At 50.0% G+C, this 114,701-nt stretch overlaps 2 protein-coding genes across 7 annotated transcripts; one reads left to right on the top strand and one right to left on the bottom strand.

Moving 5' to 3' along the window:
- Window positions 1-12,513: 12,513 nt before the first annotated feature.
- ATP2C2 (ATPase secretory pathway Ca2+ transporting 2) lies at window positions 12,514-74,366 on the top strand. 3 transcript variants are annotated; one of them, XM_072731408.1, is made up of 28 exons: window positions 12,514-12,565; window positions 12,733-12,807; window positions 32,054-32,164; window positions 34,128-34,244; window positions 38,510-38,599; window positions 39,915-39,950; window positions 40,056-40,117; window positions 43,732-43,840; window positions 48,338-48,487; window positions 48,566-48,634; window positions 48,990-49,065; window positions 52,877-52,943; window positions 57,195-57,319; window positions 57,452-57,549; window positions 58,380-58,481; window positions 61,253-61,342; window positions 62,206-62,307; window positions 64,288-64,444; window positions 65,695-65,865; window positions 66,621-66,718; window positions 66,798-66,848; window positions 67,787-67,953; window positions 69,377-69,445; window positions 69,540-69,656; window positions 71,058-71,205; window positions 72,335-72,433; window positions 72,592-72,733; window positions 74,013-74,366. In XM_072731408.1, exons 5-28 carry the CDS (start codon window positions 38,597-38,599, stop codon window positions 74,129-74,131), a joined length of 2,427 nt encoding a protein of 808 aa, XP_072587509.1. In that variant the 5' UTR covers window positions 12,514-12,565; window positions 12,733-12,807; window positions 32,054-32,164; window positions 34,128-34,244; window positions 38,510-38,596; the 3' UTR covers window positions 74,132-74,366. The 3 variants fall into 3 exon arrangements, with proteins under 3 accessions (XP_072587509.1, XP_072587507.1, XP_072587508.1); XM_072731406.1 differs by lacking the exon at window positions 12,514-12,565 and having other exon boundaries at window positions 12,616-12,807; XM_072731407.1 differs by lacking the exons at window positions 12,514-12,565; window positions 12,733-12,807 and adding an exon at window positions 28,845-29,102.
- A 5,328-nt stretch (window positions 74,367-79,694) lies between these two features.
- MEAK7 (MTOR associated protein, eak-7 homolog) lies at window positions 79,695-102,941 on the bottom strand. 4 transcript variants are annotated; one of them, XM_026004919.2, is made up of 10 exons: window positions 102,816-102,941; window positions 101,517-101,720; window positions 99,176-99,211; window positions 96,227-96,404; window positions 94,722-94,952; window positions 94,267-94,411; window positions 91,580-92,005; window positions 88,603-88,721; window positions 86,727-86,906; window positions 79,695-86,260 (listed from the first exon to the last, which is right to left on the bottom strand). In XM_026004919.2, exons 4-10 carry the CDS (start codon window positions 96,377-96,379, stop codon window positions 86,147-86,149), a joined length of 1,368 nt encoding a protein of 455 aa, XP_025860704.2. In that variant the 5' UTR covers window positions 96,380-96,404; window positions 99,176-99,211; window positions 101,517-101,720; window positions 102,816-102,941; the 3' UTR covers window positions 79,695-86,146. The 4 variants fall into 4 exon arrangements, with proteins under 4 accessions (XP_025860704.2, XP_072587511.1, XP_072587510.1 ...); XM_072731410.1 differs by having other exon boundaries at window positions 102,826-102,909; XM_072731409.1 differs by having other exon boundaries at window positions 102,693-102,827.
- Window positions 102,942-114,701: the final 11,760 nt, after the last annotated feature.

Raw genomic sequence — 114,701 nt, 5'->3', positions numbered from 1 at the left:
AAGGAAATGATGGGATTAGAAAATTAGTTTTGCCTAATGAATTAGTGAATCTAGACGTTGAGAGCCAGTGCGTGCCAACATCACAAAAAGGGACAACCAGACATTAGGAGCCAGAGGTATGGTGCCTGAGCCGATCCAGCCTCCGGATCACAATCACATTGCCAGTTTGCAGGAAGTTCAGAGGACAGAGGAACGTGCAGCACTGCTCTTGGAGTGTGCAATCTGCCAAATGCAGACGGTGGGAGAACCCAACCCACATGGCCTGGGTTCCTCAGCAGGTAAATTATAAGGGGTGGGGGAGGTAGATGGAGTGGCAGGCAGAAAAATGGCCCCTAAAAATGTCCATGTCCTAATCCCCAGAACTTATGAACATATGGCCTCATATGGCAAAAGGGATTTTGCAGGTGTGTGTAAGTTAAGGATCTTGAGAGAGGGAGATAGTCCAAAGGGTCAAGGACAATCGAAAGATCCTCATAAAATGGAGGCAGGAGAGTCAAAAGGGAGGTGAAGCAGCATGCGCAAGACTCAACCAGCCATTTCTGGTTTTGAGGATGGAGGGAGGCCTCATGAGCAGAGGAATGCAGTGGCTTCTAAAAGCTGGAAGAGATAAGAGAATGTATCGTCCCCTGAGCTTCTGGAAGGAATGCTGCCCCGCCAACACTGGGATTTCAGTCCAGTGGGACTATTTCAGACACCTGACCTCCACAACTGTGAGGAATCAATTAGGCCACTAAGCTTGTGATCATCTTTTTACCATGGTGATGAGAAATGAATGCAGATGGGAAACCTGTCAGTGAAAGAAATTCAAAGGCCACAGCAGGTTAGCAAAATGCACGAGACAACTAGAGTGGCATGTAAGGAAGCCATGAACACATGAATGTGAAAGTCAGGAGAATGGGCATGTTTGTGGGGCAAGGGGCTGCTGTCATCAGAGGAGGGCTCATGGATGAGCTCCTGGGGAAGGTGTTTGTGTCCCATGCTCTGTCCCAGCTGGCTGGTGGCTTCAAGGGGCTCACCTGATAATCACTCATTAAGCCACACCTTTGTTTCACGTGGTTTCTTAAGACTTTCATTTTATATTTAACAAGGTAACCATAATAATATTTGTGAAGATGGCTTTGTGGTGTAGCATCAGACTTCATCTGCAGCCACAGAAGATGGGTATCCCCCCTCCCCGATCTTGCTGAGGTTTCTTTTGCCTGCAGCACAGCAATGGTACAGAGAGAAAAGGAAAACAGATCTGCAGAGCCTGGACTCACATCATGCCCAGGAGTGGGGCAGAGCAGACTTGACAACGAGTGGAACCCAGTTATGAAAATGGTCTGCGTGCAGACCTGGAAGACTCAGTGCCCACTCTCTGTGGTAGGGACAGCTGTCCTGTGCTGTCTCTGCAGGTTCCCTGGTGAGACCATGCTCCAGGTGCCCAGCATGGGGTTAGGCCTCCTTTCTTGGGTCCTTCCCTCCCCTGCTTCATTTCCTTGCTCCTTCTCCTGGGGTTTCCTGGGAGTCACCTCCCAGAAAGACCACTTGCCCTCAAACCCTTGTCCCAAAGTTTGCTTCTGGGGAAACCCACAGCAAGTCACTAAGAGAAGATCCAATGAGGTAGGAGGAGACAGGTAATCGCAAACACCCGGGTATAGACAGTGCCTGTGGCTGTTTACCTGTCAGCTTCTGCCCCGGACTGGTACGACCCCATTCCCAGCTCCCCACACAACCTCTGCTGTTGGTAGACAGGTGCAGGTCTCGTCCTCTGCCAGGAGCATCTACAAATCTATAATGGTGTGACTGGTGCCCCCTAGCCTCTGCAGCCTGCCTGAGCCTACCTGGCAGCCCTGCTGGGTTCCATCCTGGGCATACTCAGGGCCAGGTAACTCTCATGTAACCTGGTCATTCTTCATGACCACCTACAAGGTGTGTATAATTTTCTTACTTTTAAAGATGAGAGAGGCCAAGGCTCAGAGGGTAAGATACAAGGCCCAAGGCCCCAAAGAAGTGGAGAAGCCATCAGACTTCGGCCTGGGTGTTCGTGCCACGCTACAGGCTTCCTACGGGATGGTGTGACGCAAGACCCTGCCCACAAACAGTGGAGGATCACCTCTGCAGGCGTTTCCTCCTGGGCCAGGCCAAGAGCATGATTGCTGTGATTATGTGTCAGCCGGGAGCCCTGAATGTTGTGCAACTGCCCTTCTCCTGAACTATGCATCTCTTACCCTCCCCCCAGCCAAACTTCTCTGCACTACCTCCTTGGGAGTCTTCCCTGAGCTCCCCGCTAGACTGTCACGTGCCCCTTGGTGTTCCCATGGGGTCCTGCATGTGGGGACAGTGTGGCATGCGCCATGCGGTTTGCTCCTCCACCAGATCCGGAGCTTCTGGAAGGCAAGCACTCTTGTGTAACCCATGTCCCTCCCAACATCTAGCATGGTGCAGGCACATAGTAGGTCCTCAGTGCGGGATTGTTGAATCAGTGGCTGATCAGATGGATGAGGATGTCTGCCTTCCTTTTTTTTTTTTTTTTTTTTTTTTGCTCATTATTAAAGTGAAGTTTTTTTTTTTTAATAAATTTTTTTTGGTGTTCAATTTACCAACATACAGAATAACACCCAGTGCTCATCCCGTCAAGTGTCCCCCTCAGTGCCCGTCACCCATTCACCCCCACCCCCCGCCCCCCTCCCCTTCCACCACCCCTAGTTCATTTCCCAGAGTTAGGAGTCTTTATGTTCTGTCTCCCTTTCTGATATTTCCCACACACTTCTTCTCCCTTCCCTTATATTCCCTTTCACTATCATTTATATTCCCCAAATGAATAAGAACATACACTGTTTGTCCTTCTCCAATTGGATGTCTGCCTTCCTAAATAGGCTGCAGGGTTCTGTGGAGGAAGCTTCTGAGCATCCTGTGTGCCATCCTTGGCTTCATGCCCACCAGCAGGGGCCAGCCGGAACACATCTGTGAGTGGAGTCTCTGCGTGGAGGGAGGGTAGCATGATGCTTACATGGGGACACAGAATCTGTCTTTCCGTCTTCTCATAGCTGTGTGGCTATGGTCAGATGACTCAACCACTCTGTGCCCTCCAGCCGACAAATATCTGAAGGTAATGAATTTGGGGAGGGGAAGCCACCAATACTGAGGGACAGAGCCCCAAACAGATCCCAAAGGGATCTGGGTGGAGGGCCACGTCATCAGCTAGAGTTCCTTCTTCCATGGCATGAGGGTGCGGGAGAAGGTACGTGGTTATGAGGATTGCCTGAGGGCAGAAACCTGAGTGAGTGTGGACCCTGGACCAAGTGGGCGGAACTGCTGGCTGGTGTTGCTGCTACCCCACTGTGGGTGGCCTCTCTCCTCCTCGGCAGGCTCTCACTATTTGTCCGATGAACAAACCGGCTTTCCTCCTGGTTAACCAGGTACCCAACGCCTGCCCCTTCTTCCTCGGGCTGGTTCTCAGAAGTCTCTGTGGCCAGGTTGGTACAACCTGGGTGTACAAACGGGTGTTGTGGGTGTCTCCGCAGCGTCTGTCCCACTCCCTGGGAGCATCCTGTCTTCCAGAGGGACACGGCCATCGTCCCTGGGCCTGGCCTCCCCTCTGTGTCACCATGACCGAGGCCCTCTGGGGCCTGTGTCTCCAGCTTTCTCGTTTATCAGTTCAGCCAAATTGTGGGCACCTTTGTGTCAGGCACTACAGTAGAAGTTAGGAATAAAGCAGGGATGATCTGCGTTCCCTGCTTGCCCTCACGGAGCTGACCGTCCACCAGGGGGGCGTGGGACCGAAGCAGTGAAGCCAGTGAATAGAAGCTGTGGGAGGACAAACCAGGACAGGCAATGCCGGTGACAAAGGTGGGGCACCATTTCTTTTACGCTTTGAGTGTTTTATTTTGAAATGATTACAGATTCACAGGATTGTCCAGAGAAGCCTTGTGTGTACCTCTAACTTAGGATCCCTCAGCGGCTGCATCTCATGTGGTGACATCTTAGGTAGCTGGTAACTTTGGCATCACATCAGAGCCAGGAAACTGGCTGTGGGTAGGAGGTTTTAGCCATTGGATCCCATGCCTAGATTCCTGCGAGCACCACCTCCGTCAAGATACAGACCTGTTCCTCCCCCAAAGAGACTCCTTGTCCTACCCTCACAGTCACTCTGTCCTCTTCCCTGCCACCACTCAGCGGCTCTCCATCTCTGTGACACTGTGCTGTCCAAAATGTTCTAGAAGCCGAATTGTATAACCTGTCATTTTTTTTCAGATTTGCATGTATTCGTCACCAGACTCTCTGGGTCTGTACCTGTGCTCTCCCACTCACCTCTCTCTGCCTCCCTTCTTCCTTTGCCTCTAACAACATCAGGGCACACTTCCAAAAAGGGCCATTCTCTTGCATAACTAGAGTGCAACACCAGGAAATTCACATCATTATAATACCATTATCTGCAGACCTGCTTCAAATGATTGTTCCACTAATGTCCATTAGAGCAAGAGATAAAGACTTTCTTTTTCCTAGGCCAGGATCTGATCCAGAATCATAGTGACATTTGATTGGTGTAAAATCAAATGTCCTTGGTGTCCCTTGATCTGGAATGTTCCATGGCCTTTCTTTTATCTTTTTCCGACATTGACATTTTTGAAGACTACAAGTCAGCGATTTCCTCAGATCCTCGTCACTCTGGGTATGATATTTCCTCATGATAGGATTCACATGAAGCATTTCAGCAGGAATACCCAGAAGCAAGGTGCACTTCCCTTTGTGCATCATACCCAGGGTCATGCCGTGTCATCTGTCCTGTCACTGGTCCTGGTAATACTGATTCCCTCAGTAAAGCTGAGGTCTGGCAGCTTCTTCCACTATAATGAGGCTGTTTTCCCCCCTGTAATTCATAAGCATCTTGTGAAGACATACTGTAAGACTGTGTAAATATCGTGTTTCTCATTAAGCCTTCATCTGCTTTTGTTTAAATTTTAACAGAATTTTTATTGAAGCAAAATTTACCTACAGAAAAGTACACAAAGTGCTCAATGAACGATTACAAAGTGAACAGGCAGCAGGGCAGTGTGAGGAACACTTTAATGAGGTGCTGGGGAAAAGGGGCAGGCTTCCTGGGGAGGGGCTCAAGCCAGAGCCCCAATGGAAGAAACAGGAGTCCCTGTGGGTAGCTGGAGGGAGAGTGGGTCTGGGGAGGGACCCCAAGAGCCAGGAGGCAGGGTGGGGGGGGGGCTGCAGGCAGAAGCCAGTATGAGAAGTCTGATGTTCTTGTGAGGGCTCCCAGGGCCCTAAGGTGAAGTCTCAAGGTTTCTGGAGGTCACCCCCCAGGAAACAGAAGTAGGGGACTGGGAAGAAGGGGCAGGGAAAGCAGACAAAGGGTGTGTAATTGGTTTATGCACCCCTGTAAGCAGCTGATCCTTTGGGAGGGTCCTGGGAAACCCCAGAACAATCCTCTTCTCTGCAGCCCCGGGCATGAACACCATATTTCTGGCCCAGGGTGCCAAAATCCAACCCTTCACTCAGAAGTAAGTGCCCACAGCACCTGCTCTGCTATGTTGGAGCTGGGAGGGCTTGGAGTAGGGGAGAGGCACACTCTGACATTGGTTGGTTGGTTGGTTTTTGCAGGGTCACTCAGACTGATGCACAAAGAACTGAGTGCAGAGGAAGTCAGAATGGGGGTAGGAAAGCCACACCTTTCTGTTCCCTGGCTCGAGGGATTCTGTGCTCCTCCTGAAGTTCTCTCAGGGAATGAGCCCAAGCTAGGCTGCACCAGGCCAGATTGCACCAAACCAGGGAAAGGAAGGTTCCATCCCATTCCTGCAGCCACTTCACTGAAAAACTCCCCCTTCAGGCACAACCTCACTTGGGAACCCAGGGCCCTAGGAGTTTTCTTTTTTTAAGATTTTATTTATTTATTCATGAGAGACACACACACAGAGAGAGAGAGAGAGGCAGAGACACAGGCAGAGGGAGAAGCAGGCTCCACGCAGGGAGCCCGACATGGGACTCGATCCTGGGTCTCCAGGATCAGCACTAAACCATTGCATCACTGGGGCTGCCCCCCTAGGAGTTTTCACAGGGAGTCCCTGGGGACTTTGAATGCTTTTTTTTTTTTAATATCAAAAAGCCCTAAAAATTGTTCATTTAACTTCTGATTAGGTTTCCCAGTTTACATATAAACTCATCCATCTTCATTCAGTAAATACATATATAGGGTGTCCTTTTATTTTTTTATATTTTTTATTTTTTAAAGATTTTATTTATTTATGAGAGACAGAGAGGCAGAAGCACAAGCAGAGGGAGAAGCAGGCTCCCCACAAGGGGCCTGATGTGGGACTTGATCCCGGACCCTGGGATCACACCCCGAGCTGCAGGCAGGGATGCTCAACAGCTGAGCCACCCAGGGATCCCACAGGGTGTCCTTTTAAAATACATCTCTATTGAGATGAAATTCATGTAACATCAGATTCACCATTTTGGCCATTTTAATGTGTGAAAATCAGTGGATTGTAGTATAGTCACAAAGTCTGGTGACCATCCCTTCTACTTTATTCCAGAATATTATCATCACCCTCCATCACCATGGGGAGCAGAAGGTGGTGAGCAGAGATATGGAAGGCCTTGGGCGATTTTGACTTGGACTGAAACTCTGACTCTGGCTGACAGATCTGGGTGCTTTTGAATTTTTGTTTTAAAGATTTATTTATTTTAGAGAAAGGGATCAGGGGGAGGGCAGAAGGAGAGGGAGAGAGAATCTCAAGCAGACTCCCCATTAAGCACAGAGCCAGACACCTGACTCATTCCCACAACCTCCAAATCATGACTTGAGCTGAAATCAAGAGTCCACGGCTTAACTGACTAAGCCACCCAGGTGCTCTGCTTTTTATTTTTTAAATGAGAGTAGGTTTTGAAAGAGTCAAATTTCCAACTATAAGACAGCCTGAAAAAGCAAAACTATAGAGATGGTGAATAGATGGTGAAAGGATCAGTAGTTGACAGGGGTTTGGGGTGAGGGAAAGTAGAGCACAGGAGAGCATTTAGGGCAGTGAAACCATCTGTATGATATGATGGTGGACTCATGACATTCCATGTTTGTCAAGACCCACAGAGCATACACCACCAAGAGGGAAGCCTAGTGTAAGTTATGGACTTGACGCACAGGAATCTTCTCTTTCAGCCATACCACACACATGGAACCTTCTAGAAGTTCCCTGCCCAAGATCATTCCTTCCTCTTCAGGAAATCTTTTGGTAAATAGCTTTATTCATGTGTCAGGTCCGAACAGTTGCAGGTGAGGAAAGTGATAAGGACAAGAGTTCCCAGACCTGTCCCAGCCAATAAGGAGGTGTCACCCCATGAATGAGTGGCAACATCTGCCATGGGTGTGTAGGAGGAGGCGCTGTGGCATCTGTGCTACGTATTTACCTCCTGGGATTAAACAAGTCCCAGGGCACATTCATTTAGCACCTGGTGTCCTGTTCCATGGGACGGTGCCTGCTCTCTCCTGCTGGAATGAAGTCCCTTGGAAGCCCATAAATGCCCGCAGCTGTAGGAGGTGCTCAGCCAGTGTTCCCCCTCATTATGGCCAAAGACTATGGAAAAAGTAACAAGGAGAGTGTGACATAAACAGTGCCCAGAAATGGGCTGTGTGGTGTGTGTATGTATGTGTGTGTGACCACAGTTTTAGTGCAAACTTGTTTCACATAAGCAAGTCTGATTGTGGTAACACAGTGGAGCACATTTTCACCCCAGGCCTTGGCTCTTTGCCTTCTCTCTGCATAGAATATTGTCCCCCATATTCACTTCTCACCATATTCAGGCCTCTTATCAAGTATCACCTCTCCTGACTGCTCTGGCAACGAGAGCCCCACTCACTCTCCAGCCCTACCCTGACTACAACAAATGACCAAGCCTCCCATCTCTGTCCCCAGCTCCATGTGGCCTCCCTGTATCTGTGTCCTTCCTCTTCTCTCTCTCTCTCTCTCTCTCTCTCTCTCTCTAAGATTTTTTAAAAATTATTTTTAAGTAATCTCTATACCTAAAGGGGGGCTCAATCTCATGACCCTGAGATCAAGAGGTATACCGTCTACCAACTGAGCCACCCAGGCACCCCCTCCTCCTCTGTCTCTTATAAGGAAGGACAGTCATTGGACTTACAGCACACCCAATAATCTTGAGATCTTTAATTTAATGATGTCTTCAAAGATTATTTTTCCATATAAGGCTACATGCATAGTTTCTGTGGGTTAGGATGTGACATATGCTTTGGGGTAGCCATTACTCAACCCAGTGTATTTGTTACCTTACAGTACATTACACATGGATTTATTTGCAGCCTATCACATCTACTAGGAAAGAAAATACAAAAGTGCAGGAATAGTCTTGTGTTCAGGGTCCAGTGTCACATAACAGATGCTTAAAACTATCTGCTAAATGAATGAAAGTAACTTTCCCTCCCTAATTCCAGTTTCTTCATCTAAAAACTGATTATATCATTGCCTGTGTGCATGGCCATTAAAAACACAAAAAGAATTGAGGGTTTACATAAAGAGCCATAACTTCAAACTAATTCTTTTTTTTTTAAAGATTTTATTTATTTATTCATGAGAGACACACACACAGAGAGAGAAAGAGAGGCAGAGACACAGGCAGAGGGAGAAGCAGGCTCCATGCAGGGAGCCTGACGTGAGACTCGATCCCAGGTCTCCAGGATCACACCCTGGGCTGCAGGCGGCGCTAAACCATTGCGCCACCAGGGGTGCCCCTTCAAACTAATTCTTAAAATTAAATGCACACACATGTGCCATACAACACCCTTTGTATAGCATACCCTTTTGAAAAAAGATGGCTTCAAAATGCCAACCTTATAATTTGTGAGTGAGGTTTATTACCAAATAAGTTTCAGGTGCCTTGGGATTACATCACATCTTTCTAGTAGGATGTATTGTTGGGAGATAATTTATGGAAATGAAATGACACTACTTTCATATAGTCAATGAGAGTTGAAGAGTGTGACCTCATTGTTCAAGGTGCCCAGAGCAGATATTTCAGGAAAGGCTGGATGCTTTTGGCTGAGTCCCGCCCTTGACTTTCAATACCAGCCAAAGCATGGGCATCACTGTCAGAGCTAAAAACTCAGTAAGTCCCCAGCAAACCATCTTGCCTGACTTGATTCTTTTAGAGTGGACTCCAGAATTTGGCCAGCTGAAGGCAAAAGAAAACTCTTGAAGGAAACAATCTTGAAGTCAGTGGTGATGATCATGGAATCCAAACAAAGTGACAGAGCTATGAAAGGATGTTCAAAAACAAATATAAACAGCAGGTGTGATTCTGGGGGAAAGTGGAGAACATAAAACAACAACAAAAAGACTAAAAAAAATAAGGTTTATGTAACCAGATTAAATTGCTAAGATTATGGGACAAAAGCAAAGATTAGAAAGAGAAAAGTGAAAATGAAAGAACTCCTCTACATTGTAAAAAGAGAGAGAGAAATGGTATAAATAGGTCTCTATTTCTGAGATGCTTTCAGATTCCTGATAGAATTTTCAGTAGGATGTTTATTCTGAAATCAAAGTAGAAGATGACAGCAAATAGCAGAGAATTTGCCTCAGAAGGCATGGAAATAAAACATGAATGAAGATGATGGAAGTCAGTCTAATGGTAACAACTATAACAGTGTAGACACAATACAATTCCCCATTATAAAGCAAATCTCAGATTAAGAATAAATTTCAATGAGGTACAGTTTATGAGAGAGACACACGCCAACTAAATATTTGAGGGGCATTTATCGTGTTGCAGGACCATTATCTACCATGGCAGACACTGAACAGACACACAATGATGAAGATGTAATAGTTCCCTGCTCTCACAGAGTTTAGATTCTAGGGAGAAATGAAACAAGACAACTAAAAATAAGATACCAAGTTTAGATCATGCAGACTTAAACCACAGAGAAGAAACAGTGGTAACTAACTCCAAAGTGGAATTTAAGGGATATGTTTTAATGAGATACAGGAGGCATTAAACAATTACAAGAGTCACCATGAACAGGTAAAAAATATGCACTAACAGGGAAGCATAATACAAAAAGCAGAAATTCAGACATACAAGGAAACAAATGGGCAGGAAAGCAATTAGACTGGGAAATTTTAAACTCTTCATTATTTTTCTATGTCAGATCAAGTAGTCAAAAGTAAGAACAGGAACAACCTCACTAAACAGAGTGAATAGATATGGAACTGATTTGAAAAGAAGAGTGCAGCTTACTGATACCCTTAGAAAGAATACACCAACTTTACTAGTGCCACTGAAATATTTACAAAAATTGCATACAAACAAGACACAGAGTTTCAACATATTAAAAGAATCAGCAGATATGTATGCAGGCTGATCACAATGAAACAAAAACAAAAATTAAGCAAACTTAAGCCTAAAGGTACCCATTCAGTTGCTTCCAGTCACATAACTTTTAGCTTTCTCTGTGGTCCACTCCATTTTTGTTTTTCATGGCAATAGGTCCAGGTCTTCCACAACATCCTCCACCCAGAGTTTCCTTCCTGAATGTTCTGGGTGTTCTTAAACCTGATCCACAAATTCTTGACATCTCTGAGCTGGAGCAGAGGCCACTGTGATGGAATCCAAGAGGTTGGGCTTAAAGGAAAAGGCACCTGGCCAACACATCACTCCCTGCTCACAGAGGCTGCACCACCTGGAGAAACCACACCTGATTGACACCCTTGGGAGAACATGAAGTTCTATGCCAACAAGGCATTCTTCCTCCCTGGATCCAATACGATTTCAAAATCTCAGAATTCCAGTTGGAGAGGACCTGAGACATAAGTGAGCTGAGTTCCCATGTGTCTTTTATACTGGTAATAAAATTTCCTGAGGACTTACTATGACAAGGACTAGATAGTACTTTTAGGCCCTCCACCTATGCAAACATTAGCTCATATCTGTACAACAGGACTATGTGGTCTGTTCCCTGTATCTCCCCTTTGCTCCCACAGACCCTCTCTCCACCTCTTGCCTTATCCTTCAAGTTCTCAGCTCAAGAGTCTGCATCTGTGGCTTCCATTCCGTTTCCCTCCACTGAAGTTTTCAGCTCTATACAGCTACCTTTTCTGGGTAACTGCTCCCTCCTCTTGCCTTCCAAGCCCTGAATGGTAGCAGTTTCTCACTGTTGCTAATCTTGGGCAGCTGCACAATCCCTTCATGTTTCTCAACACCCTGCCCACACCTTTGTGAATAGTATGGTTTTCCAACTCTCCCCGAGTCACTCAGTTTGAAGGCGCCACCTGTTTCCTCCTGGGACCCTGACCGAGAGGTAGGTAGTGCCATGCCCATTTTGTGGATGAGTAAACTGAGATGGAGAGTGGTGAAGAAAGTTGCCCAAGGCCATGCATTTGGAAGCAACAAGCCTTAGATTCAAATCTAGAGCAACTGGTGCCAGAAATTTGCATTTTCTAATATTCCTAGGCTTTTGTTGAAACTGGTAGAGCCAGACAGCTTGATGCTGGTAGCTTGTTTTATTTCAGTCAAGGGACAAGAGGCAGGAGAAAACAAGAAGGGTCACCAGAACTGCCTGTCAGACTGAAGGGAGCTGAGGTAGACACGCTGTGGGGAGCAGTTGAGGTGGGTGGCATATATTTGTTCAAAGAAGGCAGCACAATTTAACGGACAAACATTCATGTCACCTGCTACAGTTCCTATAGTTAAGAAGCCCCCCTCTATAGATAAAGACCTTGGCACAGATGAGAGGCACAGCCTTCCCCAAAGCCACCTCCCTACTAAGTGGTGGGTTTTGTTATGGGTTCCAGTGCCCACGGGAAGCCAAAACCCCTTACAGTTTCAAGACATCCACTTGGAGGCACATTCATGCATCTACTCTGGGAGTTGGCTGAGTCCAGCAACTTCCCTGTGATAATAATACCACCAACATACCCTCCACTTCACCACGAAGGAAGTGCTATCACGTTGTGCATTTAACAGATCTGTAGCAAGTCTCAGAAAATGTAAGGCACCTGCCGGAGGCCCCATGCTTAGCTAGTGCAGGAGCCCATTCTGTAAATGAGAATAAAGGGCTCAGAGATCATCCAACACCACACAGAACCCAAAGGCAGTGGAGACCTCAAGCTCTCTCCTCCCCCTCCTGGGATGCATTCCCAGGGCCCTCCCTGGAGGTGAGATCTTAGCCTTCTCCTTCAATTACAGACTGGGAACGGCAGCCCAGAGGGGCCCCGAGCCGCACAGCATTGTGACTCAGCTCCCATCCGCGATGCTTGCAGGGCCTTAGGGTTGACCGCACTCCGCTCCCCCGGAGAACCACCCGGCGCTCATTACAGTCCAGCTCCCCGGCCAGCCCCAGACCCAAAGACCCAGGGTAAGGCGAGGTCCGGGAATTTGTATTTTCAATAAGCATTTGCTCGCCCACCTCCACCCCACCCCTCGCTCCAGGTGATTCTCAGGCTCCGGCAAGATTGGGAAACAGCCCGAGCTCAGCGCGCTGCAAGCTCCCGGGGCGTGGCCAGGTGCGCCGGGTGCAGCGGGGCGCGCCGCTCCGCCCCGGGGGCGGGGCCCCACCTGCGGCGGGCAGGTAGGCGGCTACCTGGTAACCCAGGCCTGGCCCAGGAGGTTTGGGCGCGCGCAGCCAGTCCCGGCCACGCCAGGGACCGAGGGACGCGGGCGGGGGCGGCCGCGGGCGGACGGGAGGCTGGGCGAGGGGGCTCCCGCCTGGGCATCATGGAAAGACGCTTCTCTCAGTTCCTGCAGAAACTCACCTTCTCGGGCGCCGGTCACCTGTACGAGCCACTGGAGAGGAGCGAGTTGGAAATCTTGGTGAGTCTGGGCGACCGGGCGCGGGCCGGGCCACCTGACCCTCCGCCCCTCCGCACCCCACCCTCCCCCAGGTCCCCATCCTCGTGCTGCGCCCAGCAACTCGCTCACCTGCCCCTGGCTCTAGAAAGAAGCCATCTTCGGAGCGAGCCAGCTCGCGTTCCTGCCCAGAGCCGGGCTCACGCCGTTTAACCCTCTTAGGACAGCCCATTTTGTGGATTTGATACTGAGGCAGAAAGAGGTTACTAGTGTCCCTTAAGAGGCACCCAGCTAGGAACTTCACCTAGGTTTCTCTGACCCCAGAAAGTTTACATTCCTAGGTCTCCACACTCAGGCTCCTATATGGATTTTTTTTCAAGTTACTTGAATTGGAAAAAAAAAAAAATTAAAGTGATGTAAAAAAACAAAGTCAAATACTCTTGGCAAAAATGTTTTAACAATAATAGTAGTAATAATGGTAGAAATCTGGTAAAGAGTAGCCAGGCCTCCCAGCTTTGTTTCCTGCACCTCCAGCGCAGTTTTGAAGAGCATTCAGATTTGTAGGTTGACTTTGCAGCCTCCAGGGGACCCTCTAGGATAAATCGACCGGATTATCAGGCTGGGGAGTGGGAGGGTTGGGGAGAGGAGTTTACAGGCTGATGAACTGACAAAGTTGTCCAAAAAAGCCCTTCCACCTGGTGAAGCCAGGGTCAGCGGATGACCCGGCAACTCTCCATAGCTTTTAAGAGTGTAAGCTTTGCATCTTGCATGATAGGAGAGCAGGGAGCGCTGAATTCCTGCAAAAGCATCTCAGGGTTGTTGCATTTTTTTTTTCTTTTCACCTTAATCAGTCATTCAAAAATATAATTCCTGAAATAGTGCCTTGGGCATGCTCAGGAGAATACAACTTTGCTGTGGCCATCTGACTGGGGAAGCTAAACCTCACGGTTAAATTTACTTTTTTTTATTTTTTTAAAGATTTTATTTATTCATGAGACACAGAGGCAGAGACATAGGCAGAGGGAGGAGCAAGCTCCACGCAGGGAGCTCGACGTGGGACTCGATCTGGGGTCTCCAGGATCACGCTCTGGGCCAAAGGCGGGCACCAAACTGCTGAGCCACCCAAGCACCCCTAAATTTACTTTTTAATAGAAAAGATCAGATGGAAAAAACTGATCTTTTTAAATTAAATAATTTTCCTCCCAAAGAATGACAACAGTCAAAACGTTTTGGTGGTATGATTCTTAAATATTTGTGCATTTAAAAAAATAGTACTTTATACATGAATGTTAGCACGAGAATTCCTGGCACCAGGGTGGTAGATCACAGGGGTGTGAACTACAGGTTCTCACATAGTCTCTGTTTCTGAAGTGACGTGTGGCTCAAACATGGATTGGATGTAGAGTTTGATGATTTTGGTGAGATCAATTTGTCTACCCTAAAGTCCTGCACTGAGGTCTGCTCAAGGAGTTTAAAGTCAGTTTGCCAACACTATTGCCTTTTCTATGTTACTTGTTCTATTCTTTTCTCTCTTTTTTTTTAAGATTTTTAATTTATTTACTCATGAGAGACACAGAGAGAGAGATAGAGGCAGAGACACAGGCAGAGGGAGAAGCAGGCTCCCTGTGGAGAGCCCGATGCAGAACTCGATCCCATGACCCTGGGATCACACCCTGAGCCGGCAGGCAGGCTCTCAACCACTGAGCCACCCAGGTGCCCCTCTATCTTTTGGTTTTTGCATCAAGCTAGGTATTTTTCAAACACTCCAGGTGCCAGGTGTCTAGGTGTGCCAGGTATGAGGGTGATGTTGAGATGCTGGGGTGAGTTTGACCTGTGCACCAAAGTGGACTTCATTCCCCCAAATCTTTTCTGGGTGGTCCACAAGGGTATGACAGGTCTTCAACCTGCCTGTAGGTATGTCAGGGGTTCACCCACCTGGTCGTGGACTTGGATGTTCCTGAAGGGTGGGTGATAGGTGATGTGGCAGTGGGGAGGGGAGGGGAGACTGGCGACCCAGGTAGCCGGCCCCAAAGTCTGGGTGAAAAACAAAATGTCTGATTTCCAAAGGTGCTTGGTGCAAATCCAGGAGATGGCACTAAAGGAGCTGCGGGTATGATGGGGTGGGGAGATGACCTGTTTCCTGCCAGCTCAGCTCAGAGCCTGAACATCCTTTGCTCTCACACTTTCCCCAATTGGAACCCTTCCTTTGCCAAGAAAAATTGAAAAAAAGAAGCAACATGTGCTCACAGCAATCATTTCTACAATAGTTGTGAACTCCCTTTTATGAACACTTGTATACAGCATTCTGGGCAGCCTCTGAACCCCGCAGCCACTTTGCCCAGCCACCTTACTTATCCTACTAAGTATTACGGAGAACTTGCTGTGTCTTCTTTCGGGTCTCCCTGTGCCGAGGTTAGTTTTATTATTATAATCATATGATAAATGATGACATCAAGCTTCACAGGTGGGGCCAGGTACTAAAGATACAGCTGTGTACAAAACGAAGTTCATGAGGGAGGCCCACAGGTGACAGAGAGACCAAGAGATGTTTAATCGAAGGTCTGGCTGTCTAGGGTATTATGGGAAACAAGAAAGCAGGGACATGTGGTCATGACAGAGGCCAGGGAGGACCCAGTTAGTGGCATTAGAGCGTGGTTCCCATGGCTTTGAAGATGCCCCATTCTTGCTGTGTATTTCCAGTGTAACAACAAGGAAGAGCTTTAAGAGACCCTGTTAATTCAACTACTGGGGAAAAAAAAAAAAGAAAAAAACACCTTCTCTGTGTTAACCTGAATGGTGGGTAAGGAGACTGTTGGACTGGAAATTCCTGCTTCCTGATGACTCGGTCAGTGCCAACTCCAGGGAAGTTATCTGTGACCCTCAGAGCTCCCATCTCTTAATCAAGTCTGGCATGGCTCCACCCTCTGCTGCCTTCCTGGTTGGTGAACTGATTCATCCTCCTGGAGCTCTCCAGGGTGAAGACAGGGTTCCAACAGACTCATGTAGTGGTCACCCCATTCATTCAGCCCAGATTTACAGTGCCTCTACTGTGTGTCAGGCCAGTGCTGCATGCCAGGGATGGGGGCTCAGAAGATCTCCCTGCTCTCCTGGTGGGCAGCGATGGGTACCAAACTTTAGAGCACAGCTGACTCTTTAATGGCAGGTGTGCAGCAGCTGGGAGGGGGAGGAGTGTTTAAGATTCCTGAGAATGGTAAAGATCAGGAGTGTGCTGGGAGAGAGACAGAAGTCATAGCGGTTCTGGGCAGAGGGAGTGAGGGGTAGGAGTTGGTGTGAGAGGGATGAAGTTGCAGAGGTGAACCACAAAAAGCCTCTGGGCTGCCATGAAGAATTTGGGCTTTATCCCTAGAGTAGCAGGGATCTATCAGGGGGTTTAAATCAGGATATGACAGTCATTCCCTTATTCACAGATGTGCCAAACATTAAGAATGCAATAAACAAAACAGACATGATCTGATTTGCATTTTGAAGAGATCACACCTGGATTGCAGGAAGACAGTGTACAGGAGAGACTTCTTACACACAAACACACACACACACACACACACACACACATCATTAGTGTTTCTTAAAATATAGCAAGATAGGACTACTTCTTGAAGTGATGTATTCTTAAATTATTTGTATCAAAAGGTGACTTAAGTATAAGCGTAAAACTTGAAATAAATGTAGCTCTGTGTGTGTAGCACAAATCAGAAAAGTCAAACTAAGTTTATAATAAAATCATAAAGTACAAATGTAGCAATTGAATTTTGACATGGCTAGTCATTTTTTTTTTTTTTTAGCTTAGCCCCTGATGTTGAATGATTGTGTTGGTTGTCTATTGCTGTGTAACAAATGACTCCAAAATGCAGTAGCTTAAAAGAACAAATGATCATCTCATGGTTTCTGTTGGTAAGAAATCTGGGTGCAACTCAGCCGGGTGCTCCTGGATCTGATCTCTTATGAGGTGGTCATCCAGCTGTTGGCTGGGGTTGTGATCTCATCTGAAAGCTCACGGTGTGGAAGGGGGAAGGATTCACTTCCCGGATTATTTGCAGGCCTTGCACCCTTACTGTATGGGCCTGTCTACAGAGCTGCTTCATGGCTCAGCAGCTGGCTTTCCCAAGAGTGAATGGTCCAAGAGAGATTAGGAAAGCATCCATAAAAGCCTAGAAGCCATAGGCCTTTTATAACCCAACCTTGGAAGTGACATCTTATCACTTCTGCCATGTTCTCTTCATTATAAGTGAGTCTAGGGGCACCTGGCTGGCTCAGTCAGTAGAACGTGCAACTCTTTACCTCAGCATCATGAGTTTGAGCCCCCACATTGGGTGTAGAGATGATTTAATAAAATTAAAAAAAAAAAAGTAACTCTAGGTCTAGCCCATGCTTGAGGTGGGGCAGGGGTGGATTTAAATTACACAAGGGTGTGAATGCCAAGAAGCAAGGCTGGTTTGGGGGCAGAGACTGCCCACCACAATGGTGGAAAGGAATAGCTTCTTACATGAGCCCAGTCACCTAGAAAGCAGAACCACACCGGTGCTTAATCTGCTTGATAGTTATCTTTTTCTTACTGTTTTCATTTACTCTTGAATTCTAGTCTTCATGTAGACTCCTTTAGAATTCTGATTTTGATAATGCACGTGCTGAGAATGTCTAATTATGTGTATGTGTACAAAATGGTATTTAAATATGTCACGAGTCTGTTTGCAACTTTAGGATAACTGGCCTCTTAAGCACAAGGGGCAGCAAACAACCTGTGAATGTCAGTTTTCAAGGCTGTCACTGGGTAACTGTAGAATTGCTCACGCACTGGAATATAAGGTGAGTGTCAGGCATTGTGGGGAAAAATATTCTTCACTTGGTATTGATTATCATACTATGGCAAGTAGCTGTGTTCACAGACTGGATTCAGGTCAGGCCCCGCTTACAATGTGATTACACTACTCAGTGGTTTGATACTTTCTAGTTGACTAGTCAGTACCATGTATTGTGTGATGGTTCTATCTCCCACCGGTTCTTCCACTCTGAGCCACTGAGGAGCTTTCATCCCTGCAGGCTGTCATGTGTTTGTTGTCACAGAGGCACATGTGGGCACTAGAGTCATGTCATAGTGCTTTGTTATCAAGTGGCCCCAAAGGGTCTGTATTAATTAGGGTAATCATTGAGACACATAGAGTTCAGAAGCTCTTAGAGAACTGTAGGCTCTTGAGAATATGTCCAAAGATGCCAAGAAACCCTGCCCCAAATCCTAATGTCATGAGCTTTGTTGTTAAGGGCAGTTGATCCTGACTCCCCAGATCCCCTCAAGGGAAGGGATTAGAAGGTTCGGAGATGGCTGTCCTCTCCCTCTGCCTTCATGTCATCCTCTTCTGTGTGTATGTGTCCAAATGCCCTCCTCTTACTAAGATACCAGTCATATTGGATTAAGGCCCATCCTAATCATTTCATTTTTACTTAATCACCTCTTTGAAGGGCTTACCTCCAGACACAGTCATATTCTGAGGTACTAGGGGTTAGGACTTCAACATATGAATTTTGGAGAGGCACAATTTGGCCTATAACATTATGTTCCTTATAGAAACTTGAAGGGTATTGGTAGGTAGGGGCTGTGGGCCATAATGGGAAAATACATAATCTTCTGTTGAGGTTATAGACACTCTTGAAGCTGGGTTACAAACTTTACCCTCTGCCCTAAGTCTCTAGGTAGCGTATGGACGGACTGTGTTCTTCTAGCTCCATCATCTTCCCACTGATCTTCCCATTGGTAGGAAACAGAGCCCAGCAAAGTGTTTGCCCAGCCTGTAACTCAAGTACACAGTTGGGAAGAAGTGCTCAGGATTCATGATTTCAGAGTCCCTGGGGGAAAGGAAGACTTAAAACCTCTAGAACAAAGCCAGGCACTCCATATAATCATTCTTTATGTTTCAAACCATTAAAACCAAACCACCATGTTAATTAGATCTGGTTATTTCACAGCTCACCCCAGGATTATACCATATACTCCTCAGGCACTTCTTATCTTCGCTTCTCCAGCAAGACTGAACATGGGGTTCCTTGTGGAAAGGGGAAAGAATCCTGGCCCAGGAGACCAGTCCCAACCAGGAGATCTTGGTTAGGGCTTGGACTGGGACCAGAAGGTGAGACTTCCAGCCTGGGGTCCATTATTTATGGAAATGAGAAGTTAAGCATATTTACTTAATCTCTCCACTTTCAAATGCCCTTGCCTGAAAGTGGAGACATTCGTTGTGAGAATCAATGATATAGTGTTGGATTCCCTTTCTCATCTAGGTGCCTCATCAGTGCCTTTCACTAGCTTTTCTATGAAGCTGATTAGATTAGGTGATGTGTGCAAATGCTCAGCACACTTCTTTGCTCATGAATATGCCTTTCTTTGGTGAATGTGGTCATTTAAAAAGGATAAATGAGAATTGTTTAAAACATTTTTACATATGCCTAGTCCAAAAAGTGATCATTTTTTAAAAAAGATTTTTGATTTATTCATGAAAGACACAGAGAGAGAGGCCAGAGACATAAGCAGAGGTCCCCTCACAGGGACCCCGATATGTGACTTGGTCCCAGGACTCCAGGATCACAACCTGAGCCTAAGCCAAATGCTCAACCGCTGAGCAACCCAGGTGCCCCCCAAAAGTGGTAATTTTTATTAAAACTATTCATACGATGCTTTGTTTCAAAAGCGACAGTAATTTTGATGAAGAATTGTCACTGTTGGAACACCTGGGTGGCTCAGCAGTTAGTGCCTGCCTTTGGCTCAGGGCATGATCCTGGGTCCAGCCTTGGGCTCCCTGCATGGAGCCTGCTTCTCCCTCTGCCTGTGTCTCTGCCTCTCTCTGTCTCTCATGAATAAATAAAATATTTTAAAAAGAAAAAAAGAATCTTCACTGTCTTGCTGTCTGACTTGGGCCGAGCATGTGGCCCTGTGCCCAGAGAAGAGCTCAGTGGTGGAGGCTGGACCAGCTACACCATGTGCAAGGCCCAGTGCAAATGGAAAATGGGGAAGGGGTGGGGGGAATGACCAAAAATTTCAAGAAGATGACAGCAGAGCCTGACATGAAGCACGCACCCTTCTGAGCATGCCCGTGGGGCTGGAGTCAATAGACACGCTAACAAGTTCTTACTGCTCGGTCTCCCCTTTTCAGCCCCCTCGCAGACCATTCTTCTGACTGTCCCATACTGTTGTCCATTATTTCTGTAGATCAGCTGTTCTCCAGATGCAGTCTGGTCCCAGCAATCTGAGTCTTTTTTTTTTTTTTTAAACACTTGCTAAGTTTTTTGTTGTTGTTGTTTCTTTTTTTTTTTTTTATGATAGTCACAGAGAGACAGAAAGAGAGGCAGAGACATAGGCAGAGGGAGAAACAGGCTCCATGCACCGGGAGCCTGATGTGGGATTCGATCCTGGGTCTCCAGGATCGCGCCCTGGGCCAAAGGCAAGCGCCAAACCACTGCGCCACCCAGGGATCCCAGCAATCTGAGTCTTAAACCCTCTAGTGGGTCTGCTGCTACCTTGAGTTTGAGAAACTCTGCACAGTTAGCGTCTCCATTCTTTGGACAGCCATTCGCCCATTTGCCAGACCCTTTTGGAGGCACTGGAGACAACACAGGGAGCCAAACACTGACTCTACCAAGTGGAGCTTATGGTCTTGTGGGGTAGACAGATAAAGTTCTCAAATAATTATAGTAGTGTGTATATAATTACAAACTGAGATAAGTCCCATGAAGGAAAGCACATGTAAGACAGGAGCTGGGCACAGCCTGTGTGTAGCGGAGTGGTGGGGACTTTACTGCTGCGTTCTGGGAGCAATCCAGGGAGACTTCCTGGAAGAGGCAGCGGGGCTTTGGCGCACTGAGACTTGGGCTCAAGCTACTACAGATTTCCCCCAAGCCAAGCTGGCCTCCCTCCTCTGATCAGGGAGGTACCTGATGCCCAGGGGATTCTGCAGAGTCTCAGCCTCCAGGTTCAGGAATCCCCTTACTGCAGCCGTCTCTCCCTCCCCCACATTCCAGCACTGAAATGCAAGTGATAGTTTTGCCTTCCTTAGTCATTGAAATACGCTAATATTAGCTGCTATTTTTTGTCTCTCATGAACCAGAAACTATACCTATTTTTCTTTCCTTCCCTTCCCTCCCTTTTTCCTTTCTAAACTTTTTTTTTCATAAACCACAATAAAAATGTGCACAATATGAGGTTCCTCCTCCACCTGGCGCTTGTTTGCTCCCACTTTCCTCCTCGGTGGGGGGTGGAGGGAGGTACTGTTTGTATGTAATCAGTGTGCAATAATCAGAACTGTTTGCCCGGGCGTTCCCGGCCCTATTGCTCTGCAGTTCCCAAGAGCCTGCGGTTAAGAGCACTGACGTCCAGGTGCCCGGGCTACCTGCATGCAAATTCTGTTCTGCACTTGCCAGCCGTCAGACTCCGAGCACACTCCTTAGTTTTCTGTACGACGGGATATTCACTGCAGCCATCTGTTGTGGAATGGAATGATTCAGGTGGCATAAAGCATTTAGGGCAGTCCCCAAACTCAGTAATTATTATTTATATACGATTACGTAGTGTCTCTTAAAAAAAAAACAAACCCAACAGACATAAAATCATACTGTGCGCACCATCTGCTGCAACCCCCCTCTAGCCTCTCTGTGCCCCTGACAGTATATACAGATCCAGAACATTCTTCAGTGGCTACATAGGGGTTTCCGTGTCACCCACCCCCTACTGATGGGCACTTAAAGGGTTTCCTTTTTTTTTTTTCAATTTTCAGAAGGATGTTCCAGTGAACATCTCTGGGTGTGCCATGTTATTTTGAGTCGTCTACAAAAATCCCTGCAGAAACTTGAGGTTTGGGGAGTGAAGCGGCTTGCCCGGGTTCACACAGCCATCCCAGGAACGGGGACCCCGGTCAGCCAGTGTGTACTGGATTTCTCCCAACCCCTCCGGGGCAGCTTTCTCTTCCATAAAGTCCCTGATCTCCCCGCCGTAATTAGTAAGCATTTCACGGAGCCTCGTGTGGAGGCTGCGTCGATATCCTTTTATACCTTTTCACTCTGGTTCTCGCATCTGTGGATGGTTCCTGTCCGGAGGGATTACGTACAAGGCTTGCTGATCTTCTGCTTCCATCCCTCCCTCCTTTATTCCTCGGTGCTCTGGGAAGGAGAGCTGCTCCTCTGCGTGCTCATTCATTCATTCATATTCGCATGGACTCATCATGAGTTCCTGTTTTAACAAGTGTGCCCGCATTTGTTAGCACCGTTTTTATTTTGCTGTCCCAGATCTGGCCAATAGGAGCTTCTGCATGGTGCCCGCTGTGTCCCCTGGATGTTCTTGCCATTGCTCTTTGAGTCTTTCCCCACTTTCTGGTGTCACAAGAAAAGTCCTGGCTCCTGTGATCGTTTCCCCACCCCCAACCCGCAAGCAGCCATTTCTCTTGGGATTCTTGGCTCCTTTTAGTAGAAGAACGGGAGTGGAAATCGAGGTCTGATGCCAGGTGTCCTCATGCTCCTGCAGTATTGTGGCTGCTGGGCCCTCCTGGGGGTGTGTACATGTATATGTGTGTGTGTGTGTGTGTGTGTGTGTGTGTGTGTGTACTGTATATAAATATGCATCGATTCCATCCGATCCAGGGAATACCACAAGGTTGGTGCCAGCTTTTTATATCCATTCCTCTCTTTACCAGTGAGAGTGGCACTGCGTTTACTTACTGCATAATTGCCCTGCCGGTACTCAGTCTCCTCGCCTTCCTGGTGGTCCCCGGTCACATTGGCCACCACCTGGCTTGGGCGTCTCTTCATTGGGCCCCTGACGACCCTGGCCCTCCCTGCAAGAGACATGTACTCCGTGTGTCTCATTCCGTCCTATTGGTAGTACTTTGTTGTGTGGGATCACACCACCAGTACACACACATACACGTGGATCACAAACGCTGCCTAGATAGAATTTCAGTGACCAGAAGACACATCTGGAACCCATGCTGACCTGAGGCTGGAATTGAACAACCCTGCCTCCGCGATCCAGCATGTGGGGATATCATGACTCCCGTCTTACAGAGGAGAAGACGGCCTCAGAGAAGTCAAGGGCCTGGCCGAGGGCTGCACAGCTGGTAGCTGGGAGAAGGAGAAGAGAGCCCAGATCAGTGAGTCGTGGGCCAGGCAGCGCTCCCTCTGCCCAGTTTGTTCATTTGGGGTTGTTTCCCCTTAACATTAAAGAATGCTGGGCAGGCCCTGTGGGGTGACAGGCCTCGCTCCTCCCCACAGAGCCTCCCTTTGCTGGCTTATCCTCCCCACCTGCCTGAGTGTCTGCTTGATCTTGGATTCTCCAGCAGTCCTTCCAGCTGGAAGCCCCCTCCCCTCCTGACAGGCTCTGCCCCCAGGTTTGGGCTGCTTTTCTGCCTTTGAATCAGCAATTCAATGCTGGTGACTCAAGATTCAAGGAAGTACAAAAAGGAGTACTTCCTTAGGAGTCTCTGGTAGCCTCTGTCTTCCAGCCACCCCCTCCCCAGGCCCAAAGGCAATGGCCCTGGTTTCCTTTCCCTTTTCGTTATCTGTAGGCTAACTTAGTACTCACAGTATTGTGCACCTTTGCTCTTTCTCTCATTAACGGGACACTGACGGTGTCCAGCATCACGCAAGGCCTGGGTGCCTAGGACCCAGCATTCCACCCAGGAGACATGAGGGCTTGCACTCGCTAAAAGACCCGCACACACCCGTTGGTGGAAGTGTTATGTGTAATAAGCCAAACCAGACACGACTCAAACGCCCACCCTGATGCAAATAGTTAAGTGAACTGTGGCATATCTGGTCAGCGGAATACTTGAAATGCAACAGAGCAACAAAAGAGGATGAATTATAGTTTTTAATCCCCATCGCTCTTGGAGCGACACAGGTGAATCTCGCTGCGGTAATGTTGGCAAGAGGAGACAGACACAGAAGGACATCTGTATGATTTATATTCGTCTATATTATATGACTTTCTAAAATAGAACACATCCACGTCGACAGAAGTCCAAATGTTGCTCATCTTTCAAGGGCTGCCCACGGAGAGTGGACACGGGGCAGCCTTCCGGTTGCTAGAGAGGTCCTCCACTGCATCGGCGTGGGGGTTGCTCAGGTGACACGTATGCAAGCAGGCATCCAGCTGCACACTTAACCGTTTGTGCACACGACCATCTGTGGGTTATACTTCAATTCATGTTTAGTATTTTCTTTCTTTTTTTTTTAATTTTTATTTATTCATGATAGAGAGAGAGAGAGGCAGAGACACAGGCAGAGGGAGAAGCAGGCTCCATGCACCGGGAGCCCGATGTGGGATTCGATCCCGGGTCTCCAGGATCGCGCCCTGGGCCAAAGGCAGGCGCCAAACCGCTGCGCCACCCAGGGATCCCCATGTTTAGTATTTTCCATACGGGTAAATAAAAAGCTCTCACAGCCTGCTTTTAATGGCAGCATTCATGTTACAGTGGTACCACGATTAACCTCACTGGTCCTTTATTCAGGGACACGGGGGTTTCTAGTAGTTAACTGTTGTACACAATAGTGCCGCAGATGACTTTGAACAGGTACTATCCTGCAGTGAATAAGTCTGAAAAAGAAATTGCTAGAACTGGTCAGTCTTAGACTCTGATACTGCCAAATTGCCTTCAGAAAGCTGTGTTCCCCTGGCACTACCTGCTACAGATTTCTTGAACCTACCCTAAGAGGTGAATGCTGGCACACTTGCGCCTTTTTTCGGACACACCCTGGTTTTCAGTGAGTTTGACTGTCTTTTTACATTTCAGAGTTATTTATCACCTCCTTTCTGTGAACTCTTAGGTCATATCCTTTGTCCTTTTTAAAAAAAAAAAAAAAAAACAGGAGCTGGTGGTCTTCTGCTTCTTCATGAGTCAGAGCTCTGCATTTGGGTGGGGAATCGCAGGTGCTGTCGCCAGCGTGGTGTTTGTCCTCAGACTTTGCAGTGCATTTTCCAGAAGACAGCCCCACTGTTTTTTTTTTGTTTTGTTTTTGTTTTTTTTTTTTTCAGCCCCACTGTTACAGCATGACTATCAGTTTTTTCCTTCATGGGCATCTGCCTTTGTCTTGTGCTCAGAAAGTCCTTTTATGCTAAGATAAAAAAAAAAGTGGTCTGTGATTTTTTCTAGTACTTTTATATAGGGTTTCTCTTCCTCCTAATTGTCCTGATTATGCTTTTAAGCAAACTCGTGTAACTCCTCCATTTAGGATGAGGGCTGTGTCTGCCTTCCTGCGGTGCCAGGCCTGGGTTCTTGCACACCATGAAAAGTTGGGGAGTGGATGAGGGGCCCAACAAGGGATCGTTTGAAGAGAGGAGGCTCAGGATCAGACTCAGGCTGGTTACAGTGGCCACGGCACAGGGCATTGGCTCGGCCACCACCAAGGGGAAGCCTGTCGCATTGGAAGCACCACATTCTGTAACGTGTGGCTGTACCTTCCAGCCACTGCCCCTGCAGCTGTCTGCATAGGCTCTTGTCCTTGGCAGCCCTCCCTCCGGTCTTGGTCCTGGCATAGCTCCTGGCACCCAGGGGTATGGAGACCTTCCGGGCAGCTCCTTCTTCCCTCCCTGCTTCTCTCCCTCCCACAAACATTTTTGAGCACCTTTTATTTGCAGTGCTGTACTGGGCACTGGGGTGTATGCTGGATATGAGCAGCTGCTCCCCCACCAGTCTGCTGGTCCAGTGCTGGATGTGGACAGGTGGACCCAGGTGTGCTGGCATAGGGAGGATGGGGAGTCTGGGAGCTCAGAGGATGAGTTCCTTGCAGGGCCCATGATGGGTGGTGTGTCAGTCTCTTTTGGCTGCTGCAACAAATGACCCTGAACCTGGTGGTGGAAAACAACACAAACTCATTGTCTCACAGCTGTGGAGGTCAGAGGTGTGACACAGGTCTCCCTGGGTTAAAATCAGGGTGTGGGCAGGGCCGCACTCCCTCTGGGGACTCCAGGATGAATCTGTGTCCTGACCTCCTTCCAGCTTCCGAGGGTGGTCCACATTCCTTCCCTGTGGCCCTTCCTCTGCCTTCAAAGCCAGGAATCCTCTTACTCCCCACTCTGTTCTGTTTTCACATCCCCTCTCCACCCCCTGCCTCCTCCTTACAAGGACCCTGTGAGCACACAGGGCCCTCCTGGATCATCCGGGATCACCTCCCCAGCTCAAGACCTCAACTTAATGACCCCTGCAGGGTCCCCTTTGCCATGTGAGGTCATGTGGTCACAGGCTTCAGGGATCAGGACAGGGACATCTCTTGGCATCATTCAGGTTCATCTTCTCCTCCCCGCTCCCACCAGCCTCTTCCCCTACTCCCCTCAGAGTTTCCAGAAAGTCATGTTTCTCTCTGTGCTTTCTTCCTTCTGCCTTCTGCTCAGCACAATTCCCCCCTAGATGTTTTCTCATGTTTTATGGAGCAGTGACAAGTGCCGGTCCAGGAGGCAGCCAGTTCAGCCATTTCTCTTCATCTGTGGGATGGGGATGAAGACTGCCTCCATCTCAAAGAGTTGCAGGGATGATTTAATGAGCTTGTAGGTGTCAAATGCTATACAAGATCTCTGATATCAAAATGTTAGATGTTCTGTCTCTTGTATCATTGCATTACATGTTGCTAGGGTTGTGACATTTTATCCTGATTATGACCTATTAGCTGTTCTCAGCCATCTCTTCATTGGGCATCTCTTTCTCTTGTCTGCCCAACATCTAGAAGGACATGGGGGCACCTGCTGCCTCAGGTCTCATCCTCACCCCTCCCCTAGGAAGCAGAAGGAACACTTCCTGCTTGGACTGACTCCACAGCTCTCCCAGCCCAGCACTCACAGCTTGGGGCTTGGTCCATTGGCCATGGCCCTTTCTCTCCAAGATGGTGGCCCCCTAAGACCAAGACCCCATAGGATCTCCTATGGGCATCCTCGGATTGGCTCTGGCTGCATATTAGAATCACCTGGGGCTTTTAGGACTTCTGCTAGCTGAGCCCCACTCCTTGGTTGGCCTGGGGATAGGCCATGGCAATGTATTTTTACAAGACCCCAGTGATTCTTCAACTTTGGAGTGCATCACAGTACCCTGGAGAAGTTGTTAAAGCATAGATTGCAAAGTCCATGCCCAGAGCTTCTGATCCATTAGATCCAAGGTAGGGCCTGAGAATCTGCCTTTCTAACACATTCCAGGTGATGCTGGCCTGAGACCACCCACTGAGAACCACCAGGCTAAAGCAGAACCCGGTAACTCCCAGATACATACCTTAGGAGAGACTGTTAGAAAAGTCTGGGAAAGAAGGAAGCATTTGCATTGAGTTGGGTCATTTCCTTCTCCTCTCAAATGTCATCTCCTTAATGACCCTGCAGCCAGATTGTTCTTGGGTTACTGTGACCTTTACATTGTTCCTTTCTGAGTGCCTTGATCCCAATGACTGCATCTACCCATACTACAAAATTCTTGAAGAGTCAGGGCTGATTTGGCTTCTTCTCTGGCTCCATCACTACTTCAGGGTACTTAGAGTTCCCCAAATGGACCATTTACTCTGCTTAGAGCCCTCCTGCATTTTCTGGAGCCAAGCAGGTCCCCTCTGTGCCCCCAGGGAACTCACTCCTATACCTTCTTCAAGGCCAGTTTTCTCATGATTTCTGAGCCCCACCCCTGCTCTGAATTGCACCCCTGCCTGTCTCCTTTATAGAGCGGGGTGTCCCCATCATGATGTCGCCACTTGGATCTCTCGGCTTATTCCTTCCCAGTGTTGCCAGATTGGCACAGATACTTGGTTGCGTGTGAATTTCTGATAGAGTCATGTTCTAGTATACGTGTGTCCCGTGCAGTATTGGGCAAGCCCCCACTGTTTATGTTCACTTATGCTTCCCAGGGGCCAGATGCTACCCCCCGGGTTCCATGTCTGATTTCTATTACCACGCCCCTTGGAACCTTATGAGTCTCTGCTATTAAAACCTTCGCTTTTCAGAGAGGGAAATGGAGACATGGGGGAGATTTTAGACAAATATCTTGCAGAAATAAATGTCTACGCCTTTTAAACAGGAGAGCAGGCACTGGGATCTGACTCTGTAAGTGTTTGCAATGAACTGAACCCCTCAAGCCGGACAGGAAGGCTTTGAAGAAAGCCTGGCTTCTGGCTCAGGGGAGGCTGGCTCACCTGTTAGGTGCCACGTGAGCACTTGCCCTGCAGTGAGCTCCCAGCTCACTTTGTTAGCCAACTCATCTTTCAACGAATGTCTTGTTTGCCCTTGGTGGCTCCTCTGGAAGCCACCAGTAGGTTAAATATCAGCTCTGAGCTATCATTGCTTGTGAAAACACTCTAAGAACACTCCTAAGTCCTTAGGTTCTAGACCATTTCCTAAGGGGTTAGGAAGGCCCCACATCATCACCAGGCCTGGCAGGCAGTGTGGGTCTTTTTACCGTGGGCAAACAATACTTGGGAGGTCACGTGGGGACCACAGAAGATCGTATATGATTCTATTTATATAAAATATGCAGAAGAAGTAAATCCCTGGAGACATCAATCAGATCAGTGGCAGCAAAGGGCTGTGGGAGCAGAGGGGAGTGAGCAATCCTGAACCTGGGGTCTGTCTTTGGGCGAATGAAAACGCCTTGGAATTAGGTGGAGGTAGTGGCTGCATAACATTGGAAATATACTAAATGTCACAGAACTGTTCCCTTTAAGATGGTTAATTTTAGGGATGCCTGGGTGGCTCAGTGGTTTAGCGCCTGCCTTCGGCCCGGGGCGTGACCCTGGGGACCCGGGATCGAGTCCCAAGACCGGCTCCAGTCCCATGACAGGCTCCCTGCAGGGAGCCTGCTTCTCCCTCTGCCTGTGTCTCTGCCTGCCTCTCTGTGTGTCTCTCATGAATAAATAAATAAAATCTTTTTAAAAAATGTTAATTTTATGTCACATGAATTTCATCTTAATTTAAAAAAGAGAATAAAGGAGAAGTGGTACCCCCTCCCCCGCAGCAGGTTTGACGGGAAGCAAGGACCAGGGTGCTCCAGAGGGCGCCTGACCTCAATCAGGATGTGCCACTCTAGTGGCAGTGGGCACACGTCCGAGTGTGTGTTCCGGAGGGAGCAAGCTGGCCACGTGTCAGCGTCCCTGGCAGAGGTCCTCCCCACAGGGGGTGGGGGCCTCGGGGCCACACGCTCAGCCCCAGATCCCAGGGCCCCGCTTCCTGAAACCGACAACCTTGGGCCAAGATAGTGAGCCCTGACCAGTGGTGTTCCAGTCCACACCCGCCCAGCAGCCGTGGAACCTGGAGGGAGCCTGCAGAAGTAGGTTAAGAAGGAGCCGGCAGCCAGGAAGTAGGGACGGTGAGTGTAGACATCTCCGTCCTAAGCTCCACTGTTGCGCATGAGAGAAGTGAGCGCCTGAGCCTCTGATGTGTGTCCGGAAAGAAGGCGGGTCTGACGCCACGGAGCCCCGCACACACCTGTGCTCGCTTGAGTCTACAAACGCAGGATGAGGGAGGCAGCATCATCCCCATTTTGCAGATGAGGGAATTATCATCAGAGAGGTTGTCACTTGCCCAGGGTGACACAATGCCCAAGATGACATGCTGGCGAGCGGAGCTGGGCTGTGTCCCGGGGGGGTGGGGGGGGGTGAGGGTAAACTGAGGGCTTGTGCCTGTGAGCACGCATCCAGTCGTCCGTTCAGTGGAGCGGAGGGCACGTGCCTGTCCGCATTTCCATCGGCGTCCTGCTCCCTGATGCCGGGCTCTGGTCCCCGCCGCACTGGCGGCAGGCAGAGGCTAAGAAGCCGGATCGGCCTGATGGATCGGCCTGGGAAGGCATCAGGACGCAATAATGCTTCCACGCCTGGCGCAGGGCTTCTCACCCTCGGCACTGCTGAGGCTTTGTGCAGTCACACTCTGCGCGCCCCATACATGTAGGATGCTTGGCAATGTGCCCGGCCTCTGCCCACCAGGTGCCAGCACCCCTGCCCCCCAGTAACGGCCAAACAGGGCTCCGAACATTGCCAAAGTCCCCTGGGTGCAAGGCTGCCCCTGCTTGAGAACCCCCGATTTAAAGCACATAAATGTGCCCCGCAGGAGGTCGGCCTATTCCTGGGGGACACAGGACTCCCCCAACAGGCAGCATTGGGACTCGTGGGCCTAAGAGTTAGCTGGGGGGCGGACGTGAGGTGGGGTCTGCTGTAGCCCTGTTGAAAACTGTTGCTCGGGGATGCCTGGGTGGCTCAGCGGTTGAGCGTCTGCCTTCTGCTCAGGGTGTGATCCTGGGGTCCCAGGATTGAGTCCCGCATTGGGCTCCCTGCAATGGTGCCTTCTTCTCCCTCTGCCTGTGTCTCTGCCTCTCTCTCTCTCTCTCTCTCTCTCTCTCTCTCTCTGTCTCTCATGAATAAATGAAATCTTTAAAAGCGATTAATTAAATGGGCAGCCTGGGTGGCTCAGCGGTTTAGCGCCACCTTCAGCCCAGGGCGTGATCCTGGAGACCTGGGATCAAGTCCCACATCCGGCTCCCTGCATGGAGTCTGCTTCTCCCTCTGCCTGTCTCTGCCTCTCTCTCTCTCTCATGAATAAATAAATAAAATCTTTAAAAAGCGCAATTAATTAAATAATTAATATAAAAAAGAAAACCATGGGTTTCATCCTGACAGCAGTTAAATCTATCCAATGTTTCAAGCATGGTATATGTGTAGGGGGTGGGGGTGGGGCAGGGGACTGGACTTATGATTTTGGGGGTCATTCAGACGCTCTGTCAAAAGTGAGTTGGGTGTGATCGTGGCCACAAAGAAATGGCAAGACCTGGAACGGCCAGCTGGACAGGACCAGAACCATGGGTGGTATGAACAGGAACTGAGTACTTGATTTGGCGTGATGAAACCAGAGCTTAGGAACAGAAAACAAAACAAAAAAGCACAAACAGAAAAAAACATTCTGTCTTACTTTGTGATGCACGTTTCTCTTAAATTCTGACTTAGGAGAGCTCATGAAAATTGGGGGCACCCGTTGAATGTGATCACGGCTGTGCTTGGTTCCTGGTTGTGGCACAAGGGGCAATGACAAGGAAGTGGATGTGGTTGGCAGAGCATTTCTCAGCACCAAGGCATTTGGGAGACCCTGTTGGGGATGGGTGGCTGGCACGAAGGACAAAGGGACTTTGCCATCTCTACTCTAGCTGAAGGAAGGGGTTGGCCATTGCCTTCCTCTGCTTCCTCCTTCCCAGTGCCCGACAACCTGCTGGAAAAGGAAAAGATGATTATCGTGTCCTGGGGGATCAGAATACCAAGAATCACTTTGCAAAAATACCTAGCATTTTCCTGATTGAACTCTTCTGTGCTATCATGTCTTCCCATGGCCTTCGGGCTTTTCATATGGCTGCTTCCCAGGCCGGCCAGATACCCAGAACTCAGCTGGGTTCCCCACCTTTCCTTGGGTTATTGCAAATGACACAGAACAGGCTGTGATAGCACTTATCCTCACCAGGGGGCTTCCCTACAGTGTTGTACTTACTTGACCGAGAATCCCGGAAGTTCAAGATTGGGGATTCTAAATGTGCTCGTTACTGCCCTGCTCTGGCACTTCTGTGCATTCCAGTTCTGTTCAATAAATTTGCTTAAAAACAGATGAACTGGGGCACCTGGGTGGCTCAGGCAGTTAAGCCTCTGCCTTCAGCTCAGGTCCATGATCTCAGGGTCCTGGGATGGAGCCCCACGTCGGGATCCCTGTTCAGTGGGGAGCCTGCTTCTCCCTCTGCTCCTTTCCCTGCTTGTGCTGTCTCTCTCTCAAATAAATAAAATCTTTAAAACATAGCAAAAAAAAAATATGCGTCAGTAGGAGCCGACCACTGGAAACAACCCAAAGATCCATCAAGAGTAGAATGGACAAATAAATTGGCATAGACTCCTTCAGTGGAATACTGTGCAGCCATGGAGATTAGGCAGCCATCCCTGCGTGCAAGTCATGCATGAACCTCTGACACCGCTGAGTGGAAGGAAGCAGGCACGGGAGAGTAGGTATTGCTTGTTACCACTTATACAAGGTTCAAACCCAGCCCAACTCACCTATTGTGACTGAGATCCTGACAGGCGTCACCCTTCTCCCGGTGGGTGGGTAGCACGAGTTGCTTCTAGGGGCTGCTAATCTCTGTTTCTTGATTTGGAGGCTGGCTGTATGGGTCAGTTTGTGAGAATTTGAGCTGTACACTTAAGATATGTGCACCTTCTCTGTGTATGTTATTCTCTGAAAACAACGCAGCAGTACAAAATTGCAACTCGCTTAACAGAAATCCTGCTTTTTTCACAGATTGGCGGACAATGTGAATCGAAAGCCATCGAAAAAGAGAAAACAGTTGTAGCTCTGTCACCGAAGGAGGCCAGCAAATGCCACAGAGAGGATTTGGCCAAAGCGTTTTATGTAAGAATTGAATTTGCCTTTGAAGCCGGTATGGGAAGGCTTTTAGCTTCAGAAGAAAGCAACACAAATTTATATCATCGTTGCTAGAAAATGCTACTGATGTTGAACTGTTCCGCTATCCCACGTGAACTATCATCATCATGGTTGTCAGTGGAACCAACTGTCATGGGGCCCTTGCCAGAGGATGGGCACCTCCTGAATCTCCATATCCTTGTTTTCCTTACTCAGAGACCCAGAGAACATGGTAACTCACCCCCACGGTTCCAAAGGAGCAAGTGAGACCTGAGTCCAGGTGGTCTGACATGAAAGCTCCAACTTTTAATCACCCACGGTTTACACACTTCCTCATTTATAATCTGGGGTGTTTGCAATTACTGAAACCAAATTCTTACATGTTTCTCAAGTGGATTTGACTTCCTGGCCTTCCAGTGCAAGGCCATAAACACACACACTGTCTTCCCTCCATGAAGCTCTTCTCTGAAGCTAAAGAACATTGCTTGCCTTCTGTTTTTAATTTACTAGAAGAACACTGAGCAAACATAGTGATGTGTGTGTGTGTTTACTCATAATCCACCACACTTTGGGGAAGCAAATAAAAATCTACCAATAAAGGGGCCTATGCCACAATCTCAAGACGGTTGGGAAATTGGTGTTTCATGCCAGCCTTTTCTCTCTCTCTCTTTCTCTCTCTCTTCCTTCCTTCCTCCCTTTCTCCCTTCCTTCCTTTCTTAGAGAAGGTGTGCAAATGGGAGGGAAGGAACAGAGGGAGAGAGAGAATCCCAAGCAGGCTCTATGCCCAGCACAGAGCCCAACAAAGGGCTCGATCTCACCATCCTGAGATCATGACCTGAGCTGAAACCAAGAGTCAGATGCTCAACCAACTGAACCACCCAGGCACCCCATCATGCCAGTCTTTTCTTGAGAATAATTCAAAAGTCTGTTTAAATTCAAGTCCTCCTTATTAGTATTAAGGGAAGGAAATAGTCTTGCCTCACCTAAATGTCTTCCCTTGTCTACCAAACATGCTTGGTTTTCTTTATTGAAATCTAGAGATCCGTTCAACTTTCCCTGTCACCTCTTTCACCAGGTACAGCTTTCTTGTTGCCAACTTTTTAAAAACAAGGACACCTTTGCTGCAACCAGAATAGCAAAGTTACCTTACATAATTATCAATTTAATGATAGTTTCTGTAAAGAGCTTGAAATTATATCTGGCACAATGTATGTATGATATAGTAATTTTAGCTGTTGCTTCTAAGGAGGGGCCTTTTTTTTATTTTTATTTATTTATTTTTTTTTTATTTATGATAGTCACACAGAGAGAGAGAGAGGCAGAGACACAGGCAGAGGGAGAAGCAGGCTCCATGCGCTGGGAGCCCGATGTGGGATTCGATCCCGGTTCTCCAGGATCAGGCCCTGGGCCAAAGGCAGGCGCCAAACCGCTGCGCCACCCAGGGATCCCGGAGGGGCCTTTTTTATTTTTCCTTTTTAATTTTTAATTATGGTAAAACATACAATGTAAAATTTGCCATCTTCACCATTGTTGAATGTATGATTCACGTTCTATTTTTAATTAGGAATCCCCATACTGTTCTGTATCACAGCTGTACCATTTTAGGTCCCCAAGGCCTATTTTTTTAAAGAAGAAAATATAACTGTTTCTACCTTTCTGGAATTCCTGCTACAATCTAGCTTGTTGAAATATAGGGTTGGGGTTGTCTCTTCTGCTATAATTATAGGGCAGAAGTGCAGTCCAGTTGAGAAAGAACTGGACTATGGGTTTTCCTTCTCTCTCTGTTCCTATTTGCTTGAGGTCTTTGAACAAGTTCCTTCTCCTTTGTGGCCAGCCGAATTTTCTTGTCCATTTTGGAAGTGGCTGGCTTTCCAAAGTGGGAGTTCTGTGCAGTGGCTCCCTGGTCTTTCAGGACCCATCGGTGAGTCTGTGCTTAACTGTGTCCTTCCAGGTGGACTTACGAAATGGGCTGTCCGAGTTCTCGGTGTTGCAGCGAAGGCAGGTCCATGGCTGGAATGAGTTCGTTGCTGATAATACCGAGCCTGTGTGGAAGAAATATCTTGTCCAGGTAGGTGTCATTCCTTGACATTAACTGGTGTAAGCCAGAGAGGGTGGAATGGTCATTCATTCTTTAAATATTGGTTGCGGGATGTCCTTGGACCAACATGGTGGCTGTATACTACAAAGATTAGGAAGTTTCATGCTCATTCAGGCTAGTTTTAGACAAGAGGGATGGCCATGAGTAGATCACTAACTACCCAGGCAGCCGTGATCACGAACAATAGCTGTTACATTCATAGAGGGGTTTTCACATGCTGGGCACCATACTGATCCAGTAAATAAGGAAGCATTGACTTCATCCTCCTCTTAATCCTCATTTTGAGATAAGGAGGGTAAACAGAGAGGTTGAAATATGTCCCCCAGGCTGTGTAGGGTTGCTAGATTTAGCAAATGACAAGCAGAATGCCTTGTGAAATGTGAATTTCAGATAAATAGAGTTTTTTTTTTTTTAGTATAAGTATGTCCCAAATGTTGCATGGGACATAATTATACCAAAAAAATTCCTTGTTTATCTGAAATTCACTATTAACTGGCCGTCTTACAGTCTGTCTGGCAGCTGGAGCCTAATGTCACATGGCAGTAAGTGGCAAGCTAGGGAATGAAGCCAGGCAGCTGGCTCCAGAGCCCCCACCCTTCTTGGCCTCTACACTTGGTGCTGGCACCATGCGGAATGGATGGCACACAAGTCGGATGCCTGGAAGCCACTGGGAAGAGGAGGGAAAAATTGGAAATGCACATGGCTGCAAGTTCTGGTCTAGGAGTCAGCACCCCCACCACCTACCCAGTATCCATTCAGAAAGCCCCAGGTAACAGGCTGACTACCCAGATACCTGAAGTCATTCAGACTGCCCCGGTTTCCCCTCCTGGCCTCCCTCCTGTCCCTGCCACTTGTCTCTTTGGTCTGTGGTTCCTGGGCTTCAGCAGCCTTCCTAGTGGCTCTGCGTTTAAAGCTTCGTGATTGGTCGGTTGAGGGGCCAGTCACAGCCCTCCTTGCAGCATCCTCAAGCTCTGCTCTGGGGGCCGGTCATCCACTCATTGGTCAGGTCTCAGCACACCGGGAGGTGTGACTCTTTGACGCATTTGGCACCAAAATCAGCTTCTTGGTGCACAGGTGGCTCTTGCCAGCCCGAAAGCTTCCCGGAATCCCAGGATGGAAGGAAGCAGCAGTGGCTCCTGGCAGCTGGAGTTCAGGGAAGCAGACCACACAGGCAGTGGGGACGGCCTCCCTTCTGCCGCTGGGCCTCCGGGATGATCAGTTCCTGCCCTCGGTGCCCCTTCCACCAGGAGGCTCTCCCATTTCCCCAACCGTCCTCCTTCCTGCCTCTGCCCTATTAAAACTGCCACAGACACCAGCCAGGGCCTTTGCAAAAATATCTCTTACATTTCCTAGAGCAGGGAACCTTCAGCACCAGGCACTGCGCAAAGAGCAGCAGCCAGACCAACTTCCTGCTTTTGGGAAACAGACAGCTGCGTGTGTGAGCATGGTGGGGAGAAATGAGTCAGCACAGCTGCTAGGAAATGGCCGTTCTGTTTTGGGCTGCATGGTCGGGGGAGCCGTTTGACTGATGCCCAGAGGGGGTGATCTTGGAGCAGAGACCTGAATGAAATGAAGAAAAGAGCCATTGGGGGTCTGGAGGAAGGATGTGCAGGAGGGAGAAGTGCAAAGGTCCTGAGGCAGAAGAGGCCGGACACATGTGAGGATAACCGAGCTTCAGAAGGTGGCCTGGAGAATCCAGGTACCTGGTGCGTGATGCATGTTCAACCCTGTTTGTACATCCCTCACCTCATTTCTCTCCAACCGGATGGCAAGTCTGTGATGGGCTCGGGGCTGAAATGAAATCCTCTTGGCTCTACTGGACTGAGATGTTCTTCCCCTCTGTACTGCTAGGTTGAATAGTGTGCCCCCAAACCCATGTTTACCTGGAACCTGAGAATAGCACCTTATTTGGAAATAAGGTCTTTGCAGTTGTGACTAGTTCAGATGAGGTCATACTGCATTGGGGTGGCCCTAAATCCAATGGCTGGTGTCCCTGATAAGAAGAGGGGAGACACATGGAACACCCTTGGAAGGAGAGGGCCACGTGACAACAGAGGCAGAGATAGCAGGGGTGTGTCCCAAGCCAGGCAACACCGGGGACGGCTGGTCGCCACCAGGAGCTGGAAGAGGCAGGAAGGATTCTCCGCCAGAGCCTCCGGAGTCAGCATGGCCCCAGGAACACCTTCATACGGGGTTCCGGCCTCCGGAGCTGGGAGAGAACCCGCCTACATTGTTGGAAGCCCTCAGGCTCTGGTCGTTTATGGCAGGCCCCCTTCCCGGAGCTCGCGTGTCCCCCTGCTCCTGGACACCATCCTCCCTGGATTTCCGAGGAAAGGGTGCGGCCACCCTGCAGTGTGAGTGCGTGGCCCGGAGCACTGGGTGCAGCCCCCTCCCTGTGCGGGCTGCCCGGGGACCCCCCCACCCCGGGTCCCACCATCAGGGGTGGTCGGCACCGAACTTGGGACTTCACTGGCCAAAACCTCTTTTTTTTTAGATTTTTCATTAGAGAAAATTTCAGAAACATGCATAAGTAAAGGGGCCTCCGAGTGGCTCGGTGAGTTAAGCATCTGCCTTCGGCTCAGGTCATGATCTCAGGGTCCTGGGACGGAGCCCCTGCTCCTTGGGGAGCCTGCTTCTCCCTCTCCCTCTGCCCTCTACCCTGCTTGTGCTTGCTCTCTCTCTCAAATAAATAAATAAAATCTTTTACAAATATATGCATAAGTAGAAAGAATAAATAATATAATGACCCCCACATACCCATTATCTTTCTTCAATAATTATCAATCCTTTTGACCCACTTTTATTCCTCTCTTTTCTTTGCAGTATTTCCAAATTCTAGATATTGAATCCTTTTGCCATCTATACTTTGCTATGTATCATTAGAAGACATTTTTCTCTTTCTCTTTCTCTCTCTCTCTTTTTCTTTCAGATGTGACAATAATACTCTTGTCCCACCAATACCATTGTCACTTCATGGCCTGGTCCAGTTCAAGGTCCACAGTCAGTTTTCCCCACGGGCCTCAAAGACACCTTTTTACAGTTGATTTGTTCAAAGCAGTGTCTGAATAAATCCTACCCCCGGGATCGAGTCCCATGCCAGGCTCCCTGCATGGAGCCTGCTTCTCCCTCTGCCTGTGTCTCTGCACCTCTCTCTCTCTCTCTCTCTCTCTCTGTGTGTGTGTGTGTGTGTGTGTGTCTCTCATGAATAAATAAAATCTTTGAAAAAATTTTTTTTAAAAATCCTACCCCTCACTTTGCACATTTCAAGTTTCAGATATGATCACAGAAACATTGTAGCTAAGAAAGCAAAATGTCTTCAAGTTGCTCAGTCTTGAGAATTCAAAATAGATGCTGTGGCTAACTCAGGGCTGCTGGTGAACTGACCACAAAATGTCCTGTCCCTCATTCAGAGGAGATAAAGCACAGCAAGTCTGGGATGGGGAGTAAGGGGCACTAAATCCCTGCATGCACAACACTGTTGTGCTTCTTTTCATGAATCACACATCTGATCACATTTCTCTTTTTGCCTTGGCTGCTAGGAAGCTCAAAGCCAAATGCACAGCTGCATTTTAAACCACTGAAACAGGACTTGTATATTGATATGTTAAGTCCCACCTTGATCCTGATCTTTGGTCTCCCGTCTCTCTTCTGTTTTTGTGTGTTTGTGTTTATGTTTCCTTTCAATCATCTGTAACATGAGCTACTATGTAATAGATCTGTGAAATGAGGGAATAGATACATAAAGCAACCAAGTAAAAATCCTTTTGGGAAGTTTCTATGGGGCCCGTTTTCTCAGGAAGGACATCATAGGAGCCCTCCAAGGCAGTTACAGGAGCAGGTTGGTGTAATCGAGGCACATGGTATTGGGGAGCTGGCATGGCAAAGGGGGCCCAGTGGCCATGCTGGAGCAGAGCTGTCAAGCCACCAGAGGGGCCAGGTCCTGCCCTGGAGTGTCATGGAGACATGGCAGGGTGAGACCAAGAACTCCAAGTCGGGGCTGGGGCTGCTATCTGGACAGGCAGTGTTGGATGACACCCACCCCCCACCCCCAAGAAACTGCAGGGGTGGGATTTCGGGTGGAAGAGAACCATTGGCTGGGGTGGTCTTTCTCCCTAGTCCTGGGGTCACGTGGCTGGTGCCAGCCTGGAAGCCTGGCTCTGAGGGAAGAGCTGTGTGATGGGGACCAACTAGAAGAGACCCCACCACAACCCTGCTGCCCTGTGTTCACTCTGCAGTTTAAGAACCCCCTGATCCTGCTGCTCCTGGCATCCGCCTTGGTGAGCGTCCTCACGAAGCAGTACGAGGACGCAGTCAGCATCGCCATGGTGAGTGGGAGGGGGGGGGGACACGGGGTCCCAGCCCCCACTGCCAAGGGGCTTGCGGAGTCTTTGCCCCTTTCAGCATGCAAGGAAAATGAGTTTGGCTGGGGGGTGGGGGGGTGGGGAGTACAGCAGAAAGAAAGGAAAGCAAATCCTCATCCTTCTCTGCCGCCCATGGAGGTGTGCTGGTTCATTTTGCCATCACTGTTGGTGGATACTGGGGTGGCTTCTAGTTAGTTCTTTGCTATTATAGTGAATTCCTTTTCTATGACCCCTGGGTTGGATTTGCTGCATCCCCTCTGTGCGTGAGGAACAAAGAGCAAACCATTTGCAAGCCTTTGTAAGCCATTACCCAGAGGAAACCACTGAGCACCTTTTTAAAAAGAGGTTTTTTTATTTTAAGTGAGAGTCACATGATTTAAAAATTTGGCCATTTAAAAGTGTACAATCTGGTGGCATTTGGCACATTCATAATGTGCAACCACCACCTCTAGCTAGTACCAAAATACTTCCTTGCCTTAAGAGGAGACCCCTCCCTATCCCCAACACTACCTCCATCCCCTTCCCCTTTCTCCTCCTCTTTCCCCTCCCCCTCCCATCTCCCACGCCTTCCCCGCACACTTACCATCACCCCTCCTCTTCTCCCTCCCCATCCCCCTCCCTTCCTCTCTCCCCTCCACCCTCCCATCCCCCCTCCCCTTCCCCCTTCTTTCCCCCTCTCCATCCCTCCCAACCCATCTCCCAGCTCCTGGCAACCCTCACTCTGCTCTCTGCCTCTATGACCCATGTAGATATTTTATATAAATGAAATCATGCAATATATGACCTCTCATATCTGGCTCCTACTGAACACCTTTTGATGACTGTCATTCCTGCTTCCCTCTATCTGTCATGTGCTCTCTTAAAATACAAAAACCTCCTTCCCTAAAGTGGCATTTGCTCCTTTGTTGAAAAGGCGGAAGCTACATCCAAACCTTCTGATGTGGAATGCTGTTTACAATATGTTGTGTGCAAAGGTGGTTTATAAGACAATATGTCTGTACTCTAGGATCCTGTGTTTACGTCTATGCAGAAAAATCTAGAAGGGTGCCCTAAAACGTGAACCTGTGGATGCCAGAATTTGGGATGATTTTTCTGTTCTTTTTCAGGGGGGTGGGTGGGAGAGGGCTCATCTGTTTCAGAAATTTGTCTGTGCCTGTTTTGCAAGAAGAAAGGAAATTTATTTGGAAAGGTGAGGTGCTGTGCCCCGCCTTCCATGGGCTCATTCACCCACTCACTTGACAGCTGGGTGCTGATATCACCTTCCCCCTTTGCTCTCTAGGCTGTCCTGATCGTGGTCACTGTTGCCTTCATCCAGGTGTGTAATTACATTTCTGAGGTCTTGGTCAGGGTGACCTGGGTGTGCCGGTGGCTCTGTGGGGTTCCCAGTCTTGATTATCGTGTTTGATGTCCTGCCTGCCAGGAGTACAGGTCAGAGAAATCCCTGGAAGAGCTGACCAAGCTGGTTCCTCCTGAATGTAACTGGTAAGTCAGAGATTCCCTGGAACTTTTTGGTTCATCAGAGGAGGAGCCCATGGGTTGATGAGTTTGGCAAAAGTTTGGCAACATTTGTGTCTCTTGTAGTGTGATGGAGGAGGACCGTGTCTTTCCAGGGGTTGGGAGACCTGGCATCTGCCCTGCCAACAGATTACTCTGTGTCGTTGGGCATGTCCTTCTACTTCTCTGGGCTCAAGTCTCTCGTCAGAGTCTAATCAGGGAGCCTGGGCTGGGGCTGTGCACAGATGGTGGGAATGGCTTTGGGAAGAAGGCGGTCCACAAAACCCGTGGTAGGGTGTGCAATGCTGTGCCCATTTTTCCTATGGAGGGCATTCAGAGGTTGCATTAGATTCTCCGAGAGGGGATGAGAGGATGAGGGGCTAGAACAGGCCAAGGCTCCAGGCCGCTGGGCTGCTGGGTGAGATGACACAGGGATGACCTCCAGCCAGGTGCCCCGCCGCCCCGCCAGCCTCTTTCCTGCCCGGACATTTCCACGGTGCCTCCTGTTATCACACAGCCCTCACCAAAGATGTTTAAGAAGGAGGAAGGAAAGACAAAACCTCAGTGCTGTGTGATAGAACTTTCTGGAATGTTCTGTAATCCATGCTGTCTAATACAGCACCACTACTCACACAGGACCACTGAGGAATTGAGTGTGGCTGGGGCTACTGGGGAAGTGAGCTCTTCATGTTCTTAGCATAAATAGCCAGTGGGGGCTCGTGGGGGCCGTTCCCGGGACAGCTGAGGCTTAGAGCCGCTGCTGGGGCTGCCGCCCCTGGGGAGGAGATGACACACACACAGGAGAAAGTGTTTGGGGCCTGGCTTTTTCTCCACATAATTTCTAGTATACCAGTAATCCACATGCTTTTCCTCCTTGTAGAAATAATCTGATTTCAGAAAAGGTCTAAGTCTGCACCCCCTCCCTTGACTAGCTCTGCTGAGGTTGCTTCGGGGCCATGTGTCTTTCCCAAGTAAGCACGTGTTGCTCAAAAGTAACTGAAAGTATCTCACGATCCGAGGGGCTTCATAAGGGTTTAAACGTATAGTAACTCTGTTTTCTGAACGATGATGTTTGGGGAAATGCCTAACATATCTTTGGATATAAATGGCACAGTGGTGCCCCATGGCTGCAGATAGAAAGATCTGGTGGGATGAGTCCCGCCTCTCAAGGAGCCAGGGAGCGAGGGGCGTGTGTGTGTGTGTGTGTGTGTGTGTGTGTGTGTGTGTGTGTGTGTAATACAAGGCAGAGAATAACGAGTAACAGAGACAAAAAGAGGATGATGTGGAAGCGCAAGAGAAGGGGAGTCAATTCTAGAAGGTTCACCGGGGTCACAAAAAATGTCTGGGCTTAGTAAGTAGACGAACAAGGCTGTCAGAAATCCAGATGTGTGATGGGTGATGTCATCATCTGAACAAACAGAAACATAAGCAATTTATGTGACTGATGATCTGATCTTAAGTTTAAATATCAAATCTTGGCCTTTCAGGTGAATAGTATGCATTATTAATGTGCCCGGAAGTCATTTCTAAAAGATGATATTATGTCAAGCACAGCGGTGGCAAGCAGGTTGTTAGGACTCAAAGGGCACTGAAGATAGGCAGCCCCTTGTCTCGGCATCTGAGGCCTGTTGTACAAGCCAGAAGAAACCCCTGCCACGCAGGCCCCTCCTGGGTTCCCCCCATCCTCTGCCCTCAGTACATCTTAATTGAGCATCTACTGTGTGCCAGGAGGAATGGTGCCAGGGTTACACAGATGAGCAAGAAGGGAAGGCCTTGGCCTTCGGAGCGCTCACGCTTGTACCAGGGGAGACAGATAACAAAGTGAAGGGGCAAGAGGACTGTGGACTCTGGCAGGTGCAGGACAGCCAAACAGCCCCCACACACACACACACAGCCACAAAGCCACAGGAAAACCACCCAGAGATGTATCAGCAGTTGCTGGAGGAGTGGGACCAGCTCTGAATAGCTGGTGATCCAGCTGCCCTGATCTGACATTTGAGGAGGAGCTGGTGTTTCAGTTGAGACCTGAGGAATAGAAGGAGCCGGCCATGGGAAGAACTGAGGGAGCAGCAGGTGAATCTCTGATGGGTGCTCTTGGCTCCAGGGACAGCTCAGCCACACAAAACAGAGAAATTGTATCGTCTCATGGCAAGGGATTTGAGGTGGGAAGGACAGCGTGGTTGGTTAGGTTGAGAAGATGCTGAGGACCTGGTCCTTTCATTTCTTCACTTTGCCATCCTTGGCTTGTTGGTCCTGTCGTCTGGCTGGATCCCCTCGAGCTCCTGACACCGGCCACAGCTCCAGGCATCAGAGCCAACAAATGAAGAAGCCACACGCACGCGCATCTACGATTTATGTGACTGATGATCTGATCTTAAGTTTAAATATCAAATCTTGGCCTTTCAGGTGAACAGTATGCATTATTAACGTGCCCGGAAGTCATTTTTAAAAGATGATTTTATGTTCAAGCACAGTGGTGGCAGGCAGGTTGGTAGAACTCAAAGAATGAGGAAACCTCTCTCTCGAGCCCGCAGCAAATGTCCACTCGTGTCTCAAAACCCAGTGTTCTGGAACATGCCTGTGCCTAAGCCAGTCATGGGAGAGGGCGGGATCACCCTGACGGTCTCACTGAGTCAGGACCCACTCCCTAGAACAGACAGCTGTGGAGGGAGGGGTGGATATCTGAACAAGAGTGAGTTCCGTTAACAAAGAAGAGGGAAATGTCCTCTTCAACTCCAAGGTTAGCAAAAACCTCGAGAGTAGAAAGAGCTGGGTGTGTTTGAGGGCTGGGTGGCCTGAGAGAGGGAGCAGCAGGGATGAGGGAGGGGGGAGGTCCAGCTCAAGGGGGCCTTAGCAGGGCCTTCGGGATTGAATGCAAGGTCATTGAAAGTCATTAGAGGTTTGGAGCAGGAGGGAGCTGGGATCTGATTCTTGCATTTTAAGAACTTTCTGGCTACTGTGTAGGTGACAAATTGAAGGGGGCCAGAGGTGGGGCAGGAGTGCAGCTGGGGCTGCAGCATCCAAGGGGCGGGGGGACGTGTGGTGGGCCAGCAGGTGGAGCCTGTGCATGGAACCGCATGCATTGTTCCTGGCACTGCTGTGAGGAGGGCTCCTGGCCCACTGGGAAGGAAGGTCCCAGGCTTCTCCCGCACTTACAATGCTCCCTACCCACCCACCCCCCATCAGCTCTGATGAGGCTCTTCCACACCGAGGGCTGGAGATGGCTCTCCGTTACCAGAGTGGTGTCTTCTCTGAGGACAGAAGTGCTGCTAGCTCCTGGTTCCATTAAGGAAGCTTTAGAGCTTCTGACCTGCCCCTACGGAAGCTTCCAGAGGCCATGTGGCCCTGCCTTGTTTCAGGCAGGGTAAACAGTGGTAGCCCCATTTTTTCAGATGAGGCCTCGGATCTCCCAGAAGCCACACACTTTTCCAAAAGTCTTCTAGGGTATGAGGATTTAAAATACAATAAAACCATAAAGGCACAAAGGTTTGTCCATAAGTGAAAGAGGAAGCGTGATTCTCTATTCTTTGCTCAAACTTATTAAAGTGTGCAAAAATGGGATGTGATCAGCGTGCTTTTGCTTTCTACCATTTCAAATGCAGCATAAGAGAAGGAAAGCTCCAGCACCTGCTTGCACGAGACCTGGTTCCTGGAGACATTGTGTCCCTCTCGATCGGAGACCGCATCCCTGCAGACATACGTCTCACCGAGGTGAGAGGTCCTGAAGCCTGGTCTGTGCGATGTGCAGACACTTAGCTTATTGGAGGCAAGCATTTTCTCTTGCTCTCTCTCTTGCACTCTCTCTCTCTCTCTCTCTCTCTTGCTCACATACACACACACGTGTGCTCATACATGCACATACATGCACATACACAAGACATGAAATTAGCAGCCAAGCTAATTTTATCACAAGGCCCCTCAAATTCTATTTCATAAATTGTTTATTCCCATTTTCAGTAAAAGCCTAACAAAGTTTGGCTACGTGAGTTTCTGGTTTACAGCGACTACAGTAGCAAATTGTTGGAGGTGTTGGAAATTGGGGGGGGGGGGGGACTCTGGGTTTCACATCCTTGCCCTGCATCTCCCAGCTGTGACTTTGGAAAGGACCGGCTATTCTGGGCCTTGGTTTCCTCATCTATGAAAGGGGTCACCATTCGTCTTACCTTGAGGAAGTAAGACCTGGAGCTGCTCAGCCCAGTGCCTAGTGTGACATGAGTGGTCACCACATATCAGCAGTGGCTTCAGAAGCCCCTTCCCTGCTTCTTCAACAGTCCCTGAAACAGTTTTTAAGGCCCTGGGTAACTCTGCATTTCCACGATTTTTCCTCCTGCCCTGCTTAGGTTAAATTCAGTTGTACCTGCTATTGACACTACAGAATGCTTTCTTCCGTCTCCCCCTTGGTATTTTGCAATTCCACTGAACAATCAATAGCTTTGTTTATTCACAGTGGGTTATTTGTGTCAGCTATTAAATTCTGAGATCCAGGAGAGCTTTATGTGGAGTTGAAAGTCACTTAGGTCCAGGAAACAACAGGTTCGTGAAAGTTCTCTAAGTTAGTAACCCAAATACTAGGCTTTTTGCATCGTGTGTGAGGGTCACAAAACATTCTCTCTTCCCATAGTTAAGACAAAGGCCAAGGCCTGGGGGGGAGGCTGACCTGGACTAGCCAGGAGAGCGGGGTCACTGCTTCTTCCTTCTCCTCTCCCACTTCTGACATGAAAAGGGTATTGAATGGGATCTGTCAGGGCTCCAAGTAATGCTTTGTCTCTGAGGTGGGAGATGGCGGGGTGTGAGGAGACAGGAAGAGACTTGTCTGCACATGAGCAGGAAGTGACCAGATTGCCTTCAGGCCCAGCCACCTCTGGGTGGTCACTGGTATTGTGTGGCTTCTGTGCTTTGACCATTTTCAGCCACTCACCCCCTCAGCTGACATGGTGCCTGGGAGGTCACCAGCCACTCCACTCCCTTGTGCCCCACTCCAAAGCCTGCTGCTGCGGATCTGATCTGACGAGAACATCAGACTGTCATAATTACAGCTCCTGGATTCAGTCAATAGAGGGGTTCCCTTTCCACTGTTGACTTACTGTTTTTATTATGGGGTTACCTAACCATGAACAAACATAAAATTAGGTACAAATTCCATGTGATTCAAACTTTATGCAACTGTAAACCTCAGCCAGATTTTCCAAGTAAGTACAACTTACCCCAATTATCATCATGTTCCATTAGACAGTGTTTTCTGGAAACTAAATCCCTGCCTGCCAGGGGGATGTGGTGCTGATTTCTGTTGCCTGTGGTCTGTGATGTTGGCAGCCAGTGGTGCTAGGTGACCTTCCCTTCCCATTTCTTCCTTCATCGTGTTAGGAGCTCCTCCAGGTAGTCCTTTGACTTTCCCTTGATGTCCTGGAGATAAAAAACAAACACACATGATCAGTTCATGGTTGTTTGACTGTGGTTAATAGAGTAAGAGAAATATGTAGGCTTCAATGGGCCTCTCTTGCCTAATGAGACACTGGAAATGGAGCTTCCAGAACCAATATGGTGGCTCCATCACGGAACAAAGGACCAGGGCTTCTTCCAGTCCCCTACTCTGACCTCCTGAGGGTGTGACCATCCTTTTAATGCTTGTAACATGGCTTCTGGAGCCACTCTTACAAAGGCCCAGGTAGGGAGAAAGAAGATGCCAGAAGGATAAAGAGGGCCTTACAGTTCAGCCACCTTCACAGAACTTACCCGAGACTGTCAGTGATTTTTACTTATGTCCAGTTGTCCAGAGGGTAGAGGCTCTGTGAGCTGTAAGGGAAGCTGGGAAGTAGTATTTGGTGGGGGCACATGGTTACCTCCAACTCCCAATACCATTCCCAGTGGGGGTTCTTTTAGGAAGAGGGGGCATGGACATTATACAGGCAAGGGGTAGCCCTTGTCATCCTTGGGGACTGGGCTCCCATGGCAGCGTGCATAGTGGTAATAGATAGTTACTGAATTTTTTATATTTGAATGTGTAGAGAACTCACCAGCCTCTATTTGAATCATACTGATCTCACTGTTCTCTTGTGAGTTCATAGAAGATGGCTTTTCTAATTTGGTCTACTGTGCTTAAATGGCAAAGTCCTTAGGGGCAGAACTCAGCCTGGACCCCTTCTATGTTCTGCACAGTATCTGGCACAGTTCTGGCTACAGGAGACTCACCTCTTGAGTGGTACCTACTGGGTCTGTGTCAGTGTCAGTTTTGCAAGATGATTCAAGAGTGTAGTTTCTGGAACCAGAGCCTTGGTTCCCATGTCTGCTCTGCAATGATGTAACTGTACTTGAGCAAGTTACTTAATCTCTCTGTGCCTCAGTTTCCCCATGTGTAAAATGGAGAAACCAATAGCATCTTTCCTGGAGAGTGTGGAGATTAAGAGATAGGCCTTGTGAAGTGCTTGGCACAGAGCGTAGCACATCCTAGGAGTTCTGGAAATGGGAGTACCTCCCTCTTCCTTTCTTGGTACGTGCGTGCATGTGTGTGTGTGTGTGTGTGTGCGCACATGCACACGTGTGCTGTGTCCATGTGTGGTTTCTGGTGTTAATGTAACCTCGGGCTGTTACTGAATAACCTGGCTCAGTGATGCTCGAAGCACATGGATTGAATGGGAGTCTCTGAGGTGGGGAGGATGTGGCATGTCCAGAGAAAGGCACAGGTGCTTTGAGAGGTATATTCTTTTTTAAAAAATATTTTATCTATTTATTTATTCATGAGAGACACACAGAGAGAGGCAGAGACACAGGCAGAGGGAGAAGCAGGCTCCATGCAAGGAGCCCAATGTGGGACTCGATCCCAAGACCCCAGGATCACGACCTGAACCAAAGGCAGATGCTTAACCACTGAGCCACTCAGGTGTCCCCGAAAGGTATATTCTAAATTAACCATTGCTACAGTTTTTTCTAATGTTATACGTTACATTAAAATTTTAACTAACATTAAAGAAGGTATGAGATGTTTTTCAAGAAGGGCCACACATTTAAAGCTTGTTCAATTCCCAGAGGCCATGTTCTCATACTTGCTCCTTGATTCTGATGTGCTCCTTGTTATCTGTTGGCAAATGGCATTAAGGTGCCAGATACCATCCTGTGCTTTTTCTGGTCATGTGTTTTTGTGGGATTTTTTATTATGGCAAAATTTAAAAAACCAAAAAACTTTGTTACATTCTAAGCTGTGATTTGGATTACTTCTTATTGGCAGAAAATCCTCATGAAAACAGCTATAACTTTATGGCAGCGGTTGATGAGGGCAGCACAGTTCTAGACAAACTAGACATCAGAGACATTTCTGGAAGACACCAGTTCAGTAAAAGCAAGTACATCTGTGCCCGAAGTAGCTGGGTACCAGCAGATCCAGCTGCTCTCCAGAGGCCTCTCCTGGGCCACACCTCTGTTCAACACCATCAATGCCAAATCAATCATTTTTATCAGTTGGCAAGATGACAGTGATTTCTCAAAGCCTAAAGATTGTGTTCAAATTTAAACACAGATGCAAGCTTTCTTTAATACACCCACAAAAAATGTCTGAGGTTCCTAAATTCTCTATGAAACTCAGGGACTAAAAAAAAAAAAAAGAAACTCAGGGACTTCTCAGTTTGTGATTTTAATATCAAGGATGGTCCCAGGGAATCTGCTTTTCTTCTGCCTAAGACTGCCAACACAGTCTTAGGAGTTTGTTCAGGAAAAAACTTCATTGGATCCTGACTCTGGGAAACAAACAAAAGGTTGCGGAAGTGGGGAGGTCGGTGGGGAGATGAGATAACTCTGTGACAGGCACTAAGGAGAGCACTTGATGGGACGAACCCTGGGTGTTATACTATATGTTGGCAAATTGAATTTAAAAAGACTTCACTGGAAAAAAATAATAAAATAATAAAATAAAAAATAAAAAGACTTCATTGGAATATCCTGCCAGTTGAGTATAGGTAACCTAAGCAAAAAATCCTCTACAACCCAACTCCAGGTCCCAGCAGAGGGATATTTTCTGCTTAGAGATGCATGCCAGCTATATAGATGCCCATTGGTTAGGATCCATTCTTGGCAATCAGGGGCACGATCTCATATACACAGGAGGCTTTTCCCAGTTGAGAAGTTTTAGAGGGTAAGGGTGGTCTGTTCTGTGCTTTTAAAATCTATTCTCGGAGTGAAAAGGGGAGAATCCATTGTCTTTTCCCCTTGCTACTCTAGGTCACAGACCTCCTGGTAGACGAGTCCAGTTTCACAGGAGAAGCCGAGCCATGTAGTAAGACGGACAGCCCGCTGACGGGCGGAGGGGACCTCACCACTCTGAGCAACATTGTCTTCATGGGGACCCTGGTGCAGTATGGGAAGGGGCAGGTAAGCCCCAGGGACACTGGCCACCCTCAACAGCAGGCTTCCAGCTTCAGATCTCACACTTCTCTCTCCTGAACACAGGGAGTCGTGATTGGAACAGGGGAAAGGTCCCAGTTCGGAGAAGTGTTTAAGATGATGCAGGCTGAAGAGGTAAGGGCCAGTGGGGACTTTGGTTTTCTTGTGGGCTGGGGTTTGAGATGACTTTTGGCTACTGATACCAGCCGTGCCCACTCCTTAGCAATGAGGATGTTGGGGTTAATACAAGTTACGCTTTGCATGCTTTTAAAATTTTATTTTTATGGAATGGCGTTTATTAGGATTTGGGGGGTCAAGATATAACTTACAAGCAGTAACATGCACAGGCTTTAGGGGGAGGGGTCAGTGAGTTTTTATAGATGCGCACCCCTGTGTAATCATCACTCCACTCAAGATATTTAAAAAGCCCGGCAGAAGCTGAGGGGCACTACCGGGGTCTCCTCTAACACACCCGCTGTTATCCTTTCAGACGCCTAAAACCCCGCTACAAAAAAGCATGGACAAGCTGGGGAAGCAGCTGACGCTTTTCTCATTTGGCATAATCGGTGAGTGAAGCGTCTGCACTCGGTCCAGGGCACAGAGGGAAGCTGTCTGAGCAGCCGTGGCTGTTTCTCAGAAATCCTGCTGCTGACTTGGGTGAGGACCGAGGTTTGGGATTGGTGACTCTGATAGTACCAAGAGGTTTCTGTCTTAGCCCAGACTGACTGTTAGCAAGCAGCCCTGCATTGCAATGGCTTCACCTGGGCAAGGTGTATTTCTTGCTCTCAACCCAGTCCATGGGGCACGTTCCTGATGGAGTGACTTTCCAAGGCAGGTCACCTCCAGGGACAGGGTCTCAGGCCCCTACCGCAGTATTGTCCTCCCTCCTCTAGGTCCTCAGAGGTGGGCCGTAATTCTGTTCAGCCAGCAAGTGGGGAAAGCAGGCAACAGAGGCTTGTGTGGGAAATGTTGAAGGCTTGGGCCCACGAGGTGGGGTCATCACCTTGCCTGTTCTTGATTGGCCAGAATGGAGTCACATGGCCTAGCTGGCTGCAGAAGGACCTGGGAGCTGTAGTTTAGCGGGGCACCCCGCAGGAGCTCTATGCTACTGAGCAGGCTGTGCCTCTTGACCTTTGGCAACACACCAGACAGGATCAACATGATGCTGAGGACCTAAAAGTAGGTCTTAGCCTGAATGTCCCCATGGGGCTTCCCTGGTGCCTTCACCATCTCCTTCCTGCTATCTCCAACTCTGGCTTTGATTCTGTGTTCTTCATTCTCAGCTTTAAGGATCCACTGGCTCCTGGCCCATAGCAGATTCTTAATCAGCATTTGTTGAGTGATGTGTTAATAAAGGAACCAACCAAGGAACCACTGCTCATAGCACAGGGAGTGATGAAAGGAAGAACCACTGAGGCTCCCTAAAACTAGATCCAGAGAAAGTTCGTGGGAGAAACAGGTGTCCCTCGTAGAAGCACTTTTGTTGTGCCTCTGGCCACCCAGGTGCATGAATTCATTTAACAAGTGTCTTATGACAAGCTAGATCCTGGGATAGGTTTGGGAGCTACCAGGATGTATCAAACACAGCTTCTGCCCTTTGAAAGACCCCTGGTCAATAAGAGAGAGATACCTGAACAAATACGAAATGTAAAGGTGGCAGTTAATCTGGAGTGGGAGACCTGGGGGTTATGACATTAAACTGAGTCTTGCAGGCTAAGTAGGAGTTTGCCAAATGAAAAAAGAGGGAGTTAAGAATTCCAGAGAGAAAAAAAAAATTAAAAAAGAATTCCAGACGGAAAAAGGATATATTCAAAGGCATGGAGGGGATCCGCACTCCTTTGTAACTTATGAGAGGTTAGTAAATTTAGCAGAGAGGTTAAGAGGATGTGGTCTGAAGTCAGGGCTTCCAGTTCTGTTGTGCTAGGGACAGATCCGCTCTCCCTTTCTTCCCTGGGTACCATTTCCCAAAATTCCAGTGTCTAGTCTATTTTCCAAATTTCAACTTTGGCTTTAAGCTCTCAGAGTTGGCTAAATCACTAGCTTTAATGTTTTTACATAACTCTATGTCTTCTTCCCTTCTTCCCACCCTATTTTGTCCTGAAGCCATAATGGAAGATGGGTTTTATCTTAACCTGCCAAGTCTGATCTCGACCAGTGGGGTTTTGAGGTCATGTTCCTGCTTGGTGGCAAGGAGGACAGTGACAGATTAGGGATGGCTGTCATGGACACAGGTGGGGAAAGAGGCCTATGCAATGCCATTTGTTTGCCATCCTTGGGGATGCATACTGACCAGGCATCTCTGGCAGAGTAGAATGCCCATGTGGCCCTTTGTCCCGAGGCTTCCTTTGCTCTCTCATTGTGGGGATTGGAAACTATAGCTCCTGGACCAAATTGGGTTTGCCACCTGTTTTTCTATAGAATATGCTTTACATTTTTAGATGTTTGGGGGGAAAAATCGAAGGAAGAAGAACACTTCACAACATAAAAGTTCTATGAAATTTAGATTTCAGTATTCATAAATAATGGGGTTTTTTTTTTTAGAACACAGCCACACCCATTCACCTATTGCTACGGCCTCTTTCACTATACAGTGGCCACATTGAGTTGCCGCAGAGGCCATGTGGCCCAGAAAGTCAAAACTATTCACTATGGCCTGTTGGAGAAAAAGCCTTCTGACACCCGCTCTAGAAGGAGTGCCTGAAGGAGAGTGCACTGTCAGTGCCTGCTGCTCTTTCTGAGGTAGAACAGATATCATGTAGAGGTGCTTCAAGGCCGATTGTCAAGTAGATGAAATTTGGTTTTTGCAAGTTCCAAGCCAGAGGCTCTGCAAGGTCATTGTCTCGTATAAGCCATTAGTCCTCAAGTTAATTAGAACTTAGGTACATTGGCACATCCATGACCAATCCTATGATAGGACTCAGACTTTTTTTCTTCTTAATAAATATTTCAAGAGCTACCCTAGCAGAGTGGGAGTTTTGGAACTGGTTCCGTTGATCCCTGCAGGGCCCATGGAGGAGAAACAGGGAAGCTGTCATGGGCTGGTCAATGCTTAAGAACCAGTTTTCCTAAAAAAATAAAAAATAACAAAAATAAAAAATTAAAAATTAAAAAAATTTAAAAAAAGAACCAGTTTTCCTGGGAGATGAGTGTTTGCCAGGCTCTGTGGTGTAAATACCCTCCAGTGGCCACTTTCAAACCACTCGTGTGTTGAAGTCATTGAGTGTGAGTTTGGGAAGAAATGTGCACCACCAGCCCTCAGGGGCCCCCACGGCATGGTCAGACCCCAGGGACTGGAACTGCAGGTTCACCACCCGCCCCTATTTCTAATAGAGTTGCCCCTCCTCCAGTCTTTGTATCTGGATTCATTTGGATTCCAGCTGAGATTTCATTTGTCTACTGCCACCAATTACAGTATGAAAAAAAAAATAACCCTAACAAATCAGACCTTGTGACACCCCCACCCCTACCACCAACATACACACTCCCTATAGACATGCTTACACTACTACTGCCCAGCATAAAACCTGCCCTGGCTCCCCGTTCCCTGCGAAATGAAACTACTGTTCCTTGGCAAGTTCTCTGAGGCTCCACAGGTGACTCTGCTTGCATTCCTGCCTCTTCTGACGACAAAGGCAACGGCAGCTAGCCACCAGGCACTTGCTGTGGGCCAGGAACTGTGCTGAGCACATCAGGTAGATTGTTGCATCTTAAATCGTGAATGCCTCCTTGTGGAAGGCATGGTCATTATCCCCGCTTTATGGATAAGGAAACTGAGGCTGCACCTGGGAGCCCCAGAACTTTTCCCCATTGCTGGAACATCCTGTGCACTTTCATGGGTCCCAGTGTCACTCGTGCCCCCTCTCTGACCCGAGGGTCCATTGCTGGCACCGGGCCTGCTGTTTGGTAAACACTGGGTGACTGATGAGGGAGAGAAGGGAAAGGCACTATGTTTAATCGTGAACACGGCAGGACACAGTCCTGTAAAAATCAGGCCCATCTGCCCGTCACAGGAGCGGCTGTCACCTGCCACATCAGACACCGCAGGGCGGGCATCCAGGCACATGGGGCATCTGGGAGAGTTTTGGAATCATCTGTAAACACTTGCCAACAGCCTGAGATGAACTAACTGGCTGATCATTTCTTTAACTCGGATTGGTTTGGGCCCTTCCTGAAAAAGTGCAACTATTCCTTTTTGCAGGTATGAAAGTGTCTTTAAAAGAAGTAGGAAAGTGGTTACAATACTTGAGGCTCTTGTCGCCTTATGCATTGATTCCTGAAATTCTTTTAAGGAAATGAGTTTGAAACACATTGGCATGTCAGAGGCTGTACACATGTGCACGCGTGTGTGTGCACACACACATTTTGTCTCTTTCCCAGGCTTGATCATGTTCACTGGCTGGCTGCAAGGGAAGCCGCTCCTTAGTATGTTCACGATCGGGGTCAGGTAAGGGCACTGTGCTGACCTCCCCTCTCTGGGACAGCAGGGAAGGTAGGGAGAAGGGGGGCATCCCGGGTCAGAATGCCATGGGTTGGACTGAAGCCTGTCTCTTCCACTCCCTGACTCTGTGACTGGGCAAGTGTGTTGGCCTAAACCCAGCAGAAGCCAGCCTACCCCGTGCAGTGGTGCCCTCACAGCCTCAGGGGCAGGGCAGAAAGTCTCCCGTGTGCCACTACCCCCTAGCCATCCGTCCTCCCGGCCACCAGCCTTTGCCCTGCAGATACTAGTTGAGCATCCGTTGACTGTTGGTCTGCATCACCTGGGGTGACGGAGCCCAATCACAGATTTTCTGGGCTGGCGGGAAAAGTAAGTGTAAACAAGTCAAGTGAACATTGATAAAATCATCACAACTTACGATCAAGGCTGCCAAGGAAACAGTTGCAGAGAGAGTAAAAGGGAGGTGGGAAGAGACATGTCCTGGGCAGGTGGCCAGGGAAGGTGCTCGGAGGGGCAGAAGCAGAGATAGAGGAGCCTGTTGGAGAAGGCGGGAAGGGGGTTCAGCAGGGAGGGCCCAACCATGGCAGGCGGTGGGACTGAGCTGTGGGCACCTGGGGACACCAGGAGGGACAGGGTGGGCTCTGTGAGCAGAGCCACATAGTGGAGTCAGGGAACATATCACCTGCCGCTTATGGGCCTCTTTCCTCCTGATTCTTTTTTTTTTTTTTTCTGTATTTTTTTTTAAAGATTTTATTTATTTATTCACGAGAAAGAGAGAGAGACAGAGATACAAACAGAGGGAGAAGCAGGCTCCATGCAGGAAGCCCAATGTGGAACTCAATCCAGGGACCGCGGGATCACGCCCCAAGCCAGAGGCAGATGCTCAACCGCTGAGCCACTCAGGCATCCTATCTTTCTTCCTGATTTTAAATAATGTCATCAGAGTGCTCCACATGGCATGCTGGGCCATTCTTGACATAGACACAGGAGGTGACAGGGGTATGAACCCTAGCTTTCTGCAACCGAGAGGGAGCTCATGGGGTGTGCGCAGCTGGCCGTGCTGTGGAATGTGGGTTCGAGTCCAGGATGGGCATCCTGGAAGTCTGGGTTGTTGTAGAGTAGGGGTCTCCGGCATTAGCCTGAGGATATGAGGGTCCTGGGGAAAGCTTGTTCAACACCAGTCACGGGTGCCCTGACTCAGTGGGTCTTGGTGGGGCGGCGGGGGGGTGCGGGGGACTGGCAGCTGAGAGTCTGCATTCTTAACAAGCTTCCCCAGGTGTTCATGCTGCTCTAAGAGGTGGCCCAGTTGGGGTTCCAGCAAGAGGCAGGGCCAGGAAAGAAGTTGAGCCCCTGACAAGAGTACTCAGGTGATTAAGGCTTCGGAGGGAGGTGCAGTGGTAGAGGGACAGAGGAGCCTGAGCCCTTGGCGGGGGGATGGGGGGGGTGGAATTCCCAGAAAAAGCAGAGCACTCAGAAGCTGTGACAAAGAACCTCCTTCAAATAATGGCACATTCCATTCCCATCTTATAAACCATGGGAGGTTCTGTGAGCCAAAAAGACCAGCCAATATTTACAAGTAAATAACAGAAAGGCCCCCAAGTCCATCCCCAGTGCCATTTGTAGGTCACTCCTGGGTCCTGGCCTCCACATCCCTTCCCTCTGACTTCTCCCATTAGGTCCATGAGACACTTGCCATTCAGAGAAAATGTGTACTGTTCGTTTCACTTGTGACTTTGAAAAGATGAAGATTTTTAGCAGAGTTAGCCCCTCAAGATCATGGCCTCAGAAGGTGGAAATAAGCCGGGTAGCCAGGGAGGAAGAGATTCTCCCAAAAGAAGTAACATGAGAATTGTTCTTTTACACACTTTATCCTAATTCCCTGTGTCTTGAGTGACGTGCAAGATGATCCAAAGTATACTCGCTTTTCCTGGTCCATGCTAATCTTTATTAGTTTATGGATTAATTTTTTATTATTATGCAAGCATCCAAATAGGTGTAAAAACGCCCTTCCCACACCATATGGGGAGAAAGTCTTCCTCGTATCCCTCTGCAAATGTTTGCTTAGCTAGTCTTGTCAGCGGGTGCCATAAAACCAAGGAAGCCTTCTTGCTGTCACCATAGAAACTGGGCACAGTCCCTTGGCCAAATCCAGTAATCTCATTGTTTCCAGGGAAAAGGCCACCATCCGTGTACCACATATCTTTGTTTCTAAGGTGTATTTTCTTTTCACACTTTAACTTCTCTGAGGTCAGGCTGCTTCTTATAAATGATGAGATAAGAAAGCACCAGGTGGTTAATGAACTGGCAGTATTTTTTCTTTCTTGGTGGTACACAGATAATGGTGCCCTTCACCATCAGCTATGTCTTATATTTGATGAAATAGGATTCCCGCGTGTGACTCTGGTGCTGTGCTTCCTCAGCCGGGCTTTCTGATGATGAACTAGGCTGCATAGGATGCTGGCTGTGTGCTGGGCATTGCAGCAACCTGGCACGAGAAAACCCCAGTTCAGAGGAAAGAGAAACCCTTCACCATTAAGTCTAAGGCTAATGAAACACCCAGGCTGAACTACCACCCAGTCAATCCCATTTACAAGATTTCAACCAGCTCTAGGCTCTTGCAGGCATCCCTCCTTTCATGGTACTTTGTAGATCCTGCCTTTTTCACAAAGTGAAAAGCACTTCTGTGTTGAACAAGTAAACCAGGGCCATTTTTCCCAATAGCATTTGGTCATTTCACATCCCCGTGCCCCATTTTGGTAATTCTTGCAATATCTGAAACTTTTTCATTATTTTTTATGTTGATCAGTGAGACAGTGTGCTGAAAGCTCAAGTGATTGTTAGCATTTTTTTAGCAACAAAGTATTTTTAAGTTAAACTGTATACTTTTTTTTTTTTTTTAGACCTGATGCTATTGCATATTGAATAGACTACAGTGTAAACAACTTTTATGTGCACTGGGAACTGATAGGTTCATTTGACTGGATTTATTGTGATGGTCGCTTTTTGTGGTGGTCTGGAACTGAAACCCAGTACCTCTGAGTGTGCCTGTCTTCACTCATTCCTATCTGTTTGTCCCGCAAATATTTGCTGAATGTCTGTAGGGCTGTGCTGGATGTCCTGGTGCAGAGGGTGAGCTGCGGTGGGGTGTGGCTGGCAATGCTTACCCCTAACTCTGCACAGAGGCACCCTCTCTAGTCTGCCCCAAAACTCTTCAGCCTCCCCTATGGGTCCAAAGCCAGCAGGAAGCCCCACACTAACTTTTGCCTCATCCATACCTGCTCAAGATTGTGGAATGGGGAATCAATCAGCCATAATGTTCTGGAACCAAATTTGATGCAGAAAGAGCCCCTTCTTAACATCCCCTCACATGTTGACACACTGCCCGGGGGAAGGGATCCACATGCTTTATCACAATTCAGTCGCCAGAGAGAGAAGTTCAGCTGGAGTCAGATGTTCTCTTCTAATCCAATCAGCCATGGCTTTGGGAGAGTAGAGTCCCGTGGTACGCAAAGAGTTGGAGGGGGGCACCTGGGTAGCTCAATGATTAAGTGTCTGCCTTCGGCTCAGGACATGATCCTGGGATCAAGTCCTGCATTGGGCTCCCCATGGCATCTGCTTCTCCCTCTGCCTGTGTCTCTGCCTCTTTCTCTGTGTTTCTCATGAATAAATAAAATCTTTAAAAAGAAAGAAAGAAAGAGTTGGAGGGGTAATAATGAAATGAATAGACACTCAAACAGTTCTGCTACAATTGGTAAAGGCACAAGTTTGTCACTACATCCTTCAGCCTTAAGTTCCTAGTCTGGCTTCTTTACCAGAAATGTCTAAACAACTAGACCAATAAAAAGTAAAATTCAGGAGACTCGGGGAGGGCTCTCTGAACCAAAAAATTCCACTTCCCACTTATTGCCTAATTCTGGAAATTCCTTTCGTAGGACCCAAAGACCTTTCTGTTTAATAAATGACAGTAATTTAAGTGCAAAAGTAAAGAGGCAAAACAACTAAGAGACTAATTTATGCTAAAGTGTGGATATCTGATAGGGGAGGTCCCTTCCCAAGAGCAGGGTTTTGCAATAGGAGAACTTAGAGCCATGGATGCTGAAGGTGACAGGTGCATCATGGTATTGGGAACAGAGACTAGAATGGGGGCACTGGGGACACCTGAGACATGCCTCAACAGGTGAAAGTATTGGCGACCCCAGTTGGGATTCATGTGATCCTTAAGAGCATGTTAAAGGTGACCTGTCTGGCCTTTTGATCCAGCCTGGCAGTGGCTGCCATTCCTGAGGGTCTGCCCATCGTTGTCACGGTTACACTGGTCCTAGGAGTGCTGCGGATGGCCAAGAAGCGAGTCATCGTGAAGAAGTTACCAATTGTGGAGACATTAGGTAAAGGACCATCCTGGTTGAAATCTTGTAAATGGGTTCAACTGGGTGGTGGTTCAGCCTGGGTGTTTCATTAGCCTGAGAATTAACGGTGATGGGTTCTCTTTCCTCTGAACTGGGGTCTTCTTGTGCCAGGTTGCTGCAATGTCATCTGTTCGGATAAGACAGGGACTCTGACCGCCAATGAGATGACCGTCACCCAGCTGGTGACATCTGACGGGCTCCATGCCGAGGTGAGTCCCTTGCCGAGGACAGCTGTCTACCTGCAGACCCTTTCCTTCCTAAAAGAATCTTCCAGAAAGCAGTAAGGAAGAAATAAAAATGGGTTATTCTACAATTTCCTTGCTACAAACAGCAGCAAGGAACACAACTGAGTTGAGCCAGCTTTATTTTTTTTTTTTGTAATTATCTTTTAACAATAACCACATCACATAATGTAGAAGCGGGAAAGCAGTTGCCCCTAACCGCCTGTGATAAACTAACCATGACAGTCCCTTTGGGTTTTTCAATCTCTCTCCTCTGTGTGGCACAAGTTGTAAGCTCCCCAAACGTGCCGTTTTGCGTCCTGTGACGTTTTTCATAAAACTTCCAGATTAAGGTGTGAAAAATGACATCTCCCAGGCCAGGGCCTGTTTTTATAAATAGGATTTCACTGGCAGGCCGGCATACCCTTTGGCTGCTGCATTGTATATCGATGGTCACAGAGCCGAGGGGTTGTGACAGATTGCATGGCCTGCAAGAGGCTGACGTATTTGCTCTAGGCTCCCTATGGGGAGGTTTGCCCACCTCTGTTCTAGAACTTCAGCTCTCTTTTGTGATATTACCTGGTTTTCTTAACCATTATTTTCTCATTAAGGAAGTTTACTGCAATTTTTTAAAGCGTGGCACTTAGGGAGTTTTCTGATCAAAACACAACATGCAGGGAACATCCTCATGCCTTAAGCCTTGCTCGTGGGTAGGATTATGTCCTTGGGGTATGTCCCCCAGAAAAGAGATGATGGGACAACCAGGGGAGTGTATTTTTGACACGTGCTGACATCCCCTCTGCGGCTTTGCCCTGCAGGTCAGCGGAGTTGGGTATAACGGCAAAGGGACCGTCTGTCTGTTACCCTCCAAGGAAGTCATTAAGGAGTTCAACAATGTCTCAGTGGGGAAATTAGTAGAGGTGAGTGTCAAAGCCCCATGGTGGAAATATGCATTTAGAAGTTGCTGATAGGTGTTCTCTCTGAAGAGAGGGTTCTTGGTGACGACTGGGCCATATCCTCGGAGTCAGGGGTCACAGTGGCCCAAAGAGAGGATCTAGAGCCCTCTGTAATCATCCCTGCCTGCCAGAAAGACTTTATTTTATTTTTTAGTTTTTGTTCTTTTTTTTTTTTTTAATTAATTTTTATTGGTGTTCAATTTACCAACATACAGAAAAACACCCAGTGCTCATCCCGTCAAGTGTCCACCTCAGTGCCCGTCACCCATTCCCCTCCAACACCCGCCCTCCTCCCCTTCCACCACCCCTAGTTCGTTTCCCCGAATTAGGAGTCTTTATGTTCTGTCTCCCTTCCTGATATTTCCCAACATTTCTTTTCCCTTCCTTTATATTCCCTTTCACTATTATTCATATTCCCCAAATGAATGAGAACATACACTGTTTGTCCTTCTCCGATTGACTTATTTCACTCAGCATAATACCCTCCAGTTCCATCCACATTGAAGCAAATGGTGGGTATTTGTCGTTTCTAATGGCTGAGGAATATTCCATTGTATACATAAACCACATCTTCTTTATCCATTCATCTTTCGATGGGCACCAAGGCTCCTTCCACAGTTTGGCTATTGTGGCCATTGCTGATAGAAACATCGGGGTGCAGGTGTCCCGACGTTTCATTGCATCTGAATCTTTGGGGTAAATCCCCAACAGTGCAATTGCTGGGTCGTAGGGCAGGTCTATTTTTAACTCTTTGAGGAACCTCCACACAGTTTTCCAGAGTGGCTGCACCAGTTCACATTCCCACCAACAGTGTAAGAGGGTTCCCTTTTCTCCGCATCCTCTCCAACATTTGTTGTTTCCTGCCTTGTTAATTTTCCCCATTCTCACTGGTGTGAGGTGGTATCTCATTGTGGTTTTGATTTGGATTTCCCTGATGGCAAGTGATGCGGAGCATTTTCTCATGTGCATGTTGGCCATGTCCATGTCTTCCTCTGTGAGATTTCTCTTCATGTCTTTTGCCCATTTCATGATTGGATTGTTTGTTTCTTTGGTGTTGAGTTTAATAAGTTCTTTATAGATTTTGGAAACTAGCCCTTTATCTGATATGTCATTTGCAAATATCTTCTCCCATTCTGTAGGTTGTCTTTTAGTTTTGTTGACTGTATCCTTTGCTGTGCAAAAGCTTCTTATCTTGATGAAGTCCCAATAGTTCATTTTTGCTTTTGTTTCTTTTGCCTTCGTGGATGTATCTTGCAAGAAGTTACTGTGGCCAAGTTCAAAAAGGGTGTTGCCTGTGTTCTCCTCTAGGATTTTGATGGAATCTTGTCTCACATTTAGATCTCTCATCCATTTTGAGTTTATCTTTGTGTATGGTGAAAGAGAGTGGTCCAGTTTCATTCTTCTGCATGTGGATGTCCAATTTTCCCAGCACCATTTATTGAAGAGACTGTCTTTCTTCCAATGGAAAAATATTCCATGCTCATGGATTGGCAGAATTAATATTGTAAAAATGTCAATGTTACCCAGGGCAATTTATACATTTAATGCAATCCCTATCAAAATACCATGGACTTTCTTCAGAGAGTTAGAACAAATTATTTTAAGATTTGTGTGGAATCAGAAAAGACCCCGAATAGCCAGGGGAATTTTAAAAAAGAAAACCATAGCTGGGGGCATCACAATGCCAGATTTCAGGTTGTACTACAAAGCTGTGGTCATCAAGACAGTGTGGTACTGGCACAAAAACAGACACATAGATCAATGGAACAGAATAGAGAACCCAGAAGTGGATCCTGAAATGTATGGTCATCTAATATTCGATAAAGGAGGAAAGACTATTTTTTAGTTTTTAAGATTTTATTTATTCATGAGATACACAGAGAGAGGGGCAGAGACATAGGCAGAGGGAGAAGCAGGCTCCGGGTGGAGAGCCTGATGCAGAACTCGTTCCTGGGATCCCAGGATCACAACCTGGGCCACTGAGCCACCCAGGCATCCCCAGAAAGGCTTTAAAGAGATGCCTGCAGGACGCCTGGGTGGCTCAGCGGTTGAGCATCTGCCTTCACCTCAGGTCATGATCCTGAGGTCCTAGGATCGAGTCCCACATCAGGCTCTCCACATGGAGCCTGTTCTCCCTCTGCCTGTGTCTCTGCCTCTCTCTGTGTGTCTGTAATGAATAAATAAATAAAATCTTAACAGAGAGAGAGAGAGAGAGAGATGCCTGAATAGAGAAGGTGCTTGATGAATGTTGGAAAATGAGCCTGTTTTGATTGTCAATATGAGTAGTAAGAGCCATAACTCAGGCCTCCCACATGCCGAGTGCCCTTGTTGGTCCAAATCGAGCCATTGTCTAACGAGCTCATAGAGGTGACAAGAGTGCCCCAAACCAGCCAGCCATCTAATTTCAGGACACTTTGTCGTGGAAAACCATACCTATTAGCAATCACTCTATCACCCCAGCCTCCCTGCCTGCCCCCTATGATATAAGCTTACAAGGGTCTTTGTAACAATCAGAGCTCAGAAGTCAGTAAATATTTATGGTGTTTGTTTTGAAGAGTGGGGACTCTGATGTATTTTGAAGAGTAAATCTTGTCCCTCGCCCCCACCCCAAGCCCCCATCCCCAACATGGGTCAAGCCTTCAGCATGTGACTTTTCCACATGCCTGAGTGAGCTCAGGCTCAAGGGTGCCAGCTCCAAATAGTAACTACAGACCTTCGGAAATCCCCCCTTTCAGGCAGGCTGTGTGGCCAACAACGCTGTCATCAGAAAGAACACCGTGATGGGACAGCCCACGGAAGGGGCCCTGATTGCTCTGGCCATGAAGGTAGGGACGCCTTTTTTTTTTTTTTTTTTAAGATTTTATTTATTCATGAGAGACACAGAGAGAGGTAGAGACACAGGCAGATGGAGAGGCAAACTCCATGCAGGGAGCCCAATGCGGGACTTGATCCCAGGACTCTGGGATCACGACCTGTGCTGAAGACAGACGCTCAACCATTGAGCTACCCAGGCACCCGGTAGGGATGCTTCGATGGTCTGTGCTGGGAGTTCTTCCCCTTGGGACTGAATTAGCAGAATTTGAGCTCATGTCTGGGCAAATGAGGAATGGGAAAGTTTAGTAATAATGGGAGAGAGTGGCCCCAAACATCCTCAGGCTGTCACTGAGATGCCAGGTGGCTTTGGAACATTCTGTAGGCCTCTAACCCTTCCTGGCCATCCCATAAGAATCCTTGGGTGCCCTGTGGCTCAGACCCTATGGAGGTGCCGGGGAGATAGAGCAAGAAATGCAACCTGCCTGGTGGCCCCCCAGCCTCCCTCCAGGAAAGACCCCTTCCTTTTAGTGCATTTGACTGATTGTAGGGCTCCGCAGTCAGACCCTGAGTCTGGAACTTGGCAGAAATGCCCCCATTCTGTGCCCAGTTCCAGGTGCAGAATGGTGATGGGTGGTGGGCTGGTGGGGTGCCAGAGCTGTTGAGACCAAACTGGTTCTGCTTCTGGAACAAGAGAAATGAGACCTTTTTTCCTTGGTGGGACGTTGGAAAGCAAGTGGCCTTTTTCTGTGAGCTACATGCTTGGATTTCTCATCAGCCAGAAATGGTTTGAATAATGACTAATTTAAGTGAACTGAGCTTTGCACAGAAATTGGTTTAGGATGACTCACTGGAAGCTTGCATTTTATTATCCTAGATGGACTTAAGTGATATTAAAGATTCATACGTGAGAAAAAAAGAAATTCCATTCAGTTCAGAGCAGAAGTGGATGGCAGTGAAATGCAGCCCCAAGAATGAGGTGAGTTTGCTTCTCTGCCCCTCCCACCCTCTCCCTACACCCCAAAGAAAGGAAAATTCTCAAGGGAGAGAGTTTAAAGCTCCTAGCTTCTTCTACAAAGTTTCAAATACATGAAAATACGGTTGATAGCCATTAGACTTTTGATTATCTTGGGTTCTTTTCTGAGATTTTTGTCTGAAACAGTAGTTCTCAAAGTTCCTGGACCAGCAGCATCCCCTGGGAATTTGCTAAAAATGCAGATTCTCAGGCTCCACCCAGAACCTCTGAGTCAGAAACATCAGGAATGCGGCATGCCAGGGTGCTCAGTTAGTCAAGCATCCAACTCTTGGTTTCGGCTCAGGTCATGATCTCAGGGTCATGAGATCGAGCCCTGTGTCGGGCTCCATGCTGAGGCATAGAATCTGCTTCAGATTCTTTACTCTCTTTCTCCCTCCACCTTTGCTCCTCCCTCTGCTTGTAATCATTCTCTCTCAAATAAATAAATAAATAAAATCTTTAAAAAATGTATATCAGTCATGCTCCCACCGTGAACACCGACCTCCTTGCTAATTTGGGGGTTCTTTTTCACACCCTGGCACCGAGTTCCTTACAGGTATGAGTACCTTTAATTGTCACCAGGAGGGGACAGTCCTTCCTTCCTGAAGGGCGGGGATCAGGAGGCACATCCCAGCACCCACCACAGATGGTGTGAAGAGTGAGCTCACGCATCACACGTACGCACATAGGCACGTGCATGTGTGTGTGTGTGTGTGTGTGCACCTGCTATGAGTGACCAGAGGAACATACACCAAATTACTCCTGTCTATGCCTAGGTGGGGATTAAAGCTGACTTCTTCTTCCCCTCTTTTTCTTTTTTTTAACCTTCTGTAGCTTTTCAGATTTTCTACAATAAAAGGGTCTTTTAAAACGTTTTGTATTGCCTGCCACCTTTTCCTCCAGCTCTTTACTTCCCTCCCTTTCTGGAACCTGTCACGTCTTGCTCGTGCCGAGATCCCTCCTCTCTTACTCAGGGCAGTGGGCAGATTGGCCAGCGCGTTCCAGGCCTCTGCCACAAATGGATGAGTGTATGGATCTTCTCTGCTTAAAAGGGGTTACAGATTTTTTAAATGTTTTAATACCTTCAGATCTTTTCTTTCTCCCTCCCTAAAGACAATGGTAATATATTCTCATATAAATAAACTATAGAAATACAACTTTAAAAATGGAAGCTTCTTTTAATCCTACTCCTCCTCGCTCCTGACCCATCACCCCTGCCCCAAGGTAACCCCCCAACAGTCTGAGATGGAATATTCCAAGTTCTAAATATGCACATAGCAACATATGGGGTGGTTGTTTTAAAACTAGGTCGTGCTGTATATAGTGTTTATAATTTGCTTTTTTTCCCCTTACAGTGATATCTTTGACATCTTTCCCTATCAATTCATAAAGCTCATTCCCTGCACACCATGAGCATTCAGGCTCTGTGCTAATGCTGGGGACAGAGTGTGACCCACACTGGCACAGTGCCTTCTGCACGGAGCTTGCCATCTATGGAAGACAGAGCCTAAATATACAGGGAAAACGGTTAGGGGCTTGTTTGGGTTCCTTTTTATGAGGCACCACGTGGAGGGGTGAATAAAACAGAAATGGCACCTGCTCTCGGGAGGCAGCAGTCCAACTTGGATGTCTAGCAATCAGTCCTACACATACAAGTGTAACAGGGCCTGGGGTAGGACCGATTAACGGAATGCACGGGATGCTCTCGGTGACATCAACAAGGGACTTCACGTAGAGGGGCATGTGGATCAAGGGTCAGCCCCAGTCCTCCTATAGGCAGTGCATATCCTATCATGTGGCTTTCCTGTCATTTAGCCTGTCCTGTATTGGTGAGCACTAATGGTCCACTAAAAATCGCCCCACCGTGACCATCTCTGTGTGCAGGAGTTGAGGGTCACCATGAGCCGAGGCATCCAATGACAGTGGCCTTTTTTCTTTTCCAAGGACCAGGAAGACATTTATTTCATAAAGGGGGCCTTTGAAGAAGTGATTAATTACTGCACCATGTACAACAACGGAGGTATCCCCCTGCCACTGACACCCCAGCAGAGATCCTTCTGGCAGCAGGAGGAGAAGAGGATGGGTTCGCTCGGCCTGCGTGGTCAGTACCTTCTGCCCCCAGCCCCGAGCTTCGGGTTGGCACGTCACACTGACTCTTCAAGTGCATTAATGTGGGGTTCTTAGTAATTGATCGGAATGGCAGTCAGGCAGTGTGCTAATGAAAGTAAAGCAAATGTGGAATCCATGGTCAGATGAAGGACAGGGAGCCCCCCAGCCCATCCCAGCCACCAAACGACCCCTGTTAGTCCACACGTGGCTCGTGTGTGAGAAAGGCTGGAGCCTTTCTCCTGAGTTTTCTCAGGCAGATGAATGAGGCGTACTAGAAACATTAATTTTCCCGATTGGTCTTCTTGCTTGTTGCTTACTCTCAGGAAAACCCAAAGCTCTTGTAAAATCAAGGCAGACATTTAATTCCTTGGCCATTTCCAATTTTCTGCACCAGGGGCAGCGGCTTCCCTGGCGAGCTAGCTGAACATGAAAACGCACATTGCCCATAGCGCCATTGGTCAGCCTGTCCGTTGCCAGAGAAAGTATTTAAAAACACTCGGGAACCCACTCGTATTCTCTCTGAGGAAAATGAGACGCTTTGGGCTGGGTGCCAGTTGCCTTGGTTTTTCCCTTCAGGAAACCGAAATGATAAATTGCCAGCAGATTGCTGACAAGTGCGCAAGGTGAGGATGTCACAGTGTGCGGAGATGCAGCTTAGCGGGGTGGGGAGGAATGAATGACACTATGCCAACTAGCACAGGGTGTCTACACCACTGGTTCGGGACACTGCCACCACTGTCACAGGGCCACAGCGCCGCCCCGCCCCAGTAGCTGGAAGGTGATGCAGTGAGGTCAGTTCTCACAACACCCCCTCTCGGAACACCTGTCCCTAGGAGCCTGGCCTGGCTTCTGTGCCACCGACACAGGGTCAAGGCCAGGATGAGCCAACAGTCAGAGTACTCTTACCTGCAGTGCCCTCCTGTGCATTTTCTTCCCCTGGGGCTGACCCTAAAAGGGCAGGTGACAATACAAGAGACAAAAAAAAGCCATTGGAAATGTGCCACTTTGCAGATTTCCTTCTGGCCACTCTCATTGGGGTGCGGTTGGCATGTAGACCACCGGTGGACAAATGTCTTGCTTTCTGCAGGTCAGGTTGTCTCTCCTAGCTTGGGGTCAGCCTTCAAGAGCTGCTGCCCCTCGCAGGCACAGAGGGATGTGGGATGCCGAAGGGCTGGGCTGACTGAGGCCACCATCGCCCCTTGGCCCCCGGTGGACCTTCTGTGGCTCTGGGTCTCTCCTCAGTGCTGGCCCTGGCTTCTGGGCCCGAGCTGGGGAAGCTGACTTTTCTGGGTCTCGTCGGGATCATCGACCCTCCGAGGGCTGGCGTGAAGGAAGCGGTGAAGGTTCTCTGTCAGTCGGGAGTGTCCGTGAAGATGATAACAGGCGATGGCCTGGAGACTGCCTCAGCCATAGGTAAGCAGGGATGGTGGGGTGGGGGGGGTGGGGGGGCTTGCCAGGACTGCACACGGTGACCATGACCTTGCATGGGCCAGTGCTCTGCCTTCAGAGACGGTCGGCCCTAAAATGTTGGCAGGCCCTCCGAAGGGGGCAGAGCCCTTGCGACCCCTGACAACCTCGTGTGCAGGGTGGGGGGAGCTTTCATTCTCGAGCTCACTTCCTCTTCCCAGGCAATGCCATTCCCCAAGTTTACCCCTGGGCCGGCTTGTGCCATGAGCTATGGGCCCTTGGCACGTCATTGAGCCACTCTGACCTCCCGGCTCTTCGTCCGCAGAGGGCTAGCTAGCAACCCTCCTCCTGTAATTCGACTTAACGCTGTGATGAGGGCATCACACCTTGCTTTCCTCCCCACTGTGTCTCAAAGCCCCCGGCACCGTGAGCAGATCAGAGGCTCTGGAATCAGACAAAACCACGCCTGGTTCCAGCATCGCCACTCAGCAGCTCTGTGACCTTGGGGAAATCCCTTCTTCCCTTCCCTCACCTTTAGAGCAGGGATAACGGGGCCTCTGTGGGAAGGTACTTCCTTGGATGGAGTTGAAATCGTGTGATGTAGCAGGTGCTTGGCAGCTGGTGGCTGCCGAGGCTTTTCTTCTTGTCATTCTCTGTGGCCCAGGCAGGGACTGAGGTCACACAGTGGAGTGAGGGGCGGGCACGGGAGCAGTCTCAGGCTTGGGAGCAAGCCCTCAGAACGGACTCTCTGCACCACGCAGGAAGGAACATCGGCCTGTGCAACGGGAAGCTGAAAGCCATGTCCGGGGAAGAGGTGGAGAGCATGGAGCAGGAGGAGCTGGCCGACTGCATCGGGAAGGTGGGGTCCTCCCAGGGGGCAGGGGGAGAGTGTCAGCTCCCTGGTCACCAACTCTGCTCTTCTGTGCCTCTGTATCCAGGTATCTGTCTTCTTCAGGACCAGCCCAAAGCACAAGCTCAAAATCATAAAGGTAAGCTGTGGGCCTCATCTGTCCTTCAGGGTCAGTCCAGGATGATGGCGGTGGCTCTGCTCCAGGGAGCGACCCGGGGCCGGAGCTGGCGGGAGCCTCGGCCAGCCTTAAACGGCGGGTGGGGAGCAGAACAGAGGGACATTTGCCATGTTCACCGAAAACAGGAGTGGGAATTACGTGGTGCAGAGGGAAAAACAGAAAGCAACAAGCCTCCGCTAGTCAATGCTCTTTGGCTTCGTTCTTGCTACTTACCTGCAGGCCTCAGTTCCCCCGTCTGAAAACTGGGGGCAGTATGGGTGATGTTGGCTAGATGTCGGCTACTTCACAAGGCTGCTGAGAGGGTTATAGGAGGCCAGGCCATGAAGCTCCTGGCACAGAGCCTGGCACCCAGCAGGTGCCCAGCAGGGAGTTGATGTGGTTTTTTGCTGGTGCCAGGAGGAGGGCCCTGCGGGTGTGCCCTGTCTCCTGCACGTGGGCACTAGAAGATGCACTCTGTAGCTCTCTCCTATTTTATCCTTTATGCCATTTTCAGGGTTTTTAGTTCTAGGGAGTAAATCTCCATGCACGTTATTCCTAAGAGGAAACATTCATACTTATTGGGCACCGCGTGGTCTCAGGGGTAAGCTGTTGACTTTTATTTCTTAGTGGAGACAGACAACACGAATAAGCCTTCACTATGGGCTTGGTGCCGTCACGCCTGCCTTCTTACTGTAGCTCTCACAGAAGGAGGGACGGTCGCCCCCACTTTGCAGTTGGAGAAGCTGAGGTTGAGAGGTTCAGGGCTTACCCAGTTCCCACAGCAGCGTGAGCGGGGCTGGGATTCAGACTTCAGCCAGCTGACTCCAGAGAGGCGCCTCTGCTGTCGGCCGTGTGATGGGAGAGCCAGAGCATCCAGAGGGAAGGAAGGAAGGTTCTTCACTCATCTCTTCTTTCCAAAGGCTTTGCAGGAATCGGGGGCGATCGTGGCCATGACAGGGGATGGGGTGAATGACGCAGTCGCCCTGAAGTCCGCGGACATCGGGATTGCCATGGGGCAGACGGGGACAGATGTGAGCAAAGAGGCTGCCAACATGATCCTGGTGGACGATGACTTCTCGGCCATCATGTAAGTTGCTCAGTAGCTGGGGTTTTTTTTTAGTGGCAGAAAGTCCTGTGGTAACCAGCTGCCTGCCCCCCACCGGCATCTGTTGTGCTAGAGATAGGAGTGTCCCAGGCCCATAGGGCACCCAGGGGGATGTTACAGACAACATGCAGCAGACCCTGCTTGCAGCCTGAGGGTGCATCTGACGGGAAAGCCAGGATCAGGGGCACTGATGGAGGCACATGCCAGCGGGCCTGCTGCAGCTCCATTTATGGGGAAAGCCTAGACGGCCCTAGGAGGAGTACGACAGGAGCATTAGAAATCATGTCTTGAGGAATATATCAAAGACACGGAAATGCTCACGCTGCAGTGTTAAGTGAAGGGGAGAAATGTCTGCGTCCCTGGCAATGATGTGATCTCGAGCTGCCAAGATGACAGGGCACCTGTTTTCTTGTGTCGCTTTTTTCTGTTTTCTTAATAAAGTTGCCTGCCCTCTAGCTCTAATTTTAATTAGTTCTGGGCAGCCCCGGTGGCGCAGCAGTTTAGCCCCGCCTGCAGCCCGGGGTGTGATCCTGGAGACCCAGGATCGAGTCCCATATCAGGCTTCCTGCAGGGAGCCTGCTTCTTCCTCTGCCTGTGTCTCTGCCTCTCTCTTCAAGCTCTCTGAATGAATAAATAAATAAATCTTTAAAAAAATTTTTTTTAATTAGTTCTAATGAAGTCTTTCCCCATATGTGAATTTAAATAATTCGGGGTGGGAGAAAATTTTGCTCAAGCCTGGTATAAAAAATCTGAACAAAAATTGAAGTTTGGTGTGGTTTCTGACTTTACAGAAGGAGGCTTTTCTTTATAAATGGATGCACCATAGGAATCCTTAGCACGCTTCTCCCTTAGGGGGTGAAAAAAGTCATTAGATGGAGTTAATAAGTAACTGTAATTTTAGTTCTTCTGCAAAAAAATTTTAGGAGAAAAAAAGGGCTAAGCAGTATTCTGTGTTAGTGACTCTAGATCAAGTTTTTTAAAGGACTTTTGCAGAGTTTTCAAAAAATACAATAGAGGTTAAAACTTCCTGATTCTCTCCCCACTTGCCATGCCCCTGCGTCTAATTAGCAGGTTGGATTGCTGTGCCTCTTGTCGTGGGTGAATCAGCGAGGTGTGTTAGGTGCTTCCAGAGTCCCAGGCTTGGGTGGGAGGATGATGTACAGTTCTTGGACAGAAGGGTGATCTTTTGGGCTGGCAGTCCAGTCCCCAGTGCCTGGTGGTGCCGGGCAGGACATCATCGCCTCTGCTGATGTGTCCTGAGCATGCCAGTGAGGGGAAACAGAGCAATGGCCAAGCATGAGGGCATCTTTGGTGACACAGTCGCTTCCTTCAGGGCTGATGGAGGTACCTGAACCCTTCCGTCCTGAGCCCTCTTTGTGAATAAACGCCCTTTCCTCTCTTGCAGGAATGCAGTGGAGGAAGGCAAGGGGATTTTTCATAACATCAAAAACTTTGTCCGCTTTCAGCTGAGCACGTAAGTCAAGGCCAGCCTTTCTCCCAGTGCCATCGGGTGCTGCGTGCGTGTCTGGCAAGTGGCCATGGACAGTCCCTGTGTGTGTGCCCCGCAGGAGCATCTCAGCCTTGAGCCTCATCACTCTATCCACCGTGTGCAACCTGCCTAGCCCCCTCAATGCCATGCAGATCCTGTGGATCAACATCATCATGGACGGGCCACCAGCGCAGAGGTGAGATGCCATTTCCACCAGGCTCCACTGACTGCCTGCCTCTGCAGCTTTGGGCCCCTGCGCAGAGCACGGGTGCAAACACAGCTGCTGTCCCTCGGAGTCTAGAAGACTTGAGTGTGGTCCACGGGGGTTGTGGAGGGTGGGGAGACAGCCAGCGACGTGCCCTGGGCACGGGAGGAAGCGCCTTCGTGGGCAGCCAGGGTTGATGGGGGGAAGCTCTCCCGGTGCGGCTCCATGGCTCAGCCCTTCTCCTCCGGTCACCGCCTCTGGGAAGTCCTCCCTGATTACTCTAACAGCAGCCTCCTGGCTCTCATTCACCTTACCTTGCTTTATTTTTCCCTAATGAAGAAAATATACACATAGGTCCTTGTTTATCTGATTGTGATCCATCACCCCTCAGGCAGAGTTTGTGGGTTTGTTGACTGTAGTATCCCAGCTCCTAGACCAGTGCTTGGCACCCCGTAGCTGACTGGGGAGTTATCTGCTGGATGGATGAGAAGGCAGTATGAGGCTGGCTGGATGGTGCCGGAGAAACTATGACCTTGGGAGTCGGGGAAACAGGCCTCCACGAGCAGGGAGGTCTGCACTGTGTTTGGGCACAGGGTATGTGTGGTTTCAGCTGATTATTATTTATTGATACATAGTATCCATGTTACCACTTCAGTATCACCTGTTACAGCTGCCAAGGGCAAGAGTCCTACTTTGTGTCCACCCCCTCCCCCCACCCTGCCCCAGGGGAGGGTGCCTCTTACCTGTGGGAACAGGGCCAGGGGTGCCACGGGGCCTCCCCCAGCCCACTTACCCCTCAGCGCCCCCCCATACCGCCTGCTGCTAGTTGAGCCCTAATCCTGCTATTTCACAGCTGGCTGGGGGCGGGGGTCCCTCTGCCCATGGGGGGCTCTGTGGTGGGCAGGGCGTGGATCCCATTTCTCCAGCCCGCTAGAGGTCCCCTGGTGATAGAAGCTGCCCAGGCATGAGGTAGGGGGTCTCGGGGTGCTTCCAGGACCTCGGTGTGGCCAGCCCTGAGGGAGGGTTTCCTTCCCCATGCTCAGGGAGGGATGGAGGGGGTAGGGCTGCCCATAGGGCCCAGGCTGAGGGTGGAGACCGTGGAAGGAGCTGGACAGTTGGTTAGGGCGGAGGAGGTGAGGGGCAGGCATCCAGCACAGACAGAGATGTCCCTGTAAGTGTGGGATCAGCCCAGGCTCACGTGGACAGCCCAAATGTGCTCGGCCCAAGGTCCCCCCGACCCTCCCGGCACTGGCCGGGCCTCCGGAGCTGACCTGAGAGCCTGGAAAGCTCAGCACTCCACCTCAGGTGTGCTTGCCCAGCCGCCACCCGGCTGTTTGACATGACCCTTCCCAGTGGTTCGTGTCAAGGTGCCCTGTGCCTTGTTCCTCACAGCCTGGGGGTGGAACCAGTTGACAAAGACACCCTCCAGCAGCCACCACGGAACATCAGGGACACCATCCTCAGTAGATCCCTCATCCTGAAGATCCTCCTGTCAGCTGCCGTCATCATCAGTGGGACCCTCTTTATCTTCTGGAAGGAGGTGAGCCAAGTCCTCACTCGCTCGCTTGGCCAGGATGGGCTGAGACCCGGGGCCAGGGGCGTGTGCAAAGCATTGGGGATGGTCCCTGCATGGGCGTAGGGCTTGGGTTCCCATGGGGGAGACACATGTACATGTAGAGGGGGCAGGGGGCAGACAGGGCAGAAGGATAGGAGGCCTCCTGGGCACGTGGAAGAAATCAGGTTTTACTCCAAATGAGACTTTATGCTTCCTCCTGTCACCAAGAAACAATTAGAAATCTATAAAAGGATGTACTTGTTTCCTGGAGGTGATGATTTGTGGGACTTCTGGGTCACCTGTTGGTGGCCCCCATGCCAACATTCGGTGCTCTAGCTGGAGAGCCGGGCAGGTGCCACGTGCAGGAAGGAGGATGGGACACTGGGCCACCTCTGGGTTTCTCCAGCCTCGCCCCCAGAGGAGCAGCTTTGCTTTTCCCCAAATTCTCAACTACCTGGGGAGGTGGTGAGGCCCTACCTGCACCCAGCCTGTGTGCTGGAAGAAGACCCAAACCCTCCTGTGCTCCCACAGCAGCGTCACCCTCTCTGGGACCTTGTAGGAAATGCAGATCCTGGGGCTTTCTCCAGGACTGTGGAGTCGGGCTCTCACTCATGCCCCCCAGCGGAATCCACAGAGACCCCTAGTCCAGCATGCAAGCCCAGGCGGGAAGGGGTCACCTCCACCTCCCCTCCAGGCCTGGCCCTATGATGTCAAGGGGAATGAGACCCTGCCACGGGTCGGAGCAGCAGAGCCAAGAGCCAGGGAGGGTGTGTCATCTAGGATGTAGCTGAAGCAGTGTCATCTCCCAGGAAGCAATGTCACCTGCTGGAGGAAGGGGCATTCCCTTTATCTGTGCAAGGGAGCCTGGCTGGAGCATGGGGGGCAACCACAATCCCTGAGGAAGGGCTGCAGGCCCCTCCACCTGCCGGGGTTGGCTGGGTTGGGGGGTTGTGAAACATGTCTCCCCTTACAAGACGGAGGGGAGGTTCAGGTCAGTTCCTAGTAAGGCCCCCGCTGGAGTTCCTGCTCCCTCTGGCTCTGGGTGAAGGACGAGTTCATCTTGGGAAGCACATGGCCTCCCTGGACGTACTCATCCCGCGCCTTTGTGTTCCAGATCCCCGCAGACAAGGCCAGCACCCCGCGCACCACAACCATGACTTTCACCTGTTTTGTGTTCTTTGATCTCTTCAATGCCTTGACCTGCCGCTCCCAGGTGAGCCCAGGGCTGTCCTCCCCTCCCCTCCCTGCAGGACCCCATCCTGTTCCCCGTGGGAAGTGCTGGGGCCAGGGTCCTAGTCACTCCGTGCCTCTGCTTGGATGGTGGCATCCGTGAATGTGACCCAGCCAACATGTGCCCTTCTGCCCCAACAGACCAAGTTGATATTCGAGATCGGCTTCCTCCGGAACCCCATGTTCCTGTACTCGGTGCTGGGCTCAATCCTGGGGCAGCTGGCTGTGATTTACGTCCCGCCCCTGCAGAAGGTCTTCCAGACAGAGAACCTGGGTGTACTCGGTGAGTGGGAGGGGATGTTGGGGGGGGGTAGTTCTCAGGGATCTGAGCCCTGCAGGGTACACTGGGTGGGAGAGCGATGTGATGGGGGCCTGGGGCACACGAGAACCATAGGAAGAGGCACCTCTGCCAGGAAGACCACCAAGGGCGGAAGGGGACGTGCCCTCCTGGAGGCTCAGAGCACACACGGCAGGTACAGCCAGGCCTGGGGCTGCCCCGGGGTGGGCATCACTCTGGCCTCATTCTGCCCCCCAACGGGCAGTGGGCTGGTGTGTCTTGGACACCCACTTACCTCAAGCCAGCTCGCGGTTCTTGCTGGAAAGAACATGGTTTTATGCCCGTGGCTGGCCCAGACCTGAGCACACCTGCCCAGGTGTGGAATCCTGGGGCTCCCCTGCACCCCCACCCAGGCTGAGTGCGGAGCCAAGTGCTTTGCAATCTGCGCTGGGTAATGGAGGCTCCTTCACCAGAAACAGAGCTGACCATCAGCAGAAGTGGGAAGAGGGGAAAGTCAGGGAGAGGAGGTCACCCAAGAAGCGACAGTAACCAGGGCCCCGTGTGTGGGGTGAGCCATGCCCTGGGGACATCCCCAGGCCATGACACAGGTCAGGTCTGAGGCAGTGGACACGGGTGCACTGGAGCCCTTGGTGGGCAAGGCTCAGGACCACTTGTTCTTTCTTCCCCAAACTCTAGCAGCAGGGTCCTGTGGGCCCTGTAGGTGCCCTGCCGCTACATGCAAGAAGTAAAAATTATGGTTGTTCCTCCCAACAGGGAATTAAGTCAGCTTTACCAAATCTCCAGGAAATGCCCTGGATGGGGATGGTTTGGGCACCATGCTTGTAATGAATCGTTGGCAACAGGGAGCCGGGGAAGGTTCTGACAGTAAGATCCTATGGGGTCAGCAGAGGTGCTAGGGATTGACCCCCTGCAGGGGGAGCCCAAGGTGGAGATCGGAGCATCTGCCTTCAGAATAGGGGAGTTGAGGGTTCTGTTAAAGCTGAAGTGGGCAACACCTCCCACTTGGGCCCCCTGGAAAGGCAGGTGGTCCTTGTGGAGCTGGCTCTGTAGCATTTCCTGTCCTGGGTTGAGATTTGCTCCCGGGTCCTCCCCGCTCACCTCCGCTGTCTCTGTGACAACAGATAAAATGTAGAGAAGGAAGCTCTGGGCTGAGCTTCCTCCAGGCTTCCCGACAGCCCCAGGCTGCGGCCCTGCTGGGCTCAGCACCCCTTCTGGGCAGCAGCCTGTGCTCTCTGACTCCTTTTTTTCTTTCACCTTTTTGCAGATTTGTTGTTTTTAACTGGATTGGCCTCATCCGTGTTCATTTTGTCAGAGCTCCTCAAACTAGGTGAAAAATTCTTTTCCAGAGCCAAGAAAGCCCAGATTCACCAAGACGATGTATAGTGGACCCCACCTGTGTAAAATCCCTAAATAATCTCTATTTTTATGTGACTGTGGCCCTTCCCCCAGCCCCTCTTCAGAGGGGTGCTTTTAGGACACTGTGCGGTAGGTCCCTCCCTCGGCTCTGCTTCTTGGAAAGCAGGACATCCAGCCTGTCTCTCCCCTGGGCTCTGGGCCGGGCCCAGACCGCACAGGAACACCCCGCTATTTATTAAATCACAGTGATTTGTATTAACTATATCTGCCTCCAGATTTGTGCCATGGCAGCCCCATTGTGAGGAAGACAGACTCGGGGGAGAAAGGGAAGGTCAGGGGTCTGGCCACGGGGCTGGGGCTGCTGGTGGGGCTTTGAATCACTTTGTGGAGTGCTGTGCCAGCGTCTGGTTAGTGTTTTCCACAAGCGGCCAGGTGGGAAACCTACACAGCCTATTGTTCATGACCAGTCCGGGGGGGTGGGGGGCAGTCACACCCCAAGTGGCCTGAGCCAAGGCCCCATCTTCTAAGGTGAACAGCCAAGGGCCTTTGCCTCAGCAACCGGATCCAAAGTCTTTCCCTGCTGCCTGAGGATGAGCCCCAGGACTAATCTTAAAGCAGCTCTGTCCTCCAAGCAGAAAGATGGTAGAGGGGGGCCAGGCTGGAAGGGACCAGGAAGGACCAGCAGCAAAACCCCGTGTGTGCTATAGCTGTAGCCACCACCCCCTGCCCACCCCGGGATTAGGGTTTTTCCAAGGAACCCCAGCAGGATGGGCAGAGGAGAGACACAGACTTGTTTTAAGACACCAGTTCACGGGATGTGGGGCCAGCCAGTCCGCAGTGTTCAGGGCCACCCAGTGGGCTGGAGTCTCCAGAGTGCATCCCTCCTTCCCGGGGATCCCAGGCCTTTCTCTTAAGCCTTCAATGGATTGGATGAGGCTCACCTACATTATAGAGGCAATCTGTGTTATTCAAAGTCTACTGATGCAAGTGTTAATCTCACAGGAACATCTAGACTGGTCTTTGACCAAACAGCTGGCCACCACAGCCTGGCCATACTGACACACAAAAGTAACCCTCTTGCCCAAACTGGCTGCCTAGGGTGAAGGAGGGCAGAGTGGACCCCTGTAGCTCCCAGGTAAAGTTCAGATTCCTCGGAAGGAAGATGTGTGGCCTGGGGTTGCTATCCTCCCTTCACAACCCCTGCAAGTGATAGTGGAGCTAAATGAGGGGACACACACACATCCTCCCTACAAAGAGATTATCTGGGGGGTCTGCCTGGAGAGGAAGCCATTCCTGCAGGGGTAATACCCACTCAGCAGCTGACAACCCTTGATAACTCCTCCGAGGGGCAGGCCAACTCCTGCCACCTGCGCAGCCTGGTGCACAGCATGGCTCTGAGTCTGGGGCATCAACAAGCATTGTCCTTCCCCTTAAAAATAAGAAGAACCAGGGTTGATTGTTACCTACAGTAACAATATCAAAAATTACTCTTATCCTTAATAAATACCATACAGAAATCATTAAATAAAATGCCATACAAAACAGCCCAAGGTGGATTGTCAACATAAAAGATAAAATAATCCATCGGGGATTAAAAACAGGGACAGGTAAAATCTTACTATACAAGACACAAAATACTAATCATAAAGTAAAATGGATAAATCAGACTATGCAACAGAAATGTAAACCTTCTTTTCAGCAATAGATAGACTGGAACAACGTTAAGCAGCTTAGCTTGATTCCCATTTATAGAACACTCACCCCTCAAGGGCAGAGGGACAGTCACCAAAATAAGAATAAGAAAGAGCAGCTACCAGCGAAGTCAAAGATTTTGGATTTTGAAAAAAAATAAAATCAAAAGCTAGTTCTTTGAAAATATCAACAAAATGGCCAATCTTGCTAGAGGTCTATTAAAGGGAAAAAGATACAAATTGCCAATATTAGCAAGGAAGGTGGTAGGTCACTCAGCCACCTCAAGATATTCTGACAGTAATACTAAGAATCTCATGCACATAAATTTAACAAGTTAAAGGGAATCAACCCTTGAAAACCACAAACTACCATAACACACTGAAAATGCAGTAATCAGAGTAGTCCTAGAACTCACAATGACAGTGACATAGTTAAAACCGTTCCCCAAAAAGGAGATCTTATGACTTTGGACAATAATCCAGAAGCAAGTTAATGAAGAAAAGATGATCATTTCAATAGATGGTGTTGGAACAATTAGACATCTCCTCAGAGAGCCACCCTTGACTCAGACCTCATGCCTTCCACAGAAGTTAACTCAATGAGCCACAAATGAAAACACAGAAGAAAAGGAGGGGGAAAAAAAATCTTTGGGATCCAGGGTTAGGCAGAGTTCTTAGGTATGACCCCACAAGACCATCCCTAAAAGATATGAAAAACTGAATACCCTCTAGTGGAATTACTGGATCATACGGTAATTCTATTTGTAACTTTTTGAGGGAACCAAAGAAAATGAAAACACTAATTTAAAAAGATATATACCAAAAAAATAAAAAATAAAAAATAAAAAGATATATGCCCCCTATGTTTATTGCAGCATTATGTACGATAGCCAAGACATGAAAGCAGCCCAGTGTCCATCCATAGATGAATGGATACAGAAGGTTTGGTGTGTGTATGTATTATATATACACAATGGAAGGTTAGCCATAAAAAGAATGAGATCTTGCCCTTTTGTTTTTTGAGAGAGTGACTGAGCATGTGCCTGTGCAGTGGGGAGGGGTGGAGAGAGCGCGCGCATCTTAGGCAGGCTCCATGCCTGGCACTGAGTCCAACGCGGGGCTCAATCTCACCACCCTGAGATCATGATCTGAGCTGAAATTAAGATTTAAACACTTAACCGACTGAGCCACCCAGACGCCCCAAGCATATTACTCAGCTATAAAAAGAATAAGATCTTGGGCCACCTGGGTGGCTCTGTCGGTTAAGTGTGGGACTCTCAATTTCAGCTCAGGTCATGATCCCAGGGTCCTGGGATCAAGCCCCATGTCGGGCTCCCTGCTCAGTGGGGAATCTGCTTCTCCTCACCACACACATCCTCTCTCTCTCAAAATCTTAAAAAAGAATGAGATCTTGCCATCTGCAGCAACATGGATGGACTTATCAGGTATAATGCTAAGTGAAATAAGTCAGAGAAAGACAAATACTGTATGATTTTGTTCATAAGTACAACTTAAAAAAAACAAATGAACAAAGAACAAAAGAGACAAGCCAAGAAACAGACTCTTACCTTTAGAGAACACACTGATGGTCACCAGAGGGGAGGGGTGTGGGGGATGGGGAGACAGGTGATGGGGATGAAGCACTTCACATGATGAGCACAGAATAATGTACAGAAGTGTTGAATCATGATACTGTAAAGCTGAAACTAATACCACATTGTATCTTAACCATACTGGAATTAAAAAAATTTTTTAGGTACACTGACCTTGATGAACACTGAGAAACATAGAATTGTGGAATCATATCATACATCTATGACTAATATGATGCTAAATTATACTTGAATAAAAAAATAAGTGTTTAAAACTCCGGGGGGGGGGAGAAGAAAAATGATTAATTGAATTCCACCAAAAATCAAAATATTTTGTGCAGGAAAGTCACTATTTGAGAGCATTAAAAAAAAAGAGAGAGACTGGAAAACAAATATTTTCAAGTCACATATCCCAAAATGGACTTTAACCCAGAATATTTTTCAAAAACTTAAAATTTAACAGTAAAAAAAAAATAGGAAATGGGCAAAAGTCTTGAAGTGAGTCTTCACCAAAGAGGACATGCAGATAGTGCAAAAGCACAGGAAAAGATGTGCCACCTTAGCCCACAAGGGGATGTGCTACACACCCACTAAAATACCTCAGAACACACCAAGCATACTAGGTGCTGGCAAGGACGCGGAGCACCAAGAGCTCCTACACGGTGCTGGGGGACAGGTGCATGCCATGGCCACTGGAGAACAGGCTGACCGCATCCTGTCGGGTTAAACACAGCTTAGCATGTGACCTGGCAATTCCGCTCCTAGGCACGGACCCTTACGCACACACAAAAATCTGTACATAAGTGCTCGCAGCAACTTCACCTGTAAGAGCCAGACCTTAGAACAACCCAAACATCTTTCTGTGGGTGAAGGGTGAAGGGACCCGGGAGTGCCACACGACGGAGTACCAGCCAGCCATGAGAAGTTGTACCTAGGATGGGTCTCCTGGGTCTGTCTCATGCTGAGTGAAAGAAACCAGTCTTCCTGGTTATGTACCGAATGGTTCCATGTCCCTAACATTCTCTAAGTGACAGGGTGACAGAGAATGGAGGGGAGGCTGCCAGGGTACAGGGTTAGGAAGTACGTGACTATATGGGGAGGGGGGAACAGAAGGGAGTTTTGGGGGCGATGGAACAGTTCAGGTCAACAGTAGTGATGGTTCTGTGAATCCACACATGTGATAAAGTCTTACAGGACTGGGGCCAGGGGACCCCTTCAGGCTACGCTCAGACTCAGTGATTCTCTATTAGGACTCCCGGGGAGAGGCCGCCCGGGAGCTGTGTTCTTGGAACACCCACAGATTCTGCCTTTTAGCTGCTTCTGACCTGCATCCTTCCCTGTAATAAGCCCGACCAATAGTACAATGGGTTTCACTGAGTTCTGTCTTTTTAGCAAATTGTCCAATCTGAGGGTGGTTTGGGGAACCCTGAGCTAGTAGTGGGCGTCAGGGGCTTGGGCAAACATTGCCAGCTGTAGCACCGCACCCTTAGCCTTGACATTGCCCAAGAGCAGGTGCAATGTTAACACTGGCAGCACTGGAATAAGGTCTGCTGTTTAGCTGATAGCACTGTCCCAATGCCAGTGTCCTGGTTTAGGCAATTGTGCTGAGTAGGGAAGATGCTTTCATCAGGGGAAGCCGGGTGAGGAGTACACAGGAACTCCTGGGACTCGTTTTGCAACCTCTAGGTGGATCTAAATTACTTCAAAATAAAGTTTAGAAAAAAACAAAAACAAAAACACCAGACTCAGAAAAATTGAGCTACAATCTACCAGGCAAACAGCACATGCTGCGGTGACACAGTTACTGTCATACAAGATTAAAATCGAAGCCAAAAGCATTAGGTGAGAGAAAGAATATTTAATGAGATGTAGTCACCAGTAAAATTGACCGAGCCTACACATGCACTAACACAGCATCCAAATTCATAGAGCATCGTATGAAAAACAGGAAAACATACAGAAAAGTCCGTGGGAGACTAGCGGGCCACATGTAAGGACACGACTAAAATCTCAATTCTTCTAATCACTGTTCAGCAAATCTGAAAATCAACACCACCATTTGTAGGAAAATTGTCCAGCATGCCAAAATTTTAGAACTCTTGGGTCTAAGTGGTGATTAGAATAAAACTGCAGAAAATCTAGAAGCCGACCGTGAATGCACATCTGTCACAATTGACACGGTACTGCCAAGGAAGGCAGAGCTCCAAGAAGAAAGTAATACCTCCATGTATGTATTTACCTCCATTCTTCTTTATTGAGTAATTTGACAACTCAAATTTGAAAAAGAAACGGACACATGGGAGGAGATCCTATAAAAGCAAAATTAACTTTAATAAAACAAAATTGGTACAACATAATGTAGGAAAAGGGACAGCAAGTTAAAAGCCACAACTACAAAAGGTTTCACATATTTTGGTCAATCCTATGTAAATTAATTTGAAGGCTTACATAAAATGAAAAACTTATCAAGAAATTAAAAAATCATCAGAATGAACCCCAACAGATTTAAAACCACACAGATGATAAAAGACATGGATGAGGTGATCAAGAGTTCACCCCTCCTTGCCCACAAAACCAAAAGTTCCCGATGAGTTTTACCCAAACTTTAAGGGACTTTCATTTGCTTTTTTTCTAGATCCTACAAAGAAGAGAAGTTCTAAATTATTTTTCTAAGGCCAACACAATTTTAAAAAAAATTTTAAAGATTCTATTTATTTGACAGAAAGGGAGAGAAAGCACATGTGCACAAGCAGGGGGAGTGGCAGGCAGAGGGAGAGGAAGAAGATTCCCCACTGAGCAGAGAGCCAGATGCGGGACTTGATCCTAGGACCCTGAGATTATGCCGGGGCTGAAGACAGACTCTCCACCGACTGAGCCACCCAGGCATCCCAGGCCAGCATAACTTTACAACTAAAGCCTGATTTACATAAAATTAGACCCAACAAAACTACAGACCAACTCATTTGTACACCCAGCTACAAAAGTACCAAACACGGTCCAAATGAATTCACACACTCGAGTGGCAGTTAACATACACATGGCTCAGTATCTGGAGCCCTACTGATTTGGTATTCCTTATGAAAAAAAAAATAATCAGAAAACTATGGATACTAAAAAAAAAAAACCACTTTTTAGAAAATTCAACATCTGGACAGAAACTCTTAACATAAATACAAATACTTCCTTTACATGAACATCTATCTGAAAAGCCAGCATCCTGCTCCATGATCAAAGACTAGACCTAAAAAAAAAAGAAAAAAAAAGACTAGACCTGGGGCACCTGGGTGGCTCAATGGTTGAGCATCTGCCTTTGTTTGGCTCAGCTCCTGACCCCAGGGTCCTGTGATCAAGTTCCACATTGAGCTCCCCACAGGAAGCCTGCTCCTCCCTCTGCCTGTGTCTCTGCCTCTCTCTCTCTCTCTCTCATGAGTAAATGAATAAAATCTTTAAAAAAAAAAAAAAAAGACCCATTTCCATTAATGTCAGGAGTGGGAAGAGTGTGTCACTGCTTCTGAAATTTGAAAGTATTTGCTGATATAATCCATCAAGAGAAAGAAAGAAAAAGTCTAGAAATTGCAAAAGGAGGGAAATTATCCTCATTTCCAGATACGTCACCATAGTAAGTGCAACTCAACATGTTGTATCAGTTATAGCTCAGTGACGCTGGAGAGAAAAAAGGAGAAATCACCAGAGCCAAGCATACAGCTGCACTGAGCCCGGGGATTCACAAGAAATGTTCACTCCCAGTGCTACCACCTGCCCTTAAGGACGCCTTCCAGAGGATTCTGATGCAGACCCAAGGTTGAAAACCCCCCGACCAAAGAATTCAACAAGGCGGCTGGGCACAAAACTAGGTAGAAAAATCAAGAACCTTCCTATGTTCAAACAACCATCAGGGGGAAAAGTTCACATATGGTGCCAGCAATAACAAAATCTATGTTACAGACTTGGACGTTACCATCCCTGGGGGCAGGAAACGTGCACACCTACCAGGTATCAGCTCTGCCTACACGGATCCACATTTAATGCTATCTCGAAAATGCAACCATCAAACTTTTCAGAAGGGTTACCCAAGATCAGAGAAAATAAACAGGCAAGCATGGGAAGGAAAATCCCAAAACAAATAAATCATTGGGGAATAGCTCTTAAACCTTTTTATTGTAAAACTCCAGTATTTAAAACATGAGGCAGAAACTGAAGTTCATATAGAAATTCAGGGGATGAGAAAACAGTCCTCCCTTCCTCCCCTTCTTTGGGGTGAGAGGAAGACAAAGAATCCCAAGCAGGCTCCATGCTCAGCGAAGAGACCAATGTGGGGTTTGATCTCATAACCCTGAGATCAAGACCTGAGCCGAAACCAAGAGTCGGAGGTTTGACCGAATGAGGCCCCCAGGCACCCCAAAAGCAGTACTTTAAGTCGGTGGGAAGAAACATTCTGTTTAATATATAAAAGATATTGGAATTTATTTGGGGGGGAAAGATAGAGGTACATTTTAAAATATTTTGAATGGACCAAAATATAGAAGGAAAAATGGAAAGCAGAGAAGCAATAAAAGAAAACATGATTTTTTAAAAAAGATTTTATTTTAAATAAATAAGGGAGAGGGAGAAGCAGACTTCTCCACTGAGCAGGGAGCCGAACGGGGCTTGACCCCAGGGTCTTGGGATCACAACCTAAGCCAAAGGTAGACGCTTCACTGACTGAACCACCTAGGTGCCCTGATTTTCTTTCTTTCTTTTTTTAAATCACAGTGGGTAAATAACCACAAATATCAGAAGCCTTAAGAGGAAATGCTGTACTTTTCCCTCTGCCTGTGTCTCTGCCTCTCTCTCTCTCTGCCTCTCATGAATAAATAAATAAAATCTTTTTAAAGGGGGGTGGGGAAACGCCTGGGTGGCTCAGCAGTTGAGTGCCTACCCTTGGCTCAGGGCGAGATCCTGGAGTCCCTGGATCGAGTCCCACATCGGGCTCCCTGCATGGAGCCTGCTTCTCCCTCTGCCTGTGTCTCTGCCCCTCTCTCTCTGTATGTCCCTCTGAATAAATAAATAAAATCTTAAAAAAAAAAAAAAAAGAGCAAATGCTGGTGTAAAAAAAAAAAAGGAGGACAAAAATGCAAAATTTACATATAGAAAAATAAGGTCAAACAAAGTGGAAAAAATACTTAGCCCACAAGTTAAAAACTATTTTGCTTCATTCAAAAAGGCACTCTCGCGGGATCCCTGGGTGGCGCAGCGGTTTGGCGCCTGCCTTTGGCCCGGGGCGCGATCCTGGAGACCCGGGATCAAATCCCACGTCTGGCTCCCGGTGCATGGAGCCTGCTTCTCCCTCTGCCTGTGTCTCTGCCTCTCTCTCTCTCTCTCTCTCTCTCTCTCTCTCTGTGACTATCATAAATAAATAAATAAAAATTAAAAAAAAAAAAAGGCACTCTCGCAAACTGGTAAGAAGAAAACCCACGCCCCAGAAAACTAGGTGAAGGGTAGGACACAGATGGCTTTTGAAAAATGAAGTGGTTCACGGTCACTCAGAGAAAATATCGGGTCCACAAAAAAAAACAAAAACAAAAAAAAAACCAACTAGGTTTTAACACAGTATCGGTATCTTTATGGCAAACAGGCACGGTGGTAGGTCAGGAGCATAAACCGAACTCAGAAGAGGTTTGCTCATTTGTCAGGATCGAAGTTAAGAAGCATCTTTTGATCCAACAATTCAACTTCTAAGAATTGATTCTTCCTGACAAAAATCACACCAAGACAGACACCCGGGAGCCTGTGGCCACAGTCACGACGTTCCCCAAACCACGGAGCATCCGCACCACAGGGCACTGCGCAGTCCGTGAGGTCAAAGGGAGACTGATGGGTATGTGTGAAGCCACCCTGACCAAGAACAAGCGGGGCACACACCAGGGTAGAGTGCAGAAGACACACTCATGCTGGGCGTGCAAGGGGTCCCCTCAGGCAGGAGTGGTTTTCTCATGAGTGGCTTTGCTCCTTGGGAAAGAACACAGCTAGAGAAGATTTCTCTTTGAGTTCTAGCCTTCCTATTTCAACCTTTTTTTTTTTTTTTACTATATACCATGTTTTAATAAAGAAAACATGGCAGGAGGAAAAGTAACAATAGCAACGTTTGCCCCATGGACCCCATCCTTTCACCTCTTCCTTCCAGCACCTTCTGGAGCCCTCAGTGGTCTTCACTCACAAGGAAACCATTGGCCCTGAATTCTCTTTTGTTGCATCAAGTAACAAACTCCTTACTGTTAAAACCAGCACTGCATGTGTCCCAGGCCCGGGGGGAGGGAGGCTGGCCAGGTCCAGTGGCCCCCGCTGCGGTGACACCCTCCACAGATTTGTGTGCTGAGAAGCCCGCCAGGAGGGCTGCACCCCTGGGTTCGCATGCACCTGGGCTGGGCCCCCGCCATTCTGTGTGTGAGCGTGCCATCTGGGGAAACAGGTGCCCACTGGTCCGCTGCCCTCTGATGGGAACCAGCACGAGGCAGAGAGTGTGCCCATGAGCAAACGTGAAGCCTCTCCGACAGCCAGGAACACAGGTGACAGCAATGGTACTTAAGGTACAGATACCAACAGACTATTTCTAGTGAAGTATTTACTTGCATTTTTATCAAAAGAAATTCTGCAATAGATGGAAGGTGCAGGACCGACCTAATTCTTTGGATTTATGGTAAGGATACCTGAGGATCCTCACACCCTATATCCGCTGTCCTATCAGCTGAGAGGAAACATATAACCTCAACGAGCAGCTTATTAAAAACCAGCTTTTTAGGAGGAAAATCAACCATGACTACGTCCAGGTGGGTCAGGCTGCTGCCCCTCTGCCTACTGTCTGGGGACACACTTTCTTTTGAAAGCTAACTGCAGGAAACAACAAATGTCGGAGAGGATGCGGAGAAAAGGGAACCCTCTTACACTGTTAGTGGGAATGGGAACTGGTGCAGCCACTCTGGAAAACTGTGTGGAGGTTCCTCAAAGAGTTAAAAATAGACCTGCCCTATGACCCAGCAATTGCACTGCTGGGGATTTACCCCAAAGATTCAGATGCAATGAAACGCCGGGACACCTGCACCCCGATGTTTCTAGCAGCAATGTCCACAATAGCCAAACTGTGGAAGGAGCCTCAGTGTCCATCAAAAGGTGAATGGATAAAGAAGCTGTGGTCTATGTATACAATGGAATATTCCTCAGCCATTAGAAACGACAAATACCCACCATTTGCTTCAACGTGGATGGAACTGGAGGGTATTATGCTGAGTGAAGTAAGTCAATCGGAGAAGGACAAACAGTGTATGTCCTCATTCATTTGGGGAATATAAATAATAGTGAAAGGGAATATAAAGGAAGGGAGAAGAAATGTGTGGGAAATATCAGGAAGGGAGACAGAACATAAAGACTCCTAACTCTGGGAAATGAACTAGGGGTGGTGGAAGGGGAGGAGGGCAGGGGGTGGGGGGGAATGGGTGACGGGCACTGAGGGGGACACTTGGGATGAGCACTGGGTGTTTTTCTGTATGTTGGTAAATTGAACACCAATAAAAATTAATTTATTAAAAAAAAAAAAAAAAGCTAACTGCAAGGCCTTCTGCTCAGGATGCCGCTAAGGGCCAAGTTTGAGGAGCTTCCTGGGAGAAAATACAGTACCTGCAAGATGCAAGCAGCTAGGTTTACTATGGCTCGTGATCAGGCAAGTTCTATAATAAAAGGCTGCATTGTCCTCAGATCTGCAGAAGGTCAAAGTTTACAGCGAAAGACCCCAGAAGGGAGGTGTACGTCTTAGAGATGAACCCACAGCTCCAACTGCGAAGGAGGGACTTCTCATGGAGGGGTTAGCTTCTTCCGGCCCAGCCTTGAACACCCACCCAGGTCATCGTCAGCACGCTCAGATCACTCGAGTTGGTTTAAAGGGAGTCTCTGCTGTCAAATCACCCCTCAGCACTATGGGGGGCCACCTGGCCAGAGGGCGACACTGAGGAGGTGGCGCCAGGGTCAGGAACCCAGGCCAGTACTGTCAAATTACTCACCACTAATCCACACCACAGGACGTATCAAGGCTTCCAATTTACCCACATTTAAATTAACAACAGAACCACCTGGAGCCTCTGTAGATCATGGCACGGACTCATTTCAAAGCAGCTGAGAAAGGCAAATGTGGAACCTAATTACAAACACCTATAGAGGACCCCCGCCACCGGGACACCTGTTCTCTGCAAAGCCTTCAGCTATTCCTCCTATTAATACAGTTTAGGCTTTTACATAAACCTGGAAATGCCACGTCATAGGAAGCTGCTCCCAAAAGCACAGAGACTCACATCCCAGTGCCTCTGCCCTTTACCAGTTGGAACGGGACATCGAGGCACTTTTTTTTTTTTAACTGCAGTGGCTTGAGCAGGGTCCAGGTGACCCGCCCCCCCAGCAGAGCCCTCTCCTGCATGGCAGGAATGCGCTTGTCCATCAGACGCTAGCTCCAGCAGAGGTCTCAAGCATCCATGTCTTCGGATTTCACTGATGAGAAACGAACAGAATACAAGGATTAGGTTGCTAACTGACAGGATTTCTGGGAGATGCGCCCACAAATCCATATACAGCATCAAAGCAATTTTACTGTGTTCCGATGCAGCACATCCAGAACCACCTGGATGTGACCAGTATAGTCCTAGGTTGAACACGTGAGATGGGGAGGGGTCCGCAGGCTGCTCCATCCAGGGGGCCAGGGGCCAGCTCTCGGGAGGCCCAAGCTCAGGGGGACCTCCTCATTCACTATCTGGGACGTCCCGGAGCCCTTCACTGTGGCGACTCCGCCCACTGGCCTCCAGCAGGATCTGGGCCTCAGGATTCTTGTCCAGGACACTCCTGCTGCTCTTGGCCTTGGGAAGAAGGGAACCGCGGTGAGCATCTGCCCAGTGACAGGGATGTCATGCTGGTTTCAAGCTCATGATGGTAGAATCAATGTCCTCCTGTCGTCATGAGGAAAACACACTGGGGGCTCTGGCACTCTCACTGAGGTGCCCCTTGCCCCCCCCGGGTGCTGTCGTTGGGAGGTCATAAGGTGCAGAGGGTCCAAGAATAGCTCACTGCAGAACCTCGGAACTAGGAGGAACCCCAGACCTTCCTCATCTTGTAGATGGGCCACTCACCTGCCAGGTTCCCACCTAGGGCAGAGCCCTGCTTTACTAAACCCCACAGCCCCCGACAGGACTCCCAGCCCCACTGCGTAGCCAGCAGCATCTCTGTCCAGCATCAGCTGCTGGGACCAGACTTAGGATAAGCTACGTCCAGATGGAAGAGTAAAGGGGGAGCATGGAGACAGCGGAGCCGTGCCCCCCAACTCACCTGCTGCAACACCGGGGCGTCCCCCACTCCCCACACCTCCATCTTCTCGAACCTGAAGTTCTCCTGGGCTGACAGCTGAGGGCTACTGTACGTGGTACACTTGGGCTTGGCCTTGCTGTGTCCTTTCCCGAAATCCACATCGATCCACAGCCCAAAGTAATTATGCTGGCCTCCCATGCCCTGTGGGGGGAAGAGCACGGCATCTCCTCAGTCTCTGACGCCACTCAGAGCCCGCATCAGCCTCCGGAACCAGACTGGCAGGAGGGCCGCTAAGAGGTGGATGCGGTTTTCTTTCGATTTAAAAAAAAAAAAAAAAACTGGAAACATACAGAAGGCTGCAATGTAAACATCCCGCCTCAAGCTACTAAAATAAATCACTGAGGTGTCCGGATGCCCACCCCATGGCTCCTTCTCCTGAGGCTACACTGGCCGGGAGCACACATGACAGCAGAGGACAGAAAAAAAATGGATTCAGGGATGCCTGGGTGGTTCAGTGGTTGAGTGTCTGCCTTTGGCTCAGAGCATGATCCCAGAGTCCTGGGATCGAGTCCCACATTGGGCTCCCTGTGAAGAGCCTGCTTCCCTTCTGCCTATGTCTCTGCCTCTCTCTGTGTCTCTCATGAATAAATAAAACCAAGAGAAGAGAAGAGAAGAGAAGAGAAGAGAAGAGAAGAGAAGAGAAGAGAAGAGAAGAGAAGAGAAGAGAAGAGAAGAGAAGAGAAAAGAGAAGAATTCAGACCAGGGCCTAGAGATTCAAACCATTAAACTAAGAGGGGAGAGGTCAGCACCGATCCTGACCCTAAAAACCTGTATCCGCCCCACTCCCCCCGCTCCCCCCACACAAGGGTACTTGTCTTACTCAGCCCAGGCTGACCCCGCAGGCACAAGAAACAGGGAGCAGACCCAGGGGCGACTCACACCCAATGTCTCCACCACCTGTCACACTAGGCTGAGGCCAGCGAGACAGAACCACTGTTCAGCCTCCCGATGACCATCCCCAATGCCACCTCCACCGCTGCCTTCTCGGGCCCCTGGCAGGATGGGGACAGAGGCTGAGCAAGAGACCAGAGCAGAAATGCTGACTCTCAGGGCTACTTCTCCCTCAGGCTGATGACTGGCGATTCCTGAGGACCTACTGGGGACTATATTCCTGAGGCCACCCAACTGCCTTTTCTGGGAGGTGTCTGGGGCCCTTCAGATGGCCCCGCAGGAGCCTAGAGTAAGCCTGGGAAGGAGCACTGGGGTCCCCTCCACCCTGACAAGGTGGACCAGCCTTCCTGGGCCTTGCTCTACAAGCACAGAGCTGGAATTTCCCAAAAGGCACTTTGTGCTAAGCAGCAGAGAAAAGGAACAGGCTAGAGTGCTGGCAGGAGACCCACTTCTCACCCGCACAAAGCCGGCTCACAGGTGTGGGTGGGGCACAGGCGGGAGCATCCATCCCAGCACCCCTCCCCATCATCTTCCTCCCATGGCTAAGTCTCCAGGCTGCAGAAAGAGTAGGTGGGAGGTGCACCCACCCTGACGGGAGCCCCAGTCCTGTGAGTCACCCACTGACAACTCCTGATGGGCCTGGGGAGCCCAAATCTGGGCTCCAGTCACAAAGGCCACAAGAAAAGTGGCCGAATCCACCATCTGCACCCAAACCATGGACATGTGTCAGCAGAGCTGACCTTGCAGTAGAAAATTCTGTCCCAGCTGTCACTGGCCACGGCACGGAGACCCAGGCAGATGGAAGTGAATGGTCCAGGCACAAAGCCAAGGGCCTACAGCTCCCCCCACGTACAGGCCAAGTGCCAGGCCGGGCGTGTCAGGATGGACCCCGTTGTGGGAAGGACACCACAAAGGAGGGGCGCCCCTGGTCTCCCTGGGTTCTTACCAGTCCGTTCGGGATGGTCTGCTGCCTGTGATTCAGGTACATGTAGTGGTCGTTGTAACCCGTGGACGTGTACACGGCCATGCAGGGTGAGATGGAGAACAGGAAGCAAGTGTCATCGCCTGAAAGTGACCAGAGTGCGGACAAGCACGCATCAACGATGCCCGCCAGCCAGCGGCAGCGTGCCCGAGCTGCCTTCCCACACAGCACCAGCTGGCACAATTCCGGGGACCTGGGCCCCTTGCCCGGCGCTCTAGAGAATGCTCAGCCCGAAGCCGTGGGTCTTTCCACTGCGGCTGCAGAAACCTAAGCAGAAAGGAAGGGACTCCCCGTCAAGTCTGCAAGGTTAGGATGGCTTCCAGAACAAACCAGAACAAAAGGACAGGAACCACGGAGGGCTGAATATTGGCCGCATCTGTGATGCGAGGCTGCCCTCGGCTGGGATTCCGCTCTCGTGTCTCAGGACCGCATGGGCTCCAGTCTGAAAACCTGCCAATGGTGGTTTTCCACTGACCTTCGGGGAGACTAATACTGCTTCTTAATATACTATTAAGCCCACAGAGCCGGCCTGCAGCGAATACCAGAGAGCTGGGAGAGGCGGCCACGTGCCTGTTAGGACAACTCTCAGATGTGTACCCAGGTGCAGAGCCTCCAACCGTGCAAACAGCGGCTCATCCTCCCCCAAAGCCTTGAATGGGCTGGGGGAGGATGCCTCATTCATTCCCCAGGCCCTGTGACAAGGAGGGGGGCTGCAGAAGCAAGTTAACCCAGCAGGGCTGAGACTCGGCCCCAAAGAAGCTCCCTGGGCAGGCGTCTGGGACCTTGGATTCGGGGAGGGTCCCCCACTCTCAGCACTGGTAAGAGGGGCTCCCTGTCCTGACACGGTTTGTACAAACAACGTGGTTGATGCAGAGCATCCGCTTCCATCCCGGGACTCTGGAATGTGCATATGAGGCAGAGGGTGCTCTCATAACCAGCCCCCAGGAAAACCCTGGGTGCTGAGTCCCTAACGAGCATCACTGGTAGATAACACTGCTGGGGAATTGAGTGTGTCCTGTGTGACCCCCGGGAGAGGGCTCTGGAAACTGGCACCTGTCCCTCTGCTGATCTTGTTTTATGTCCTCTTGCTGTAATAAATCACGGCCACGAGTGAGACTGTAGCCTGAGTCCTGCAGGTCCTCCTAGGAAGTCGCTGACATGTGGGTGGCAGACACAGTGGGGAAGGGCTAGAGTAGCAGCAACTGGATTAAAGATCTAGAACATTCTGAAGTCTTAGAGAAAACCAAATCCTAGAAACAATAGGATCTCAGAGATTCAGCTCATGATTCCTTTCATGCAACCTAGGCAGATGGCCACCCTGCTGCTACTAAAATCTCCCTAGTAATGTTACCTCTGCACCTGGACACAGCCTCCAGGAGCTTGCCTAGGAGAGGGAAGGTGTGCATAGGTGTGCAGAATGACAGAGGACACTCAGAGTGCACACAGCCCTCCTGTGTTTAGGAAGGCTTCCTGGAGGAGGTGACATTGGGATGAGTCCTAAAAAGGAGCTGGTCATGCAAACAGGTCAGGGGGGAGAGAAGAGTAGCATGTGCCAAGTCTGAGAATGAGGGGGGCACAGCCTGCAGGTAGCCTGGGGAGATTGAGCATGGAGCACCAGGCGACAGGTGTGGCTCATGAGGCCAGAGATAGGAGGCGCACCTCCAGCGGGCAGCATTCACGGGTCTCAGGAGAAGAGCACAATGTCACACATGTTGGGATGTGGTGAATGGACTGGAGGCGAGATGCAAACCAGGAGGCTGATAAGGAGGGCCCCACAGCAACACCAGTGGGAACTGTGTGGAGAGATGTGGGGACGGAACAGAGGACCCTCTGGTTCAGACTCGCAGTCCCTATTCCTGAGGAGCACATGGCATCGGTCTGTCACATCTAGGAACAAAGCCAGTTAGAGGATTAACCACTTGGCTCCTGGGCACGAGGGCAGAGGTACATCGGGTCTCTCGGAGCCTCTGGGAAATGCCCCCATCTCACAGGTGGGGAGACCCATTGAGGACCAGGCTTGGGGTGCCAGGGCCACACCCAAGGCACATGCGGGGACATCAGACCCTGGGAAGGCAGGTGCATCTCTGGGGAGAACAGCCCACTGCCCAGCAGATAAACAATCCTTTAAAAATGTTCATCAGGGCACATTTCTTTAAGGAAGGGGAAGAATTTCCTTCAAAGACTTTCATCCAGGGATCCCTGGGTGGCACAGCGGTTTGGCGCCTGCCTTTGGCCCAGGGCGCGATCCTGGAGACCCGGGATCGAATCCCACATCGGGCTCCCGGTGCGTGGAGCCTGCTTCTCCCTCTGCCTATGTCTCTGCCTCTCTCTCTCTCTCTCTCTCTCTCTGTATGACTATCATAAGTAAATAAATAAATAAATAAAAATTAAAAAAAAAAAAAAAAGACTTTCATCCAGTGCATTGAAAGTCACCCGATGAGTATTTGAATTGCAAAAAAAATCACAGGTCTGGAAACCCAGGGCAGAAGGGAAAGCAGACACAGCAAAGCAGATGCACTTGTAGAAAACAGGCTGTCCAGGAATGAGGGGTGGCCCATGACGAGAGACATCCATCGGACAGGAGCGGCTGAAGCACCCACAGCCCAGCCTCCCCCGTGGCCTGGACCCACTATGGTTTAAAATAATGCCTAATGCCGAGCCGCTGCCTCCTCACCTGACATCCAGGGTCAGGAAACCTGTCCTGTGTGCCTTCCTCTGTTGCCAGAATCAACAAAGAAACCCCCAATGCACTAGACCACACAAAGCAGCATCTCCTCCTCCTGTCCTCCCGACCGTGTCCAGGAGAGCACCCCGAAGAGGTGGAAGAAAGCCTCTGGACACTGCGCCCTGGGTCAGCTCAGGGGTTCCCAGGCAGCAGCCACAGGCCAAACTCTTAATGAGCACCGTGCTACCACATGTGGTTTTGGGGACCAAGTCTCACCTTGAAACTGAGGCTTGACCTCCCAGGAACAGGATGCAAACCCACCAAACACATGGCCATCATGGTCCTCAACCAGCACGATGCACGGGCCCTGCTGGGTGATGTGCCCACAGAGCTGGGTGAAGCTGTGCCCGTGGAGCTTGGACGAGAAGAGCAGACGCCAGCGGTGCCGCTGCTCCCTAGGCAGGTGGGAGTTGATATAGATGACCGACAGGATGTCCAGGACACTCTCAAACACCCTCTCCTGGTCAACGTGACGCTCAGGGACCAGCGTGGCCAGATCGAGGGGCAAGCGCAGGAGAAAGCCTCTGTGGATGACCACACTCAGAAACGTGGCTACATGGGGGACCCTGAACACCCAGGCCTCGACCATGGCTAGGTCACACTCACAGTCCAGCTGCTGAGGCCCCGGAAGCTTCTCACCACCTGGGGGAGGAACAAACACAATCGGTTTGGCCACTGCATCACCTGACATCCATTGACCCACACCTGTGCCGTCCAACATGTGAGCCACGCGAGGTCCTAAGAACTTGACATGTGGCTGGTCTGAAGAGCTGTGCAAGTATCAAACAGACACCCAATTTCAAAGTTTTGGCATGAAAAAATAGGTGTAAGAGCTCAATCACTTTTTGTATTGATTACTGATACTGAAGTATGCTTTGGATGTATTATAGGTAATTCCCCTTGTTTCTTTTTACTTTTGTTTTAAATTGTATTTATTTATTTGAGAGAGAAAGAGAGAGCACAAACAGGAGGAGAAGCAGACGAAGAGGGAGAAGCTGACTCCCTGCTGAGCAGGGAGCCCAACCTGGGACTCGATCCCACAACTCAGGGATCATGACCTGAGCCAAAAGCAGATGCTTCACTGACTGAGCCACCCACACACCCTTCTTTTTACTCTTTCAATGTGGTTACCAGAATATTTAAAGTTTCACATGTGGCTTGCATTGGTGCCTGCACAGATGTCAACAACTCAATGTCCACATCTATCTTTTGTCTCCTCTGCAAGCTGCAGTGCAGAGGCCCAGGAGACAGCCAGGCCTCACCCGTAGGCCCGGCCCTGAAGCCTTAAGCAGGTGTTCCTGAGAGCCACACCAAAACCACCCTTCCAGGACTTCCACCCAACACCGCCATTTCGAAAGGACCTAGAAGTGTGACATTCTCCAGGCAAGTCAGAGTAGTGCCTGGTAACTTATTAATCACCCCCCACTGCCACTGTTTATCTGGGGAAAAAAGTGTTCATTAACTATGAATTGTGCTTGACCCCCTCTTCTAGTCCTGTTTTCTATCTCTTACCCACCAGGAAAGGAGGTGACAGGATGGTAATACCAGAAGGCCGACTACTGATATTTTTACCTATATTATGTTATTCTCCTACCAAGTTCCAAATTTATCACTTGATTTTTGACATAGGACCTCTTTTCCAACTGGATTTTAAAATCCAGCTTTACAGGGGCACTCGGGTGGTTCAGTTGGTTAAACATCTGCCTTTGGCTCAGATCATGCTCTCGGGGTCCTGGGATCGAGCCCTGAGTCAGGCTTCCTGCTCTCAGGGAGCCTGCTTCTCCCTCCATTCCTCGCTCGTGCTCTCTCTTGCTATCTCTCTCTCAAATAAGTCAAATATAACAAAATAAGATTTAAAATCAAGCTTTACAATTAAATAATGCTTTTATAAAACAAATCTACTCTGCAAAGAGATTCACCATAGGTATTTTTAAGTCCCACATAAATGCCAACGTATATGCTTTCTCATCCAATGATAGCAGAATACACATTATTCTCAAAGGCACATGAACAGTGACTGGAACAGACCACACACTGGTGCATAAAGCACACCTCGGTAAATTTAAAAGGACTGAAGTCATACAAAGTATGTTCTTCAAACACAGTGAAAAGCAATTATAAATCAACAACAGGCGGTGGTTTGGGAAATTCACAAGCACGGAGAAGCCGAGTAACACGCATCTAAGGAACCAAGAGACCAAAGGAGGAATCACAAGTTAGAAAATACTGAGAGGGATGAACACATAGACGCGACACAACAAAACTTACAGGGTTCAACTAAAGCAGTGGTTAGAGGGAACCGTAGAGCCGTAAATCCCTATATAGAAAAAGAAGAGGGATCTCAAATCGATGACCGACCCTCCAACCTTAGGAAACTAGAGAAAGTAGACCAGACTAAATGTGAAGCAACCAGGCAGAAAGAAGACTAGGGTGGAGAGGAAGGAAGTAACCGAGAAAAACAACCGTATCGAGTTAACTCTCTGAAAACATCCACCGAAAGCTCATAGACCTTCAGCTTAGACTGATCAAGAAAATAAAAGGCCTCCAATGCCTAAGATCAGAAATGAAAGTGGGGACATCACTACCGACCTTGCAGAATCAGGATTACCCGGGGCACTCGGAATGATTACGTTAATTTCTGCATCTTTGTGAATTTCCCAAATGCCTCTTGTTACAGATTTATAATTTCTTTCTGCTGTGGTTGAAGAACATTATACGATTTCAGTCCTTTTCAATTTACTCTGAGGCATGTTTCATGGCCAACCAACTAGATAATCCACAACAAATTTGGAGGACTCATGTTAACGGATCTCGAAACTTCACTATAAGCTCACAGTGCCCAAGACCACGTGGTAGCAGTCTACGCGTTAAGGTCTCAGTGGGCGAGCACACGGGGCACTTGCCTGGAAGGTCCATCTCGGAGAAGAGCTGGGCAGCTAGCACTTGCACCCTGGGTGGGGGACCCAGGCCTGTCTTCGGGGTCCAGCCTCTCAGTTCCTGTCTGTAGTTGAGCACATGCACCACAGAGCCAACCAGATCCTCTGTAAACTGCAGGACCACAATTTTCCCATTAGTGACATTTCTACTTCGACTCATGACCTACATCCTATCAACACAGGGAAGGGGGCTTTATCTTTTCAATGCTGACCAACAGGCCACAACATGATTAGAGATGACACTACTTAGGTGGGTGTTCAAGCTCTATTTCGCCAAGGCCTCTGTCCAGGAGTCCTGACCTCACCAGTGGTCTAGGGACCCCAAGGGGGCATCTCCATGCACCTCCACTAGCTGCTTCCCACCTCCCCCAGCACACCAAGGCTGCGTGGCATGGCTGCAAAGGGCCCCGTGGCCACTCTACCTTCTGGATTTCTCTTGCTTTCACAGGACCTTCTGTGGCAGAAATCATTTTCAGGATCATAAGACTCTTCTCCTCAGAGTTTCCCTTCAACAAGTGGGACATGGACATTGTGAACTGCTCGCGGGAGACGCTCTCGCTGGGCCCCTTTGCCTTCCCCATCAGGTCGACCTTCCGCATGCCATCATACAGTCTGGTGACCATCTCCAGGGGAAGAGCTTCCCCAATGTGGCTCTGTTGGGGACAAGTGGGAGAGAAGGCTGGACAGGGTTGAGCTACATGTGGTAAGATTGTAGGGAAAGGACCAGGGATCAAGACAGAGCACTGCCGCTCCCGGATGCTTCCCCCAGCACTCAACCTTCCTACACCCCAGATGTATCCCCTCCCCTCCACCCAAGGGCATCACACCACCCAAAAAACACACAGGCCTGACGTGTCTCGGCTTGTGGCTCATCTTGGCCATCAGACTCTTCCATCCTACCCTCCAAACCTTGCAGCCCCCCACCCCAAACTGGTGACATCATTCCTGTCTCTGGCCGCTGCTGGCTCTTCACTCTGCTTATGCTTTCTTCATTCTAGACTAACAGCTGCCACGTGCCTGTCCGAATTTATTAACATGTGGAACAGATGTCTGTGCAGAGCTTCTCTAGAGAGGAGCCAGCTCTTCTTACCCAAGGTCTTTGTGTTTAATATGTATTTTTACTTAAGCTTTATTTAAATTTTAAATCTAGGGGATCCCTGGGTGGCTCAGCGGTTTAGCGCCTGCCTTTGGCCCAGGGCGCAATCCTGGAGTCCCGGGATCGAGTCCTGCGTCGGGCTCCTGGCATGGAGCCTACTTCTCCTCTGCCTGTGTCTCTGCCTCTCTCTCTCTCTCTTTCTCTATCATGAATAAATAAATTTTTAAAAAAATATAAAAATAAAATTTAAATCTAGGGCTGCCTGGGTGGCTCAGCGGTTGAGCATCTGCCTTCAGCTCAGGTCCTGATCCTGGGGTCCTGGGATGAGCCCCACATTGGGCTCCCCGCAGGGAGCTTCTCCCTCTGCATGTGTCTCTGCCTCTTTGTGAATAAATAAAATCTTAAAAAAAAAAAAAAAAAAAGGAGTACCATAAAAATTCTAGGCATCAAACACAAATTTATCTAAAGGCAAGGTACACTTGAGACTGTGGTGACCAGACCCAGGAACCCCGCTAAGGCTGCCTATCTCCCGATCTCAGAGGGAAATCAGGGGACCAAGGTTTAAGAGATGGGACATGCAGGGCTGGCCCCCTTGGTTGATCTCAAGTTAGAAGTGTCCCCCAAAACACCGTACTACAAAGGCCGAACCACTGCAACAGATCCCACAGCCTGCAAAGCAGAAAAGGCAGACCATGGGCCCTGTACAGAGAATGAGCTACGAGGTGCTGCCGTACGCGTGACAGACATCGACACAGAGCCGCTTCGGGCCTGGGGCCACGGTGTCCAGCACCAGCCCAGCACCGCACACTAGCTGCCACCTGTTGATCTTGCCTTTAGCGCCTTCAAAGAGAAGGATCGGAGCGAGGTGTCTGAGCTGTGCTTCTCCGATGACAGAGCATCAAACAGTCTATCAATCTCGGCCTGCTCCTCAGGGAGAAACTGGGAACAGAACTTCTGCCCCAACTGGCTTCTGACGTTCCCCATCCCTCCTCGTATCCGGCACAATTCTCTGCGAAGGACACCAAGTTAAAGAGGTCAAAATGCAGTCGTCATAGAAGAATAAATGTTGCTAATTATACAGGGTCAGTTGATCCATATTGATTTAGCTGCAAAAGGCCACCCGAACTCACCAGAGCTAAGTCATGGAGCTGATGCAAATCCCGTGGGAAAACCAGCCCCCAACCTCGGGTCTCCCTGGGCATGCTCATGCCTGCCAAGCAGTCTGGACTTATTTGAAAACACAGTTCCTACCGTAATGTAACTAAAAAGTAGAAAAATCAGTATGTTAATCTAAATACTCTTATTTTCAAAACCTCACTTGAAAAAAGTCTATAAGGCTGGATGATCACACATGTTGGAATAAAATCGACACCTTGAAAATACGACCCACAAAGCAAACATGTGACTGCACAAGTTCTTTCCTGGGACCCTGGCTCTGCCCCCTGCCAGCTGTGCGGGCTGGGGCAGGCTACGGAAACTCCGCACCGCCACGTCCGCCTGCGTAAAATAGGCATCATCATGCCCTCCAATGGAGTCAGTCAAAGCAAAGGGCTGAGACCGTGCCTGTGACCCTGAAAGGACAGTAACAGAGACGGGCACCCGGGGGCCTTGTCCATCGTTACAGACCTCATTACAGAAAAGGGTCAAGTGCAGTCAGATCCGGGAGTCAAACAGAAAAGCACAGTCAGAGACGAAAAAGAAACCTCTTAAGAAGCCAAGTGCTATGACTTGTTCCTTCTGGAAGTCCTTAGACTTTACCTAGAAGCTGACATCGGTGAAACTGCTGGAGAGACTAGCACTTTCTCCCACTGCCCAGGAGGGTGCATCCTCCCACCAGGTCAGGGCAGGGCACAGGGAAGGGGAGGGCAGGCCATCCCAGGCCTCCCAAGACCTGGCTGATCGAAACCCCAAAGGGAAACGGGGCACGGTTCGGATTTTTCTTCCTTCCTCTTACTGAAGAGAGATTCCCTTACCATGAAACTAGCCACTTTAAATGAACCACTCAGCAGCATTTAGCGCATTCACGGTACTGTGCAACCCCCACCTCTACCAGGTTCCAAAACATCCTCGTCACCCCCAAGGAAACCTCGTCCCTATTAGTGGTCCCCCTGTCCCCTCGCCCAGCCCCTGGCCGCCACCAATGTGCAGTGTCCATGGGTGTCCCTGTTCTGGACATTCTGTGTACACAGCACAACACAATCTGTGGGCTTGTGGGTCTGGTCTCTTTCCCTCAGTGTCCGGTCTTCGAGGCCCATCCACGCCGTGGCACGTCAGTACTCCATGGGGCTGCAGGAAACTGGTAAATGGCAGACCGTACTGGGTTTACCATTCATCTGCTGTTGGAAGTTGGGCTGTCTCTCCCTACTGGGTATTATGAGTAGGGCTGCTACAAACGGTGTACCTACACTTCGTCAAGTCCCTGCTTTCCCACTGCAGGGTACATACCCGGGAACCGAGTTGCTGGGTCATATGGTAATCAGATACCTAATTCGTGAGGAGCCAAACAGTTTTCCATTTTCCATTCCCAGCAGCAAAGCAGGAGGGTTCCAATTTCTCCACACCCTCCTCGATGCTACTATTACTTCTCTATCTTTTTTTATTCCAGCCCTCCTGGCAGGGGGGCCCATCTACCCCGCACAGGAGGACTCCGGTGGGGACTCAAAGAGGGACTGCAGTGCACTTGCAAAGACAGCTGGAGGGGGGCTCACACAGCCTGGTTTGGGGCTGCCCCTCACAGCCACCTGATCCAAATGCTTCCACTCCTGGAGTTTCTCAGCAGCAAGGAGAACCTCCAGCCCTGGGCTCAAGGGCCAGCCTGCAGGAGGCTCTCCTCGTCTCTAAAACAGACGGGGCCACACCAGCTGGTGCCTGGTCCCCCAAGGGACACGGCCCAACCAAGCAAACAGCTGATGGTGTAGGACCAAGCCATTGTTACCTGATTTTTTATACCCACTGATTCGGAAGGAGAACAGCAGAGTGCAAAGCAAAGGGACAAGCAGCTACTATTGTCACCGACGTAGCTGTGAACAGGGTATGTTCTACGGACCGCGAGGCCGTGCTGTCAGCACTGAGTGTGCCAGAGCCACGCCCAGAGAAGCCGCAAGGGAGATGTCCATGCCCGCCAGCTGGAGAGCAGCAAGGCTGGGCTCAGGGCTCAGGGCTCAGGGCTGCCCTCTGAGCTGCTGCGCAAGGAGGCTCGGGCACTGGGGCTGAGGCCTGCCTTCTTAGAAGGCTCCCACGAGGGGAGCTCAGTCTGGACTGGGCTGGGTACCCCTCGGTGACTGGGTGTGTGCATCACTTTTCTCGCAGAAGCACAAAGAACAGAGGAGCTAAGTCATCACTGGGAGGAGCCCCACACGTTCACATCTACCAGGAGGCCCTCCTGCCCCCGAGCCTGCAGAAGACCTGACCTTGGTCTGTACGGCGGCGTGGTCTTGCTTTTGTTTTGTCCTGTCACAGCTTCCCATGTGTTGCTGGTTAATCACTGACGACTTTAGCTAAAAGTATTTAGATTCCTATTTCCCCACCCCCACCAGGGAGATTCAAGACTCTCAGAATCTGTGTTAATTTGTCAAGTCACTGAAAAGCTTGTCATACAACGCTCCCCGTGCCCCTAATCTTGTTATTCTGTCCAAGCCCTGAAAATGGTAGATGTATAAAACTGCACCCTAATGATTCTATTATTTCATTCTCAGATAAGGTTCTTCCTGCCAAGGATCATCGACTTTTGCACTTCTGGAAAACCCGAAGGTGTGTGACCTGACGAGGCCCATGACTTACCTAAACGGCTGGAAGCAATGAAGGTCTTGCCAGCACCTGGGAGGGGAAGGATTTGAGATGTCAGCCCAGCTTCATGTCAGAACTTGATTCTTGGAGGCATGTGGTCCACTCGGGGCATCAGACTCTAGTCCCCTCTCTGGCTCAGAGGCCCTCACTTTCCACCTCCGCACCCCACCGCCCTACTCAGCCTTTGGGTTCTAAGACTACTCGATATTCCTGACTTTCCTAGGACTGACGGTTGCCTTAACTGAAGTAGAGCACGGGCCCCTCCTCTCCAGCTCCACTCACCTCTCCAGGCTGGCTTTCTTGCCTGCTTAAATCTGAAAGTCACAGAGACTGTGTCTTACAACCACCTGCCCAGCACCTGGGCAAGCCAGTGCTTGCAGGCTCGATGACACGTCTGTCCAAAGCCTGTGGTGTCCCTGGCCAGCCTGTCAGGAAAACTGACCCATTCTCCCACTGCCTCATGGGCTCCGGTGTGCAAATTCCAGGAGGCCAGCCTGGCCCAGGTCCTGAGAGAGGCCCAAGTGCTCCCCCAACAGACCGGCTCTCAACCCCCATGGCACTCAGGCCCCTTGGACAGTGCCACTTGATCTACCACCAAGACCCATCCCCTACCCAGGGACAGGCTCCAGGATGCCCTCATCTCTGTATCCCATGGCCCAGCAGGCCCGAGCCACAGCAGGGTCTCCACACATGCGCTTCCATGTGCTGAACCATCCCACCTTGAGGAGGAAACAAGCTCAGAAGCCACCAGGAGAGCCAGCAGCACAGGCGGGGTGTCCAGCTGATGCCACCTCTGACCTCTCTTCAACATTCTGATTGCCTGGCCTCCCAAATCCCCAAATCCTGAGAAAGCTTCCTCCCTGCTCAAAACCAAGGAATTGCTCCACCAGGGCGATGCCAGCCTCTCTAAGGGGGACACTGGGAGCTAAAAGGCCACCAACATTAAAATCCCCTCCTCCAGAAGTTTCCACATCCCAGAGGAGGGAACACTGCACGCAGGGGTTGTGCCGCTCAGGGACCACTAAGCCCGCCCCCTCCCACACGCTGGCCCTTCTGCCTTATTCTTGCAATAAGCAACTCAGCGTCCCCAGGGCCAGGCCCCATCACAGGGAGCCAGCAGACACAGAAGCCTCAGGCAGGTGCCCGCCAGCAGAACGGTCCATCTGTCTGTCCGATGGGGGGAGAGACAGACAAGGCAGGAGTCAGGGGGGATCCAGGTGAGAACACCGGAGTCAGGAGTCGAACATATCCCAAGGGACACATTTCAGGTGGGTCTTCGGGCACCCACGGGTGGCTCACCCAGGAAGTGAGGGGCGGCATGCACAGAAGGGCAGGGGTGCAAAGCAAGATCCCTGAGGCGAGGTCTGGTGTGCAGAGGGGAACCAGAGACTCCCCTCAGCTATCCCCACCCAGCCACCCCCACCTCCTCCTCCCACCCACTAGAGCTGGTTCCTCCAGTGTTGTCTGAAAACACAGCAGCAGGACACAGCAGCCTGGCCAGCCCTCCTGGGGCCGATCACTGTGAGGAAGGAACAGGGCAGGGCCAGCTGCCAACCCAGAGGACAGGCGAGGGGCAGACCAGGGTGGGCACAGAGGCAGTGCCAGGAAGAGACCCTGGGCATGGCCCAGGAATGGGGCACATGGCAACACAGGTTTCTTGAGTAGGAAGGAGAAGGGTGAGCAGCAGCCTCGAGCAGGAGCCACAGGCCTGGAGTCACGGGGGTGGGGAGGGCAGCAGCCTCTGAGACAGGCCCTGACCCCTGAATCTCTGTTCTTGGGGTCTGCAGAGCGCTGCGGAGGGGACATAGCTGCAAACAGGCACAAGGACAGCCCCACATCATTTGCAAGAGCCCGGCAGGGCAGGATGAAGGATGGCAATGGTGCCAGGTGTGTGTGTGTGTGTCTCCACCATCACCACCATTCGAGCCTCCATCACTGGGATCCTGCCAGAAATCCCTCTAATCAACTCTGGGGAAGAAATGAAGGCCTCGGCTGCATCCCTACTCTTCCCTAAATACAACTTCGTGAACTCTCTGTCCCAGGCTACCATCCCAGGTGTACCTCCCTACGTAGGACAGCTTGTTTTCTTGGCAAGCTGTGCACAAAACATCCCGACGCTGGCCTCAGCCCTCTGGAGGTTACGTATACCAAGTTCTCCTTCAAGAGGCCACACCCCAATGCGACTTTAAGATTGCTTATGCCAGTGGTTCTCAACTGGGGGTCATTTTCTCCCACCAGGGCACATCTGGCATTTGATGCTGGCATCTAGTGGGCAGAAAGCGGGAGTGCTGAATATCCTACACTGCAGAGGACAGCCCCTTCCCCAACAAATTACCTGGCCCCAAATAGGTAAGTAGGGCTGAAGGTGACAAATTGGGTTTCTGGGGTGTGTGGCAGTGGGGCAGAGCTCAAGGGCCGGTGGCACCGAAGCGCACAGATGATCCTCAATGCTTGCTTCTAGGCACAGGGGCGCTGGGCTCTGAGGTTACAGCGTGAGCAAAGATGCGCAGACCCGAGTTCGCTAAGCCTTTTCCAACTTCTGGACAATGAAGCAGAAGAGATTAAGTCGGGTTAATTAGGGCATTTAATTCTGCTTTCTGGGGTCGGTCCCGGGTTGGAGACAGACGCAAGCAAGGCAAGTCTGAATCCCTGCCCAGGAAGGAGGGAGGCAGGGAGGCCCCTCAGGGCTGGGGCAGAGCCAGGGGCGGTCCTGCTGCAGAGCGCGGCCGCGGTTCTGGCTGGCGGCCTGGGACAGCCCCGTCCTCAGGGCCTGCCGACCTCGACCTCGGGGTGCCCTCCCCTCCAACCAGCCGACACCCAACTCCATCCTGCCAGGGGCCGCTGTCGTGGCAGCACCTGGCCCTCAGCGCCCCCTTCCTGGGGAGAGTCCGGCCGCCTCATCTGGACGCGAAGCCCTGTTGACATCCCGGCACCAGAAGCCCCTCTGCCAAGGGTCCTCGGGCGTGGGCCTGCCTTCAGGTTGCACAGTCCCCGCTCGCTGCAAGGTGCTGGACCGTCCTGCTCCTGCCCTGGGCCGGCGTCCCCTCCTCCAGGGAGCCCACCGGCTCGTCCGCAGGGGCGCGGGCCCTGGGCGGCTTCTAGGGCTCTCCCCGGGGTGCCGAGTCAGCCACCTGCTCCGCTTTCCTGGGCAAGGCCTGCCTCGCGCAGTCAACACAAGACGCCCCCAACACAGGCCGGCGCGGCCCCCCCTGCTCCCGCGGGGCGCCGCAGCTCTCCCCGGGTCTGCAGGCCTCGCTGCTCCTCCCCCGGGCGGGCCGGGCCGCCACCTGGGGACCCTCTGGCCTCGACCACGCGAAAGGAGGGGACGCGGGCGGCGTCTGCGGACCCCTCCCTGCCTCCCTCGCAACCGCCTTCCCCCAGAGTCCCACGTCGCCCGCCCTGGGGCCCAGAGGCGGGGCGGGGCAGGGCCCAGGCCCACTCGGCACCGAGCTCTCCGTGCCCTCCGGGTCCGGGCCACCGCGCCCACCCGCCTTCCCCGCTCGGATGCTACCTCTGGGCCGCCGGGCGTGCTCAGCTCGCCGCAGCCGCAGCCCCAGGCCCCAGCACCCAGGCCCCAGCACCCAGGCCCCAGCACCCAGGCCCCAGGCCCCAGCACCCAGCACCCAGCACCCACCGGAACCTGCCTGTCCGGATGCCGGCGTGGATTTTCCCGGAGCAGCCCGCCCCGTTGCCAGGTGACGGCACTGACGGGCAGCCGTCTGCCCCAATAGCGGACGCAGAAGCTGAGGGGGCCGAGCCCTAGACGCCGGCGGGGGCGGGGCCGACGCAGCCGGGGCGGGAACGGGGGCGGGGCGGGGCGGGGCGGGGCGGGGCGGGGGCGGGGCCACGGGCGGGGGCGGGGCGGGGGCGGGAGTGGGGGGCCCGCAGGCGGGGGCGGGGCCAGCAGGCGGGGCGGGGGCGGGAACGGGGGCGGGGCCAGTGGGGGGGGTGGGGCGTGGGCGGGAGCGGGGCGGGGCCCGCAGGCGGGGCGGGAAAATGGGGCGGGGCCACATTCGGGGGCGGGGGCAGCAGGCGGGCGGGGCGGGGCGGGGCGGGGCCCGCAGCAGCACCTGGGCGGGGCGGGACGCCGGCGGGAGCGGCTGGGGCAGCGCCGGAAGCCGCGCTGGGGTAGAGAGAAGCTGCAGGTTCGGGCCGGGCCCGCGGGGAGCACCTGGAGAGGGAGGGGGAGTCCGAGCAGGGGTGGAGCGCGGGCCCCGTGGAGGCAGTGAGGGAAGAGGCGGGTAAGCCGCTGTGGGACGCTGCTGCGGAGCCGGACCCAGGCGGCCTGTACCTCCGGTTTGGGGCAGAAGCCCCTTCCACCTGGAGAAGATGCAGCCTCCTCCCCTGGAGTTTGTGCTCCTGCCCCAGGGAACCAGGCCCTCTGCCTGCATTCTCGGAGTCTTCCTTCCCAGCAGCATTTAAACGTGCCCGTGTCTGTTCCAGCCTCGATCGCGGACTCTCCCTGACCCCCACCCCCTTCAATCCCAAATGTTTCCAGACTGTTGACCCACTTGTTCATTAATTCCCCAAACCCCTGAAACCTAGTCCCAGGCACCTAAGTCCAGCTGGCACTTTCAGCCTCCTGTGCAGGTTCACAGCGGGCATCGGCCTCCATCGGCCTCCTTATTAAAACCCCGCTTTCTGGGCTTCGCGGTCACCAGTCCTTGGCTTCTCTCCTCCCCTCTCCCAGGTGGTTTTCACCCAGGCTCTGGGGCCTTCCTCCCGCTGCTCTCCCAGGGCCACGCATGCCTCCCTGAGAGAACAGCCTTCCTGTGACTTGTATTCCACCTGTCACTGCGCTGAACCCCCAAGCCTGCACTCCCCGCTGGGCCTCTGGCCTGCACTTTGACCCCATATGTTTGCTTATCCAGCATCTCTGCGTGGCTGCACCTGAACTTCACCCCAGCAGAAACCAAACAGCCTCTTCCCTCCAAAACTGCTCCTCTTAGTTCCTGCCTTAGTGCACGTCAGCACCTCCCCTGCCTCCTCTTCCCTCTGTCCTCAGGTTCTGTTTTACTTCCAAGACAGCTTCTGCATCCACCCCTTCCCTCCAAGTCCTGGAGCCCCCTCTCAGGCCAGACTGCAGTAACAGCCTCCTTCCCCGCCTCTTTGCCTCCTCCAGCCCGTCCCTTCCCCCTCTCCTCCCACTGGAGCCAATGGAGCACTTAATGTACAAATACCCATCCTGCCCCTAGACTGAGAGTGGGTATTCCAGGATCCACTGGCCCATTCATCAGGCCCCAGGAACAGACACATAGAAAACCAGCTGAAAGTTTTTACTCTTCCTAAAGTTCACAGGAAATGTTCTTTCTCAGGGACACATGGCTGCACCTGTAAAATATCACAATGATCCCTTTGAGTAATGAATGTTTTACTCAAAAACAACTTTAAATTCCAAAATCATAGATTAGCAACAACTTTGCTGTTTGAAATTCCATCATTACGAATGAAACATCCTGCTCCCGCCTAGAGAATTTAAGCCACCTTTGCCAGAGAAGAGCCTGGATTTCCAACCCATGTGCAGAGCTCCAGAATAGCTCTGTGGTTCCCAAGGGAATGGGAGCTGGTCCACTTTGCAGCCCTGACCTGATCCTGGTTTCAGGCAGGCCCACATGGCCCTGCTTTGCACCAAGCCTGTGGAAACACTGCTTCTCTCACAATTCACCCAAATCCCACCTTCCACAAAATCCTATGAAAGCTCACTCTTTACCTTTGTCAGGTGAACTGCTCAGGGTTCCTGGTGCAGTGGATAAACAAATCTGCTTTGCCAGACTAGGTGGTCTTAGGCTGGTGGGACCTAAGGTCCAAAAGGACAAGGGCAGTGCCTGCCTTTCCAGTTTATAGAGGCACAAGGAACAGCTCCTACATGCAAGGCAGTGGGACACAGCAGTGAGCAACAGGCTCTCAGCATCCCCTGCTTCATCATCACAAGCACTTGCTGAATGAATGGGAGTTGGGGGATGAGGATTACATTGAAGGGAGGGGCTGGTGGGGGGGGGTGCTGTATCAGAGAGGTTTGGGACTGTCAAGGAGAAAAAAAACACATTGAGAGGCAATCATGGGGAAACAGATGGGAGCGAAAGAAATCTACAGGAATGTCTAGGCTTAAAAAGAACCCAAAGGCCATCTGAACATTTCCCTATCTTGAGTCAAAGGTCTGTGGCCTTTCCAAACTCTTTCTGCCAACCCTTAACTCCACCCTCCTTACCAGTCAGATGCTTCCTGGCCATGTTTCAACTCTAAACCCAGACATGGGCATTCTTTCCCTCCACTGGCCATGCCTGAGGGCTGCACCTGGCTGATGACATGCTGTAAGGCATGGTTCCTTGTGGCAAAATTGGTCTGAGCACCAAGGCCTATTGAGTGCCAGGAGAAGCAAATCCATGAGAGTCCAGTGTCCCAAAGCCCAACCAACCCAATGTCGTGCAGACCAATGACACCAGTGAACAATCCCAGCTCTCCAGCTCATTCAAGTTAGGTTTCTGCTCTCTGCAGCCGAGATGGTGGAGAGATTGGGTCCCCCTGTACTTATGCACCCATGCTGGCTCAGGTGGATAAAATGCAGACCGACATTGTTGGTTTGATAGCATTCCAATCTCTATAGCCCGGGGACTCTCCCTGCACCTGGGACAGTGCCACCACCCCCTGCCCTGGCTGTGGCTGCGGGAAACCACTGGGCACTGCCCACAGTCAGCCTGCTTTCCCTCACCACGAGCCGGTGAGCCCAAGCCACATCAGTAATATAACTCCACGAAAAAGGCTTTCACTTGTCTAAGCCCGAACCTAGGGGTTGGCTGGCTTATTCTGTGAAAGGCCAGATAGTAAATATTTTAGATTTTTCAAGCCATTCAGTCTCTCTCACAACTGCTAGATTGTGCTGTCTTTGCACAAAAACTGCCACAGACACTATACAAACAATTGAACATGGCTGTGTACCACTAGAACGTTCATGAAGGACGCTGAAATGTGAATTTTTTTCTTTTTTTTTTTTAGATTTTTAAAAATGTATTTGTGAGAGACAGAGAGAGGCAGAGACACAGGCTCCCAGCAAGGAGCACAATGTGTGACTCAATCCCAGGACTCTGGGATCACGCCCTGAGCTGAAGGCAGACGCTCAACCACTGAGCCACCCAGATGCCCTGAAATTTGAATTTCACGTGATTTTCATGTGCCATAAAATAATAATCTTCTGCCAATGTTTTTTTCCCCCAACAATTTAAAGTGTGAAAATCATTTGTAGCTCACTGGCCAAACTAAAGCAGGCAGCCAGCCCGATTGGGTTTACAGGTTAGTATGCTTACTGTTGTGTTTTAATATTTATGTAAGCTTCAAATTTGCACAACTGTATTACATACCCTTTAAAAACCAGGTTTTTTGGTGGGAGGGAGGGGAGAACTCCCGGTCGTACTTCTGGCCTCCAGCACACAGGGACTCCACAGCAGGCCTTTGTCTCAAGGGGAGGTTTGAAATGTTCAGAATTTTCCAAACTCAGGTGGCTTGGGTCTTCAGCCCCTCCTGCAGTACATTTTTGGGTTAAAAGAGTAGATTTGAGAGGCACCTGGGTGGCTCAGTGATTGAGCATCTGCCTTTGGCTCATGTCCTGGAATCAAGTCCAGCATTGGATTCCCCACAGGGAGCCTGCTTCTCACTCTATGTCTCTGCCTCCCTCTCTCTCATAAATAAATAAAAATCTTAAAGAAAAGAAAAAAAAAAGTGGATTGGAAGTAAACATTAGAAACATAGTGATCTCAAAGACCAGGAACGGACATTGGGGCCACTTTGATGAGCTCATTCTGCATGACCACTTGGAGTTTTTGTGGTTAACAATTCTCAGTGACAGAGCAGCCTAAAAACCTTTGGAATGAAACCCAAACACACAAAGGCATGAACAGTTTCTCAGTTTCTGAAATGTACTACGTAAGGACATTTGTATCAATCTTTGTCAAACGTAGGCTTTCCCTGTCTGTGGAGCTACTGTGTCATGAAGGAATTTGGAAAGTTAATAAAACATGTACATATATGATTGACTAAATAATAAATGTAGAAGAGGTGAATCTCCCCTTCCACAACCCCAATAATTTACACAGATGCTCCCAAGTCAAGGAGGCGGAGCCCAACTCCCCAGTCCTTCTGTGGGCAGTGCACCAGGACTTCCTTCCAAAGGGGACAGGATGGAAATGGGAGGGGGGTTAACCCTGCAGTGGTGCACGCAACATCAACAGCGACAAACTGCATTGATGGCAGTTCCATGACCCTTCTGTGAGTGTTGGCGAGAACGTCCTTGGCCTGGGGAGTCCCCTCCCAAGGCGACTACCTCCTCTCCTGCACCACAGCTCATCATGGACCCAGCAAGCGCAGCTCATCTGTTCCGGGAGGTTGGCCTGCATGGCTAGGACCCCCGATCATCTGGTCAGTCCCATCCATGTTTCAGCTTTCTCTTGGGATCCTTCACCTACTCACCATCTCCTCCGACCCCACCAGGTGATCCTCCCACTGCTCTATGCCTTTGCACGACATTCTCTCCCAAGTCACATCTCCACTCAAGGGAGAGTTAATCCCCGAAGGAGGGTCTTAAAGGCCACGGAGATGAGGGGAGACCTGGGGTGGAAGGGGCTTGTTGGGGGCACTGAGGCCATTTCCCCAGGAGTAAGTAAAGAGCCAGCCTCTCACCTCAGGGTCAGTGGGGGTGGCAGCCTCTTCAAGAGCTCCAGCCCATGTCCACATCACACGTGCATTATCAGAGGTGTAGGGGCAGCAAAAGAGGGTTTGCTCCTGACAGGTACCACCCTGCCACCCAGCTTTTCATTAGAGGTGTGGGATCTAGGACAGGATTCAGAATGCCAAGGGGGCACAGCCTCCTGGGGTCACTGTGAAAAAGACTGTCCCCAGGGCCCAGCAATGACTGGCTGTACTGGCATCAGCCAGCCCAGAGCAGAGGAGGAGCCACCAGCCAAGGACAGGCACCACCCAGTCAGGAGTTGCAGGGTGCAAGGAAGCCTCCCAAGGATGCACAGACGTGGCCATGTGATCGAAATCAGCTGTGCATGCAGGCCAGGCCCAGGTGGCGGGAGCCAGCTTGCCACAGTGAGAGGCTGAATAACAGCCGCTGGAAACATCCACGTTCTGATCTTCAGAATCTGTGAAGAGGTGACCTTATGTGGCAGGAGGGACTTTGCAGGTGTGATTTAGTTAAGGATCTTGAAATGGGGGGATAATCCTGGATGATCCAGGTGGACCTGATGTCATCACAGGTCCTTCTGAGAGGCAGGCAGGAGGGTCAGAGCCGACAAGGAGATAGGCTGGTGGAAGGGGAGAGGGGTAGAGAGGGAAGGAAGAGGCTGTGTTACTGGCTTGAAGATGGAGGAAGGATTTCTAGAAGATGGGAGAGGCAGGGGAGAAATTCTCCTCTAGGTCCTCCAGCAAGAACACAGCCCTGCTGGCACCCTGATTTCAGACGTGTAACCCCCTTGAACTGTAAGAGAATAAGTTAATACAGTCTTAAGCCACTAAATGTGTAGTTTGTTCCAGCAGCAATGGGAAACGAACACACTGTTGTCAATCAAGTGAAGTCTTTCTGCCTGCCATCATCTCTCCTCCCTCCTTCAGCTGTGAGCCTGCAGGGACCAGAAACAGGCTTGCCAGATGTAGCAGACAGGGATACAGGAGCTCAAATTTGAATTTCAGATGAACAATTTCTTGGTATAGTCCCAAATGTTGCATGGGACATGCTAACACTAAAATGAAATTATTTGGGGCACCTAGGTGGCTCAGTCAGTGAAGGGTTGGCTCAGGTCATTGGGCTACCCACTCCACAGGGAATCTGCTTCTCCCTCTCCCTCAGTCTGCCTTGCCCCCTGCTCATGCGTGCTCTCTCTCTCTAATAAATCAGGGAGGGAGGAGGATGGAAGGAAAAGAAGAAAGAAAAGAAAGAAAGAATCAAGGTCCAAGCTTTATTAGCCAAGACTGGACATTTTTAATTAATGAATTGAGACCACTTGCAATCAATCTCACTGACCTGCTGACCTGGGACCTAATTTCTCAAGAACGCCCGCCCCCGCCCCCCCCAAAAAAAATCATGGGAAAGTTCTGTGCTTTTCCTCAGGGATCAAGAGGGTGGCTCTCTATCAGCAGGTTCAAGGGGCAGCAGGAAATAAAGGTGATGGCATGATTGCACCTGCAAGGCCCTCTCGGACCAGTGATAATGAGATAGATGAGCTCAGTCTCTAGCCCAAGGCCAAGGTGCAAACAGTCACCCAGGTGGAAGAGTCCTGTATTTGCTCTGTCTCCTCCCCACCCACCCTGCCCTGACGACCGGCCCCCCACTCCCCACCCCCGCTGGATTAGGAGCCACTGCAGGGCGGGAAACAGGCTCTTCCCATTTTCCAATATGCCCACGAGGTGGCGATCACGATCATGGCGAGACACGTGGCGACAGTCCCGGTTTTTAAAATTTCAGGGGCAGGAGGGTGGTATGTATGTGACTCTTGATCTCGGGGTTGTAAGTTTGAGTTCCACGTTGAGGGTAGAGATTACTTACAAATCTTTAAAGCAATAGAAATTGCAAACAAATGTTAGATTTATAAGGTTGTTGAGAATATAATACAAAGAATTCCTGTGTGCCCTGCTCCCAGTGCCCCTATGATTAGCATCTTACGTTAGTATGGTACATTTGTCACCATTCATGAAGCAATATTGATTCCTCCTTACATGAGCTCTCCAAGCTGGGACAGTTTCTCAGACTCTCCTTGGTTTTTATGGTTTTTATGGCCTGGGCAGTTGGAGGCACGCTGGCCTGGTGTTTGTAAGCTCCCCCTCTGTTGGGATTCGTCTGCTGTTTTTCTCATGGATTAGACTAGGGTTGTGGGTTTGGAGGAATGAAGAGCCCAGATGTGAAGCACCTTGTCATCCGTCCTGTCAAGGTTACATGCCATCACAGTGACTTATCACAGTTGGTGCTGACCTTGGTCACCTGGTCAGGGTCATGTCCGTCTGGTTTCTCCATTGTACAATCTCTCCTTCTTCCTCCTTCCATACTGTGCTCTTGGAATCAAGTGTTTTTCAAAGGAACATATGACAATTACCTGGCGTTCTAGCCTTTTCCTGCCTCTCTAGTTATCCATGTACAACTTCATCAGTATCTTCAAAGGGGTCATAGAAAGGAGAAGGCAGGAGAAGACAGACCAAGAACAGCTGTGTGAGAGGGCAAAGGGGTGCTGTGACCCTGTCCTGTGAGCAGCATCCCCACTCCTGGCCGAGTAAGTCTGGTCACACCTCTCACCTACTTAAAAACCCTTCAGCGAAGGGTCCCACCTCCCAAGCGGACCCCACGACTCCCCACACCCTGGGCCACATCTCCCTGCACGCATGCCATCCCACTCTGGGAGCACAACTCCCCAGCTCAGAACCTTTACATGGGCCCTTCCACTCCTCCAGATATAAGCACCCCTATCTTCTCCACTCCCTACCCTGCAAGCTCCACCTCCCAGAGACCTGCCTGCCCTTCTGTACCACCTCCCCCACAGATGCTGGCATGAAGAATTGGAGGCAGAGGTAAAGTCCCCTGAAGATCGGGGTTCCAGGACAGTATGAAAGACCTCACAGGTGAGTCCTGGGGCTCCGGGGAGGGGTGGTGGAGGGCTTATTTAAAACCCTCCTGGGGATCCCTGGGTGGCGCAGTGGTTTGGCGCCTGCCTTTGGCCCAGGGTGTGATCCTGGAGACCCGGGATCGAATCCCACGTCGGGCTCCTGGTGCATGGAGCCTGCTTCTCCCTCTGCCTCTCTCTCTCTCTCTGTGTGACTATCATAAATAAATAAAATTTAAAAAAAAAAAACCCTCCTGGCTGAAATTCTCATGTTGATTTGGAGGACTGCCTCCCGCCACGCGATGGTAACACCACACGATGGTAACGTAGGGACACACAGGCCCCTTCAGTGTTCTGTGAAAGCCCCGGTGTGAGTTACATCCTGGTTTTACAACCCACCATTTCTCACCACGACGAAGCCAAAGCCGTGTTTCTGCGTTTGTGGTACACAAGTCTTTCTTCCTCTAAAACCATAAAAGGTGTCAAAACCTCCTCGTTGCTAAAATCATCTGTGCATACGCGCTGCGCTCCGTTGGAAGTGCCTTTGCAGCTGAGCTGAGCAAGGCCTGGGTCACAGCGGGCTCACCTGTACCCGCACAGGGGTTTGCCTTATATGGTGAAAAGCAGTGAGCTGGGAGCCTGGCAGGGCTCATAAAGGAAGTCCAAAGTTTCAAAAGAGGCTTTGCAAGGATTTTTTGCAGAAGGGCTGGCCTCTAAGCCTGCAGTATGCTCACTAGCTTTCCGGAAGGGACAGTGTATCTATGGCAACCAGGAATTAGGTGTCAAAGATACATAGAGAGGTCATCCTACTTCCTGCCCAGCAGTTAAAACAAGAACTTGTCACTTGGGGAAGGCCAGCAGAGAGAGGCAGTAGGGTATTATAAATGGGGGTGGGGGGGACCAGAGGAAGATGCCATTTTGGATCTCAAATAGGGCAATGGTGGGGAATGTCACCACCAGTGAACCATGGTCCAGGCCTGTGCAAAGCGCCCAGCACTTGGCATCTCAACAACCCAGTAGGATAAGTACCACTATTCATCCCATTCTGCAGACAAGACAAACTGAGGCTCAGAGGGTAGCAGCAACTTATCCAAGATAAGGGACTAGTCTACCTAGACCCCTGGTGGGTGGGAGGGACAGACCAGGGGTCCAGAAACCCATCCCCGATGACACTGCTGGAGGGAAGGAGCAAAGTTGGCAGCAGCTGTGTCCAATGCAGTGGGACATGGGAACGGTGGCTAGTCCAAACAAGATGCACCAGCAGCGCAAAACACACCAGCATTCAGAGACCGGTTTGGAGGGGTGAGTTTCTGTTGTTAAAATTGTTTAAAGCAAAAATTTCAATTGTAAAATATCACATTAAGTTTTATTGTGAAATAATTACATGTTCACAGGAAGTTGCAAGGACAGCATGGAGAGGTTCGCTCAGCTTTGCCCTTGGTGACGCCTTCTATAATTATGGCCCAGTGTCACAGTGAGGAAACGGACATGATGTGTGTGTATCCGCACCCCTTCATCCCACGTGGGGATGCATGCAGCCGCCATGCAGTCAAGATGCAAGACAAGTCCCTGACCACAAAGCTCTCCCTTGTGCTACCTCTCAAAATTTTAAAGTAGAGATGACATGTTGAAATAATATCTTAGCCATATCAGGTTAAATATAAACTAAAATTAATGTTGCCCATTTCTTTTCACATTTTAGAATGCAGCTACCTGGGGCTTCCTGTATGGGAAGCAGCATCCTGTTTTCACTGGACAGGGCTGGCTGACTTCAGACCCCAATTCCCTGGTTGGGTCAGGTCACCTGACCTCCCAGAGCCTGGCTTCTCTGGAAGAGACCAGTCCCTCAGAGTAAGTGTATAATCACTCACTCACTCAGCCCATTTGTTGGGTGCCCATTGTGTGCTGGGCGCTATGTTAAGGGTGGGGACACAGAAGCCAGCCCTGCTGCTCAGGAACATCAGGTGTCCTTGCCCCCGGAGCAAGTGAGGCAGGCAGGGGGATCCCAGAATGTCTCCCCACTCCCGATGCCTCCCTGAACTCACTCTCGGGTAAACAGGGGGCAGGGGCGGTGGGGGAAGAATTAGGGACCCATGTGGAGAAGATGCTGGTGTACACAGCTCCTGTTCCCAGTCAGAGCACTCAGGGGAGCCCCTGCAACCCAACACCCCACTCCTAAGTGTGCCCCAACCCCCACCCATCCATCTGTCCTCTGTTTTTCCATCCATCCATTTCCAGAGGTACTTAGCCCTCACTGTCCCCTTAGACTCACCTGGAAATTTTTTTTTTAATTGTATTATGAAAAAAATTTTAACATAAAGAAAAGCAGAATAAGACAAATCCTCTTATACCCACCACCTAGTTATAACAGTTAACATTTTGCTCTATTTCCTATGGTTCTTAGTATTTAAAAGGAAACCCAAGTCATCCTGACATCCAGCCTTAAATAGGTCCATCTGCATCTCTTTGTGAAATATGACACTTTCTTACCCAACTGCAATACCATTAACGCAAATCCATAGTATCATTTGAGCCTGAGCCTTGGGACTCTGGTTGAAAACGCAGGGTCTCAGGTCTTGCCCCAGACCTGCTGAATCAGAATCCGTGTCTGATCCATGTCCCCAAGTAATTTGCTGCGCATCTGAAAAGCAAACTTTATACCCAGTCTGTTATGGGCTGAATTCTTTTAAGATTTACTTATTTGAGAGAGCAAGAGCAATCGAGCAAGCAAGTGCGTGTGAGAGAACACGTGAGAGCGGGCGGAGGGGCAGAGAGAAAATCTCCAGCAAGACTCCACGCTGAGCACAGAGCCTGACATGGGGCTCAGTCTGGAGATCCAGAGATCACAAACTGAGCCAAAACCCAGAGTCAGAGGCCTAATTGACTGAGCCACCCAGGCATCCCTATGGGCCAAATTCTATGCCCCCCCCACCAGGTTGTATTTCAAAGTCGTAACCCCAGGACTCAGAATGTGACCTTATTTGGAACTGGGGTCATTGCAGATGGAGTTACTTCAGATGAGGTCACCCTGGAGCAGGGGCGGGCCCCTACTCTGATTGGACTGGTGTTCCTACAGAAAGGGGAAATTTGTACACAGGGACAGACACGCGGGGAGGAAGATGTAAGGAGACAAGGAGAAGGTGGCCTTCTACAGGCTGGTGGGTGGGGTGCGTTTTGTGGCTGGAACACATCCTGCCTGGTGGCCTCAGAAGGACCAGCCCTGCTGAGAACCACCTTGATTTCAGACCCCAGGCCTCCAGAGCTGTGTGAGGACACGTGTGTGCTGTTTCAGCCACGCAGCTCCAGCATATGTTGCCACAGCCGCCCTGGGATATGACGCGCAGCCCACACTCCAAAGCTCCCCTGTGGTGTTTTTCAACTCCCCGAGGCTGAGGCCATGTGAAAGGTTCTGGCATCACTGGTCTGGGTGCACCTCAAGCGTGGGTGCTCCGAACACTGCCGAGGAATCTCAGCTGTGGCCTCAGCAGAAATCCTTGCCCTGCTTTCCCTGTTAAGCATGAAACAGCGGCCTGCTGAGGCCCCCACCTGCTGCTGGTTGCTGAGAAGAAGGGCTAGTGGATTATCTGGAGGAGAGAAATACCCAACATCAGGGTAGGGGCCCTCAGAGCTGTGGTCCTCAACGTGGGATCGCACGCCAGCAGCATCCACATCACCTGGTTGCTTGTGAGAAATGCAGATGCTTGCACCCCACACGTGCGTCAGGAATCAGAGACTGTGGGGGGAGTGGGGTGGACAAGCTACGTTTTAAGGAAGCCTCCGGGGGATTCTGATGCACACCCAAGCCTGAGAATCAGAACCTTAAACTGCGTGTGTTCTGACAACCTCCATCTGCACCAACCCGTGGGGACTTAAAGAGCATGAGCTCTCCGTCCGGGTGTAAAGCAGCAAAATCCCCCACCAGTAGCCGCAGCCTGGGT

This window comes from Vulpes vulpes, chromosome 12 (genome assembly GCF_048418805.1).
Source record: "Vulpes vulpes isolate BD-2025 chromosome 12, VulVul3, whole genome shotgun sequence".
NCBI lineage: Eukaryota > Metazoa > Chordata > Mammalia > Carnivora > Canidae > Vulpes > Vulpes vulpes.
The sequence above is the reverse complement of the archived record's forward strand: the minus strand, read 5'-3'. Positions and strand labels throughout refer to the sequence as shown.

Coding starts and splice junctions, on each gene's coding strand:
- ATP2C2 (XM_072731406.1), top strand. CDS start 12,712: ATGGAAAGACGCTTCTCTCAGTTCCTGCAGAAACTCACCTTCTCGGGC. Junction 34,245..38,509: donor GGAAGAAATATCTTGTCCAG/GTAGGTGTCATT, acceptor TTCACTCTGCAG/TTTAAGAACCCCCTGATCCT. Junction 57,550..58,379: donor CTGACGGGCTCCATGCCGAG/GTGAGTCCCTTG, acceptor TTTGCCCTGCAG/GTCAGCGGAGTTGGGTATAA.
- MEAK7 (XM_026004919.2), bottom strand. CDS start 96,379: ATGGGGAACGTCAGAAGCCAGTTGGGGCAGAAGTTCTGTTCCCAGTTT. Junction 86,907..88,602: donor AGACCATCCCGAACGGACTG/GTAAGAACCCAG, acceptor TTCCCCCCACAG/GGCATGGGAGGCCAGCATAA. Junction 86,261..86,726: donor ACGCCCCGGTGTTGCAGCAG/GTGAGTTGGGGG, acceptor CTTCTTCCCAAG/GCCAAGAGCAGCAGGAGTGT.